Here is a 132,967-nt window from a genome sequence, read left to right as displayed (position 1 = left end):
CAATCCCAATCCCGATCCTGGTCCTGATCCTGATCCTGATCCTGATCCTGATCCCAATCCTGATCCGGATCCCAGTCCTGATCCTGATCCTCATCATTACCCCAATCCTGATCCTGATCCTGATCTTGATCCCCATCCTGATCCCAATCATGATCCTGATCCTAATCCTAATCCTGATCCCAGTCTTGATCCTGATCCCAGTCCTGATCCTGATCCCGATCCCAGTCCTGATCCTGATCCCAATCATGACCCCAATCATGATCCTGATCCTGATCCCAATCCCAATCCTGATCCTGATCCTGATCCCAATCCTGATCCTGATCCCAATCCTGATCCCAATCCTGATCCTAATCCTGATCCTCATCCCGATCCCAATCCCGATCCCGATCCCAACCCCAGTGCTGCACACCCGCAGAGCCCTGGCTCCATGCCCCACTCCCCGTGCACCGCGGCGCTGGCGCTCCCCATCCCCAAGCAGCCGGGGCAGGAGCAGCTGCGGAGGGAATTAAAACATTTGCCGGCCCCACACTGCCACGCTTTCTTCCTGCCCTAATCCCCCGGCTGCGCTGCCCTTCCTTCCTCCACCTCCATCACCTGCCTCCTGCCCCCGCACCACCGAACCTGGGCCCCGTGCCCACAGCAGCTGGTGGCAGGACGGGGGCGGACGGGTGGGGGTCCCCCCGATCCGGGCACGGGGGCGACCCAGAAAGGGGGGTGTCCTCACCCCAGTTCCCCCCCAGTTGCCAGCACTGGGATTGGCAGCCCCAGCTCAGCACCAGCACCAGCCCCCAGCCCCCAGCCGTGCCGTTCCCCCACCTGCCCGCCCCGCAGCCCCCCAGCTCCTTGCCGGCGTGCGGGGGCAGCGTGCATTAAGGCGCCGCGGATGAATTATTTATGGGGCAGGTGACCTCATTCATTCAGACTGATTTTCCTCCGTGTCACTCCAAGCGCGCCGCGCTCCTGCGACGGGCGCCAGGTACCGTGCTGGGGAGGAGGGTCCCAGCCTGGGGGACGGGACGGGGACTGCTCTGCTCCCGGTGTGATTGAAGGACCCCGTGCCAGCTCCTAAAAGGCTTTTCCCCCATTTTTATGTTATTATTATTATTGAAGGCATCGCCTGCCTCCTGACCACCTGCCCCATGAGGACGGGGCCACGGTGCCCAGGCTGGTGCCGGCACGGCTGCGAGCAGGGGGTGGCACGGGGACACCGGGGGCCACGCTGTCACCTCCACCCACGGAGGGGGGTCTCCGGGCCAGCGGGTGGGAAATCATCATCCGTCCAACCCCATTACCTTAACGACACCGGCTCGGAGGGCAGCGCCGGGTTAAAACTGGAGAGCGAGCGAGATTTATATTTAAAAAGTAATGTTCTCCTCCGTGTTCGACCAGGTGCTCGGGTTTATTAAAGATAAAACAGGTTTCCAGATGAAATGCGCCGTCACCCGAGGAAGTTTCCAGCTCCCTGCAAAGAGCTCCTTGCTCCTTTCCCGTGCCATGTCCTACAGAGTGCTCCCTGGGGGGGTAGGGGGGCTGCGTCGTGCCCCCCCTACACAGCTGTGCAGGGCTGGGGGTGCAGGGGGCCGGGGAGAGGGCTGCTCAGTGCCTGTTTGGCTGCTCCCTGCCTCGGTTTCCCTCCTGGGCAGGACGGGATCCTCGAGGGTGAGCGGGAGGGGAGGCTGAGCCTGGCAGGAGGAAGATGGGATTAGGGCTGGGGGGTCGGCAGGAGGAGGAAAGCCCACCTCGGGGGTCTGCGTGGGCACCCCCACACCAAGGGGGGCGGATTTGTGCCCTGCCCTGCGCCACGTCCCCACAGCGGGATGCTCACGGGGTGCAGCACCACCCCACAGCCCCATCGCCTCCCCTCCGGCCTCGAGCACCCCACGGTAGCCAACATCATCCTCAGCCCTTACCAAACCCCAAAACACCCCCGAATCCCCCTCCCCGTGCCAACAAACCCTAACGAAGAAGCCAGGGAGGGTGGCAGCGGGGTGGCAGCGGGGTGGCTGCCCGTCCCTATTGTTGCCTGACAATGGGAAGCGCCCGGCCCCGCTGCAGCGCCGGCGCTATTAGCCCAAATATTTGCTTCCCGTCTCCAGGGTGACGGGGTTGCAGCGCTCACCCACATGCCTCCTTTGATCATTTTCCTCTTGATCTTCGGCGCACCGCTTCCCCGCGCTCCTCTCCATCCCCGTCTCGTGGCGGGGAGGCGGGCGGTGGCGTGGCCGCGGCGGCTTTGGGGTGCTGGGGCTGGGGTTACTGGGAGTGGGGGTGGGTTACTGGGAGCGGGGGTGGGTTACTGGGATGGGGGCTGGGTGATGGTGGGGCTGGGTGATGGGGATAAGGGCTGGGTTATTGGGATTGGGGCTGGGTGTTTGGGATCGGGGCTGGGTGTTTGGGATTGGGGCTGGTTGATGGTGGGGCTGGGTTATGGGGATCAGGGCTGGGGGATGGGGATTGGGGTTGGATGGTGGGGATTGGGGCTGGATTATTGGGATTGGGGCTGGGTTTTTGCAATTGGGGCAGCGGGTGATGGGGATTGGGGGTGGGTTATGGGGATTGGGGCTGGGTTATTGGGATTGGGGCTGGGTGGTAGTGGGGTTTGGTGATGGGGATCAGGGCTGGGTTATTGGGATTGGGTCTGGGCTATTGGGATCAGGGCTGGGTGATTGGGTTTGGGGCTGAGTGATGGGGCCAGGGCTGTGGGGATTGGGACCCTCCCTGGGGAGGGCTGATGGAGAGCACACGGCTCGGCTGGGGGGACACCAGCATCCTCCTGCAAAAAGGCTGCAAGCAAGCAGCCTCCCTCCATTGCACCTCATTTTTTTCCCCCCTTTTTCCCCCTTTTTCCCCTGCCTCACCTATGGAGGCTGCAAAAAGGAGGGCTGCTGTGAAAATGAGGGAATAAATGAGGCCGGGCAGGAGGACGGAGGGGTTTTGGTGGGACCACGCTCCCGGGTGCCAGGGCAGCGACACCACAGGTTTAGGGCAGGAATTATCCAGCTTTTCCCATTCCTCTCACCCCCGTCCTACACACCCTTCCTGGAACAGGTTTTTCCTGGCTGAGGGAGCCACGGGGCAGACCGGAATCGTTTTCTTCCTCCCCAAATCTCAGCCGAGCCCAACAACATCTGTCAGGGTGGAGATGGAGCAAGGGATGGTGCTTCCCCACGCGGAGCTGTTTTGCTGAAGCTTCTCAGAAACAAAAAAAAAAAAAAAAGAAAGAAAAAAAAGGGAAATTTGGAGCAGGGTGGGAACAGCTCCAAAATCCGTGGGGATTTGGCGGTGGCCAACAGCAAAGCTGGAGGGATCGGAGAGCGCCAAGCGATTTCTAGCAGCGTTTAAAAAAAAAAAAAAAACAAAGCCAAACGCTTTGCCAGAAAAATGTTATTTCGATCGCTTTGGAAAATGAAGGTCATTCCAAAGCAGTACTTTTTGTTCAGAGGTTGACCAAAAAACAAGGGAGGAGTGGGAAGGAATAAAAAAAAAAAAAGGAGAGGCTGGGAGCTGGAATGATCCGTAGGAAACACCCCGTGCCTTGGGTCGGCCGAACCGGGGCAGCTTGGCTTCAAATCGCTGCAAAACCCCAGCCCTGCCCTGCTCCCTCCCCTTCCCCCAGCCCTGCGGTGGTGGGATAGAAGGGATTTGTGTCCTGGGGCACCGGGAGAGCCCCGGGATTTGTGTCCTGGCACCAGGAGAGCCCCAGGGTCCGTGCCTGGGCTCACCAGGAGAACCCCGGCACCGGCACCAGCACTGGGGTGGCCACAGGGATGCTCCTGGTGGCTGATCCCAGTTCCTCCTGGAGAGCTGGGCCCCTGGCATAAAATTCCTCAGGATTGCTTAGCGCAGTGAAGTGAGCAGTGGTGCAAGCCCAGGGTCAGGCTGTGAGCTCGTTTAGCTCATTAATTACCGCCAGGGATGTCCCCGAGCCCCGCTGCCCGCACTGTGCCCACGTTGCGCCGGGCTCTGGGGGTGCAGAGGAGCCCCTGGGGATCCCGCACGGGGCTGGGGCTGCGGGATGGGGGCAAAGCCACCCCCCAGAGCAAGGACGAAGCTGCAGAGAGGGGCTGGGGTTTGGCAGGGAGGGGCTGGAGCTGAGCCCCTGCCCCGTCCTCAGCACACCCCGCAGGACCAAGGCGCATCCACGGCGAGAATCAGCGTCCTGCTGCTGTCCCACCACAACACCCGACTTGTCCCCAGCCCAGCCACTGCTCCGGGTGTGCCATCAGCCCTGGCACTGGTGACAAGCCAGCCTCGGTGTCCCTGTCCCCAGGGAGCTGCGTGGCACCGCCCGGTGCCATGTGTGTGCACCACGGCAGCGAAAATTCCTCCTTCTTTTCCTTTTGCCTTTTTTTTTCTTTTTTTTTTTTTCTTCCCCTTCCCTTTGTTGCCTCCAATCAATTTCATTTTGATTTAATGGTCAGGGGAGCTGCTTTTTAAATTGTAATCACCGCAGAAAAATTGAACTCCGGCAGCGCTGGGCTGCCCAGCAAGCTGTGATTGAAGAGCCGGGCTCCGGAGTGCCGGTGGCAGCCCGGCCGGGACAATTCGCCCCACGTCGGATGTCACCAGGCTGGGGCACAGCGAGAGGAGGCTGGGGGTGGCACGGGGGTGCCGCCGACCTGGGGCAGCAGGCGGTGGGGCTGTGCCTGCCCTCAGGGCTTTCCAAGCAGCTGCTGCCTCTTCTCTTGCCTCCAAATTCAGGATTTCAGATCCCTGCGGCCACCCCAGCGCATCCGCCCCCGAGACCCCGCGCACCCCATGCCCAAAACTTTCCCAGCCCCATGCTATCGGGGTCTCGCTGTGGCTGGATCTCTCCCTATGCTGGGGGTGACCCCGTCCCTGCCAGTCCCCAGCAATGCCCAGGAAGGAATTTTTGGGGACCGGCAGCAGGCTGGCGGCTGTGCGAGTTGTTCGGTGAGCCCTGGCCCTGGTCTCAGTGCTGATGCCGCCCCTAAACCTCTGCCAGATTTTACATCCCCCATCCTGGGCTTGGTCCCCAGGCTCAGAGCCCTCCCTCTGCCCTGAGCACCCCCAGTGTGCCCAGCACCCCTGTGCCAGGGCAGGGGAAGGGGGAGCAGAGCACGGGGGAGCAGGATGGGCTCGTTTTAGCCATGCCAAAAACTGCCAGGAAAGCCCCAATGGCACGGAGAAAGGGACCAGCACGTGCCCAGTCCCTGTCCCAGGGTCCCAGAGCCGTCTCCCTGGAGGTGACACGTGCCTTGTATCCCCCCAGGATGCCCCGAGCTGCTGCAAGAGCTGCTTGATGAGACGGAAATTTTAGACAATGCTTGTGAAGCTCAATTACGGGACTAATGGCACGGCACCGGCACGGCCGCGTCCCTGCGCAGCGGGGAAAGCCCCTGGGGCAGCGGCCGTGCCCACCGCCGTCCCTGACGCAGACCCTGCTCCAGCTCCAAAGGCATCTGGAGGGGTGGGGGATGCTCTTACGGCCCCATTTCCACTTTGTTCCCGTTTGTCACACTCAGTTTTGCACGGGGTGTTTGCACCCAAGACCCTGGAGCCCCCCAACTCTCAGGGGCACTGGATGGAGCTGGTGCCAAATGGGGGGGGGTCCCGGGCAGCCCCCAGCAACGCTGCACTCAGGGATTCTGCTCCCAGCACAAATTCATCCCACTAAATCCCCCCCCCACTCTATTTTTCTTCTCATTTCTCAACGGCGAAGCAGCAAAGCGCGCTGGCTGCACCCCCTGCCTCCGAGGCAGCTCTCAGCACGACGGCAACCACAGCGCCAGGACGAGCCGGGAAGAAAAAAATCCACCACCATCACCCCCCCGGGGGCGTCCTGCCATGCCACCAGCGCCAGCATCACGCAGCATCCCCCCTGCCCCGTGTCCCTGTCCCTGCCTCGTGGCAGCGGGAGCCCCGGGCTGCGGCGATGGTTTCGTTATCGCCAGCGTTGGAGGCAGCCGCAGCCGAGCAGCCTTCAAAAGGATTAAATCCCACCGCAGCCGGCGTGACGTGGCGGCCACGGGGTTTTATCTCGCCCAGGCAGCCTGAATCCTGATGAAGTCCAACGGGATCCCCCAGCACGTGGCTGCGCCGGGAAGGGGAAGCGGCTTCGGGCGGTGACGGCAACGGGGAGAGGATGGGGGGAGAGGATGGATCCAGAGGAACCTCCGTGGTGGCCTCGGGCTCTGGATGAGGAGGGGGGCTGCAGGGAGCACCCCCAGGCTGGGAGAAGCATGGGGCCAGGAGGGAGCAGGAGGGGTGTTGCCACAGGGCAGGGGGGATGTCATCGTGGAGCCAGGAGGGACCTGGAAGGGACAAGGACCAGGAGGGACATTGTTGGATGGGGCCAGAAGGGACCAGGAAGGACGTTCCTGGAGATCCAGGAGGGATGGCATCATGGGGCCAGGGAGGACCAGAAAGGACCAGAAATTCCTGGAGAAGCAGGAGGGACATCACCATAGGGACAGGAAGGAGCAGGAGGGACATCCCTGGAGATCCAGGAGGGACATCGCCGTGGGGCCAGGGAGGACGAGGAGCGACACTGCTGGAGGACGAGGAGGGACTGGGAAGGACGTGGGTATGGGACCAGGAGGGATGCTGTCCCGGGGGGGGCCGTGGGGGACCAGGAGGGACGCTCACGAGGCTGCATGGCGCCAGGAGGGGGTTGCCACCAGGCGGGAGCACCCGAGGACACCGCAGCGCCGGGGAAGCGGCAGCGAGGTGACGGGAAAGTGGCCGGGGGAGACGTGCCTGCCCGCACTCGGCCGCGTGGCTTTGATGAAGTTGCTTCCCTCCTTCATCGGCCCTCGGGGAGATGCTGAGCAGCTGCTAATAAAGACGGATGCTTCCGAAGTGGCGTCTCCGTCTCCGTCTCCGGACCGCTCCCCGAGGTGCCCGGGGCCACCAGCGCCGTCCCGCAGCCACACCACAGCCCCCCAGCCTCAAACTGGGGCCATCGAGCTCCTGCATAAGAAGCGGGGGGAATTTTGGGGGCGGTTTGGAGGGGCTGAGGTCCAGCAGCAAGCCCTAGGGAGGAGGAAAAGAGGAGCCGAAGGGACGTGGGGGCTTCGTGAGCACCGATCTGCTGGGCAAGGTGGGCGCCAGCCCCGGGTGATGGGCAGAGGCCCCCAAATTCCACCCCCAGGCACCTCGGGGTGCTGGGGGGGGGGGTCCTGAGCACCTGCAGCCCCCTCCGCTCCGTCATGTGTCAGCTCTCATTTTTTTTTCCCTTTTCTGTATATTTTTAGCCCCCCCCACGCACGCACCCCCCCCCCCAGCTGCCTGAGGACGGTTTAACGAGGCACGGGGCTTTCTCCTCACCCTAATTAGCGACGTTTCTCCAGGCACATGGCAGCCGGGAGTGGAAGTGGCATTTCCTTAATTAAAACAATTAATTAGGGTGGGGCGAGAGGGAAGGTAAAACGCTTCCCTCTAGGAATGAGCCCGGGAGCTGGCAGCTCCCCGTGGGGGGGGCTTTGGGTTCCTAGGGCTGGGGGGTGGCGATGTCATGGGTGTCCCCATGGGGTTGGGGTGTCCTCTATGGGGTTAGGGTGTCCCCATGGGGTTGGGGTGTTCCTCATCGTTGATTTGGGTTGTCCTCATGGGGTTGGGGTGTTCCCATGGGTTTGGAGTGTCCCCCATAGAGGGGTTGGGGTGTCCTCTATGGGTTTGGGGTGTCCTCTATGGGGTTAGGGTGTCCCCATGGGGTCGGGGTGTTCCCCATAGTTGGCTTGGGGTGTCCTCTATGGGGTTGGGGTGTCTTCTATGGGGTTAAGGTGTCCCCATGGGGTTGGGGTGTTCCCCATCTTTGGTTTGGGGTGTCCCCATGGGGTTGGAGTGTCCTCTATGGGGTTGGGCTGTCCCCATGGGGTTGGGGGTGTTCCCCATGGGGTTGGGGTATCCCCATGGTTGGTCCCCAGCGATGCTCCCTGGGGTGCCCTTTTGGGGCAGGGTGGGTGCTGGCAGTGCTGATCCCCACTCCTTGGGCTGGCCGCAGTGGCTGTAGCCGGTGACTGTCCCCAAATGTCCCCGTCCCCACGCCGGCCGGGCCCCGTCCCGAGCATCCCGGCGGCGTTGCGGCCCCAGCTCCTCGCTGGGGTATAAATATCCCCCTGTTACTTAGCGACTAATTGCACGGAGCGCAACAGCGGGGGGGGGGACAGCCCCTAATGAGTAGCTGGAATCGTGAGCTGCTAATTACCCCTGTGCCGAGCTGCTGCTTCTCTCCTGCTGGGGTCTGTCTGTCCGTCTGTCCTTACGGTGGCTCCTGGCACCGCTACTCGGCACAGGCAGCCCAAGACCCCATTACCTTGGGTTTATGGGGCCGGTGGGGCCAGGACCCGAGGCTCTTCCCCCCATTCTCCAAGGGCAGGCACCTTCCAGCACCTGGGATGCTCCTGGTTGTGTCCCTTGGGGTGCCCAGGTTGGTGTTTCGGGACCACCCCACACATGTCCAGCATCTGACCGGTGCCCTAGGGGTCTGGGAACGAGCCCCATCCCCGTGGGGTCTTGGTGAGCACCACAGAGGCAGCTCGGGGAGCTGTGGGGTGGCTCCTCTGGACACGAGGAGCTTGGCCATCCTGGCCCCACAGCGTGTGCAGCCCCGCTCCTCTCGCTGCCCCCGTTACAGGGTGGGTGTGCATGAGGGTGTGCAGCTGCAGAGGTGATGGGGAGGTGTTTTAAAACAACCCCAACCACAAACACCTGTGTTTTGGGGCTGGAGGGACGCAGACCCAGCCAGGCTGCTGGAGGCTCCCCGGGGTGCCAGCCCCAACCCGGTGCCGCTTTTCCCCCTTGCTGAAGCATCCATCGCCTTGTTTACATGGGGCCTTTGCGCCGATCCCAAAAGCACCGGTGCTGAGTCCCTTCTCTTCCCTGCAGGACGGGGCTCAGGCACTCAGCACGGTGCAGGATGAACCCCAGATGAGCTGTGGGGCCATGGTTGTGCCCGGCGCATTACCCCTACCAGGGTCGTGCTGGCCCCAAGCACCCCACAACCATGCCCTGCTCACCCCAAACCCGGCAGCGTGGCTCTGCCCAGGGCTCGGCACCTCCCGGGGGGGCTTTGTCCTCCGGAGCCTGTTTATTTATAGGCTCGGGGCACTGCATGCGCAGCGAAAAGCAGGTCCCGGGTAAATATCTCCCCGTGGGTCCTGCGGTGATGCTGCCTTCACAGGATTTACAGCTTCAAAGGCTCTGCCTCAAAGCCTGCAAATATCTTTTCATCATTTCAGCTGCGGTCTAATTACCCGGCTGGCCGCCAGCGCTGGCCTGCTCTCCCAGGTACGGCTCCCCCCCCCAATAGCCGGGGTTTATTATTTAAATGTTGGTGTTTGGCTCCCGTTTCCCATCCTTAGCCACGTCCGTGGCCACCTCTGCGCCCCAAAACCCGCTCGCCCCAAACCCCCCTGGTGCTGGGGCGCCGCGCTCCTGCCCGCCGTGCGCGGCGCGTGCGGCTCTCGGCTGTGCTGAGTTATTAATTAAAAGCGAGGTATCGCTCCCCACTTCATCCCGGGTGTAATTATGGCGCAGGTATAGCGGAAAGCCATGCTCGTTAGCGCTCGCCGGAGGGGGATTAAGGGAGCGGGAGCTGCCCCAGCCCCACCAACGCGTCCCCACGCTCCCTGCTCTCCGCGCTGCTCATGGCATCGTGGCTGTCCCCGTCCCCCTGGGGAATTTGGGGGGGGTGTTTCCTGCTCTGCCTGGGGTCCAGCACGTGCCACGGGGGCAGAGAGTGGCCGTGCCAGCTGTGGAGCCTCCGTGCCCGTGATTTATGGCGAGCAGCAGCCCTGCTGGCCCCGGGGTGGCTCGCCGTGACGGATGCAGGGAACGGCCCCGGCCACGGGCACCCGTTAATTATTGGCTCTGGATTTATGAGGAATCCCAGCTCCCGTTAACGACAGCGGCTCGCGGCGATTTACCCAGAGCTGGGGGAGGCGGCGGTGCCGGGGTCAGCACCGTTTTTTTTTTTGGAGGGGCTGCTTTTCCCCGGAGCGTGCTCAGCTGGGAGGATAATTTATGGTTTCGTATCAGTGCGGTTGATCTTGGAGCCTTTCCAGCGTATTCTTCCCTTTCTCCGCGCTGCTTTCCTCGAAAGCTGCATTCCCAGGACGGGATCCAGCTCCCAGGTTGGGAGGTGCAGTGGTCCCTGGCAGCCCTGGCCCCGGGGGGACCCCCCCAGGACCCCGATCCTGCTTGCCCAGGGATTAAATCAAGCGTGCGTGGAGCTGTAACGGGGCTCAGCGGGTCCCTGGCACCAGCAGGCTGTGGCTAAGCCGCTTCCTGCTCCCGTTTAAGGATGCTGTGGCGTTCCTGAGAGCTGGGCAGTGCAGGATCCACCCCCCCTGCAGCACAGGAGCCCTGTCCCAGCCCCAGACCCCGCTGCGGATGTGCCCATGGGGTCAGCAGCCGAGCCCTGCGCACCCCGGTGCCCGTTTGCAGCATTTTTAGGGTGCCGGGGAGCCTGAAGCTGCCAAAGCTCGGCACACATCACGTAACCAGAGCGTGAAGAAGTGGGGTACCTGCACCTCTCCCCTGCGGCCAGGGTGCCATCGGCAGGCTCCAGCTTTGGGGAGATTTCAGCGGGTTTTGGGGTTTCCTTGGTGGCTATCTCCTGGCGGAGCTGCCTGCAGACGGAGGAGAGGAGAGGCAGAGACTGGAGCGGGCGCCTAAAATAGGTCAAGGGAACCGCGCTCGGTTCTCACCACCAGCAGCTCGGGGAGGCTGGGACACCCCGAGTGCACCCACACCTCAGCGCCCCCGGGGTGGGTGGCACCCCGCAGCACCCCAGGGTGCCGTGGCTGTGCCCAGAGGCCACGGAGATGGGCAGGGCTGGGCGATGCTGCCCGAGATCCCATCCCTGCGCCGCCAGCACCGTCCTGTCTCCGCTGTCCTCACCCGGAGCCGGCCACGGTCCCCTCCTCGTGGTGTCCCGGGGCGGTGGCAGCAGTGGCAGGGGCAGGGTTAAGGCTGCGGGCTGAGCCTTGCCAGGGGGATTAGCGATGCTCACGAAGTCCCTGCGGTACAGGCAATTCCCTGCCTTGTCCATCGATCCCTGCGAGGTGTTAAGAGAGGCTGGAGCATCGATCGGCGCAAAGCCCCGGGTGGCAGCGAGCCCGGGCAGCGGCGTGCGGGGGCGAGGAGCACGAGGCCGAAGGCTTCCCTGGGTACGGTCCAGCCCTGAGCCCTCACTGTTTTCGGAGGCCTGGGGGGGGAATTTTTGGTGCAATGCACGTGGGGAGGCGGGGGGGCAGTGCTCAGAGCTGGGGACCGAACCCTGAGCAGGACCTGTGGGTCCAGGATCCCCATGGGGACCCACCGGGATCAAAGAGATGGTGCCGGGCTGGGGAGGTTGGCTTGGCTAACCCAGCACCAAAAAGGAGTGGATTTTCCTCAAAAGAAAGGAAGGGGGGAGGGCTAAAGACAAAAGAGGCCATTTACTGGCAGGCTGACAGCCCAGGCAAAAGCGATATCAAGGTAAAAAATCGCAGATTAAGAAAAGGAGAGAGCTGACCTTAACTCCAGTTCTGAGATGCAAGAAATGGCAGGATTTTTTTCCCAACCTAATTGGGTTTTTAACCATTTAGGGCTATTTGTTTACTCCACTTCAAAGCTCGGAGTGAATTATTTCCTACTAACTCGCCATAAAGCAGCTTATTTGACTCGGAGCGTCCTTGAGTTCTGCTGGCGCTGCGTAAGGGGATTTAGCCCTGGCTGGGGGAGCGAACCCCACGGGGTCCCCGCGCCACCGCGGTGCTCCCCTGCTCCTCCTACACAAGGACAGCCTGAGTTTCTCCACTGCTCTAGAAAATAGGCATTGGAGGGGAAAAAAAAAAACCCTCAAAGAGGCTCGACGCCTTCCTGGGAACGGCGGCACCCGGCGAGGGGGGTGGGATGCAGCCCCCACGGTCTTTTCTCTCCGGCGGGTGTTGCCTGAGCTACCCCAGGGGAAAAATGCTCGGGGCTGGGCTCTGCCACCCAGCGAGCTCCGGGTTAGCCACGCTTGAAGGGAAAAGCACAATCGGGGCCCCAGACCCCTCGTGGGGCTCTTTGCCCCCCCCGGGAGCCGCTCTGCCAAGGGGTGTCCGCGTGGCGGGTGATGCCGGATCCAACCCATGGGGAAAAATTGGGGTGCGTGGGGCAAGGGGCAGGGGGTGCGGTGCTGCCATGGGAGGTGTTGTGGGGCTGGGGGGCTGTGTGGTGCCATGTGCTGGGGTCCCATGGGTCGATCCTGCACCTCGTGCACGGCACCGTGCTGTATGGGCGACCCCTCCTGCCCCCAGGGGAAGCACCAGCGGGGCTGGGAGCTTTGGCAGCCCCAAAAGCAGGCAGAGGAGGGTGTGGAGGAAACCCCCGCACACCCCTTGCCCTGCTCCTCTTCCTCTGCAGGGCACCTAAAGCCAAGGGACGGCGTCTTCACGGGGAGAAGGGAAATACCACGGGGATGAGGAGCAGCGAGGACGAACTCCCCCGAGGTGAAGGTGAGCGCGGCAGGGCGCGGGGGGACGTCCTCCTCCTGCACGGCACGAGGGCGAAGCCTCCCCGGCCTCCTTGCGTTGCCGGAGGAGAACGGAAAGTCTCCAAGTTATAAAAAGGAGGTTGCGAAAGTCACCGGCTTGGCGCAGAAATGGAGCGGGCGAGAGCTGGAGGGGAGGTTAAAAATATCCCCGGCTCCGCAGGAGGGTGAGGGAGGGATTTGGGGGGACCGGGGGACACGGGGACGGGGACAGCCTGGGCTCTGGGGACAGCTGGGAGCCTCGCACGGGCTGGGAGCACCCCAGGGTGAAGGGCAGGGGCGAGAGAGGGATTGGGGGCACCTCTGGACCTCGGTGACCCTAAAACAGCTGGATTGGGGCAACGGGGGAAAGGCTGGGTAGGGCGACCCCGTGATGGTGATGGGGACAGCTGGAGTGGGGCCGTGGGGGCACATCGGGGTGGGTGAGCCCTGATAATTGGGGGGGGAGAGCAGCTGGATGGGCAGCGTGGGGTTGGCAATGGGAACGGCTGGGTTTGGGGTTGGGGAGCAGCTGGGTTTGGGGTTAGGGAGCAGCTGGGTTTGGGGTTGGCAATGGGAACTTGATGAAGTTGACTCTCGTCTCCGCGCCGCTCTCCGGAGCAGGGAGTCGGCAGCGGGGTGGCAGGAACGAGGTCATTAAAGCAGAAAGAAAAATACATTAGGAATGTTCAACTGCTCAGTCTAGCCTGAAATGTGCTTAAATCAGCCCTGAGTAAACAATGAGACGGGATTAGTCGCAATTAGTTTTCATTAGGAAGGTGGCATCTCCCTCCCCTGCTCCCCAAGGGGCTGCTGCCCTCCCTGGTGGGCATGGGGTGGGGGACACGGCATCAGGATCGGGCCCCAGCCAGGTGCTGGGGTGCAGGGAAAAGGTGCAGGGCTCGGGGACGGAGCCTGGAGGGTTGGGGACAGGCGGGTGTCAGCGTCCTTCCCCGCGCGGGGGCTGCAGGGAGCTGCGTTATCTCCGGCGAGGCAGGCACGAGGGGCCGGCAGCAGGCAGAGCTTCAAAGGGAACGCGTAAATCCGGAGTATGCAAAACTCCAGGCGGCCCCACAGATAAACAGGGACGTGGCTGGGCCTCCTCTGCCAGCCCCCGGCTGCCGCAGCAGCACCGGGGAGGAGTGCTCGGCCTCGGGGTGGAGCTCGGCGCCTCGGGGTGATGCTCCTCCTCGGGGTGATGCTCGTCTACGAGGTGATGCTCGGCCTCGTGGTGATGCTGCTCCTCAGCACACCCCACGCAGATTCCATTTTTGCAGCCCCCACCCGCAGGCAGGGCCGGGCTGAGCACGAGCCCAGCGAGCTCCGGGGATGGGGTGGCACAGGGCGAGGGCTCCGTGTCCTCCGTGGGTCCCGCCTGGGTGCTCCTGGTGGCCCCGTGGGATGGGGACGCTCCGGCTGCTGGCACGTGGTGGCTCCATCCCTCGGGGACTGCCGCTGGCTGACACGAGCTGCCAGCTCTCCCCTCACCCAAACCCCAAAAACATCCCCAGAGGAGCGATGGGGAAAGGCCAAGAACCTACTGGAAAGGGGCAAATTCACCCTCTTTTGGGGCTGCCGTGCCCGGCAGCTTGTCACCTCCCCGCCAGCTCAGCCCCGCCGCGGTGAATCCCTCGGCCACCAGCGGCCAAACGCGGCTGTGCCAACGCGGGGTCCCTCGCCCCCGCCCCAGAGCACGGCCCCCGTCATTAGCACCCAGAAAATGTTGGGTTTCTGCCTGGGAAAACACGGCAGATATGTACATTAAACATCAAATTATAAAATTAACAGATTCAAACCGAGGATGATTTGCATGTGCAAATTAACTTAATTACCACTCTTCCTCCCCGAACGCCACGGCATTCCGGGGAAGGGCCGGGCACGGCGCTGGCTCGCTGCAGGTGCCGGGGCGCTGGGTGCCCGCCGGGTGCTGCTGGGGGGGGAGCTTTTGGGGACGGGGGGGTGACACCAGCATGGGGAGCTCTGGGGACTGCGATGCTCCCATCCGAGCAAACACACCGAGGCGTGTGCGCGCACGCAGGCGTGCACGTGCACACGCGTGCGCGCACACGCGCGCGCCCCCCCCCCCTTTGTGCCCACCCCCCCCGAAGGCAACAAAGGCTGCTCTGTGGCTCGCCGCGGACCCGAGCCTCCTGGGCTCCTGCCCAGCTCCCAGCCCAGGTGGGAGGCTCTGGCACGGCGGCGGGCGCGTGAAAGGGCCGCTGTGTCCGGGCTGCCTGCCCGCCGGGACTGCCAGCGCGGCCCCGTCGCCGGCACCAGCGCCGCGGCGCCCCGGGGCAGCGAGCCAGTGCCAGGCGCCGGGCCCAGCGGCCTCGGCTGCAGCTGGAAGGCCCAGGGGGGACAGGGAGATGTGTTTCTCCCTGCTCCCAGGCGTGCCAATGTGCGCCCGTCCGGCCCTGCTGCTGCCTCCCCGTGCCTCAGTTTCCCCAGCAGCTCCACCACCCGGGAGCTGGCCCCATCCTGCTCCGCACCCCGGGGGTCCCCATCGCCCCGCACCCTCCCCATCGGGGCACGGTGCAGGGGGGGCGCTGAGCTCTCACCCCAAACCAGCAGCACCCTGGGGTCCCCATCACCCCGCACCCCTCCCCATCGGGGCACGGTGCAGGGGGGGGCGCTGAGCCCTCACCCCAGCAGCACCACGGGGTCCGCAGCCTCTGGAGGGGCCGGGAGATGGAAGGGGGCCGGCGGGCGCCATCCCCTCGGGGGCAGCACCCACAATGGGGGCAGGGGGCTCATCCCGCACCCGGCCCCTCTCTGTATCTCCCCGGCCAGATGCCGCTCGCGGTTGCAGGCGCACAAAAAGCTCGAGCATGAGATCGGGGCCGGGATATGGCGCAATCAGCCCCAACCCTCTCGCCGCCAGCTCCCCCGGGAGCGGGCAGATAAGGGAACAACTTGTTGGGCGTTATCTCCCCTTCCATCTCTCCCTCTCTCTCCTCTTTCTGTTCCGCCTTTTCTTTCTTTTTCCCACCCTCGCTCGTGGCGCAGGCGCAGCCGAAGCCGTGGCGGTGCCCTCGGTGCCCTGAGCACCCGGAGGGAGTTCGGGGTCAGCCTTGAGGGGGGGGGGGGGGGGGGCTCGTTGCACAATTCCCAGTTTGCCCAGTGCCTCCCAGGAGGTGGGCTTGCTGGCGAGGCAGGCAGCGAGCAGCAGCTAATTGGGAGAGAGTCAATTAGCAGGGGCTGAGCTCGCTGCCTGCTGCTCAACCCGCGGGGGGCGGGGGGGGGACACCCTGGGGCTGCCCGCAAGGGGTGGCACCGAAACTGGTTCCCAGCAGCAGCGTTTTGGGGTGCACGGAGAGGAGAGGACCCCCCCGTGCCGTGCCACCTGACCCCCCCCCAGCCACAAAAAACCCTTCCTGGGCCCCCTGGGTAGCTGGGGGGGGGAATGGGGGGGAGAAAATAAGGGGGGGGGGGTGTGGGTGCCGTGCCAAACGCAGCAGGCGTGCCGGGGCAGGCCTGGGGGCCGCGGCTACACCCAGCGCTCCCCCCGCATGCTTGGCATGCACGAGGCACACGCAGGGGGCCGAGCTTTTTCCCTGACCCCCCCATTTGCCCCCCCTTTTACCCCACCAGCCCGCTGCGGGACCCCCACCCCCATGGCCACCGCTCCCCGGAGCACGGCACCGCCGGTGGCACGGCCGGGTGGGTGCCTGCGGGTGGGTGCCGGGTGCTGGCAGCGGGGGCACAGGGGGGGGTCCGTGAGCCCCCGCAGCCCCCACACGTGTGGGTAGGGGCTGCCCGGCCCCCAGCACCGCGTGCCTCCCGTGCATCAGCGTCCCTTGGGGAATTTATGGCCTGGCCGAGGGGAAACTCAAACCCGGGCAGCTGGGAGCTGCGGTGCCCCTGGGGGGGCGGCTCGGATGTGCCTGGGGGGGGGGGGATTTCTGTGACCACCCCGGGGGGCTGCGGGGTTTGGGGTGGGCAGCACCCACGGGGAGCACCCATGGGACGCTCCCGCACCCATCCCGGCGCTGAGCCCTCCTGCTGGGTGACCCGTGAGCAAACCCAAGTGCAGAGGGGACGGTGCCCCCCCCCCGCCCCCCCCAGCCCTGTCCCCGGGTGCCACCAGGGTGCGATTTGGGCCAAAGCACCGCTGCCACCTGGGATGGTTTGGGGGGGGGCCTTGGAGAGCCCGAGCCCGGCCAGCACCGTGAGCCAAGGGCTGGGGGGGTCCCCAGAGCCCCCCCCTTCCTGCGCGGGCACCCCCCGGCCCCGGTGTTTTCGGTGTCCCCGTCCCCACCAGCCCGGTGCCGGAGGACCCCGCGGCACCCAAGGGAGCACCCGGTGGGATCCTCGGGGGGGGGGGGGCACCAAGGGGGCTGCCAAAATTTCAGTTTCGGAGCCACGAAAGAGGCCTGGGTGCCCCCAGCCCTTCTACAGCACCGTGGGGGGGGGGGGATTTATCCGGATTTACCCCCCCCCTGGGTGCCCCCACCCATGGGTGCTGGCCGCGGCGGCGCTCGGTGCCGGCAATTCTCCGTGCCAAGCATCTGCCTGGAGGGGAGGGGAGGGGAGGGGAAGGGGGGGGGGTGGGAAGAAATAAAGCGGGGGGGGGGGCACTGGTTTATTTATGAGTGCTGTGATTTGTGTGTGTGTGATTTTTCTTTTTTTTCATCTATTTTTCTGGGAAAGTTCAGCTAAAACAGGCTCGGGAAGCAGATGGCGGAGGGGAATACGGGGCCGGGCTGGTGCTAACGGATTGAACACGTGAAAAGGGGGGGGGGGGAAACCTTCTCCGGCCCCCCCCCCCCCCCATACATCGACACCCCCCCCCCCCCCGGGGGGGTGCCGGTGCCCACCCCGCACCCCGCTGCCAGCCCCGAGCCCCCTGCACGGGGGGAAACTGAGGCACGGGGGGGGGGGGGCGCATGGGGAAACTGAGGCACGGGGGGGGCATGGACAATGCTGGGGGGGGGAAATGGGGCTGGGGGGGCTCTGTCCCGCCGGCTCTATAGGGCTCTATAGGGGATGGACGCGGTGGGGGGGTTTGTAGGGGAAAACTGAGGCTGGGGGGGGGGAGTGGCACCTCTATGGGGCCAGAGGGGGGGGGGTCTCGGTGCAGGAAGGGGGGGAACCTTTTTGAGGGGGGGGATAAAGGAGGACACGAGTGTGTCAGGGAGAACCGGGGGGGCCCCCAACACCCCCCCAGTACCGAACTGGGGGCACCGACACAGCCTGGAGAGGTTGGGGGGGGGACCCAAAGGGGGGGGGGGGGCGCTGCCCCCTCCTCCCCTTTCCAAAACGGGAACCGGGGGCAGGACAAGGCGAGGGGGGGGTGCGGAGGCTCCGGCCGTGCCCCCCCCTCTCTCTCACCCCCCCCCCTTCGTTTTTTCCCCCCCCCCCCCCCTCTCCGCTGTCAGCCCCGCCCGGTGCCTCCCGCCGCGGCGGCGCGCACGGAGCGGGGCCGAGCCGAGCCGAGCCGGCGGCGGGCGCAGGTGCGCGGTGCCCCCCCCCCCCAAAAAAAAATAAAATAAAATAAAATAAAAAAGCCCTGACACCCCCCCGCACACACACACACATCCCATCGGAGCGCACCACCCCCCCCCTCCCCAAATCTCCGGCCCCCGGGGGGTTCAAGGTAAGATCGCGGCCGGTGCCCCCCCCCCCCCCTTCTCCGTGATGCGGTTCCCCCCCCCCCCCCCCCCCTTCCCCAAATCTCAGCCGTTCTCTGCCGGTTTTTATCCGTGCCCCCCCCCCCCCTAAAAAAAAAATAATGAATGGGGGGTGAAGTTTCGCCCCCCCCCCCCTCCTCCCCTTTTCCATCCGTAGGGGGCTGGGGAGGCTGCGGCTCTCCCCGGGGTGGTGGAGAGGGGGGGGAAAAATTACAAAAGGGGGGGGAAATTAAGAAAAAAAAAGGAAAATGCCCCCCCCCCCCGGCGGCCCTGCTTCCTTCTTCCCCCCCCCCCCCCACGGCTGCTGCTGCTGCTGCTGCATTGGGAAGCGGCTTTTGTTAGCGGCTCCCCGGGCGGAGCAGGCGGAACCTTGAAGGGTCACGGGCTGCAGGGACCCCCCCGGCCCCCCCCCGCGCCCCCTGCCCGCACCCCGGCCCTCCCCCGGCCCCCGCTCCCCCCCCCCCTGTGTGTGTGTGTCCCCCCCCCCCTCCTCTCCAAACCCGCTCCCCTCCTGCCCCTCCCTGCCCCTTCCCTCCCGCACCGCGGTGCCCCCCCCCCCTCCTTTTTTTGCCCCCCCCCCACCTTAATCTTTGGCACCTCCATCCCGCAGCCCCCCCCCCCCACTCCAACATCCCCCCCCCAGCACCTCAAATCCCCCCCCCCCCCAGCTCCTCGGCTCCCCCCCAGCATCCCCATCCCGCCCCCCCCATCTCCTCCCACCGCCCCCTCCCTGCCCCCCCGGGACCCCCCCCCCAGCCCAGTGCCCCCCCCCAGCACCCTGGAGCCCCCCCCCCCCCAGCACCCCAATACCGCACCCATCCTGCACCCTGCTCCCCCCCCCCCCAGCCCCGGTCCCGCATCCTGACCCCCCCCCGGGATACAGAGAGGTGCTGAGCCTGGGGGGGGGGGGCAGCCCCCACCCTGGAGAAAAGAGAGATTATTTTTTTGGGGGGGGGGGGCTCTCTGCTTCATCGGGCTCCGTTTTGCCCCCGCCGCCTCTTTGGGAAGCAGCCAGGGGTTGTGGTGTTGTGGGGGGGGGGGCAGGAATGAAATTGGGGGGGGGGGGGGGGCTGGTGTGTGCCCCCCCCCTCCCCAAAATGCAGCTTTGGCTGGGTTGGGGCTGCAATGGGGGAGGGGGGGGGGCATGGCCAGTGCAGCCTCCGAAGGGTGGAGGGGGGCAGCGAGGGCTCGGAGTGGGGGGGGGCAGCAGTAGGGACCCCCCCCCAATGAGCCCTGTGGGGCTGGAGGTGGTGGAGCCCCCCCCAAATTGTGGGGGGGGGGCAAGGGGGGGCTGCCTGGCTGTGTCTCGACGGGGCCGTAACTTTTCCTCCCTATTCCCGTGGTGTGGGCAGGGGTTTTTTTTTGGGGGGGGGGCACCCTGCAAAATTGGGGCACCCCCTGTGTGAGTGTGTGTGGGGGGGGGGCTGCAGGGCACGGCCGGGGACCCCCATGCAGGGGGTGTCAGTGGGTCTGGGGGGGGCCCTTTGGGGTGACCCCCCCACAGTGCTGATGTTGGGGGGGGGCTGCGTAACCCCAAAATAATTTGGGGGGGGGGGGGCAGCAAGGTCCCAATCCTGCTCCGTCACCCTGGGCACCCCCAGCATCCCCCTGCCCCCCCCCCCAAAGCGGCCTCCTTCACTCCCCCCCCCCAAGGCTCAGTTGGGGGGGGGGGGGCCCACCAGCACCCTTGGGTGCCCCCCTTATGGGGCTGGGGGGGGGGCGCAGCGGGGGCCTGGCCCTGCTCAGGGTGCTGGGGGCAGCCCCCCCCCCGTGCCAGCACCTCGGGGTGACCTTGGGTGAGCGCCACCGGCCCCGGCCTGCCTCAGTTTCCCCTCACCCACCGGGGGGGGGCAGCCAGTTATGGGGGGGGGGCGCAAAAAGGACCCCCCCCCATGGAGCCGGGTGCTGCACGGCCTCGCTGTGCCCGGGGACCTGCCCCACGGGATGTCCCCCCCCCCGCCACCTGCCTCGTGGCAGCTTGGGGACATGGGGACAGAGGTGGCACCGATGTGCCCCCCCCCCTTAATTTGTGCCCCCCCCCAAATTTAATCGCAGCCCGCCCGGCCCCAGCGCCTTCGCCCCGGCCCCGTTTGGGTCCAGCTTGGCCCCTTTGGGCTGCTGGAGGGCCGGATCCTGCTGGGGAGGGGGGGGGGGCATTGGGGAGAGGGGGGGGGGTGCTCTGGGGCCATCCCGTGCCCCCCCCCCCGCCGATTTTAGCCAAAATTTGGGGCCTGAACTGGTGGCACTAGAGGGCAGCTCCCGGCTCTGCGCAGGATCCGGCCCCGGGTGCAAACCGAGCCCCCCCCCTTGGTGTTTGTGCCCCCCCCCCCCCCCCCCGCCCAGCCTTGGGGTCGTGCTGCCAGGTACCCGGGGCCAGATCCCGGGGGGGGGGGGCGCTGAGCCCTTGCTGTAGGGCTGTGGTTAGCCATGGCCCCCCCCCCGTGCCACCAGGAGCCCCTTTTTGCGGTGTCCCCGGGGTGACACGGGAACTGGGTCACCGCTGTCACCGGGGCACGTGGCCGTGTTTGGGACACGGGGGGGGGCACAGCAGTTTGGGGGGGGGTCCAGAACGTCCCTTTAGGGCAGGGGGCTGCGGGGGGGGGGGGGGGGGTCAGCGCGTCCCCTTCCCGGAGCGCGAGGACCTGCCTGCGAAGCCGTTGGGGTTTGGCATTGCCGATCCCATAAACAAAGGGAACTCGCCCCAATCCCAGCCCCAAAAGCTCCGAATCTCACCCCAAAGCCGGGCTGCGGTGCCGTGTGCGGGGGTGCACGCGGGGGGGGGGCTACGGGGGGGGGGGCGGTGTGAGCACACACGTGTGGCCACGCGGTTCCCCGTTATAGGGCCGGGGGGACACCCGGTGCCCTCCGGAGTCTGGGTGGGTTTTGGGGGCTTCTCAGCCCTTCCAGGAGCCCCCCCTTGGCTGGAAGTCACGGGGGGGGTGGTGCCACGCACGCCCGGGTGCCACCGTCCCCCTCGCACGCCCGGGTGTCACCGCGCACGCCTGGGTGTCACCGTCCCCCTCGCACGCCCCCTCGGCCCTCGCTCCGCGGCAGCAGCAGCAGCAGGAGCCACGTGATGGCTCGGCTCCCAGTTAAACCAGTGTGTCCTGAGATCCTCCGCACCGGTAGCACCGGTAGCACCGGCTGTGCCGTACGGGTGCCGGGGGGGGGGGTCCTCTGCCACCCCCTTTCCCTCCCCAGCCTCGAGACCCTCGCCCGCCCGCCGTGTGCTCGCCGCGTCCCGGGGCTCGCCGCAGCTCCACGCTGCAGCACCGGGCTCGCCTCGTGTCCTTAGCCAAGCCCGAGGATTTTTAATTAAACCTGCCGGTCTGGACGGTGATTTAATTTTTCGGTGGGCTGAGCTGCGCACGCCAACACGGTGGGGAGCAGCCAGGGCCGGTGGGGCCGGGGGGGGGGGGCACATCTCTCACGTGGGGGCCGCTTTCGGGGTCCCTTTTGGTGAGGTTTTTGGTGAGGTTTTCCCACGGAGCGTGGCGATGCCGAGGGGGCTCCGGCTTTCCGCCAGCCGCTCGCAGCCTGGTGGCACAAGGATGGTGCCGACACCCCCCCAGGCAGCCCCGGTATGGAGGGGGGGTGGTTTTTGGGGTCCTCCTGCTCGTCCTTGCTGTCCCCCACCCCCGGTTGTGGAGCGTGGCCACGGCTCGGAGCGAGGTGCCGGTTCCCTCAGCGAAGGCAGGAGGGAGAGGGAGAAGGAGAAGGCTCGTCTGGAGCGCAGGAGCCTCCCAGCGGGGCCGGGTTGTGCTAACAGGATTTTTACTCCCTATTTAATTACAATTTTGTCAAATTAAAAAAAAAAAAAAAAAAAAGGAGAAAAAAAAAAAAAAAAAGAAAGAAAGAAAGATCCCTCTCATCTCTTTGTGCGGTTCCCGCAAGCGGCAGCCGGTTAATTACACAGCAGGCGGCGGTGGCTGACGAAGCCACCGGTCCCCAGAGGAGCTCCTGGGGGACCCCGGTGGCATGGCCGAGGGCCTGGCCGCCCCGGCTCAGTCCCAGTTCCTCCCAGTTCCTCCCAGTGCGGCGCGGAGGCCTTTGGCTGGCTGGCAGCAAGGCCGGCCATGGTGGTGGAGGCAGCGCGCTGATGCGCCGTGGCTAATCCCCGGCTCTCCCCCGTGTAATCCTGCCCACGGGGATAATCCCATCAAACCCCACAGCGCCGCGGACATGCTCGGTGCAGGGTGCTCCTGTCGGTCCCCCGGCGCTGGGTTCAAGGCCGAGTGGGTGCCGGGGAGGGGGGACGCCAGCCCACGCCGTGAGGTGTCCCCGTCGGGGTGACCCAGAGCTGTGAACGCCCGCGGGGTGGTTGGGTATCAAGTGGGGAAACTGAGGCACGGAGCAGGGGTGGCGCAGCCAGGACTGGGTTGGGGAGGTGGCCGTCGCCATCCCGCCCGGCCTGCGGGGCCCAAACCAAGCAAAGGAGGAGGGGAAGGAGGGGAGGGGCAGAGGCAGCGGCACCCACGTCCCCTCGGCGAGGTCGGATCCCGCCCGGGTTTCGGCGCTGGAACACAACTGGGTTATAAGCGGCCCAATTCATCACCGCCCGCCGGGGGGACGTCGAGATAAAGTGCCAGCGAATTCGGAAGCGTTCCGAAGGTGATTTGGGAGGCCGGGAGCCAAGAACCGTCCCCGCCTGCGCCGCGAGGGGCCGGATCCTGCCCGGCTCGGCGCGGCGTCGGCAGCAGGTAGCGAGCGCGGAGCTGCAAATAACCCCGGCAGCTGCCCCGGCACCTGCTGCGCCCTCTCCTTCATTTCACCTTTCCGGGAGTTAGCTTGCGCGGCGTGAGGTCAGCGCTGCGAATAGCCCCCGCACCGCGCCCACCCCCGGGGACCCCCCCCAGCCCCAGCGAGCCCCCAGATCCCCAGCCCGGGGCCGGGTGCACGGTGGCCGGGGATGGCTCCTATGGGTGCTGCCCTGCACCCTGCACCCTGCCGGTACCCGCGTGCTCGTGGGGAGCAGCTCCTGCCCTTCCTGCGGCCCTCGCCTCGTGCACGGCCCCCGTGGCTTGCACATGCTCGTGCACACACGTGCGTGGCAGCCCTCGTGCCAGCCCTCCGTGCCGGCACGTGCAGCTGTGGCAGCACCACACATGCTTGTGCCAGCCCTGCGTGCCACCACGTGCACCCCCACGTGCACGACGGGCACCTGCGCACCCGTGCACACCCACCTGGGTGCACTCCTGTGCACGCAGCGCACGAGCCCCGTGCCTTGCACGCTCACACGGCAGCAGGAGCGTGCCCAAGCTGACAGCAGCGTGCCCGTGCCGGCGTCGTGCACGTGCAGCAGCACCCGCACGCAGCCCGGTGCCAACCTGTGCCACCTGTGTGCACCCATGTGCCTGCACCGACGCCTGCACACGCGTGTGCACCCGTGGCAGCCGGCACACGCGTGTGCACCTGTATCTGGCACACACGTGTGCACATGTGGTATCCGGCACACGCTGGCACCGGCGCACACACGGCAGGCACCCGGTGCCCACGGACCCCGGTGCCACCGAGCCGCCTGCACCCGCTCCCTCCCCGGCCCTTTGAAATCCTCCTCAAAGGCTCCCTCTGCCTTTGAACGGTTCCTCCCCCGGAAGCAGGAATCAATAATCTTTTTTTTTTTTTCTTTCTTTTTTCTTTTTTTTTCCCTCCTTGCTGCCGCTCCTGGGCCCTTAGCAACACATCTGCCTCGCCGTGCGCATCTGCTCGGCCCCAAGGGGGGGACAGCCGGGGGTCCCCGTGTCCTGTGGTGGTGGCTCGGGGACTTTTTGTCACCTTCCTGGCCGGGAGGGGGCTTTGCGGTGCTGGTGGCGGCACTGGGGGGGGACATGAGGGGTTGGCACGGGGGGGCTGAGTTGTGCACGGAGGAGGAATGTGAGCACGGCCCCCCGGCTCCTGCAGCCCCCCCTGCCCAAAGACGTGAGGGTGATGATGGCACCGCTGAGGGTGGGCGCAGGGGTGGTGGCACCGGGTGGTGGTGGCACCGTTGGAGGTGTCCCCAAGGCCACCTCAGCTCAGGGCGAGGACCCTTGGGGGTCCCAGCTCGGTCCCAGGCGCCACAGCCAGGAGGGAGCCGAGCGCCGGCCTGTGCCAAGGGGACAATTTGGGGACAGTGGCAGAGCACGGAGCATTTTCGGGGGCAGTGAGGCAACACCTGACCTTCCGGCGAGGCAGCGGGCGCGGGGGTGGAGGCGTGGGGGGGGCACGACTGCAAACAATGGCCCTTTGTTCCCCGCCACCATCCCATGGCCCCTCTCCGGTGCCCGCGCTGCCCGGCTCCAGCGTGCCCCAAAGCAGGGGGGTCGTGGCTCCGGGGGGGTCGTGGCTCTGGGGGGGGCCCGAGTGGCCCCCAGACAGAGCAGTGCCGTGCTGTGCCATGGGGCAGGGGGTGAACGGGGCACCGGGGCAGCCCCTTCCCAAAATTTGGGTGCTGCTCCCCCAGCAGAGCTCAGCCCGCAGCGCACCCGCAAGGTGCCTGGCTCAGAGCAGGGAGGGGGGGGGCACAAAGTGGGTGCTCGGGGGGGCTGCTGTCACCCCGGGGACACCCGTGGGCCCCTGCACCCACCCGCACCCCTGGCTCCTCTCCGCCGGCCTTCGCGGAGCACGGCGGCGATTTTCATCTGCTTGAACTCCAAATAAGTTTCCTGAAGCGTAGAAATTTCGAATCGAGGCGCTGGTGCCTGGCCTCGGAGCAATTAAAGGGAACATTTTCCCAACGAGAGCGAGGCAGCCGAGCGCGTCCCGGCCTGGAGGAGACGCGGGGGAGGCTAAAGAGGAAATAAAAACACCACCACCAAAGAAACTTTTATTAGGGCTTAAAAAATCGAGGAGGCTGACGGGGGCCTCCTCCTGCCTGCCTGGCTCTCCGCGCCGGGTTCCTGGGACCCGAGATCGCGATTGGGAAGTTTTTTCCCCAAAACCGGGGTGACCTCGGCTGCTTTGTTTGGTTGGGGTGCTCCTAAATGTTGTTTTGCACCGCCCCCGTGTCGTGGGGGGGCTTTTAATGCCGGGTCTGCATGGGGTGGTTGTTGTAGGGTGCCCTCCTGGAGCTGGGTTTTGTTGTTGTAGGGTGCCCATTTGGAGCTGGGTTTAACACATTTGTTATTGTAGGGTGCCCTCCTGGAGCTGGGTTTAGACACGGGGTTGTTATTGTAGGGTGCCGGTTTGTTGTCGGGGGGTCCCCACTTGGAGCGGAGTTTGGGGTGGGGGGGGTTGTTATTGTAGGGTGCCCGCCTGGAGCTGGGTTTTGTTGTTGTAGGGTGCCCGCTTGGGGCTGGGTTTAACACATTTGTTATTGTAGGGTGCCCCCTTGGAGCTGCGTTTTGTTATTGTAGGGTGCCCGCTTGGGGCTGGGTTTAAACACACGTTTTGTTATTGTAGGGTGCCCCTACAACAGGGGACGAGCAGGGGGTTGTGTGGCTTTGGGGACAAAGGGGACAGTGGTTTTGGGGACAAGGGGGGCAGTGGCTGTGCCCAGAGGGGCGCGGGGAGGCGAGGTGCCCTGGGGACGGGTGGCACGGGGGGGGGGGACACAGCCCCAGCACCCTGGGGTGCCCACCCCGGGGTTATTTTCCCCTCCTCGATAGGAAACCGTCCTTAATATGCAGATGAGGTGGATTAAATATGCAAATTAAAGCCACCCATATGGGTGGCACCCTCGTGTCCCCCCCCCGGTGCACCCAAGCTGGGTGCTGAGAATGGGGGGGGGAGGAATTGGAACAGGGACGCTCCTGGGGGGGGCGATGGGGACAAAGCCCCCCCAGGGGACCAGGGGGTCCCTGCCACCCCCGGAGCTCAACGCCTGGGCCCAAAGGGGGGGGGGATACATGGTGTGGGGGGGGGGGGGGGCAGCGAGGGGTGCTGCGGGGGGGGCCCGGGGGCTATAAACGGCAGCTGTAAGCGGAGCCGGTAACCGGAGCGCGGGGCCGGGGGGGGGGGGGCCCCGCCGGCGACATCTGAGCCGGCGGCGCCGCGGAAGCGCCAAGGTAAAAGAGGGGGGGGGGGCTGCAACAGTGTCCCCCCCCCCCCAAAAAAAAAAAACCACAGCCTGGTGTCCCTGTCACCAGCACGGGGCACCCCATGGATGGCGGGGGGACGCAGGGCAAGGGGGGGGCGCATCCTCTTGGCATCCCCTTGGAGGTGTCTGCGGTGTCCCCCCCCCACACCCCGGGGGGCGTTGCTTGAAGGGGGGGGGGACACACACACACATGGGAGGGCTGGGGACGGTGCCAGGTGGCGGGGGTGACATTTGCTCCGTCCCCGCCGCGGGGACAGCTGCTTCCTGGCCCTGCCATCGGAACGGAAACCTGGGGGGGGGGGGGGGGGGCCTTGTGTCCCCCCCACCCCACACCCCGGGCTGCGTGGCAGCAGCAGCTGGGCTGGGGGCTTCCCGAGCCCCCTTTTTTTCTTTTTTTTTCTTTTTTTTTTTTTTTTTTGGGGGGGGGGTGACCCCAAAACCTTCAATTTGCGGGGACCCCAAAACCCCGCACGGCGCTGCCCCAACCCCATAGCGCGGGGGTCCCCAAAAACGCGCCGTGGGGACGGGGTGGGGGCGCGTGGCCGCTTCTGGGTGGGCTGCGGGGGGGGGGGGGGACCCGGGCCAGCTTTTGGGGTTTTTCAGCCTTTCTTATTATCGGGGCCTCATTAGCATACCTAATTACCGCCGCTCTCGGGCTCTTTGCGCTGCTTGGCGTTACCCGAAGCACGGCGCAAATCCCTATGAAAAGGGAGAGATTTGGGTAACGCCTCGGAGCCCCCCCCCCGCTATGGGGTTTGTTTTTTGGGATAACGTCTCCTAACGAACCCATTAATCCCCGGCTGCGGGGTGGGGGCCGCCGCCTCCGTTTTTCCGCGGAAAGTTGCGTTTTGGGGGCTGAAACCCAAGGGCTCTCCGCACCTTCCCGCTGCTTTTTTTTTTTTTTATGGTTTTATATTTGAAAAAATATTAAAAAAAAAAAGGGAAAAAAAAAATCTCAGCTCCACGGGACCGGTGGAAATCGGCCGAGATGAAATAAATTCCGCGGGGGGGGTAAAGGAACCTGGAGGGGGGGGCGCGCAGCCTTGGCACCAGCACCGCGCTGCTGGGGAGACCCCCGGGGGGGTGACCCCATTGCGGGGACCCCCTTTGCGCCCCCCCCCCCCCCGGGTCCTCTCCGCGTCCCGGGTCACGGTGGCACCGTGGCGAGGTGGGGGGGGGGGTCCGGGGGTGGCCGCCCCCCACCTCGAAGCGGTCCCAGGCGCGGTGACAGCTGCCGGGGGGGGGCGGCTCCGGTTACGGTGACATCAGCCCTACCTTGGCACCTGGTGCGGCTGGGGGGGGGGGACACGGGGGGGGGGCACAGGGGCTCGCTCCCCACACCCCCCCCCCAACCCGGGGGTCCCGGAGGAGCCGGAGAGGTGTGGGGGGGGCCACGCGTGCACGCGAGAGCTGAGCGGCTCGCGGGCTGTGCCAAGGGGACACCGGAGTCTGGGGGCTGCCGGGGGGGGGACACGGACCCAGCACCCCCCCCACGCACCCACTGCAAGTGGCCGGCAGCGGAGGAGCTCAGGTGGGCACTGGGGGGGGGGACGGGGGGGGTAGGAGTGGGATTTGGGCCCAGGTGATGTGGGGAGGGGGGGTCCCATCCTCAGGAGGGAAGGGGGAGGCACAAAGTGTCCCCCCCCAAAAAAAAAAAGGCAACGAAGGGTTGCAGAGGATCGGGGCTGTAATTTGGGGAGGGGGGGGCATAAAAGTGCAGGGCTGCGCCTCGTGCTGTGTTGGGGGGGGGTGCAGGGCGAGGGGGGAGAGATGGGGCAGGAGGCTGTGTGCCCCCCCCCCCCCAAATCCCAAAGCTGGGGGTGCAGACGGGCAGTGTCTGATGGGGAAACTGAGGCACGGAGCAGGGGAGGTGCCCGGGGGGGTGGCCGTGTGCCTGCCTGTCACCCCCCCCCCAAAAAAAAAGATAATGAAATGAAATGAAATGAAATGAAATGAAATAAAATAAAATAAAATAAAATAAAATAAAATAAAATAAAATAAAATAAAATAAAATAAAAAACCAGCGTGGGCATGGCCCCCCCCACCCCACTTATCCCAAACACGCAGACCCCGACCCCGCTGGGACCCCCCCTTGCCGCTCCCTGCCTCAGTTTCCCCACGGTGGCCGTCCCCAAACAGGGGGGCCCTGTTCGCTGCCGCCCCCCCCCCCTTTTTATTTTTTTACCCCCCCCCCCAGCCTTTTCTTCCCGCACACAATTGGGGCCATTTATCCGTTTATGCCGCCCGAGGCTCAGGTTTCCCCGGCAGCGCCGAGCCGGGGGGGGGGGGACGACGGTGACACCGGAGCCCCCGGCTGGGGTTACAGCACCCCGGGGTGACCCCGGGGGGGTCCCGCACCCCAAATCCCACCGGGACAGGGCTTGGGTGGGCTGCGGGCAGAGCAGGAGGGGATTCTCGGGTGGCTGGTATGGGGCTGAGCCCTTCCCTTGTCCCGAGGGGACTTGGCCCCCCTTTTAGGGCCCCCCTTTTAGGGCTCCCTTTCAGGGCCCCCCTTTTAGAGCCCCCCTTTTAGGGCCCCCCTTTTAGGGCTCCCCTTTTTGGGGTCCTCTTTTAGAGCCCCCTTTAGGGCCCCCCTTTTAGGGCTTCCCTTTTTGGGGTCCTCTTTTAGGGCTTCCCTTTTAGGGCCCCCCTTTCAGGGCCCCCCTTTTAGGGCCCCCGTTTTAGGGTTCCTCCTTTAGGGCTCCCTTTTAGGGCTCCCTTTTTTGGGGTCCTCTTTTAGAGCCCTCTTTCAGGGCCCCCCTTTTAGGGCTCCCTTTTAGTGCCCCCCTTTCAGGGCCCCCCTTTTAGGGCCCCCTTTACAGGCTCCCTTTTAGGGCTCCCCTTTTAGGGTTCCCCTTTTAGGGCCCCCCTTTTAGTGCCCCCCTTTTAGTGCCCCCCTTTTAGGGCCCCCCTTTTCCTCCGGCCACCTGCAGGACCTCGTGGGGACGCTTCGGTTTGGGGATCTCTGCCCCGTTTGGGAGATTTGGGTTTAATTGGAGATTTCCGTGAGATGTGGCTGGAACCGGTGCGGGAATTACCCCGATTTGGAGGTTTCTGCCCCGTTATGGGATTCGCTTCGATTTGGAGATTTCCATGAGATTTGGCTGGAACTGGTCCGGGATTTCCCAGGCCCCCCACCCCTCGGACCCCCACGTCACCTCCCTGGGGACCCGAGGTCGGCTCGTTAGGGTAACGAGGCCAGAGGACCTCAAAGTGGGGCAGCTCGTTAGGGTAACGAGGTTGGAGGAGAGGTCCCAGGCTGCAGGTAAATGAGGAACCTGGGGAGACGGCAGCGAGGCTTTAATTACCGCAATTAAATCATTAATGGCTGTTTAAAAAAAAATAGCCCGGGCGCAAAATAATAAAAATAATGATAATTAATTAATTCCGGGCTGGTTCCCAAGGGGACGGGTCCCCTGGTGGGGGCAGGATCAGGCCCTAGCAGGGACATGGGGGGCTTTGGTTGTCCCCCCGTCCCCAAAAAGCCATCGGGGGGTGAGCGGGGCTGTGACACCACGGGGACGGGGTCTGGTGTCCCCAAGGCTGTGACGCTGTGGGGTCGGGACCTGCTCGTCCCCAAGGCTGTGCCACCGGGGTCGGGTCCTGCCCGGGGGCTGGGGCACAGCGGGGTCGGGGTCGGGGGTGCCCGGGGGGGGCTGTGGGGCTGCCGAGGGGACAGGGATGGGGACGACCCCGCAGAGGGGACAGGGTCGAGGCGGGTGGCCCCATACAATGTCACCCCCCCCCGCAGCGAGAGGGCGATGGTTCGATTGAAGCCGCTCAGCCTGGATTGCTAATTAATTAAATCGCTGCCTGGCTGTTAATTACCCAGCCTGGCCCCGGGCGCCTCTGCCCCACGCGGTGCCAACAGGGACGGGGCTGGGAGCCCCAAAGGGGACGGGGACAGCGGTGGCTTTGTGTGGGGGGGGGGCTGTGGGGGCTGGCTCCTGCGTTCCCATTGATCCCCCCCAAGCCTCCTGACCGGGTTTGGGACGGTGGCTGTAGGGCTGGGATAGGGAAACCACTCCCCACGTCCCTGTTTGTGGGGTGGCTGTGCTCCCTGTGCCCCCCCTGTCCCCATATCCCCACGTCCCCGTGTCCCCCATCCCCCTGTCCCCCCATCCCCATATTTCCCCATCCCCAAGCCCCCCCCGTCTCCATGTCCCCCATCCCCATGTCCCCATGGACCCTGTGCCCCCCCCTCCCCATATCCCCATCCCCAAGCCCCCCCACCCCCATCCCCCTGTCCCCATGTCCCCATGCTCCCAGCCTGGCCGTGCACAGGATTATTCCCCCCCCTTTGGGGTTTGTGGCCGCGCAGTGCCCAAATTTCCCCGCTCCCACCCCGTAGGACGCCCGCAGCCCAGTTTGGGCCCAGTTTGGGCCCAGTAGCCCCAGTGCGGAGCTGCGCAGGCGCTGGGAGCGCCTCAGGGAGGGAGCGGGGGCGTGGGGGCCGCTTTTCCCAGCATTTTTGACATTCTTCAAGCCGGGGAAGGAACTCGCTTCCCCCTCGCCAATCCCACACGCTGTCCCCCAGCCCCACGGCTGGCACCGGACCAGCCCCAGGACCCCCACCTCGAGCCAAGACCCCCCCCCCCCCCAAAAAAAAATCCCCGACACCAGGGGCACCCCATGAAGGTGCCGGCTCCGATGGCTTTGGGGTGCGGGTGCAGCGATGGGGGGGGGATCCGTGGGGCTCAGCCCGGAGCGGGGGGGACACCGGGTGCTGCCCCCTCCCCAATAACCTGTCCCCTACCCGTAGGTGCTGCGGGTGCCCTCCCGCGCCGGGGGGAGACCATGCGGCCCCCCCGCGCCCCCCTGGTCCTGCTGCTGCTGCTGGCAGCCGAGAGGACGGCGCGTGGCACCTTCCCCGAGGAGCCCGGCCCCATCACCGTGGCCCCCGAGGACTGTGAGTGCCTGCTGGGGTCGCCCCCCCCCCGGCAGGGATGTGGGGAGGGGGCTCAGGGCGTTGCGCATCGGGGGGGGGGGGACACACGGCGCGGAGAGGGGTCGGGGATGGGGTGACGGTTTTGGGGTGCCCCTGTGGGTTGGGGAGCGTGGTTGGTTGGTTTTGGGGATGGGGTGGCAGCGTGATGTCCTGTGTCGTGTGTCTGTGTCCCCCCCCCCTCTCTGTGACCCCCCCCCCAGATGTGAAGCACTACGCCGTGTTCGTGGGCCACGGGGGGAGCCGCCTGGTCGGCCCCGAGGGTGCCGGCCCCGAGCGCCTCAACATCCAGCGCATCCTCAAGGTCAACAGGACCCTCTTCATCGGGGACAGGTGGGGAACGGGACGGGGGGGGGGGCACAAACCTTCCCTTGGGGGGGGCACCTGGCACCTCCCTGCAGCCCCCCCTTTGCTCAGGAGGGACCCCGCTACCTGCCCCCGGCACCCAAAATCTGCCCCGGCCTCGTGCCCTGCGGGTTGGGCACCCCAATGGCACGGTCTGGGGGGGGGGCACTGTGCTGTCCACAGAGCCTGCAGCCCCCGGGGGTGTCCCCGAGCCCCCCAGGGTGGTGACACCCCCGTGTCCCCCCCCCTAGGGACAACGTTTACCGCGTGAGCCTGGAGCCTGGCACGGGCAGCGAGCTGCGCTACCACCGGGTAAGCACTTTGGGGACCTGGGGGGGGGGGGACACCAGCGGGGGGGGGGCTTCACCCTGACCCCCCCCACTGGATTTTCTCCCCCCCCCCTTCCCACAGAAGCTGACGTGGCAGTCGAACCAGCACGACATCAGCATCTGCAAGATGAAGGGGAAACACGAGGTACGGGGGGGGGTCCCTGCCCCATGCGCCCCCCCCCTCCCTGCACCCTCCCGCACCCCGTGCCGTGGGGGCACAGCTCCCGGCATGTCCCGTCCCCCCCCCACCGCGGTGTCACCTCCCGGCTCCCTGCCACCCTTTGTGTCCGAGGTGATTTATTGGAGGCTTGGATAATTGGGTTTGTAATTAATTATTTCTGGCCCGCTGCTCGGAGCAGGCTCAGCTCTGCCACAAATCCAATCGCCAGGTCCCGTAAACGCCACGCGGGGCCCGAACCCTCACCGAGGGGGCTGGGGGGGGGTTTTGGGGGGGGAGCCCCCCGGGGCTGGTGCCGGGGAGGGGGAGCGCGGAGGCTGAGGGCCCCCTCTCGGTGCAGGCAGAGTGCCGAAACTTCATCAAGGTGCTGCTGGTGCGGAACGAGAGCCTGCTCTTCGTGTGCGGCACCAACGCCTTCAACCCCGTCTGCGCCAACTACAGCGTGAGTGTGTCCCCCCCCCCGGCGTCACCTGGGGTCATTCTGGGCCACCCGGGGTCACCTGGGGCCACCCGGGGTCACCTGGAGCCACCTGGGGTCCCCCAGGGCCATACGGCAGGGAGGGCACACGTGGATGTGCCCGAAGTTATGAGCATGACGTGGGAGTCCTTGGGGTGCCACGTCCAGTTCTCATGGGGGTGTCCTGCTCCCCGGGGTGGGGACACCACCCACCAGACCCCACTGTCCTTGCACGGCCCCGTGGTGGCCCTACTCATGGCCCTGCTGCTCACAGCCCTTTGGTGGCCCTTTTATGGCCCCGTGGCCCTGCTCGTGGCCCCATGGTGGCCCTGCTCACGGCCCCCACTCACGGCCCCATGGTCCTGCTCACGGCCCCATGGTGACCCCCCTCACGTCCCCGTCTCTCCCGCTGCAGATGGACACGCTGGAGCCCGTCGGGGACAACATCAGCGGCATGGCACGGTGCCCCTACGACCCCAAGCACGCCAACGTGGCCCTGTTCACCGGTCCGTCCCCCCTCCCCACGTGCCGTCCCCCTCCCCGCGCCCCACCCTCGCGTCCCACTCACGCCTCTGTCCCACCAGGGGGGATGCTCTTCACGGCCACGGTGACAGATTTCCTGGCCATCGACGCCGTCATCTACCGCAGCCTGGGGGACAGCCCGACCCTGCGCACCGTCAAGCACGACTCCAAGTGGTTCAAAGGTGTTTTTTGGGGCGCACGGCGCCCCGCGGCTCGGCGCGGCACCCGTCCCCGTCCCCTCTGGTCCCGTCCCGGAGCAGCCCTGACCCTGCTGTCCCCGCAGAGCCCTACTTCGTGCACGCCGTGGAGTGGAGGAGCCACGTCTACTTCTTCTTCCGCGAGATCGCCATGGAGTACAACTACCTGGAGAAGGTGGGAGAGGTCCCCGCGGTGACCCCGGGGGGCAGCTGGGGTGGGAACGGGGCCAAGGGGACCGTCCCCGGGGCCGGGTGCCAGGCGGTGACAGGCGTCCCTGGCAGGTGGTGGTGTCCCGAGTGGCTCGGGTGTGCAAGAACGACATGGGGGGGTCGCAGCGGGTGCTAGAGAAGCAGTGGACGTCCTTCCTCAAGGCCCGGCTCAACTGCTCCGTGCCGGGCGACTCGCACTTCTACTTCAACGTCATCCAGGCCGTGACCGACATCCTGGAGCTGGACGGGCGCCCCGTGGTGCTCGCCGTCTTCTCTACACCCACCAACAGGTCAGCCCCGAGCCCTGCTGAGCCCCCCCGAGCTGGGCTGGGACCCCACCGAGTGCCCCCCCCCAGGGATGAGGGGATGGCTCGGGGTGTTCACCCCGTGCCCGTGTCTCTGCAGCATCCCCGGCTCGGCCGTCTGCGCCTTCGACATGACCCAAGTGGCCGCCGTCTTCGAGGGACGATTCCGGGAGCAGAAATCCCCCGAGTCCATCTGGACGCCGGTGCCCGAGGACATGGTGCCGAAGCCGCGGTGAGTGAGTGAGTGAGCGCAGGGATGGGGACGGGAAAGGGACGTGGGGACGGGGCTGGGGACAGGGATGGGGATGGGAGTGGTGCTGAGGGCTGGTGCTGGCGGGGACGGGGATGGGGATGGAGAAGGGGATGGGGATGGGGATGGGGGCAGGTGCCAGCCGTGCAGTGACGGCGCTGAGCCCCGGCGTGCCGTGGCGGCAGGCCCGGGTGCTGTGCGGCCCCGGGGATGCGCTACAACTCCTCCAGCACCTTCCCCGACGAGATCCTCACCTTCGTCAAGACGCACCCGCTGATGGACGAGGCGGTGCCGTCCCTGGGCAACGTGCCCTGGATCGTCCGCACCATGAGCCGGTGAGCTCCCGGCGGCAGGATCGGGCCCGGGGAGGCTCAAGGGGGGGAGGTCCCCCGGGGGTGTCCGTGCACGTGTGGGGTGCTCACAGCCGTGTCCACGTGCGCGGCTCACGCTGGTGCACGGGAGCCGCCGGCGCTGCCCTCGCGCACGCGCGGAGAGGCGCAGGGGCGCGTGCCAGCGGCGGGCGAGCACCAGGAGACCTGATAAATCTCATAAACTTTGCAGTTGAGATCGTCTCATCCTAATTAAATCTACCTTAATTGCTGCTTGACGGGGAATTAATCACGCGGTGCTCGCGGGCCCGCTGGCAGGGCAGGCAGGGTGTGCACGGGGCTGGGGGAAGGCGGTGGGGCTGGCGACCGGCTGGGGTCCCGTGAGGGGTCACGGGGGGGATCCCAGGTGGGATTTGGGCTGGAGACCCCCTGGGATTGGTGGGGGGGGATCCAGGCTGGATCCTGAGTGGGTTTGGCAGGGATCTGAGCCAGGATCTGGATGGGATCTGCTCTGGGTCTGCCTGGTTCCTGCGCAGAATCCGGGCCAGGTCTGGCTGGGATCTGGACCGGTTCCATTTGGGACCTCCACTGCCCCCCGCGCTCCCCGGTGGCTCCCGCTGGGGGCTGGCTGCAATCTGTCCATCCCCGCCCACCGGGGGTCCCAGCTCCCACCCTGCCTCAGTTTCCCCTCCCGCGGGCTCCCCAGCGCCTCGCTCGGCTCACACCGCAGGTACCAGCTCCGCAGGATCGTGGTGGACACCGCGGCGGGGCCGTGGGGCAACCACACCGTGGTGTTCCTGGGCTCCAGCACGGGCACCGTCCTCAAGTTCCTCATCCACCCCAACGCCACCCGCAGCCCCGCGCCCGCGCCCCCCGGCAGCCAGAGCGTCTTCCTGGAGGAGTTTGAGACCTACCAGCCGGGGAGGTACGGGGGGTGGGTGCACGGACGGATGGACGGACGGGTGGAGGGAGGGATGGATGGACGGACGGACGGATGGATGGGTGAGTGGGTGGATGGATGGATGGATGGATGGATGGACGGACGGATGGGTAAGTGGGTGGATGAAAGGGTGGGCAGGTGGATGGATGGATGGACAGACAGACAGACAGATGGAAGGGTGGATGGGTGAGTGGGTGGGTGGATGGATGGACAGACAGATGGATGGAAGGGTGGGTGGGTGGATGAATGAATGGATGAGTGGATGGAAGGGTGGGTGGACGAATGGAAGGGTGGGTGGATGGACAGATGGATGGACAGACAGACGGATGGATGGATGGATTGATGGAAGGGTGGGTGGATGGACAGATGGACGGGTGGTTGAATGAATGGGTGAGTGGATGGATGAGAGTGATGGATGGATGGGTGGGTGGGTGGGTGGGTGGGTGGGTGAGGGGGTTGATGATTGGGTGGGTAAGGGGAGGGCTGGCTGGACAGAGGGTGGTCGGATGGATGGGTGGGTGGGTGGGCTGATGGGGTGCTTGGATGGATGAGGTGGTCGTGGAGGGATTGACTGGTGGCTGCAAGGTGAAATGGGAGCAGGAATGAGGTGGTTAAGGACGGACGGACGGACAGATGGATGGATGGATGAAAGGAACAGAAGGATACAAGGGCTGGATGAGTGGGGGAGGCAGAGGGCTGGGTTTGTGGACGAGACGGGGGCCCACAGGTGAGCTCCCTCCTCCGGACCAGCCCCCGGCGGGGAGCTGGTCTCTGCCCCACCAGCTGAGCTCTGCCTCATGCCCAGGTGTGGCCGGGACACGGAGGACGAGCGGCGGCTGCTGGGCCTGGAGCTGGACAAGGCGGCCGGGTCCCTGCTGCTGGCCTTCCCCCCGTGCGTGGCCAGGGTGCCCGTGGCCCGCTGCCAGCAGCACTCGGGCTGCATGAAGTGAGTGAGGGGGCTCCGTGCGAGGAGGGGGGGGGCTCTGACACCCCGTGGATCTGTCCCGTGCCAGGGTCGGGCTGGGAACGGGAGCACCGCTGGGGGAAACTGAGGCACGGTGCTGGGGCAGGGTTCCTGGAGGGGGCCGGGGTGTCGCCCCCCCCCCTGTGCCGGGGGTGTTCCTGACCCCGCTGTGCCCTGCCAGGAACTGCCTTGGGAGCCGGGATCCGTACTGTGGCTGGACGCCCGAGGGCTCCTGCATCTTCCTGGAGCCCAGCCCCAGGTAATGGAGTGGGGGGGGGGGGCACGAGGGGAACGGGGGGGTCCCAGGGGCTCCCCAGAGCCTGCGAAGCTTGAGCTGCATCAGCTCCACCTGCTCCCCAAACCTAACCCCAGCAAATGCAGCACTGGCTGAAGCAAGCTGCCAGCCCCGTGCCAGGCTGTTAGGCACTAACCCCCCCAAAAAAAATTTATGTCCCCCCCCTCACAGGACAGCTTTCGAGCAGGACATTGCCGGTGGCAGCACATCGCACCTGGGCGAGTGCGAGGGTGAGCGTGGGGCAGGGAGGGGGCTCGGGGACACCGGGGGGGGACACCGCAGCCATCCCCTGACGCCCCCCCCCCCTTGCCGTCACCAAGGGCTGGTGACCGAGAGCTTCGTGGACGAGCCGGACGGGCTGGTGTCGGTGAACCTGCTGGTGATCTCCTCCGTGGCCGCCTTCGTCATCGGCGCCGTCATCTCGGGCTTCAGCGTCTGCTGGTTCATCGGGCACCGGGACCGCAAGGAGCTGGCGCGGCGCAAGGACAAGGAGACCATCCTGGCACACAGCGAGTCGGTGGTGAGCGTCAGCCGGCTGGGCGAGCGGCGAGCGCGCGCGGGGCAACCCGGAGCCCTGCTGGCCCCGCTCATGCCCAACGGCTGGCCCAAGGAGCTGGGCAAGGCGAGCCAACACGACCTGGACTCGGGCGTCCTGCCCACGCCGGAGCAGACCCCGCTGCAGCAGAAGCGCTGCCCCGGCACCCTCCAAAACTGCACCTGGGAGCAGAGCCACAACATCATCAACGCCGCGCTGCGGGACCCCGGCACCGCCGCCACCGCCGCCGCCGCCGCCGCTGGACGTCTCCACGCCGGCCCCGGCCGCTCGGCCCGCGGCATGCCCCTCTCCTGCCACGCCATCCTGGTGGACCAGGAGCTGGAGGCCGAACTCAGCGACTCCTCGGGCGACGGGCACTGGGGCCGGGACCCCCCCGAGGGTCCCCGTGCCCGGCAGCACCCCGCCACCGGCGCCCGCCGCCCGCCCCGCAGCTCCTACGGCGACTTCGCCGGCACGCCGCGCCCCAGCCCCGACCGCCGGCGCGTGGTTTCGGCGCCGGGTGGGGATGGGGGGGACTTTGCCGAGGGGCCGCCCTGGCACCCCGAGCAGCTGAACTTCAACGCCAACAACGGCACGGGCCGCCCCGGCGCCCACCTCAAGAGGAACCACACATTTAACAGCGGCGAAGCGCCGGCGGGGGGCTACGGGCGGCACGGCACGGCACCGCGGGCGCACGGCGCGGGCCCCCCACGGGCGCTCACGGACCTGCACCACCTCCTGCGCTACGGCGTGGAGCGGACTCCCTCGGGCAAATAGGGCCCCGCTGCCCGTCCCGGCACCCACGGGCGCTGCCCACGCTCTTGTGGACGCTCTCCACCTCCACGCCGCGCCGCGGTCCCCCCCCCGGGTTCCCTGGGGACGGGGACGAGGTGACCCCAGGGCAGGAGCGGCGGGCACGGGGAGGGCTGAGATGCTGCATGGGGGACGGGTGCAGGGTTTGGGGCCGTCCCCACCTGTCCCCACTGTCCCCGGCTGGCACGGGGCAGTGCCCTGTGCTCCGGGTGTCCGTCTGTCCCGTCCCCTCCGCAGGCTGGACCCAGGGACCGCTGCGCCCTGGGGGGGGATCCCTGGGAGGCAGCAGGATGGACACACGGACACGGGCGAAACTGAGGCAGAGCGAGGCTGTACCCCCGCACCTCCCCGGAGCCCCCCCAGTCCCGAATCAGCCCTGCCTGGGCACTCAGGGGGCTTTGTGGGTGCTGCCAGCACCCTGGGGACACCCGGACAGGACAGCACCGAGCAGCCCCCTCCAGCTCCAAGCCCCCAGCTCTCCCCTCCTCAAAAGCACTGCTGGGGGCTGGAGCCTGGAGGGGGGGGGGGGCCCTGCTCTCACCGGGGCGCGCTGGGGGTCCCACTGACCCCACTCTCTGCTGGCAAAGGGTGCCCTTTCGGTGCCGGCCCTGCCCCAGCTGCAGGCAGGAGCGAGAAGGGGGGGGGGGGCAAAAAGGGGTCAGGACCCCCCCGGTACCGAGGCGGGTCAGCCCGGTGCTCCCCAGGGGGCTGCGCACAGGGGGGCTGCGGGTGCTGCGTGCCCCTTGGGGGGGGGGGGGGGCCGGCCCGCAGCACTGCCCCACGCTGTAAATAGGGTGCCAGGGCACCGTGGGCACCCCGCCGCCCCGGGCCGGCCATGCATGCGACAGCGGAAACGTCTCTGTATAACCCCGGAGCCCCGCAATAAATTTCTGTTTACAAGAGGAGAATTCCCTCCCCGCTGCCGCCACCTCGGACGCTGCTTCTCTGCTCCGGGGGGGGGGGGGGCTCCGGGATGTGGCACGGGGAGAGGCAAAGCAGGTCATGGTGCTGGGCGCTCCCCCCACATCCCGGGGGATTTGCCTGCACCGGGGCGTGCGGCTGCTGCCGGTGCCCGGCCACATCCTGGCAGCATGGAAATGGGGACGGCCACGTCCCACGGGTGGGTCCCCTGGGGGGCACGGGGCCAGCTGGGGGAGGCAAGGGGCTGGAGGGTGATTTGGGGCAGGGGGAGCGTGCGTCCTGTTGCGCTAAGCCTCCTCTCCCAGCGTGCACACCCACCCCCATCTCCGCGCACTCGCACCCTCTTGTGGACACCCACAGCCCGGGGGGGGGCACCCACCGTGCCCCCAGCCCCCTGTGGTGTGCAGGAGGTCAATGCCGTGCCCCCCCCATGCTGTGGGGTGATGGGGACGAGGGGATGTGAGCGCCCTGCCCCTGCCCCGGGTGCTGGCACCGTGCGAGCTGGCAGCGCTGGCGAAGGCGGTGATTTCCCGAGCGGCACGTGAGGACGAGCCACCAACCAGCCCCGGTGACGGCCACCACCACCGGGGAGGAAGGAGCCAGGACCGTCAGCCCCCGAGGAGCCCGGCCGACCCCTGCAGGAGGTGAGGACAGGGCTGGGGGGGCAGCCGGGAGCGGGGTTGGGGACAGGGGACACGGGGACGGGGACATTTGGAGAGGCGGTGGCGGGGCTGGGAGCTGCAGGGCTTGCACAACCCTCGGGTGACGGCAGCCTCCTGCCCGCAGCCCCAGCACCACCATGGTGCCGCCGGCCCGGATCCTGCCGCCGCTGCTGCTGCTGGTGCTGAGCAGCCCCTCCACGCCGTGCCCCCTGCAGCCCAACGCCACCCGCTTCGTCTGCACCGAGCCCACCCTGCGCACCTTCCCCGGGGGGCTGCCCCCCACCACGCTGGCCGTCTCGGTGGAGTTCACGGCCGTGACCACCCTGCCCCCCGACGCCCTGGCGGGGCTGCCGGAGCTGCAGGAGCTGCACCTTGCCTCCAACCTCCTGGCCTCCCTGCCCGAGGAGCTGCTGTGGCCCGTGCCCTCCCTGCGCGTCCTCGACCTGACGGACAACGCGCTGCCCGAGCTGCCCGCCGGCCTCTTCCAGCGCTCCCAGCTCCTGCAGCACCTGGTGCTGCGGGGGAACCGCCTGCGGGCGCTGCAGCCCTCCTGGTTCCAGCTCCTGGCCCGCCTGCGCTGGCTCGACGTGGGGGCCAACGCGCTGGCAGAGCTGCCTCCGGAGGTTTTCCGCCCGCTGGTGTCCCTGCACAGCCTGGACCTGTCCCACAACCGCCTGCAGAGCCTGGACTCGGGCTCTCTGGCTGGGCTGCGGGAGCTGGAGCGGCTCGACCTGGAGGGGAACCGGCTCCGCGCGCTGCCCCCCGACGCCTTCGCGCCCGTGCCCGCCCTGCGCCTGCTTTTCCTGCAGGGCAACGAGCTGCAGGCGCTGCCCGCCGGCCTCTTTGCCCCCCTCAGCCACCTCCAGGTCCTCGACCTGGCGCACAACCGGCTGCGGGCCCTGGAGCTGCCCCCGCGCCCCCCCGGCCCCCCGCTGTCCCTCGACATCTCGGGCAACCCCTGGGCCTGCGAGTGCCCGCTGCTGGAGCTCCTGCGGCGTGCGGCCCCGCAGCTCGTGGCTGCTCGTGGCACCCTCTGTGCCAGCCCCCCGCACCGCCAGGGGCAGGAGGTGGGCACCCTGAGCCAGGCTGGGGACACGGGATGCCAGCCCGAGGAGGACGGGCAGAGCCTGCCCGAGCCCTAGGCAAAGGGATTGGGGTCGCCCAGGTGCCCGCATGGGTCCCCTCCTGGGTCCCCTCTTGGGTCCCCTCCTGCCCTGACGCTGCGTCCCCAGCCGAGCCGAACTCTCCTGGGGAAACTGAGGCAGGGGGAGCCCGTTCCCCCTGTTCCCATCCCACCTTCTCCACCCCGATGGCCCCCAGCCCTGTCCCACCTGTCCCACGTCCCTGTCCCCATCCCACCCCCCAAGACATTAAACAGCGACCTGGAGACAATGCTCTTTGTTCTGCGGTGTCCTGCAGTGTCCCCGGGTCACGCAGTGCCAGGCGCCCTGTCCCACGGCCCAGTCCCTCTTTGTCCCCTGCCCACCCCCATCCGGACCAGCCCCATCCCCACGGGACCACCCCCCGGGTGCCACCACGGTGCCACCTCTGCGTGACACCAAGCCCGAGGACCTGCAGGGGCTGCTGGTGGCACTGAGGGGCCCTGATGGCATGGGGACGCTGGGCACGGGGACGCTTGGTGCAAGGGGACACGGGGTATGGGGACACCTGGCGTGGGGAGGTTGGAATTTTGGGATGGGGATGGTCACCTGGCATGGGGACACTTGGCATGGGGACACACGGCACGGGGACATGGTATGGGGACACCTGGCAAGGGGACACCTGGCATGAGGACACATGGCACGGGGACACTTGGTACAGGGTCACCTGCTATGGGCACACACGGCAAGGGGACACTTGGCATGCGGGCGCACGGCAAGGAGACGTGGTATGGGGACACCTGGCATGGGGAATCTTGGCACGGGGACACCTGGCATGGGGACACATGGCACAGGGTCACCTGCTAGGGGGTCACACGGATAGGGGACACCGGGCATGGGGACACCAGGCGTGGGAGGGAGATGCTTGGCACGGGGACACCGGGCATGGGGACATTTGGTGCAGGGTCACCTGCTATGGGGTCACGGGGATAGGGGACACCGGGCATGGGGACATGGGGCACGGGGTCACCAACTATGGGGTCGCACGGGTGGGGGACACTTGGCACGGGGTCACTCCCTATGGGGTCACAGGGCTGGGGGCCGCCTGCCGTGGGGACAGGGGGCACGGGGACAGCCCCGGGCAGGATGCGGCCCCCCCCGGCCCCACGTGGCGCCCCCCCCAGGTCCCGCCCCCCCCCTCCCAATTGGCTGAGCCGCGGCCCTCCCCTCCGCCGATTGGCTCCCGCCTTCACTATGAATCCGGCGCTGGGCGGGGAGCGGGGGGGGATCGCGACCGGGGATCGCGATCGCGACCGGGGATCGCGACAGCCCCTCCCCCGTAAGTGCGACCCGCGGGGGCGTTGTAGGGGACGGAGGGCGGAGGGGGCGTTACGGGGGGGGGGGGCGAGCCCTGCCTGCCCCCAGGGACCCCCAGGGACCCCCAGGGACCCGTCCCCAGGGAGCCGCCCCCAGCCCCCGGGGACTCCGGGACCCCCCCCACGCTCCCAGGGGACCCCCAGGGGACCCCCAGCCCCCCCCCCCATAGGGACCTTCCCGTGGGGACCCCAAGGACGCGCCCCCGGGGGGCGCAGGGGCAGCACCGTGTCCCCCCCCCCTCCGTGGGACGCAGCCCCGGGGTCACCCCAAGGGACACCGAGAGGTCCGGCCGGGGGGGTGCCGTGGGGTGCGGGCTGCCCTGGGGCTCCCCAAAAAGGCAGCACCGAGCGGATCCGGCCCCAACCACGGCCAAATCCTCCCCAGCCCCATGGGGGGACCCCAGTGGTGGGAGGTCGGTCCCGGCCCCAAAACCCCTTCCTCACCCCAAAACGTCCCCAATGAGTGGCTCGGGTGCGTCTGGGTGCCCCCGCGAGCTGGTGGGGGGCAGCTCGGGGCCCCCCCAAACCCATCTCTGTCCCCTGCACAGCCCCTGCTGCCATGTCAGCCGAAACCACGGCACCGGCGGAGGCCGAGCGGGAGGCGCAGGTAGGGATGCTGAGGGCCGAGGGGGGCTGGGGGGGCATCGCTTGGCCCCCCCCCAACCCCAGCTCACGGCCCCCGTGTCCCGTGGCAGAGCGTGGTGAGCCGGGTGGCCAACCTGGCCCTGGTGAGCTCTGCCCGCGGCGCCGTGTCCACCGCCTACGCCTCCACCAAGGAGAGCCACCCCTACGTGCGCTCCGTCTGCGACGTGGCCGAAAAGGGGGTGAAGACCCTGACGGCGGCGGCGGTCAGCGGGGCCCAGCCCCTCCTCACCAAGCTGGAGCCGCAGAGTGAGTGGGGCTGGGGTTGGGCAGCACCCCCAAATGGGATGGGGGTGCTTGGGAGACCGTCCCCGGCAAGGAACTGGGGTTAAAAAGGCTGATTTTGGATCCCCAGTTTCCACTGCCAACGAGTACGCCTGCAAGGGGCTGGATAAACTGGAGGAGAAGCTGCCCATCCTGCAGCAGCCCCCCGAGATGGTAACATTTCATCCCCCTCCCCCTATTCGGGGGGCACCAGGATCGAGCCCTGGGCCAGCTGTTGGGACAAGCCCCCCCCTTGTCCCTTGTGCTGTCCCGTCCCCCCCCCCAGGTGGTCGCAGGGACCAGGGAGCTGGTGTCGTCCACCGTGAGCGGGGCGGTGGGCCTGGCCCGCGGGGCCGTGCAGGGCAGCGTGGAGAGGACCCGGCGGGCGCTGAGCACCGGCATCAGCACCGTGGCGGGCTCCCGCGTGGGGCAGCTGCTGGCGACGGGGGCGGACACGGTGCTGGAGAAGTCGGAGGAGCTGGTGGAGCACTACCTGCCCAGGACGGACGAGGAGCCGGGTGAGTGCTGGGCACGCCGTGCCCAAAAAACCATCTCACCCTCGTTTTGGGGTGCCATCCCTCCGGGACTGCACCCCATCCCCAGGGCTCTGCAGCACCCAGTGCCTCTCACCACCACCAGTCGCACCCCGGGGCGGTGCTGAGCCCTACGGGGCCACCAGGGCGCAGGGGACAGTCCCTGTGGGGCTGCTCCGTGGGCACCCGGAGCTGGGGAACGCGGCGCAGCGGTGGGTGAACTCTCACCTGGAAAGCAGAAAACAAATATAGCCCTGCGCCGCCAGCCCACCCGCCCCGGGTATTTATAGCTCAGCACGGGGCAGCAGTGGGCAGAGCTGGCCCTGTGTCACCGTGGAGGTGACCGGGAGGGTTGTGGGGACACCTCTGCATGACCCAGGGGGCAAGCAGCCGGGTTTGCCCCTGTGCCGGGGTGCAGAGCTCAGGGAACATCCCGGCACCGCCAGTGGGATGCTCTCTGCCCGGCACGGGGACATCCCGGTGGGGTGGCTCTCACTTGGGGTGGCTCTCACTTGGGGTGGCTCTCACCCACTCACCCCACAGCAGCCCCGGTGGCGGACGGCACCGCGGCGGCCTCGCTGGAGCAGCAGAGGCGGTGGCAGAGCTGCTTCGTGCGCGTGGGCTCGCTCTCGGCCAAGCTGCGGCACCGAGCCCTGCGCCGCTCGCTGGGCGAGCTGCAACGGGCCCGGCACAGCGCGCAGCACGCCCTGGCCCAGCTCCACCGTGTCATCGAGCTGGTAAGCCCACGGTCATCCCCGTGGCCCCGTGCGTGCCCCCCCGCTGCGCTCCCACTGCTTTCCCTTCCCGCAGATTGAGCAGGGCATGGACGGGTCCCTGCACGGCGCCCGGCAGCACCTGCACCGCATGTGGCTCGAGTGGAGCCGGCAGGACGGCGTGCCCATGGAGGACAGCCAGGTATTTTGTATTTTTTTTTTTTGGGGGGGGTGTGGCCGTGCTGAGGAGACCTCCCAGGGGTTTGGGCAACCCCCCAGGGTATTGCCCGCTCGCTGCCTTGCAGGTAGAGGCTCGGACGCTGGCCATGCTGCGGGGGCTCCTGCAGCAAGTGCGCGCCGCCTGCGCCCGCCTGACCGCCGGCGCCCGGGGGCTGCCGAGCAGCGTGCAGGACACGGCTGGGCACGTGCGGCACGGCGTGGAGGGGGTGCACGCCACGCTGGCGCGCGCCCGCTCCTTCCACGACCTGTCGGACATGGTGCTGGCACAGAGCCGCCAGACGGTGACGCGGGCGCAGCTGAGCATCGACGAGTTCATCGAGTACGTGGGGCAGCACGCGCCCCTGCCCTGGCTGGTGGGGCCGTTCGCCCCCGCCCTGGTGGAGTACCCGGAGGACAGCCCCGTGGAGATGGCCAAGTGGAACGGCTGCGTGACCGTGGGCGGCGGGGGGCACCGGGCGCAGTCGTGCAGCGGGCGCTGAGCCTCCCGATGCCCCCCCCCAGCTGGGGAAGGGGCCCACTTTCAGCTGTGAATCTACCCCTGCTGGGGGGGCAAGCGGCAGGATGGACTCGGTGGCCCGGCGTGGGATCCCTGATGCCACTTGGGACTCTCTGGGGGGGGCAGGGGACGGTGGCACGGGGAGGATGGGGCGTGCGCCCAGCCCTGCCCGGACACTGTGGGGGCTGCAGCTCCCTGCCGTGTCCCCGAGCCCGGTAGCATCGGGATTCAGCAGCCTCAGAGCCTGTTAAAGAGGGGAAAAAAAAAGAGGAAAACCAAAAAGTTAAGCCAAAAAAAATTCAAAATGGAAGTTAAAGAGGAAAACCAAGCCCGGATTCTCTAGGCATTACTCACAGCCAGTGGCGTGAGCTGCTGCGGGGTGGGACGGGCAATGGGGGGGGGCCTGGGGGTCGCCCTGCGGGGGGGGCTTCGTGCTGGGTGCCGGAGGGGGCCGGGAGTGGCAGCTGGGTGCTGCTGGACTGTGACCCGTGGCCGTGTGGCACTGAACTTCGTCCCCGTTATCGCCGCCACCGCTCCAACCCCACCACGGCCCCATGGCGGGGCTGGGCCCGGGGCACCCCCTGCGCTGGGAATTTGGGGGGGGGCACCGGGACCCACCAGCACCCACTGGGACCGATCCTGAGCACACACTGGGACCAGTCCCAGCACCCACTGGGACCACTCGGCACCCACCGGGCCGTGCTGGGGGGGACCCCAATATCGGGGAATCCCGGCCGGGGGGGGGGGCAGCTCCGTGCCGGAGGGGGGGGTTCCGGGGCCGGCGGTCGTTGTCCCCGGTCCGGCCCCGATGGGGCGGGTCCCGGTCACATGCGCACGGGGCGGGCCCGGGGCTATAAAAGCGGGGCGGGGGCCGGGCACCGCGTCCAGCACCGAGCACGGCACCGGGACGGTGAGTGCGCAACGGGACCGGGACCGGGACCGGGACCGGGACCGGGACCGGGACCGGGACCGGGACCGGGACCGGGACCGGGACCGGGACCGGGACCGGGACCGGGACCGGGACCGGGACCTTCCCTGCAGCCCCCATCCCGGCGCTGCCGTGCTCCCGGACCGGGGGGTGGGGACACCGGGACCGACCCCCCCCCCCTCCTGCGTAGGAGCTCCGGGGGTGTCTGGAGTCCGGTTGTGGGGACCGGGACCCCCCTGTCCTGGCCGGTCTGACTCTGGGTTGAGGGGCTGCAGGGTCCTGAGCTTGGGGTCCCCCCGTTGTGGGGTCGCCAGCACCCCCCTGTCCCTTTTGGGGGTGCTGCCCCCCCCCTGCTCAGCCCCCTGCGATGCTTTCCCCCCCCCAGCCCCACCATGGCCTCCAGCGAGCCCGGGACGGCGCAGCCCAAGGCTGAGGAGCAGCAGGTCAGTGGGGCAGGGGGGTGCTGGGGGGGGTCCGGTGTCCCCTGCTGACCCGTCACCACTCGGGGTTATCCCCCTTGTGGGGAGGGGGACACCCCAACACTCCCCCTGGGAGCTGCACGCGTTGCCCCATGCCTTATCCCCGAGGAGATTTGGGGCTCTGGCACGCTCCCCCCCCATCCCTTTTCCCATACCCAGAGCATCGGGACACGGGTGGCCAGCCTGCCCCTGGTGAGCTCTGCCTACGGGATGGTGTCCACCGCCTACGCCTCCACCAAGGAGAGCCACCCCTACGTGCGCTCCGTCTGCGACGTGGCCGAAAAGGGGGTGAAGACCCTGACAGCAGCAGCGGTCAGCGGGGCCCAGCCCCTCCTCACCAAGCTGGAGCCACAGAGTGAGTGGGGCTGGGGGGGGGTAGCACCCCCAAACGGGATGGCGGTGCTCGGGGAAACCGTCCCCGGCAAGGAACTGGGGTTAAAAAGGCTGGTTTTGGGTCCGCAGTTTCCACTGCCAACGAGTACGCCTGCAAGGGGCTGGATAAGCTGGAGGAGAAGCTGCCCATCCTGCAGCAGCCCACGGAGAAGGTACAGGGGGGCCACACGGGTGCTGAGGGTCTGCCCTGGTCCTGCAAAACTCAGGGCTCTTCCTCCCCTCCCCCCCTTCTTCCAGCTCATCTCGGACACCAAGCAGCTCGTGACATCCACCGTGACAGGGGCCAAGGATGTCCTGACCAGCACCGTGGCGGGGGCCAAGGACGCAGTGAGCAGCCGGGTGACGGGGGTGATGGACATGACCAAGGGGGCCGTGCAGGGCAGCGTGGAGCTGACCAAGTCGGCGGTGAGCAGCGGCGTCAGCACCGTCATGGGCTCGGCCATGGGCCAGATGGTGGTCAGCGGGGTGGGCTCCGTGCTGGAGAAGTCAGAGGAGCTGGTGGACCACTACCTGCCCATGACGGATGAGGAGCTGGGTAAGGACCCCAACGCAACCCCCCGGAGATGCGGGGCGGGCTGGGGACCACCCCCGCTTGGAGGCACCGTGGGTTGATTCCCCATGGGGTGGTCTCTGAGTGGGGGGCGGTGGTGATGGGGGGATTTTCTCCTGCAGCCAAGCTGGCCACGGCCGTGGAGGGCTTCGAGACGGAGCAGCAGAAGCAGCAGCAGAGCTACTTCGTGCGCCTGGGCTCGCTCTCGGCCAAGCTGCGGCACCGGGCCCTGCAGCACTCCCTGGGCAAGCTGCAAAGCGCCCGCCACAGCAGCCAGGACGTGCTGGCCCAGCTCCAGCGCACCCTCGACCTGGTAGGACCCCCTCCCTAGGTCGTCATCCCCTTCCCCTCGGGGCCGGGACGAGCCCCCCCTCACCCTGCTCTGCCCCCCGTCAGGTGGAGCAGCTGAAGCAGGGCATGGACCAGAAGCTGCAGGGAGGGCAGGAGAAGCTGCAGCAGCTGTGGCTGGAGTGGAGCAAGAAGCAGCCGGGCGGGGGCAAGGACCTGGTTCCCCCCGAGGTGGGTCGAGGGCTGGGGGGAGCCCCCCCTTTTGGGGAGCTCCGTGTGTGCGCCCACCCCTCACCTCTCCTCGTCCCCCCGCAGGGGGTGGAATCGGGCGCCTTGGCCATGGTGCAGGGCCTGACCCAGCAGCTGCAGGGCGCCTGCCAGCCCTTGGTGTCCAGCCTGCAGGGCCTCCCCGCCGGCATCCAGGACACGGCCGGCCAGGTTCGCCACAACGTGGAGGAGCTGCGGGCCAGCCTGGCCTCCGCCACGTCCCTCCAGGAGGTGACGGGCAGCGTCCTGGCCAAGGCCCGCGCCCACGCCGCCAAGGCCCGCGAGCTGATGGACGAGCTGGTGGAGCACGTGGCCCACAACACGCCCCTGTCCTGGCTGGTGGGGCCCTTCACGCCCTCCACCCAGCACCTGCTGGGCCTCCAGGATCAGTAGCGGCCTCCTGGGGGGGTGATTAGAGCGAGAACAGCGCTGGAGCTCCCCCCCCCCCCTCGCCTGGCCCCAGTAACTCCTCATCCTCCTCCTCCTGCCCGCACCGGGTGCAGGACCCCCGTAGCGCGGCTCTGCGCCCCCTTCCCCTATAGCAGGAAGGTGCCAGCCAAGTGCCTTGGCGTCCCCAAGTGCCTACAGCAGCCCCTGCCCCTCGTTTGTCACCTCTGTGCCCCCCCCTGTAATTCTCGGTGCCCTCCAGCCCCTGCTCTTCCCTCTGCCCCGTAGCAGGGGGGAGCCCCCATGGGTCGGGGCAGGCAGGGGCAGCTGCTGAAGCAATAAACCCGGCGGAGTTTTGCACTGGTCTGAGCCTTCTTGTGGGACCTGGGGCTTGGGGGGGGACACTTCTGGGTCCGCTGCCCCCGCTCTGAGCCTTTGGAGGGGGAGCGATGGAGCTGCTGGAAGGGAGCAGGGGGTGACGGAGCCCTGTGACCTCACAGGGCTTGGGGCTTCTACTGGGGGCGCTGGGGGGGGTCCTGGTGCTGAGCCCCAGCCTGTTCCCCACCACCACGGCTGAGCAGAGCCCATGGCTGAGGGTGAGGAAGGGGCTGCCAGGGAGGAGCGGAGACCCCCTGCCACCTCCTGAGGACCCCCCTGTGCTGGGACGTGGCCCCAGCCCCTCTGGTGCTGCTGCTGTCCCCTGGTGTTGTCCCCAGGAGTAGGGGGCAGCAGCCTGGGGGGCACAGAAATGTCCGGGGGGGGGGCTCTGGCATGGTTCTGTGCTCTGACACGGGGGGGATGAGGGGGTCCTGGGTCACGGGGAGGGATCTGGTGACCCCCATGGGGGCAAAGGACACCCCAGGCACTGAGTGGCACCCTGATCTGCCCCCCCCCCCAGGCCGGGACAGCGCCCAGCCCAGCAGTGACAACGACCCCGAGGAGCCACCCCTGGGTGCGGGGCTGGAGCAGGAGGAGCAGCAAAGGGGGGGCTGGGGCCGGGGGCAGAGGCTGAGCTGGGCCCCAGCGCCCCCCCCGCGGGTCTCAGCCCCTTTCCCGGAGCAGCTCAGTGAGGGCCAGGTCCCCCCCTGGCCCCCCAGCTCCATCAGGGCCCGCGGCTCCCGGCACCCCACCGGCACCCCAGAGGATACGGGCAGCGAGGCCAACGCGCACCCCACCGTGGGCCCCCCCGTCCGCCCCCCGGGCACGGCCTGGCGTGAGTACAGCGGGGCCGTGGGGCAGCGCTGGGGGTCTGGGGGGGCACACAGGGTGTCAGCACCCCCCGTGTGTCCCCCCCGTTACAGGCAGAGCACCCTGGGGCCCTGAGGACGCAGCCACCCCGCAGCCATCCCAGCAGGTACCCTAGGGGTGGGCACAGGGGGGGGGGTCCCTGGAGGGGACGGTGCCCTGGGGGTGCTGAGCGCAGCCCCCCCGTGTGCCCCAGGCCGCTGCAGGCTCTGCCCCGATGAGTCCCACGGAGCTGGGGCGGACGCTGGGCCCCGAGGACGCCGTCGTGGGCATCTGCTTGGCCGTGGCCACCGGCCTCCGAGCCCTGCTGGGCTCCAGGGCCGGGCAGCTCCTCCTGCACAGCGCCGAGCGGGCTCTGGGCACGACCCAGGAGTGGCTGCACCGCTACCTGCCCGCAGGTAAGAGCCCCCCCCAGGACACCACTGGGGGCTGGGGGTGTCCCTGTGGCACCGCAGCCTCCAGCTCTCCCCTCTGTGCCCCCCTCACCCTGCAGACCAGGCTGTGGAGGGGCCGGGGGTGGCCGTGGCCGAGGCTCGAGGGCTCGGTGGTCTCCGCTCCCCCCCCGCCCGCGCGGTGCAGCGGCTGCGGCGGCAGCAGGAGGACGCCCGGCACCACCTCACCCGGCTCTGGCACATCCTCGACGTGGTGAGAGCTGGCGGCGACGGGATGGGGACAGGGACGGGGACAGGGACACCCCCCCCAGCACCATGCCCACGTCCCTGTGGTCACGGTGGCGTTTCTCCCGCAGGCGGTGGCCGCCCGGCGAGGCTCTGCGGAGCGGTGCCACCACGGCCAGGAGCAGCGGAGGGGACAAAGGAGCCCGGAGCAGGAAAATCCCAGCCCCAACCCTGCCTGCAGCCAGGCTGGGGGGCTTTTGGGGGCCCCCCCGGTGCCTGCGGGGTGCGGGCGATGCCAGGAGCTCGGCGAGGGCCGGGCGCTGGCGCTGCGGCTGCGGGATGAATTCGGGTGGCTCCTGGCCCAGGCCAGGCGGTTGCCGGCCGCGCTGCGGGAGGGGGCCCAGCAGGCCCAGGACAACTTGGGCGAGCTGCACCGCGCCTTCGTGCTGGCCGGCTCCCTGAGGGAGCTGGAGGAGGCTCTGACCACCCAGGGCCATAGGTGGGTGGCCCAGGCCTGGGAGGCGCTGGAGGCGCTGGTGGAATTCCTCCTCCGGCACCCGCAGGAGCCCTGGCAGGGTGAGGTGGCGCCCGCAGCCCCTGCAGGGGAATAATTCCAGCCTGAATATCCCACCCCCAACCCCGTGTCCTCCATCAACACGGCTCTGCTCGCTGCCACGCTCGTGTCTCGTGTCGTTGAGTCCTTCCCCGGGGCTCCTGCTCCTCTCTGGGGCTCTGAGGTGGCACAGGCTGGGGACTGCTTTGGGTCAGCGCTGCCCCGAGGTGCTGAAATGGGGTGTGGGGGGCTTGCAGCTGGCTTTAAGTCGCCCAGCAGCTGGGTGAGCCCCTTGCTGGGTGCTGTGTGGCTCGTCCAGCCTCTCCTGGGGCACGGTGGCAGGTCCCTGTCCCCCTTCCCCAGCCATCAGGGCCCTAAGGACAGGGCTGAATTGGCCCCGCAGCGGGCAGCAGTGCCCATCCCCTCCCACCTCATCCCTCCTCCCTCCGCCTCTCGCTTCCCGAAAATTGGGCAAGAGGGACACGGGGTTTATTTGGGTTCTGTTTATGAAGGGTTGGAGCATGAAATCAAGCCTGGAAAAGAACCCGGGCTCCCCAAGGGCAGGGTTACAGCAACAGCAGCCTCCGAGCAGGAGCGGGGCAACCGAGCCCGTGCGGGCACCCGATCCTTGCACAAAGAGGACACGAGGACGCGGCGGCTGGTTGAGCTGGGAACATCTTTATTTTACATGTACAAAAGCTCCAGATCCTTGCAAAAGAGCGGAGAGACAGACAGACAAAGGAGACGCTGCCCAGCACGAGGCAGGACGCTGCCCCGCTCGAGTCCCCCAGCTCAGAGAGGAGCGAATACACAATTTCACTTTGTTTTTCCCCAAAAGCTGGTGCCCGGCCCTGCGGCCTCTGTGGGAGCAGAGGGACCAGGCTCCAGCAGCTGCACCCAGCCCGAGGGAACGGTGGGGCACGGAAAGGGGCTCCGAGCAGCAGGGAGAGGGTCCCCGACTGCTGGGACACGGCTGCTCCCAGCCAGGGCACAGGAAAATCGAGAAGAAAGGAGCCTGGAGCAGCCCTGGGAGCACAGCCAGGCCCTGCCCTCACCCCTCGGGGGTCCAGGTGTCCCCCAACAGACACGGGGCCACCCATGGGTGCCCGGCCTGGCTCCTGGCCCGAGGGAAGAGGGCCCCCCCGGGGGATTATTCCAGTCAGTGCCCCGGGAAGGGGGCAAAGGGAAGAGGGATGCTCCTGCCCTCCCCTAGTCACAGTCAGCGATGCCTGAAGAAATAGACACTAGGGCTCCTCGTGTTTTTCATTAAAAAACCCTTTATATTCATTTCATGGCGGTCGAAATCACAAGAAATTAGGTGGAAGGGGAGAACAAAAAAAAAAAAAGGAAAAAAAAAAAAAGAGGGGACAAACACAGACAAACAGCACAGTCTGCCCCTGCGTTCGGTGCTTTCACAGGGTCGGGGGCACAGGACAAGACCTAGGACATCAGCTACTGTGTGACTTAGTGAAGTAACTCAAAGATGGGCGAGGGGGAGGCCGGTCTCCCTTCCCGTCAGGCAGCACGGCCCCCTCTGCATCCTCCCTCAGGCGGGCCCCGCTTCCTCAGCTCTCCTCCGCGTCGTCCACAGACTCTGACTCCCCGCGAGCCCTCTCGCGCTCGGCGTTGGGATAATCCTGCACGCTGCGGGCAGAGCACAGGCACCTCAGCAAGAGCCTCCCCGTGCCCACAGCGTCCCTCCCTCCCCCAACCCAGGCTCTTCCCCAAGCCAGGAGAAGCCCCACAAGCTCTGGCATCCCCCAGAGGTGGTGAGCAAGAGCCCAGCTTGCTGAGGAGCTGAGGGTGGAGGTGTGGTGGGTGCTGAGGAGCTGCCGAGCCCCCCCCCCGTGCTCACTTGTTGTGGGTCTCCTCGGCAGACGCCTCCAGCTCGCCGGCTCCCGGCCCTTGGCTTTTGTCTCTCTCCTTCTCCTCTGTGCCCTCCGCTTTTTGGGATAAGGATTCACCATTCACAGGAGCCGAGAGGTCTGCAGGGAAGAGACAGGCTCGGATAACTTGGGCATGGTGGTGGCTGAAGCCTCGTTCACCCCAACCCACAGGCAGGCTGTCCCTTCACCCGGGGCTGACAGCCAGCAGAAGGGCCCCAAAGCCTCCATTCCCCGTGCCCAGAGGCTGACAGCAGCGTGGATTTCCCCCACCAGCTCCTCCAGGAAGGCTCTTGCAGCATTACGGGGCTGTCCCCAGGCGAGGATGGAAGATCCCAGTCCCCAGCTGCCTGCGCAAGAGCCTGAGCCAGCGGCCAAGGGCGGCTCCACATTCCTCCATCCCCCTGGTGCCCGGGAGCAGGGCTCGAGCTGGCAGCGAGGAGCTGGCCTGGCCCAAAATCTGCCCCGCAGCCACCCCGAGTCAGGGCGTGGGCACCGAGCTTGCCCTCTGCTCTCACTGCCGCCAGCCTTTGATATTCAGCCCGCAGCGCCCCGCCTCAACACGCAGTCCCCAAGCTCAGACACGCTCCACGAGAAGCTGGGGGTGAAATTGCCCCTTCTGCAGGCAGCCCCACGGCCTCTGCCACGAGCTGCACCCAGGGCCAGGAGCCCCGAGGTTGCTACAGGCCCGGACAGAGCCGGGAAGTGCCCCGAGAGAGGGGCAGGGTGCGTTACCGGCGTTTGTCTCCTCTTCCCCCTTCTCATTCCTCGTCTCCCCTCCCGCCAGCTTCTCCTGGCTCTTGTCCACGTCCCCCTTGTCCTTCTCCGGGCCGCCTTTGTTGGCTTTCTGGATCGCCTCCATCTTTGGTCCCAGGACGCGTGACTTCAACCGGGTGTAAACTTCGGCGGCTTTCTCCATCACCTCTTTGTTGGCTTTGTAGCGACGGATCTGCGACAGCCCCGGGGGGCAGGAGGTGCTGGCACCCTTCGTGGCAAGCCAAGGGTGTCACCCCCCCCCCTCCCTCCACCCGGCGATCAGCCCCCCCCTCGTACCTTTTTCAGAGTGGCCACTACGTCCGTGTGCTTCTGCAGGATGTGAGAGGTGACCTGGAGCGTGCCCAGCTCCTCCAGCGCGTTCAGGCAGCGCTTGATGTCCTGCAGGGAGGGCACCGAGGTCAGAAACCGCGGGTTACACCCGGCCCTGCATGAGCAGCAGGGGGAAAACGGAGGGATTCTGTCTGCCAGCCGCCTCCCGGGGGGGTTGGCAAAGCTCTGGGTGCTGTCTCCAGGGAGAAACCCAGTGCTGCAGCACCCCAGCCCCAGCTCAGGTGAGAGGACGCCCACAGCCCAGCACGGGGAGAGGAACGGGTGGCAGAGAAGGGCAGAAGCTCCTCTGCCAGCTCCCAGTGGGCACCAGGGACTGGCACCGCCGTGAGCACGGTCCCCTCACAGCACCCAGCTTCCAGCCCAGCACCAGCAGCCTCCAGCAGCTGGGCGAGGTGCCCGTGGTGGCTGACACAGCCAGGCACTCACCGGGTTGTCCACCTTCAGGGCAAACTTGATCTCGCTGTGAAGTTTCTGAAGCTTCTCTTCCACGGTGGGCTCTGGAGCAGCGAAAAGAGACAGGCTGGGGCATCAGGGGGGGAGCACACAACGGCCTGGAGCCCAGAAGCTCTCCCCCCAAAAGGGGTTTGGTTTCCTCTCGTGGCTCCAAGGCTGAAAGCAGCCCCAGGGGTTGCTCTGAAGAGGACAGGCTGGGGTGTGCCCCAACGGGAAGGGGATGCCTGCAGGGAAGCTGTCCCTACACACCCCATAAATACTTCCCAGCACGGTGCAGGGATCACAGCAGCACCGGCAGGGCCCAACCAGAAGTGAGCCCTGCTGGAAAGATCCTTCCCCAGGCCGGGGGAAGCAGCCCCGGCTCCCTTCTGTCTCTGTTCTCCTGCGAGCTGCCCTCACAGCCCCCGCCCTCTCACCCTTTTTCTTCTCCATTCTCCTTTCGGGGATCAGCTCCGACTTCTTGCGGCCTCGTTCCACCTTCAGAGGTCTGCGGGAGGAAAAGGAACGAGGTGAAATCAGGCAGGGGATGCCCGCAGGTAAAACCACCTGCGTGTTGCTGGGCTAGCGAGAGAGGTGACAGCACGGCCCAGCGCGTCCCCCACTGCCCAGCGGAGCCCGGCCGCGCTCCACCCACGCTCACACTCACATCTCCCACACACATCTCCCAGCTCACACAGCCAGGAGCTCTGAGACAGCAGCTCCCCCATGCCCCAGCTCCCCGGGACTGCAGAAAGGCAGAGCCCAAAGCTGAGGTGGCCCGGGATGCCCCCAGGATCTTCCTCTGTGTGTCGGAGAGCAGCAGGGATGCTCAGCCTGGTGCCTCCCCCCTCCCCAGACACCTCCGTCGGCTCCTTCAGCTCCAGAAAGGGGAGGAGGAGAGGAGGAAGCCCTCCGGGGGTGCTGCTGGCACAGCCAGCTCCACCAGGACCCCATCCCCACCCCGCGGGTCCGCAGCAGGGCTGGGGCAGCAGCCGAGGAGCAGCCCTGGCCCCAGAGGAGCAGAGGAGGGGAGATGCTGACTTGTTCCGCGGTTTCTCCTCTGCTCGGCCCCTCTTCTCCTTCTGATTCGGTTTCCTTGACAACTCCGAGGGCTGCTTCTTCGCCGGCTTCTTTACCTTCAAGGAGAGAACAATGCAGGCGAGAGCAGCTTGCGGCAGAGCCCACCCCGCTGCGGGAGGGAGGGAGGCAGCACCACGGCCTGCTCCTGCTCCTGCTCCTGCTCCTGCTCCCGTCCTCTCGGCCCCATCGGGGCAGGATCCAGCAGTGCCAGCAGCCAGCGCCCCCAGCAGCACCGCTGCAAGGCTGCTGCGAGCAGCCCAACTGCTCTGGGTGCGGGGCTGTCCCAGCACAGGGTAAAAAAAGGAGCTGGGATACAGCACGGGGGGGAGGAGAGCCCACCCAGCCTGCCAGAGCCACGCTTCCCCGCAGGGCTGAGGTCTTCGTGCTGCTCTCCCGGCCCTGCTCTGTGCAGAGGAGCAGGCGGAAAGGGAAACCCTGCCCCTGGCCATGAGCCCTCTGCAGCCCTCCTCAGTGCTGCAGCCAAGCCCTGCCGGCCCTTCCCCTGCCTCTGCAGAGGGCAGCAGGGCAAATGCAGTGACCGCGGGGAGAGAGCGTCACAGGGATGCGAACTGGACGGGGCCTCTTGGGCCAGCACACAGCTCCCCGTGGCACACAGCCCTTCCCCGTGCTCCCCAAGGTAAAAGAAAGCCAGGACAGCAGGTCCCTGAGCTCCTGGAGGCTCCTGCTGACGTGGCAGGGAGAGGACGGGCTGCTGCTGCCTGCCACCAGCCCCCCCAGCCCCTCCCAGCGCTGCACTCACCTCCTTCTCCATCTCCAGGTCTGAATCTGAGGAGGACGGAGCCTTGGCCCGGCCTTTCCTGCCCTTTTTGGCTACTTCGTCGTCCGCGCTGCTGTCGCTGTCCGAGTGCGCCTCCTCGCCCTTCTCCGCTTTCTCCTTCCTCTTCTCCTTCTCCTCCTTCTCCTGCTCCCGCAGCCGACGGATCTCTTCCTCCTGCTCCCTCTTCCTCTTCTCTTCCAGCTCCCGCCGCCGCTCCTCGTCCCGTCTCTTCCACTCGCTGATGCGATCCACGTCGCTGTCGCTGTCGCTGCCGAGGACAGGGCACGCTCGGACCCCTCGTGTGGGAGGGGAGGCCGGCGACCCCCAAACCCCCCAGCCCCAGGGGACGGCGCCCCAGCCTCACCTGTCACTGCTGGAGCTGGTGGGGACGCGCTCGGGCTTGGGCTTCCTGCCACGGGGCTTGGGAGGGGGCTTCTCAGCTGCAAGGCAAGGGGAGGAGGGTGAGCAGGAGCCCTGGGAGGTGCTTCTGGAAACTTCTGGACGCTGTTCAGCGCAGAAGAGGACACCAGAGCTCCAGGAGCACCCATCCCACGCGCCCTCCAGCCTCCCAAGGGAGCCGGCAGGGGCCTGCTTGTGGCAGATGGAGTCTCCTGGGTGTTACCTGGCGTCTCCTACCTGGCTTCCTGCCCCGCTGAGGCTTTTTCACAGACACATCGGAGTCCGAGTCGGAGTTGGAGTCCGACTTGGTCATGTCCATGGTTGCGTTTCCCATTTCCGAGTCCGAGTCCGCTTTGGAATCCGAATCGGAGCCGGAGGCCACTTTCTGCGGGCACAAAGCGGGGTTGGATGCAGGGAACAGGAGCAGCTGCTGCCCCAAACACAGCGGCACGGCGCCCAGACGGGTCACCGAGACACAAGCAAGATCTCTTCTAGCTCTGGACCCCCACCAGCCCGCAGCAGAGCCCACCCTGACCCAGCCTCCCTCCAGGGGCTGCCAGCAGCCAGCTCCCTCGCCCCCAGGGGTGAGCAGAGGAGCCTGAAGCAGCAACCCAGGGGCCAAGCCACTGCAGGGGGACGTTTACCTTCTTCTTCCTGCCCCCTGCAGGCATCCTCCGGGGAGCCCTGGCCACTGGCTTCTTCTCGGGAGTGAAATCCTGGAGGAAAACACAAGAGATTAAATAGGGAACGGTCTCACGGTGGTGAAGCCGGTCTGCTCCCCCTGCCTCAGTGCCACTGTCCCCGCCAGCCTCCAGGCAGACGCAGCCCCAAACCTCCTCACCTGGTCACTGTTTTTTTCCGACTCCGAGGACGTTTCTGAGTTCTCCTCTTCTGTCAGGGAGGGGCTGCCCTGATCCAGGTCGCTGGAAGATTTCCGAGGCCGTTTTGCCACCGGCATCTGACGGCCAAGAAGCGACACAGTGAGAGAAGCACACCCCCTCTAACACCCAAGCAGAAAGCAAACCCTGGCTGAGAAGGGCTTGCCCAACTCTCCCCCACCAGGGGAACCCAAAAAAAAAGCCAGATACACTCAGAAGAGCCGTGCAGCTCTGGTCTTTCTGCAAACTGCTCCAGGACGTGGCTGTCCCAGCACCTCAGAGACCCCAAACCTGCACTAACCCAACTTTCCCCCTGGAGCAAGGTGGTTTCTTCCCCCCTCCACACGTTCAAATGCTTCACTTCTTTTGGAGGAAGGGGGGCAGCTCCATGGGGGGCCCAACACCCACGTCCCAGCCTCCTCCTGGCCCTGCTCCCCCAGCCCCTCACTCACTTTCATCGCCAACGATTTTCGCTTCAGCCCGCTGTGGTCGCTGCCCCGATCCGAGTCCTCGTCGCTTTCCATCTTCTCTGCGGTGACGGCGGCCATGGCGGGGTCGTCCTCGTCGTCCCCCGCGTCGCTCCCCCCCATGGGGTCGTTCTCGGGAACGTCGCTGTCCGAGGAGCTCGCGGGCTAAAGACAGCGGAGACGACAAAGCGTTATTGCCCCCGCAGGCCCGCGGCAGGCAGGAGAGAAGGGGGCGAGCGGGGGCGACAAGCAACAGAGAGCAGCACTGAGCAGAGAGGAGCACACACACAGAGGAGCACAGGGCACAGACCCCTCCTGCCGAGGCCCCCCGAGAGGAGCCAGCACCCTCCAGAGACCTTCCCGGCCCTTCAAGGAGGGCGCTCGGCCGACCCGCTGCTGATTCCCCTGCACCCCCTTCCCGAAGCCCCTTCCGCGCCACCCCGAGACCACCACAGCCACCTCGCTCCCCTCCCCGGCAGCCTCGCGCCCTGCCACAGACCCTCAGAGAAGCCCGGGCTGGACGGGCCCCCGAGGGGCGAGCGCATCCCAGCCTTCCTCTGCCTGCCCTGCCGGTGGCTGGGCTCGGCCTCTCCTCCGGAATCAGCGAGCGGCCGCCCTCCTCCTGGGCTGCGGGCCCTCGATTCGAGCCACTGCTCTGGCCCAGCTGGGATCTCTTCCATCCTGCTCCGTCCCTCCACGCAGGGGAGGCGTCCCAGCTTCTCGTTGGCCCTTCGTGAGGTTCCTCACACCTGAGCTCCTGTCTTCTTCTCGGTGTTTCGTTCTTCACGCGCAGCAGGAGCGGCCGTCCCTAGCTGCACGGGGGTTCTTCCAGCACCGGAGCCTTCCTGCCGGAAAGCCTCTCCTCGTTTTGGCCTCCTGGCACCTCCTTGCACTCAGGTCTCGAAGTCAAGCCTCTCCTTCAACCTCTTCTGCTCCTCCAGGCGCAGTCGGCGAACCCGCAGCCTCGCTGGGATCTCCGGCGTAGCCTCGGGCGCTCCCCCCGCTCCCAGCAAGCCCCTCAGGAGTGGGTTCCTCAACCCCGCCGGGAGTTCGTGGTGGTGCTGAGCAGTCTCCGGCCGTGGCTGCCGCCTCCCTCACCACCACCAGCCTCCCGCCCACCGCCGCGGAGAGGCGAAGTCGCTCCCGGGATTTCCAGGCACCTCCACGGCCTCACCTTGGCGGCGGCGCCGGGTCCGAGCATCTCCCAGCGCTCCTACAAACCACAACCTCTCTCCTGCGCCGGCAGCAGCACACCTGAGCCTGCCTACCTCCAGAGTGGCCGGTCTTCGTAGCTCACCTTAAAAACCTTCCTCTGCCTCTGCCTCTTCAGCCCAACTGCCTATGAAGCTGCTTTGGCCGCCTCCTCTGGAGATCGCTATACAATAAATTGCATCACACAATTACGGTCACGAAAGGCCCCTCGCACGCCGACAACCGACAGCGAAGAGCTGCCTCCCAGCCAGCCCTGGCGCCCGCTGGAGGAGCCGTCGGTGGGCTTTTGGCTCAGGACCTGAGAGACGGTTGAAGAGAGGGGCTGCCCCGGGCCCTGCGAGCAAAAATCCTCTCCGGGTTCGGGGCGAGGCACGCCGAGCGCGCTCCCCGTTCCGCCTCGGAGCCGGGGACGGAGGTGCCTACCTCTCGGAGGGCGAGCGGGGCCGAGTCTTGCACCGAAAGGGAGAGGGCAGAGGAAAGGGAAGGCTTTGCAACCCTGAGAAAGCTGCTGCGCGAGGCGGAAGCGCGGAGACACCACAGCGGGGAGAAGCAGAGAGAGGAGGAGAGCAGGAGGTGCTCGCAGCCCACGTCCTCGCTGCCCCCCCGCCACGCGAGGCCCGCACTCACCGGAGGGGCACTGTAACTGGCGTGAGGGTTGTTCTGGATTTCCCACAATCCCTCGTTGAAGCCTTTTCTCTTGTTTGTTTTCCCATATTTGTCCTTATACTTTTCATAGGGGAACAGGTCTTTGGGGCCCAAGAAGGCGCTGGAGAGAAACAAAGCAGAGGTGAGCCCAGAGCGGAGGCAGCGGGGGCGCGGCCCAGAGCTTGGGGTGGGGGGGAGCGAGGCAGCGCTTACGTCTCGTGAGTGCCGAAGAAGAAGATGGGGTACTTGTTCGGCGGGGGTTTCACGGCGCCGTCCGCGATGTCATCGATCTGAAAGGAAACCCAAAGCGGGAGGGTGGTGAGAGAGAGCGGCTGGAGCACGTCCTCTGCGAGGCGCCCGGTAGCCCTGGCTAGCGGCGGCGGCAGCGGCGGCGGCGGGACGGCGAGCACGGCGACCAGCGGGACGCACGGCGGGGAGGCCCCCACCCCCGGCGTCTTCTTCCCACGCGCCGCGCCGGCTCCGGTGCCCGTCGGTCGGCTCGGCGTGGTCCGGGCTCTCGGGGCTGTCCCCGCGGGCCGGGGAGAAGTCTTCGGGAGGAGCCTCCCCAAAAAGGAGCCGGCTAAAAGCAGGAGAGAGGCCGCTGGAAGCCGGCAACGCCAGCGCCCTCCTGGCAGGGCCGAATCCTTTCGGTGCTGGGTGACCCCCCCGGTGCCAGGCCGGCCACGACGGCATCATCCCGGGTCTCACGGGTCAAGCGGCGACGTCTCCGGCCCCCGGCGCCTCCCCGGCCCCGATCCCACATTGCATACGACCCCGCCTGGCCCCCGGCTGCCCACCGGGAGCCCCCTGAGCCGCGAGGTGCCTCTCACCCCGACCGCTCCGTCCGCGGCTCCTCCTCTGGTGCCACCGCACGGCGCTGCCCACCGGGCCGCCTGCCCCCAAATGCACCCCACAAATGGCACCGGCTGCCCCCGACCCTGCACCTCCACAGCTCACGGCCCCCGAACCGGCTGCGTCCCCGTTCCTCCTCCTGCTGCCCCCCGTTCACAACCAGGGGGTCCCAAAGGGCTGCCCCGCTCCTCGCTGGAGCCCCAGCCCCACACGACCCCACAGCAGTGCGGGATGCCCCCGTTATACGGACAGCACCACGGGGCCCCGCTCCCGGTGCCAGCACAGGTCCCGGTGTGGCCTCCAGCCCCGGTTCTGCTCCGGGATCGGTCCCACCGGGGACAGCAGCAGCGTGCAGCCTGGGAGCCGGCTCCTGCCCCGCTGTGGGTGCAGGACCCCGTTAATCCGGGGCGGCTCAGCCCCAGCCCCGGAGCGGGGACGTGCTGGGGGTGTGCTGGAAGCGGGCTGCCTGGCCGGGGGGAAGGCCCTGAGCAGGGACTGGGACCGGACCCCCCTCCCGGTGCCAGGACCAGAGCATCGTCCCGCTGCGGGTCCAGTACCGGGTCCCCCGTCCCAATACAACTGCAGGTACCGGGCCCCATCCTGGTGCTGGTACCGGTACCGGGTCCCCCGCCCCGGTGTCTGTCCAGTACCGGGCCCCCCACCCCAGTGTGGGTGCTGGGACCAGACCCCATCCCGGTGTGGCTCCGGTACCAGACTGTTCCCCCAGTCCCAGTGCAAGGACAGGTACCGGGCCCCATCCCGGTGCTGGTACCGCGTCCCCTGTCCCGGTACAAGCGCAGGTAGCAGCCCCCATCCCGGTGCCAGTACCGGGACACCCCCCCCGGTGCAGGTACCGGGACCAGAGCATCACCCGGTGCAGGTCCAGTACCAGGTCCCCCATCCCAGTACAACTGCAGGTACCGGGCCCCATCCTGGTGCTGGTACCGGTACCGGGTCCCCCGCCCCGGTGTCTGCCCAGTACCGAGCCCCATCCCGGTGCCAGTACCGGGACACCCCTCCCGGTGCAGGTACGGGGACCAGAGCATCACCCGGTGTGGTGCCGGTACCGGGCCCCGTCCCAGTGCTGGTGCCGGTACCGGGTCCCCCATCCCGGTTTAAGCACAGGCAGCAGCCCCCATCCCGGTGCCGGTACCGGGTCCCCCCCCCTCTCCCTGCCCGGTACCGGTCCCCGCGCCCCGCTGCCTGCCCGGTACCGAGCCCCCCACCCAATACACACCCAGTACCCGCAGCCCCATCCCTGTCCGTACCCGTTAACCCCCCCCCGGTTCCCCCCACCCCCCTCCCGGTCCCGGGCCCGCCTCCTCCCCCCTCCCGCCGTCCCCCTCAGCGGCTCGGTTCCCCCGGGGCTCACCCGGGCGGGCCAGTGCGGGTAGCCCTTCATCTTGGCGAACACCAGGTCCCCGGGTTTGAAGCTGTGCGGCATGGCGGGGCCGGGGGGGGGGCGGCCTCGGGGCTGAGGGGAGGGGGGGGAGGGAGGCGGCGGCGGCGGAGGCCCAGGCCCAGGCCGCGGGGCAGCACCGGGCAGCGGGGGGCGGAGACGGCCCGGCCCGGCCCGCAGGATGTCCCGCCCCTCGCGGAGCCGAGGATGCTGTTGGTGGGAGGAGGTGCCGCTCAAGGCTGTCGGCCAATGGGAGGGAGGAGAGGGCACGGCGGGAGGATGGGATTGGGCCGGGCCGCTCAGCGGGATGGGGAGCGGGGAGGGGGCGGGGCCAAAGGGGAGGGGGAGAGGGGAGGGGGCGGGGGCAGGAGGGGGGCGGGGGGGGTCCGGGAGGGTCTCAGGGGGGTCTCAGGGGGGTCTCAGGGGTCCCGGGGGGGTCCAGGAGGGTCCGAGTGGGTCCCGGGGGGGGTCTCAGGGGTCCCGGGAGAAGTCTGGGGGTGTCCTGAGGGGGTCCCGAGGGGTCCCGGGAGGGTTTAGGGGTTCCTGGGGGGGTTCAGGAGGGTCCCAGGGGGGTCTCGGGAGGTCCCGGGCGGGTCCAGGGGGTCCCGAGGGGTCCCGGGAGGGTTTAGGGGGTCCCGGGGGGGTCCAGGAGGGTCCCGGGGGAGGTCCCGGAGGGGTTCGAGAGGGTCCCGGGGGTGTCTCAGGGGTCCCGGGAGGGTCCAGGGGGAGTCCAAGAGGGTCCCAGGGAATCCGGGGGGGTCCGGGATGGTCTCGGGGGATCCCGGGGGGGTTCGGGAGGGTCTTGGGGGTCCAGGGTGGGGTCCCGAGGGGATCCAGGAAGGTCCCGGGGAGAGCTCGGGGGTCTCGGGGGGTTCCAGGAGGGTTCTGGGGGGGTCTGGGAGGGTCCTTGGGGGTCCCGGGACCCGTGGTGAGCTGTGGGGCCGGGGCCAGGGCTGAACAGACCAGGGTAAGGGCAGGGGGCTGTGGGGACACCGGGGGGGGCACCGGCCCCGGGGGTGTCCGGGGGTGGGCGATGCCCCACAGGGAGCCACCGGACCCTGATGGGAGCCCCGGGTGTCGTGCTGGGGAGCAGGGGAGAGCCCAGCAGCTGCTTTTTGGGGGCAAAAAGGGTAAAAAGCGGCCGTCTGGCTGGGGGCAGGGGTGCAGCCGAAGATCCCGAGCCCCCCTGTGGGTGTCAGGGCTGGGGGGCGCTGGGGCAGGCTGTGCCCAGTGAAATGAAATCCCCACAGCTGCCCAAAAAGCAGCAGGGACATCCCGGTGTGACCAGAAACTGGGGGCAGCTGCAAGGGACCCCAAAAAAACAGCAGAGACAACGGGATTTCTGCCCAGGGCGTGGGAAAGGGGTGGTTATAGGGGGAAGAAGTGGGAATTGTGCAGCGGAATTAGACCTGTTTACATCCTTATTTATTTATTTATTATTATTTTTTAACTTAAATCTTACTAATTTGGAGTGAAACGATATAAAGAATCCGTCTGGAAGCTCACGCTGGTTTAGCCCCAGTTTTTCATCCCGTTTTATCCGTGAAGTCACCGAAAAAAAAGCTCACCTGCCGGCTTCGAAGGCAGAAACGGCGACAAAACGGTGGCGAGCGGCCGGGTGCGAGGACGTGGCGGCCTGAGGTGCTGGCCAACAACCCCCACGTGCTGTAGGAATTATTTTATGTCCGTCACACCTCTGGGGAGAGGCAAAATGAGAACAAACCCGGGCCGGGCGCTCGCCTGCGGCACCCGGGGCGTGCGCGGCGGCTTTGTTGGCGAGGGGAAATTAGGCAGGGCTGGGTGGAAGGGAAGCCAAAAAGCCGGCTCCTGGGGCGCTGTGTTTCTGAGGTGTCCCCGGGAGGAGCTCCCAGGCCCCTGGGGACGTGGTGGGGACACGACGGGGCCGGTCCTGGACAGCCCCGGGAGGAAAACGGCACCGCTGCGGCCCAGCTCCGTGTGGGAATAACCTCGTGGAGCCAGCCCCCAGCCTCCTGTCTGTGCTGTCCTTGCGCGATTTTCAGCCCTTTGCCTGGTTTTGAACCGATTTTAGGGGGTTTCACTGAAAAAAAAGTGTCTCCAGCCATTTAACACAGGTGTCAGGGGAGGATGGAGCTGTGGGGTTGTGCTGGGTGCCCCCAGCCGCTCGGCCCAGCATGAGGCCTGCCGAGCTCCTGCTGGAGGCACAGGGCCACACGTAATGTTTTATTATAAATATATATATATATATATTTAATTTATTTTATTCATTTTATTCCTTTTTATCTCAAGATTCATGTCTGGCAGTGGGATGGAGGCAGCGGCAGCGTGAGGCCTCCCTCAGCGCAAGCCGCCGGCTGGAGGCACAGAGCTGCACGTGGAGAAAAAAAACTTGGTTTTATTTAACCAAACTTGGTTTTATTTAACCCAACTTGGTTTTATTTAACCAAACTTTGTTTTATTTATGAAGATATTATTATGTTATTTACCCACATCTGGACCCCCTCGGATCGCCCAGCTGACAGGGGCACCCTGCCGCTGCATGCCCGCCTGCTCTGGGGAATTATGGCTCTGGTTTTAGGAAGGGGTTGGGGGTTTTAGGATGGATTTGGAGATTTTTTTAGTTTGGTTTGATTTTTTGTTTGTTTGTTTGTTTGTTTTAGGACTTTTTTGGTGCAGGAAGTTGGGATGGGATTGGAGGTTTTTGGGGGAGGTTGGGGCTTTTAGGACGGGCTAGGGGGCATGGGGAGGCTTTGGGGCTTTTAGGATGGGTTTGGATTTTTTTTTGTGGGATTGTGGGTTTTCAGGTGGGTTTGGGATTTTAGGACAGGTTTGGAGATTTTGGGGGGGATTAAATCGAGTTGTTTATTTATTTAAGGGGGGAGATTGGAGGTTTTAGGACGAGTTTGTTTTTTTTTTGGAGGGGTTGGAGGTGTCAGGAAGGGGTTGGAGTTTTTTTGGGGAGGGTTCGGGGGTTTTAGGATTGGTTCGGGTTTTTTTGGGGGGGGAGTTGGGGGTTTTAAGACAGGTTAGGGTTTTTTGGAGAGGTCTGGGGGGTTTTAGGATGGGTTTGGAGGTTTTTTCGGGGGGGAGTTGGGGTTTTGAGGAGGGGGCTGGCAGTTTTAGAACAGGTTTGGAGTTTTTTAGGGGGTTGGGGGTTTTAGGACAGGTTAGGATTTATTTTGGGGGGGGTGTTGGGGGTTTTAGGGTGGGTTTGGAGGTTCTTTGTGGGGCGATAGGGAGTTTTGAGGAGGGGGCTGGGGGCTTTAGGACAGGTTTGGAGTTTTTTTGGGGGGGTTTAGGATGGATTTGGAGACTTTTTTGGGGGAGAGTTGGGGGTTTGGGAGCTGCTTTGTGGGGCTGGGCAGCGGGGGGGGCACCGGGACCTCCACGGTGGGGAGGGGGCGGCGCTTGGAGGACCGCGCGCGCCACCCATAGAGACGGCGGGCTAGAGCGGCGACCCCGCCGCTTCCGGCGGAAGCGAACAGAGCGGGGCGGAAGCGGGCGGGTGAGGCGGCCGGTAGGCTCCCGGCCCGCCGCCGGGGCCCGGCGCCATGCGGAAATTCTTCCAGGAGATCAAGGCCGACCTCAAATTCAAGAGCGCGGGGCCGGGCCAGAAGCTGTCGGAACCGTCCCGGTAACTGGGCGCGGGGGCTGCGGGGACCGGGCCGGTACCGGGAGAGGGGTGGGGAGGGGGCGAGGTGAGGCCGGGCCGGTACCGGGCACGGAGGAGGACGGCGGAGGTGGGGGGGGGGGGGGGGTAAATGGGGGGTCCCCGGAGCTGCCCCCCAGCGGCCCTGGCCCTCCCGCAGCGCCCCCAAGGAGAAGCCGAAGGCGGAGGCGGCGCCGAGGCCCCGGCAGGGCCCCACCGACGAGGCGCAGATGGCGGCGGCGGCGGCGCTGGCCCGCATGGAGCTGAAGGGCAAGGCCAAGCCGCCCTCGTCGCAGGAGGCCATCAGGAACCAGGGTAGGGGGGCGCCGGGCTCGGGGCGGATCGGGAGGGCCCAGTGCAGAGCCACGAGGGTGGTGGAGGGAGGGGAGCGACGGTGCCACCGGGACAGGGTGGGGGAGCTGGGGGACAGGAGGCTGAGGGGTGGCCTTATTGGTGTGTGGAAAGGTGTCGGGGTGAGGGCAGGACGGAGCCAGGCTCTTCTCGGTGGGGACAGGACAAGGGGCAGTGGCCACCAAATGGAGCCCAGGCAGTTCCGCACCAACACGCCAAAGAACTTCTTCCCGGGGAGGGTGCCGGAGCGCTGGGACAGGCTGCCCAGGGAGGCTGGGGGGGCTCCTTCTCTGCAGATCTTCAAGGCCCGTCTGGACGCCTCCCTGGGCAGCCTGCTCTGGGGAACTGCTTTGGCAGGGGGTTGGACCCGGGGAGCTCTGAGGGCCCTACCAGCCCCTACAGCTCTGTGAGCTGAGCTCGGCCTCTCCTGGTCTGGAGAGGGATCCCCAGGCAGGCAGGGTTAGCTGGGCAGTGCTGCTGGGGCTGATGACAAACCTCTCAGAAATGGGGTCACACACGGGTGTGCGTTCCTGGGCCACGAGCACAGCGCCCACAGGAGCGTCAGCATCCCTGGGGCAAAGCTGCGGAGCGCAGAGCTCGCTGCTGAACCACTCGGGGTCTGTGCCCCCGCCCCTGTAACCGGGATTTGTTTCTCCTAGTGAGAAAGGAGCTCATGGCTGAGGCAGCTGCGAGTGAGAAAGGAATCTCTGCTGACAAAGAGGTAGGAGGCAGGCTGCTGCTCCCAAACTGCATCAGATTGGGAGCGCTGATGTGCCAAAACAAACAGCAAAGCTTCCTTCCTCCCTTCAGATATGGTTTGGTCTCTTTCAGGACCCAGCATTCCCCGACACCGAAGCGGCAGCCAGACCCTCGGTTTCGGGGGTTTATTTCACCTGTCCCTTGACGGGCGCGGTTGTAAGGAGAGACCAGAAAGAGAAGCACATGCGGGAAGCCATCCAGCTGGTGAGCACCACTGCACGCCTCTCCCTCCTTCCCCTTTAAACCCGTTCTGTGGCATAGATCTCCCCGAGCAGCGCAGCAGTGACCTCGAACCCTCTGCCTTGTAAAGCTCCCCCCTGTGCTGTCTCCCAGGAGGGCAGCTCCCTTCAGGCGTTGACTTAAAATGCTCCTCGTGCCTTTGATGTGCTGCAAATGCTGAGGCGAGGAGCTCTGAGCCACGCACGTCAGCTCCCCCGTGACCAGCTGCTCTCCTTGTCCTGCAGTATTCTTCCACCGACCCCGTGGCCGCCTCCATCCTGGAGATTCACACCTTCAACAAGGACCGGGAGAAAGTCCGCGTGGGCGTGGAGACCATGGCCAAGTGAGTAGGGGGTGGGCGCAGGCTGCTCGTCCCCCCCGGCAAGGAAATGCAGAGTCTGAAGGAAACCAAACCCAAATGCTTGAACCATTTGAGGCAGGGGGTGCTGGCAGGTGACAGGAGGTCAGCTTCTGAGCCGGTTCCAGCGGCTGCAGTGGTTCAGGAGGTTTGGGAGCTGCTGGCTGAGATCAGCCGCCCCCATCTGCTGCCTGGCTGGGGCACAAAACACATCATTTTACTTTCTTTCACTTCATTTCAGTTTCTTTCATTGTTTTCTTTCTTCATTTTCACTTTCTTTCATCTTCTTACTTTCTTTCAGCTCAGATCTGTGAGGAAACACTCTGAGCCGTCTCCTTCCATGTGACCTTTGCTCCTTGGGGTAGCACATCCTGAAGTGCCTGCTTTGATCCATGAATTCCATTCCTCTTCCCACAGGTACCTGGACAACATCTACCTCCACCCAGAGGAGGAGAAGTACCGGAAAATCAAACTGCAGAACAAAGTGTTCCAGGTGAGACCACGGCTCCTGCAGCTGCCCTGCCGAGGGGCCTGGAGCAGAGCGCATTTCATCCTTCCCTTTTCTTCCAGGAAAGGATAAACTGCCTGGAAGGGGCACACAACTTTTTCCAGGCTGTTGGGTTTGAGACGAGAACGCTGCCTGTTCCGGGACAAGGCAAGCCATTTACGTGTGTTCTGCTGGGGTGAGCAGTTGGGGCTGTCCCACTGCTCAGGGGCAGCCAGCTTCGGCTGCTCCAAGAGCTCCACGCTCCAAGGCAGTCACATTAACAGCCCCTCACCCTGTCTTCTCCATGACAAGTCAAAACTGTATTTTTTGGAGATCCTTCCATGCTTCAAGTGAAGGCCGGGAGATTTGAGCCCTGTGCTTTGGGTTGCAGAGGCCACAGAGGAGTACTACGTGCTGAAGGAAGAGATGCTGACCCGCTTGGAAGACCTCAAGGACTACAAAGAGCAACTTCTGAGCTCGGAGCCGGTGCGGCCGCAGCTGGATCGCCAGCTCTGCGTCTTTAAACCCTCGCCTGAGGCTGCTCGCTTTGAGCTGCCGGATGACTTCTTCAACCTCACTGCAGAGGAGATAAAGCGCGAGCAGCGGCTCCGGTGAGTAGGCTGGAGGGGAGACCCCGCTACCCAGGGGGCGTGTGGTGCCAGCTAACGGCCTCACACTCCTCCTTTAGGCTGAAAAACATTTTATGTCTAAATATCTAAAGGACAGAGGCGGTGGAGAAGGCTGCGATGCTGAGGACGCGAGCCATGCGAGAGAAAGAAGAGCAAAGGGAGATGCGGAAGTACAACTACACCCTGCTGCGGGTCAGGTTTCCTGACGGATACATCCTGCAAGGTAAAGGGCTTCTTGCCCTTTCTCTCCTAGCCCAAGAGCTTCAATAACCAGCGATGGAATAAAGCAGCAGAAGCGGGGTGGGGTAACGCTTCTGTAATGATTCTTCCCAGCTCTGAGCCCTCCGCCTGCCCGGGGCTGGCACCGCAAGGCAGGGCTGACAGAGGGAGGAATCTGGAGGCTTTGTCAATTAAATGAGCTCTGCCCGGGCTGCTGCTAGCAAGCTGGACTTCTTAGATCAGTTTGTTAGAGGAGCCAGCATGGGGCTGCCTGTGCCGTGTCAGGCTCTACAACAGCATAAATCCTCTTCACGTTTTGTAACAGAACTCCAGAAATAATTTCAGGCTTGGCTGCTTCTTTGTTACAGCCTGGCAGGGGTTTGCAGCAATGGAAGTAACATTTTTCTTTGGGAATTCTACTTTTATACTTCAGTTAAATCAGGCTGGTTTTATGCCACTGAGGCAGTTCATGGAGTTAGCAGTACCAGAGCCCTGTGAAACCTCCCACAAAAGGCTCCATTTGGTAAATGCCAGGGCCTCTTTCAGTATCTCACACCTCATTTTCTCATGGCAGGGACTTTTTATGCAAGAGAACCCGTATCTGTGCTCTACAGCTTTGTGAGAGAAGCCCTCAGAGATGACTGGCTGCCCTTTGAGCTCCTGGGACCCGGAGGTCTCAAAGTGACTGACGAGAACTTGGCCTTCAATGAGTGTGGGCTGGTGAGTATGAGCCAGCACCTTGCACGGGGGCCTTCACGGGACAACAGAACCCCAGAACCCGCGTTGTCAGGGTCAGCTCTTGCTCATAATTTAGGATTTGTCTTATGCTTTCAGGACAGTCGTGCCCTGGCCCTTTCTTTCTAAGCTTAATCAAGTCATTGCACCAAGGCTTCTGGCTCAAGGCTCAGGTGCTGATGGGGAAGGAATTTTAGGGACCGAACTCTTTGTAGGAAGTGCAGGCTGCAGTAATTGATGCTTCTGATCTAACTGCTAGCAATTGCCAGCCAGGATGGCACAAATTACGAGCCAAGCACAGCTCTAGCATAAAGCTTCCACCAGCGGTGTCCCCTGGGGAGCTTCCTGCCCGTCCCCACTCCTCCTTTTTGGTTGAAGTGCTCTCACTAAGTTTTTTTCCAGCTCTGTGAAGGCACACAGCATGGTAGGAGGAGGTTAAAGCATGGCACTAGAGGAGCTCAGTAATGCTTTTTTCTGTGTTCCAGGTGCCCTCAGCCCTCCTGACCCTGGTGTGGGACACAGCGGTCATGTCGGACATCCAGGCATCAGGCCAGGAGCAGCCAGCCAGCCCCCTGAAGCCAGAACTTCTCTCTAGGGTCCAGACACTGTCTTGAAATAAAGGGGAATGGATGCAGTGACAGTGGCTTCAGCCTGTTCCCTTCTGTTCCCATACAGACTGGTGGAGCTTCCAGCTGTGCGACCTCCGAACTGGCTGGGGTTTAGCTCTGCAGAGCGGGAGGCTAGAGATTGTGCCAGTTTACCCAACCTTGCAGTCACCTTCCCAGCTCAGTAACCAAACACTAAGGCAGTCGTGCCCAGTAAAACACTTCCAGGACTGCTCTCGGTGGTTTTAGAGACCAAATCCCAGCCGTGACTGCTCGAGGTGGTTCCCAGATGAAGCACCACTTCCCTCCCTCGGCGGAGGGAGCAGGGGTGGATACAAGGCTGGATCCCAACTGAGCGAGCCTGGCTCTGGGCCTGGGCTTAGGCTTCAGCTTTTCCTTTTGCTTCTGTGTGCACTGTAACTCCTATTGGAGAGAGTATATTTAGATAAAGTTGTTTAGCCTAATTAAATGGAATATTTAAAGACTGCGCCTGGTTTAGAGTTCTTTGAAATCACCTTTGCCTTTCAGAGGTGATCACCACGTGCTGTGGCATCACACCTCTCCCTCACCTTCTTGCTTTGGGGCACCTGCAGCCAGAACAAGGGGCAGCCTGGGAGCATAAACATCAGGAGCTCTTTATGCTGCTATTTAGGGAACTCATTCACCGACTCACAACCCTTACCAGAAATTAAAAACAACACAGGAACATTGTTACATTCATTAGCAAGTCTGCTGCTAGTTCATTCCTTTATGCTTAAATTTCTTCTGTGGGGTAGAAACCAGCTTTTATATACACATACAACTTGTGATGGGTACAGGAGAGCAGTAAGCTGGCAGCAAGCCTGGTATTACATGCCAGGTTGTCACAGAACAGGAGAAGCAGCTCGCAGGTTCTTTCTTTTCCAAAGGTAAAGCCTGCTGCTGTTCCCTGGAGCAAGTAAGACCACAAACAGGATAATAGAGAGAGCATAAATTCAAATATAATTGTACATCATTTATACCCATGGGCATGCTATACAACATTATGAACAGAGAAATTCCCCAGAGGCATCACAATAAGCTTAGTTTAAAACCCCCTCCACTAGTTTTAGAGATAACTTAGATACCTTCCATTACAAAGAAGTATCAAAATTTCAATAATGCTTTATTAAGGACAGATTAATATGCAATATTTTTAAGCTAAAAACTAGAGCTAAAAATTTAAGCTTCCATCTGGTCTGAAGCAGAACAAAGTGCTGTCTTCTCTTTACAAGAAATATGGAATACTTTCAAGTATCTTGGTCGAAGATACACAAGGTTTAAAATTTCCTAAGTAATTCTACATACATACAGAGAAGTTAGTAGGCATTTAAGTCTCAAACTGTATTAGGTGGGCTGACCGTGCCGGCGTCCTGAGGAGGGGCAGCTGTGCCACTGGGTGCTGAAGCTGTTTCAGTAACTGCCGACGTAGAATCTGCAAAGTAGAAAATGTTTTGGTTTTTAGACAAAATCCTCATTAAACCAGCAAAATTTGATTTCTGCTGTGCATACATGCTTGCTGTTTCAGCACTGGGTGACACCAGTGCAGAGTAAGATTACTTGGATCCTAAAAAGGATCTTTTTAGTGCTTTAGAACCAGGCAGAGATGCTACCGACCAGCACCAGAGCCTTCAGAACAAGAAGCTGCCAGCCTGCAGGGAGGTTTTCACCCCACTGCAGTCATGGAATAAGCAAAAGCAGCTTAATGAGAAGCTTCTTGCCACACAGCTGTATTGTCTGTGAGGGAAGGGAAAGGACGGATCCAACACCAGCTCAGACAGAAAGGAGACCCAAGGTGCATCTAGAATGGGTCAAACACTCGAGAATTTAATACTCTGGGAATATGCACAGGTCCTTATCTATCAATTAGAGGAGCTGCCCAACACAAAACCCAGCACTTTCCTTAATTCAGGCTGGGCGAGTAGCACTGTGAACGAGCTATTGTGGAGCTGTAAGAAGGAGCTCGGAGGTTTTAAAAGTGATTTAGAGGAGCTGCATGTGGTTTGTGTTAAGCCATTGATCTGTATGATCAAGTACACATATCTAAAGCCTCGCTGAGATGAAAGGAGCCGCTCCATTTCCTCATCCCACTGTTTCTGAATCCGTAGCCTGAAAGGACACACTATAGCAGGAGAGCTTTTGAAAACCCTTTTCCAAGAGATAACTGGGACACAAATATAAACAACTGCTTAGGTTCTACCACAAAGCTGCACAGTGGTAATCAGAGCGCTCGTGTGTCAAACATCTGAGAGCTTGGTTATTAGCCGATGTTATTTCCTTCAGAACAGACACTTCAGCATGCACTTAAGACTTCAAGAAGGCAGCAAAGCTACACTCCAAACCTTGTCAGTCCTGGAAGAGCGCTGAACTGAGCGTGCAAGCCCCAGAGACCAGCCCTTCTCAGCAGCAGTTACCAATATTAAGTGGATCTGCTTATACCGACCCCAACGTTCACTTTTCCTATCAGAAACAAACAGCAACACTGGCAGGTGATGGCTATTCACGAGCACTTTGCTTAGTCGTTTGGAGGGAGAAAGGAAAAAGGGCAAGAGCAGCTTAGAGCAAAGCACGAAAATCAAAGAAGCATCTAGAATAAATCACAAAAAGGACAAAAATATCCTGAATAAAACATCTATAGGGAAGAGCACAAAGCTTGCTGAAACTGTGGCAGCAAACCAGCACCAGGTTTAGCTACGGATCCTGCTCCACTGTGCTCTCCCTTCTGGGAGTGATCGCCTGCCAAGAGACTGCTGTCAATGATTTTCCCACCTTTGCCTGGCTGTACATCCACAATTATGCAGTCGTCGTCATCCTCATCTTCCTCAGTGTCCGCCTGAAATCCATCCATGTCCATAGCTTCAGCCTAAAAGAAAAAAAATAACGGTATCAGGGGTGTGACAGCGAGACAAGAGCGTCAGCACGAGATCCAGCACAGCCAACGCTGAGTAGAACTGCAGTGGTCACTCCTCACGGCCAGCTGAGCAGGCAGGAATCACTGTAAGGAACAAAAAAAGAGTAAGAAAAGCAACCCCTGGCTTCAGCACATTGCCCTGTGGTAAAGGATAAATGGCACACAGAGAGGGGAGCACGCCAAGCTTCTGCTCCGCGATGTTCCCCTGTTACAGGGAGCAGCCCACACATCTGAAAGCCAGTTCAAACCTCAATTAAAACCCAACTCCGTTTTGTTTTGCCCTTTTTTTTTTTTTCTCTCCCCCTCTCCTGATTTCTTTTGATGCTTTTTTGCTTCTGGAGATGGAAAGGGACTTCTGCCTGTCAAATATAAGCTCGTTCTCTCCCCTGACTTTTCGTCTTGGACAGCCAGCTTCTATTCGGGGGGGGATGACAGTTCTTCCCTGGGTGACCCTATCTTGGGAGCAGCACAAACCACTCATTTGGAATCAGAAAGAAAAAAAAAAAGAATGCAAGGAGAAACACAAACTGAAGCTGCCCAGCATTGAACAGCTTTTTTTTTTTCCTCCCCTTTTTTCTCCTTTAATTGGAACCATGGAACGCAAGTCTGAGATAGACTTTGGTCCCTATCCACACAATTTTATAGAATCTCAGAATGGTCTGGGTTAGAAGGGACCTTATTAGGAGGGACCTTAAAGCCCATCTAATTCCCGACCAGAAATTTAAAGTTTACAGCTGTCCCTGAAGTCACACTTCTCAGATGCAGCATTCCCCTCCTACACACGTGTAGGTATTGCCCACTTGAAGGAGCTTTTCTTTCTCTGCAGCTTATGTAAGAGCACCTTCACTTACAAAAGCCCTGGAGTGAGCTTCACAGCAGAGTTCTAGGTGCCACGGATGAGAACAATTGGCAGGTCGAGGCTGTCAGGTTCCCCAGTTTCTCCACCAGGCAGAACGGGAGCTCAGCACCTGCGCTGATTTAGGCATGGGGCACGAGAGGCTTCCAGGAGCCTGCCACCTTGTTTCTGAGCTGTGCTGCACCACACCTCACGAGGGCAACTGAGGTGCTTCCGAGAGCTTTGAAGAATTCAGGCCAACAGTGAAACTCCACTAAAAACCTTTTAAAAAACCTTTGTTTCGCTATTTCTACTCAATTTGTTATGAGCAGAATCTCCAGTGGGTGCCAAGCAGCTTTTTTTTTTCTCTTTAAATCTCTGCCTTTATTTAGTGCATATGAAAAAACCCAAGCAGATGGAGTTCGGGGGCTGAACAGTTTCTCGCAGATCTCTGATCCCTATCAGTGCTTGTCCTTGACTGCAGAGCTTCTTCAGTAGAAGAGCCAAAGAAATTAAGAATAAAGTGGGAAAGAAAAGCATGCAAAGCCTCGTGTGAGGCTTTTCTCACCCTTGTCCACAGGGGATTATGAATAAATCCACTGAAGAGTGCAAACCAGTCCTGCCTGGAGGTTTGGAGGCTACCAGTTGCTAATACCAGGCTTCAGGATCTAAAGCCTCAGTCTTAAGTGCATGACAGAGAATCACACAGCTAAAGCAGCGATCACACACTTCTCAATCAATCTTTTGGATAATTAAGCTCTTAATGCTGTGCGTTCACCTCTGCTTTTCGGGGCAACCACAGCAGGAAGGGAAAAACAAAGCTCAGAGCTGGAAGAGCAACGGCTCCAAATCCATCTCATTTGGTTCCTGTGATTTATTTCATTTGTTTTTTTTTAAAAACCAGCTCTTGAAATCCAGCTTTATGCACGATGAGACTTCACAGACTGTCCAGGGTTGAGCTGCAGCACCTAGGAACCACGTTTCATCGGTACACACGCAACCGATGCAAGTCAGCAGCCCCGGCTGCACATCTGGCAGCCAAACACACACAAAAACCTGCACACAAATTGCAGCCAGCTGTAAAAGCACGGCCGAGCAGACGCTCCAACTATTCACGGCTTGGAAGCGATCGCTGCCAAACAGCAGGAGAGCAATGTTCCAAAGGGAACAGGCCAAGCTACAGGGCAAGAAAAGAAAGCCACCTCTTTAGAGGTGCCCAATTCCATTCTTTCCCCACAAATTGGGTCTTTCTGCCTGAAGCGTGGTTTCTAGGGCTCAATATTTTGATTCTGATGGCAGCTCTAGGCCAAGCTAGGCGGCACGCCGGAACGCTCACCTACTGAGGACGCACAGCCACATTCCCACTGCTTTTTTTTTTTTTTTTTTTTTTGTCAGGGAAGGGCGTTGCCAAAGCAGCTCACCTGTTCAGCACCCCGGGGCCTTTTCATGAATTTCGTGATGCACATGCTTCCAGTGGACTTCCTCTTCACGGGCACAGGCGGGGTCTGCAGGAGCGCCGTGCCCGGCGCGCTGCCACTGTCCTCCCTCCCCGAAGCAGGGACTTGGGTGACGTAGTTCCACTGGCAAGGGACGGGGAGGTGCTCCTGAGCAAAACTCTTCAGCACCTCGGAGTGGACGTACCAGCACATCCTGTACTCGGGTCTCTTCTCGTACACAGAGTTCTCGGAAATGATTCTCTTTAGCCTGGCTTTGGAGGGGACACCGCTGTCCTCCCCCACGGGCGTCTGCGGCCGGGACGCGTGGGGGCTCACGGGGCTGGTGTCGCCGCCGTCGGCCGCTGCGGTCACGTCGCTGAACAGTCCTTGGCGGCAGCACTCCTGGAACTCCTGGATGATCACTTTGCTCCCGTTCACGTTCCCGTGGAGCAACGGCAGCAGCTGGCCGAGGACTGCAAGGAAAAGGTTGCAGAAAGGTTGTGGGGAAGACTCAAAAGACAAAAAAAAAAATAATAAAACAGGCTGACAAAACCCATCCGTGCACACACAGGGCAGAAGACAAATAGGTTGAGATTTCAGATATGGGATTGTAACAGAAGCTGAACCTGATACAGACAAGCCAACCTCAACAACAGCGACCCAAAAGTCAAAGTCCCAACCCCTCTTCCAGCCTTTTCATAAATCATTTGCATCCTCACGTTAACTACACACAGGACTGGAAGGTGTCTCATGAACCAAATCCTCTCTCCCGGAAGGATCCACAGGTAAGTGGGCTCAAGCACTTCCAGTAAGTGATCCTAAATGCAAGCTTACCAAAGTCTTGTTGGCTTTGTTTGCTTGATTATCTGAAGGAAGAGGTTTTGGAGGAGTGACTAAAGCCCTGCGGGGTGCCATGACAGAAAACTAATTTTCAAGAGATCTCACAGAGCTTGTTTCAATTTCAAACATGTCACAAGCAGGTCACCCTGACACTGTCACTTGAAACAGAAATCCATCATCTCTAAAGCAGAGCACAGCAGCGCATAAATGCAATTACTTAGCCCTTTATGTCTTACTTTGTTGATCTTTTGCTCTTTTTTTGCTACATTTTTGTATCTGCTGGTCTTCCTCTGCGACGGGTAAATCCAGGATACACGCCGTGAACTGCTGGAGAATCTTCAGGTCTGCATTTGTGCTGCTGTCGTTCTCTGCACTTTCCCAGACGCAGCCAATTTTCACAGGCTGTAGAACATGAAACCTCTTCCCCTTGGCCATCAGCTCATCCCACTCCTTTGCTTTCAGCTTTTGACGGACCTTCTGATTCTCTGGATCACACTCCTAAAGCCACAGGTGAGAAAGAACGTGATACAACCACCCCAGAAAGAAAAAAAAGGTTCTTTAAAACCCAATATTTGTGGCATGCTCCCCAAGTTACACAAGTCTGCTCGTGCAGACCAGAGATGAGTGACGTCCCTGCCTACACGTCAATATTTAACGTGTTTTACACTGGAGGCATAGATGGAAGCCCAGTGACAACCAGCTCACTTACTTCTGTCACTCCTTCATCTTCAGATAGGTACCCATGGGGTACAAAAAAGCCATCGTCATCATCTTCATCCTCTCCCTCCTCTTCATCATCCTAAAAATAAACTTTGCTTTTTAGAAGCCATACTGACAAGCGCAGTTGTTCCCCAAAAGCTCTTTTTCCATCACACAGAAACCTTACCCCTTCGCTATGGGAAAGGCTTTCTCCAGGTTCCTCCTCTTCCCACTCTTCATCGCTATCTACTTCGTAGTCCAGTAGTTTCTGGAATAAAACCCACCAAAATGCCGCTTCTGTCAGTCTGAGTACGATGCAAGAAGCTCCAAAACTCAATAGCGAGAGGGAACACACAAGTGGATCAGAAATCCCAGACAAAAGGTGGACTCGAACACCAGATATTCACTTCAAGAGCATAAAGGAAGAAAAGAACCTGACTATGCTGCCTGTAAGATACTCACGCAGTCCTTTGACCAAGGATTCCTGGGACGGATCATAGTGGTTCTCTTGTTCCAAGTGCCCCAGTACGCAGGACGGTGATTCTCACAGAACTGCAGAAGTTTCATTCTACCAAACTTCCCCCTTTCAGGAACAGCATCTGTTTTGCAGTTAGCCACTACCACCACATCGCTGTTAAAGCAAAAGACCAGCTTCAGTACTTACAGAATGCCCCTCAAGTAAAAGCTTTAAGAAAAGAAAATGCTCCCTGCTGCTCGAGGAAATAGCTTTTAGAAAGTTTCAGCTCAGCCAGGACCCCAACCCAGGGCCTGAGCTCATCAGAACGGGCACTCACAGCTGGCTTGCAAGGACAGGAGTTCCAGACAAGCTCCCTCCCTCCTTAACCACGACACTATGTGCAAGAGCAGCTCTGCCTTGGCTCTCTGTTTACTTTTTAATACTATGCAAGTATTAAAAGTATCCACCAGTAAGGCAAGTAGTGTCCAGTGCCAAAACAGAGCTGCCTGAAACACGAGATTTCCTGTAAATAATGATTGGAGAAGCATTATATAGAACGAAGGAGATCTACATTAGAACACGCTCTGCCCAGGAAAATAAATCTCAGACAAAACAAGTGTCAGGAGAAAAACTGCATCTCTAATATCAGTATAAAACTACTTTGAAAGCACTCTCCCGTTCATGACATAAAAGCGAAGAAAAGCCCCAAGCCAGACTAACCTGTTTACTATGTCAGTACTGTTATTGACAAAAGTAGGTCCAGTTTTACGAGGTTTGCGACACTTTAGGTCTCTCAAGAAAGAACCTTCGCTATTCTGTGCGCGCAGGAGCTGATCCAGCTGTTCTAAGAGGTCTGAATCGAGGGCAATACGACAGAGGGGAGCTAAGACCATGTTCTCCTTAATTTCGAACGGAGCAAACTTTCCACAAGAGCCAGCAAGAATCTGAAAGAGTAAGTGGGGATTGTTAGGGTCTGAACACCTGAGAAGCTGTAGTACCAACAGATAAAACATTCACGAGTCTAAAATACCAGTTTACTGATGTTTGACTGAGAATTTGGGTTAAGCCCTTCCAACAGACTCCAACAAATCTTCTCAAGTAAATTTAGGTCTTCACAGCCAATGCAGCAGAAGACAAAGTTGAGATTTTTACTAAAGCAACAACAAAATTCTCTTGCTGTCTCTGCTCTGGTCAAAAGACCTTTTTTAAACCCTTGATGTTTCTGAAATTAGGAATTAAGAAATACTAATGCTTTGTTCACCAAAGAAGGTCCAAGAGACAGATCTGAGGGAAACCAGTGTATGTGTAAGATGGCCAAAAAAATACAAATACCTCACCTTTGGGGCTTGCGGAGTCTTTGGTTTCTGGAAGAATCTTGTGATTTCTGCTTTCTGTGCATTAATACGCTAAAGTCAAAACAAAAACACAAACTATGAACAAAGGTAGGACACGGCCTTATCATTTAAAGCGAGCTCAAGCATGACCCAGTGTCAAACCTAATGAGGTATAAAACAAAGTTCAGTTATTTACCAGCTCCCGTAACTCAATAAAAAAGTAATCGCTTTCTGTAACACACCTACACAGATTCCAGTGCCATTACTAAGACAAGGGGTGGAGTTCACTTACAGGCACTGGAAAAACAAAAAGCAAAAATAATTAAAAAAAAAAAAAAAACAGATGTGGGAAGAACTGAACAGATAAACCAGGTACACCAACACCTACAAACAAAACAGGCAAGAAACCTGCACGATGCAAGTGGTGGAGCAGCACCACCATGTCCAAGCGGACACGCTCATTCCCAAGCAGCAGGGCCGAGTGAGGGGCACCAACGAAGGGTTTGCTGCTAGGAGAACTTCTGGGAGAGCAAAGCAGTAACTGTGGGAGTCATTGTGAGCAGCCCAGCAGCGCTCAGCAGGATGCCAGGCAGCCCATTAACAGCATTTCACCATAACAGAGGAGCTGAGAGAAAGCCTTTACCTTTTCTTCTTCTTTTAACCGTTTCTCCTCTTCTTTCTTTCTCTTCTCTTCAAGTTTTGCCCTTAAATATAAAATTCATTTCAACTGTCACAAACCACAAAGCATTTATTTGCACTGAGGCAGAGGTGAGAAGCCCTATACCTCGACCACATCACACCAAACAAGAGGATAATCTGTTAATTCAGCCAAGAGCCACACTTGGTTAAATGCACAAGACTCTTCATTCCTTTTAGAGCAAACATTGACCTGTTTTAGCCACAGAGTAGCTGGGCTGCTTCAAACCTTCCTCAATAGCAAGAGGAGGCATTTATTTACTATTTTATGGAGTTACAAGCGACTTCCTCAACAGACAGGCCACCAGCGCCAGCAAAAGGCAGCCAGGAGCAAGCCTGGTCGGGAAGGGAAAACTCAGTGGAGCGTGACAGCTCTTTTCAGCCATTTCAGATCAGACGCCCAGGTCAGGCTGCAAGCAAAAAGCAGCGCAGCAGAGCTGAGCCTACATTCTGGCACGGTCTTTCATGGCTTAAAATACATTCTGTGACAAAGGGGCCTTGCTGTTTGATCAGTACAGCCCCTGGAAGTGAAGGTGTGCATGCAGAGGTGCTCACATGGTTAGACATTACTCCCCACGGCCTGTAGAAGCCACGCCACTTACTCTAAAGCTTCCTGCCTCTCCTTGCGTTTCTCTTCCTTCACCCTCAACTTCTCAGCTTTTTCCTTTTCCTCTTTTTCTTTCTTTTCTCTCCTTTCTTTCTCTTTCAACTCTTTCTCTTCCTCTTTTTTCTTCTTTGCCTCTTCCTTGGCTCGCTCTTTCGCAGCTTTTGCCTCTTCCTTCAGCCTTCCCTTTTCCTCCCTTTCCGCTTGTAGCTTCTGCAGCTTGTCGGCACGCTCCTGGTCCTAGTGCAGAAAGAAGCCATTAAGCAGGTGCTTTTCATGCACAGGAGCTGCTGGCAGACAAACGTGAGTAAAAAATAAGGATGCAATTTTCTCAGCCGAGATGCTACAGCGGATTCCTGCCCCCAGTGCTTGACCTGCAACAGTTTCGAGCTCGTCTAGGCCGTGTTATTAACCACAGCTACCTGCTGCTGCAGCTAGCTCAGCCCTCTGCTTCTCATCTCGTACTCTCTCTGAAAGCATTAACTTCTTCCCCTAAGAACAGACATTCTCGCTTTCTAAGCATCAAAGGACGCTTTGTACTCACTCCGTACTTGAGTCATCTTCATTATCAATGTATTATTGGGGAAAGTTGCACAGGAGAGAATTTTTATTACTCTAAAAATGTAGCAGGTCGTTTCCAAAAAGCATTTTGGAAATAAGCACCTCGTGAGCTAAGCTGTCGTGCTCTTCTACCTGTGTGCACCTGCCATCATATACATTCAGAGCAAATTTATAAATGTAAAGAGTGAATTTTATCTGATCGTGTTATCTGCCCGCGAGGATTTTCTGACTGCTTTTCATGACCTCGGGCAGTAAAGCAAGTCTCCAAACGCTGGACTGTGCAGCTGCTTTATTAGGCTTGAAACTAACCCAAAAAGCCACTCGTGGCAGGTTGTTTCTGCTAAGCAGGCAGCACGAGGGGCTCGGAGCTTTTTTAAGGGGTGCTGTGGGAACACCAGGGGAAGATTACATGGAAGTTTCCAGGCACAGCATTGCAGCCCCTCGTTATGGGTCTATCCAACATAGAAATGAGAACGTGGCACGCTTACTAAAAATGACAAAACAGAGAAAAATAGCTTCCCTCTACTTGTAGGCCTTGGTAATTCCACCAGGGAACTAGGATGTGGCTGTGCTCAGACACAGGAGTGTCCTTATGGTGTATTTCTCCTTTCTTTTTGTTTATTTCACATCTTAGCTTTCTTGGCAGCACCGAGAGGACTGAAGGCATCACAATGTGCCGCTGACACGACGTTGGCAGTTATTTGTGAAAAGCATCCTTGTCAGAACTGAGTCATGGCAGCCAGTGAGAATCCACCAGGTAGCTGTGGGAAGAGCTAACAGCAGGGCTGGCAGCTCGGGTTGCTTTCCAGCACAATAAAGCCTCCATCCTCAACGCTCTCACACGCTGCTATTTATATAAATACACGTTACATAAATAGAGGAAGAACGCTGCAGATTGGAGCTCTATATGGGGCAGGGGGAAAAGCAAGCATCCTAGCACTCTCAGCCACTTAGAACTCAGAGAAAATAAAAATAAAAAAAAATGCAACAGACCAACTTTATAAACCACTTCCTAAGAAACATCAGAGCAAGCCAGGAGCCCAGGCTTTGCTAGCTGCAGGGAAAACAACAGGCAGCTTCTCAGCCTGCAGAGCCCACTCACACAGAGCTGCCTGCTCGAGAGCTCCGCGTGCTGCAGCTTCCTTTAGATTTAGCCCTTCACGACTGGAAGAGGAATGGACAGCAGGATGATTACAGCACCTTGGCCCTATGGATCAGGGTTTTCTGCCTAGCAAACCCGGGCTGCAGCTTCAGCGCTTCTTCCAGCAGCGACACCCAGCAGTTTCCTCAGCAGCCCTAAGAGCAGCAGCCCGCTCGCCTCGCTTCTTAACGAGGAGCAGGAACGGTTTTGTGGCTCAGAGGCAGAGGGGTGAGGACGGCGAGGCAGGAACCAGCCCTAACCCAAGGCTCCTGAGGGTCTCACCTGTGCCTGTGCGCCTCGCGGGCTGCACCTACTCTCTCTGGAAGGGTTTGTTAAAAAGAAAAAACATCTCAAAAAGCATTTTGACAAGCAGGCAGCAACATTTCCAGCTCCTTAATATCTTCCTGAAGTGCCCAGGAATGCAGCGCAGGCCACCCACACGTCGTTATGTATGCATTAAGGGGCTGTGGAACACGCTGAGCACTTTAACTGCATGCATTAAGCTTCCTCCATATTCATCAGTCAGGAAAGCAGGAAAAGAGGTTTTAAGTGGCCCGAAATGAAACGCAAAGGGCTTGGCTTACTATTCAACGCAAAAGCACAGCAGGTTAGTTTGCTACGTCAGTGAAAAGGCCTTACTCTTTGCAATCTCAGCTTCTCCTTCTCTGCAGAGCTTTTGGGGAATTTCTGAGGTACCTGAAAACACAAAATGCAAGTTTTAGAGATTCACGTCACTCCCTTCACAACACTAGAACTCCTAAGAAGACCAGCAAGCTTCACCTGCACGATGCTAACCTTATTCCTTCCGATCAGTATATTCAGCACCATCAGAACCCCTCCAGTACAGGGGATCAGAACACAGCTCAGGCATCAAATCTCACCGATTTCCATTTTGGCCTGTCTAACTGTTTCAGTTTCCATTCAGTCCTCGTGTTACCGAGTTTTGCATAGCCAAACCCCTCTGGTTTCTCAGCCCTGAAGCACCCCTCGCACTGTGACACCACGTGCACGAAAACAAACAGAGGCTACAGCTGCTACAAAGCACGGGAGCGTGACAGAGAGCATAACATTTAATTATAGCACAGTAAATAAAGTCAGTTCCTTTGACTCCAACTTTCTTTTTTCTCCTTGATCCTACCACTTACACTTGCCAGGATATTTAGCCAGAATTTCCTGAATACGAGGGCTTTTCATGTTTTATCTCCTCCTAATCATAGCCCTGTGACTCCTCCACATCAGCCCTGAAGTTCCCCCGGGTCACACTTGTTATTTCTCCTCCAGCCATTATTTACAGGGAAAAAAAAATAAAGAAAGAAAAGGCTGAAAGGTCTTAGTGTCTGAAGAGCAAACGGTGCTGTTCGCTGACAGGTTAGGTCTTGGGCCAGTCTGTTTCAGCAGATTCTGGCTTGGTTTCTCACACCCACCCCTTCCTTTCCTCCTGCCATTCTCAGCAGAAGGTAGAATGTTTATCCCTGGGGTTAAGAAACCAAAGCAGACCAAAAGCTTGGTTTTCTATACTCGGACGTCGAGGTTTACACGGTGCAGAGCTGTATCAGGAGATCCTGTACTTATCAGATGGAAGGAAGAGAGCTTTTAACTAGGAGCTCTCGGTTACCAAAAGCTGTTTCCACCTTGAAAAACAACCAGACGAGGACAGACAGCTACAGATCGATGCGCACACTTCCCATTTTGGCAAGCAGACCGTGAGCCATCTCAGGTTGTGCTTCACACCAGGAGAAACCAGAAACTGGGCTGCACTGCCAGGCTACTTACACTGGGAATCGAGTACTTTTTTTTTTGTTTCTGCTGTACTGGAAATATTCTGTGTCTGCTTGAGTTTGTGTGTGCACTTTCAAGAAGTCAGACTGCAGGTTTTAGCAGCCCCAAAACCAGATAATTTTCTCAGATAATTGAGAAAATCAGCACAGCAGAAGGAAGACCGAGCCCGTTGAGAGCTCCAAGTCCCAGCTAACTCCTTGGTACCTCCTCCAGGCCGCTGAGGTTTTCCCTGGGGTCTGGTCCAGTCTCTCCTCAAATCCCCACGGGCTAGCTGATGAAAATCTTTCTTAAAGGGCTTCAGGCAGCAGAAGGCAGTTCTGAGGGGATGGCACACGCAGCAAGGCAACCTGCCATCCCCCCCTCCAAGCACAGAGGCCTCCCTGTGCCACTGGCTGCCCTGCACCATGTCTTAAATCCCCAGCTCAGAAACCCTGCCTTGGTTTTCCTCTAATTATATGGTTGAGAAAACCAAACAGGACTGCCAGCCACCCCCAGCCTAACTTCAGGTGAGGTTCGGCTGCTCTGGGAATGCCCCGTTCCCCAGTTTGAGCACTGGGCCCCTACCAGAGCAATCCCTGCTTTGCATCCTCACTGAGCTGCATCCTCACCGCGCTTCCCAACTGCTCAAGTCAGGACTGCTCCAGCCAGCCCTGCAGGTATCGCTGCCTTTACAGCCCTCCTCTTCAGCCCAGCACCAAGTCACGCTGCTTGGGGGGCTCTCCTGCTAGGAGGGCAGGCCCTAAACCGAAACAAAACCTGCTCACAGACTGGTGCTGAAGTCTACCTGGGGTGAGCGTTCTCACAGTAATTACAGCAGCTCAGGGAGGACAGGCTGAAGGCTGGAGGCCATCACCTGTTGGACAAAACCCTTTGAACACTGCTCCCGTCCCCATTTACCAAATCATTCAGCAAGCATTCACAGCCACTTTATAAAAGTGAACCTGTCATGGAGCTTCAAGCTGCCTTCCTGCTGTGCAAGCATAGCAGCTCTGAGCCAAGCGAGACCTAAAATCTTAGAGCTACCTAATTTAAAGGAGTCAAAATGGCAGCGACTCAGTTACATCATTAATTACAGACACCACCTGCCACACGCTGCTCACAAGCTTTGTATCTTAGCCATCCCTCTCAGGGCAATTGCAGGAAGCCATCCGACCTAGCTGCAGGGTAACCAGTTTTAAAGAGCCCGAGAAAAGAGACCAACCTTCCTAAGGGGCGTGGAGAAAGCTAAAGGACTGGTATTTCTCTTGGGTTCTGCAGCAGGCTGTGCCTCGGGGGAGCTCACAGAGGGAGAGCTTAGCGAGGAATTAGTGAGTACAGAGTCTCCTTCATGGGACGATTCCGCAGTCTCGTTCTCTGACGTGACACTTCCGTCCAGAGAAGTGACCGGGGGGGATCTGGCGGTCATAATATCCTCCAGCAGCACTACGGGCATCTTCCCCTCAAATATGATATCCTTCAGTTTGCCCTGATTAACCTTGGCGTTTTCCAAGTCGTTGCACTTCGTTAACCCAGAGCACGACTGGAGGCCAGCTACCAACTCTTCCTCTTGGCTCGCCGCAGCCTCACGCTGCGCACCAGTCCCCACTGAGTCATCCGTGGGGCTACTCTGGGTGGAATTTGGGCAACTCAGTTCGCTCGTTCCTTTTCCTAGCGTGCCGTTAGTTCTAGCTACGGATGACGACGCTTCGGAATCAGAGCCGAGGCCGTCGCTCAGTCTATGGCTAGAGTCACTTGCAGGGTCAGTAGCGACTGCAGTCTCTGTGCTATCCTTTGTGTTCTTCTGGATGAAGTGATCTAACGGACCCTTTCCGTTAACGAGCTGGGGAGCGAAATTCCCATCCTCGTTCAGCTGGCAGTCGTTCTCCACGTTGTCCACGGAGGCGCGCGACGTGTCCGCAGCGGGATCCGCGCTCGGGCCGAAACCTTGCGAGCTCTTCACCTTCTTGACCTCGTGCTCCGCGTCGTACTTCTCCTTCGGCACGGGGTTGAGGCGTTTGAACGGCAGGCGGGCTGAAACAAAGAACGTGCGCCCCTTTAACCGCGGCGTACGAGTTACGGGGAAGGGGAAAAGGGGGTGAGAAAAGGGAAGGAAGGACCCCAGCCGCACACCGGGGCGCTGGGGGGTGGCCCCCAGGGTGGGGTGGGGGGGTGCCGGGCAGGGCCGCCCGCCTCGTGGCTGCGCTTCCCGGAGCCTCACCTTGCACCAGCTTCCGCGGGGGGCCGCCGGCTTTGTCTCGGCACTCCATGGCTGCGGGGGGAGAAAAGCACAGCGCGGTGAGAGGCTGCGGGCACCCCCTCCCCCCCCTCCCCGTCACCGCCACCGTCACCACCACAACCGGGGCAGCGGCGACCCCGAGGCCCGGAGCCTCCCCAACCCCCCTCCCCTCCCCTCACAACCCCCTGAGGCCTTCAGGAACCGGCGCTCCCCAGTGGGGGGGGGGGGGGCAGCGGCCGGGCCTCAGCCGAGGCCTCACCGGCGGGGCTGGGCCGGGCCCGAGCCCGCTCCCGGGGCCTCCTTTGTTACCTCACGGAGGCCTCGGGAAGGCCCCGGTGGCCCCGGGAAGGCCCCTACCTGCCATGGCGGGGCGGAGCGGCCCTTCCCGGCAGCGGCGGCCGAGGCCGAGCGGCCCCGAGCGGCCCCGAGCGGCCCCGGCCCGTCCGGTCCCGCCCCGGCGGCTCCCGCTCGTATTTGGCGGGAGCCGGGGCGACCCCGCGCCTGGGCGCGCTGATAGGCGGAGCGCGCCCACGTGACCCGCCCTTCCGCCCGCTCCGCCCCGCCGCCAGCTTTCCGCCTCATTGGGCCGCGCCAGCGGCGCCGCTGATTGGCCGCCGGGCTTGTCGCTCCAGCGGTTTGGAGGCGGTGATTGGGTAGAGAGGCGGGGGGAGGGGGCGGGAGGGGAGGCCGCAGCACGCGTTCCGCGGGGGTGGGCGGGGCCGCGCAGCGCGCCGGGCCGCCGCGGGGCCGGGGCCAATGCGCGAAATGGCGGCGGGCCGGGCGGTGCTGCCGCGGGGGCTGCTGGGAGTTGTAGTCCCGGAGGCCGCGCGAAGGCCTCACGCCCGCGGCGTCGCGCCTACGGCCTCCCACCGGGCCGCCCGCGGCCCCGAGCCCCCCCCCCGGCCCCGTCCGTGAGGCTGCGGCTGGGGCCGGGCCGGGCCTGGCCGTCCCCGACCCTCACGGGCTGGCCGCGGCGGCTCCCCGGTGCCACAGCGCTGCTCCGTTAGGGCCCGTCCCGTTTAGCTTTTTTATTAAATTTTGGGTATTTTTATCCATTTTTATCTATTTTTTATCCATTTTTATCCCCGAGGCCGTTTCCTCGCTTCGCGTCGCACCCGATAAACCGCCCCGGCTCCGCGACAACGCCCGGCCTATCGCGATAGAGAGCGGGGGGCAGGCGGGGGCGGCGCTCTATCCCCCGGAGGCCTCCTCTCTATGATGCTGGAGGACCTCCGCCGGGCCACCGGGGGGCGCCGCGGGATCACCGGAGGGGGGGGGGGGGGAAGGGGGGGGGGAAGGGGGGGGGAGCGGGGCGGGCGCTTCCTGGCGGCGGAAACGGCGGCGGCGGAGGCCGGGGGGGGGAGGAGGAGGAGGAGGAGGAGGGGGAGGGGTGGGGGCTGTGCCCGTCGGGTCCCGCCGCCCAGCTCCGGTGTCCGGTGGAGGCGGCAGCGATGTCGGTGGCGGGGCTGAAGAAGCAGTTCTACAAGGCCAGCCAGGTGAGGCACCGGGGCTGCTCCGTGCCCCCCCCCACTCCCCCCCCTTCGGTTTCCCCCTCCACCAACGCCCCCGGTTCGGTTTTCCCCCCCTCCCGTTAAATCTCGGTGCCCCCCGCCCGGTACCGGGACCCAGCCCCGTGAGGTGCTCCCGGGATGGGGCCCGGTGCCCGCCGCCCACCCCTCCCCGGGGGGCTCCTGGGGGGTCCCGGGGGGCTCCTGGGGGGGTCCTGGGGGGCTCCCGGTGCTCGGTGCTGCCCGGTCGCTGCCCCCGTGGCAGGGCACGGCCACCGGTGTGGCCCCGTGCGTCCCCGCAGCATCCCCGGTGTCGCCGTCAGACGTCCCCGAGCCCCGCACGGCGCTGGAAGGGGCCGAGGATCGGAGCTGTTGGCACCGGGACCCAACCGGGCACGGGCCCCGTGTCCTCCATCCGGCCCTGGACGGTGGCGGGGACGTGAACCTGGACCCCTGCGGGCACCGGGTCCGCGTCCTGCACCCAGCCCCGGGTGGTGGCAGGGACGGAGGGGAGCGGGGACCCGTCCAGACGTGGGGTCCGTGTCCTCGATCCGGCGCTGGACGGTGGCAGGGAGGTGCTGAGCGACCTCCCCGGGGCAGGACCCGTCCCCAGCACAGCCTTGACCCACTCACGAAGACCACCAGAAAGCTGCAGGTTTTCTCCATAATCCCAAAATGTGGAAAACTTGGAGCGCTGCGACGCTCGGGGTCTTCGAGCAGAGCCGTGGGGTTAGGAGGGAGAGGATTAAAAGGGGTCGGGAGGGCAGGATGAGGCCGGGAAGGAGAAATCGCTGCGGGCTGCAGCTGCGGCGCGACCCCGGGAAGTTCCCCGGCCCTCGATGGAAGCTGCAGCTGGATCGGGACGGGGATTTGTGGGTTGTGAGCCTGGCTCTCCCCGTGCAGGAAATGGCCTGGCTGTTTGGGGAAAAAGCTCAGCTGGGCAATTCCTGCTCCGGCGAAACCGCTTCGCTTTTTCCCGTAAGGAGAGGTCGGAGCCGTGGCTCTCCAACGCCTCGACCCCGACGCTGCAGCAGGGACAGCAAATCCCCAATTCCCCATCCCTCCCCGAGCACTCGGCCGTCCTCGTGCCTGCTAACGCCATAGAAATCAGCACTTGGGATTTATTTTTTTTTTTTTTTGATTTATTTTTGGAACAAATCACGAATCGGTGACGCTTTCGTAGAAGCGCTGTTCTGGGTCCCCCGGCCGCTGCTTTTGTGGCCCTGTTTTACATCTGAGGCGGGCGAATTCGGCCCAGACCCAGCCAGAAGCTGTGTTTTCCAGGCTCGAAGTCGAAACCCTGCTCGGCTCGGGCCGAGTGTCCTCGCGACGTGCGCTGGCTCCTTCCTCGGCCGTGTTTGTGCGAAAGCATTTTGCTTCACCAGCAAAGCAAAATAATAGATTCCGTAAGCCGCTCCCCACCCCCTTCCGCACAACAGGAAAACAAATCCCTGCATCGTTTTGTTTTTTTTTTTCCCCCTTTATGACTTCCACGGGGGAAGGTTGTGCTGAAAATAAGCGGGAGGAGGACGGCGCGGATGCACCGCGTGGTAGCAGGGCGGCTGGAGGTGAAGGCTCAGCTCTGAGCCCAGAAACATCTCCCGAAAACATCCGATGAGACCTTTCCAGAGGGATTACCATAAACTGAATTCCTCTGTGGTCGTTGGTGGGCGTTTTTGTTACGGAGCTGCTTTTTTTTTTTGACGGAAAGGGAAAAGCCAAACCCCGCGCGGCTCGCTGGGGAGCAGTAGCCCAGCTCGCGGGTTTGGTGGCCCGCTTGCCTGCTGAGCACGTGCCGGGTTTGAGCGCTTCGCCTGCGATCGAGGGGAGCACTGACACGTGAAATACCTTCTGTGGGGTTTGGGGAGGTGATTTAATCTGACCCAACCGGTGTCGTTTAGAACTAGAAATATTCATGGTGCGGCTGCTGAGGCGAAGTTCTCTGCAGGATCTAGCAAAGCGTGGCCTCGTGTCGAAGGCTGGAGCCTGCTACCGCCTTCTTCACGTCCCAGGGGCTGGGACGCAGGAGGGCAGCTCAGCTTTCCAGCCTCTGTGGCTGGGAGCTGGGGGTGACCGGCTCCAGCCCTGCCGTTTTTCGGTGTTCCTCTCCTCTCCTTTCCCTTTTCACCCTTCTTCCCTTTCCCTCCGCTGGTCCCACTCTTCAGCTGCTCCTTGGCTGAGTTGCGAAGGAGGATTAGCTATTTTTTGGCTCCCGTGAAGGTATTAGATGCTGCCGAAGCCAAACATGTGGAAGATCTTTCCCCAAACGCCGCGTTTCGTTCCACGCCTGTTGTTAATTGAAGGAGAGCGTGGCCAGCACCGAGGCGTTCCCGGCCCCTCCGCGCCCCCCCAGGATGGCCGGAGCAGGGGCTGGGGTTTCCCTGCATCCCCCTGGGGTGCCGGGACGGGGCGAAAACACGCAGAAATCAAGCTGACCCGTGGAAGATGTTCTCCCAGGGGAGGAACGAGGAATCAGCATCGCTGGGGGCTGGGTGGGAGCCCCCGGCCCCGCTCTGCCTCTGGCCGCCGAGGAATGCGCAGAGCTGGCTTCCTTCGCACCCTTTTCGTTTGCTACGCACCGACTGGAGTCCCCAAGTGGAAAATGTAAAGCCTGCAAGACTTCCCGTGAACCACGGTAACCTGATACGCTCCCTGCACGGCCAGGCTGCGTGCAACGGGGCAGAGGAACGGGAAACGGGGCAGGGGAACGGGAACGTGCCCACGCCGCTCCTCGGGATATCTGCTGCCCCTCCGAGGGACGAGCCCTGGGGTGGAGGTGGTTGTGCGGTGACACGGTGCTGCTGGACACCTCCTGGGGCTGGAGCCGCAGCTCAGGCTGACACAGATGGACACAGGGCTGGGAGCACGGGCTGCTCTGCCCTGCTGGCTCCAGGAGGCTTTCCTCCCACTGCGTCATCCCCAACGGGGTCACAGGATCACGGATTGTAGGGTTGTGGAGGGACCTTGAAAGCTCCCCGGGCCCACCCCCCATGCCAAAGCAGTTCCCCAGAGCAGGCTGCCCAGGGAGGCGTCCAGACGGGCCTTGAAGATCTGCAGAGAAGGAGCCCCCCCAGCCTCCCTGGGCAGCCTGTCCCAGCGCTCCGGCACCCTCCCCGGGAAGAAGTTCTTTGGCGTGTTGGTGCGGAACTGCCTGGGCTCCATTTGGTGGCCACTGCCCCTTGTGCTGTGTCCTTCCTCCTGGAACCGCTGGGCTCACCGTGCCCTGCACAGCCCGAGCCTAAACCTTGCTCCTCGTGCCCGGGGCAGCGCTCGGTGTGAGCTCACATCCTCTTCCCTTCCCGGGCTCGGGGAGTCCCGGGCTGAGACAAAGAGCACAGCCTCCTCCTCCTCCTCCTCCTCCCCCTGTGCAAAAGACAAAAGCTGTTTTCCGAGAGGGGAGTGCTAATTACAGCTAACAAGCCCTTGACATACCGTGCTTTTTCCTGAGTTTGATGGCTGCTCTCAAGGCTTCCCAAGATATTTTTGGACACGAGCAGCGAGTGCTTGCTTTCTGCCGGGTCAGAGAGCTGGGGTGGGCTCCAGACCCACAGTGGGCGTTTCGGCCCCGAAGCAGCGAGCGGCTTCACCCCATTGCTTGCTCCCCAAAGAGCTGCCCCAGCCGGGCTGCCCCAATTTGATGGCACCCGCTTAAAAATCTCACGCACTGGGACAGTTTGGTGACAGGGGAGAGACCTGCCCTCCGTGCTGCATCATGCCTTCCTTTATTTGGGTGCAGTTCTTTCTGCAGTGGCTTCGTGCTGTGGTTCCAGCTCTTCTTCCTCCCTCCCCCTTCCCCAGATTATACCTTTTAACGGCCACCTTTCCATTATTTTTTAACACTAAGTCATTCTCTCTGGTTTCTCATTCTCCGAGACTTTCCCTCGCGGCACGGGGCGCCTCTGTCGTGCCCGCAGCTGGGTTTCTCCGGGCGTCACAACCATGCCACGCAGCATGGGAGCTCCTGCTGGAAGGGAAACGGGCTGAGAGCCTGCAGGATAACCTCTTCCACCAAAAACAAACCGCGCTGAGGCCCATTTCCTCGACCAGAGCTTGTCTGTCGGTGCCCTGGCTTTTCGCAGGTGGTTTGGGTCGTGCCCGCCCTCCAGCCTGAGGTTGTTCCTGCCCTGCTGGGGGCTTGTATGGATGTTTCAGCTCAAGCCACCCGCTGCCAGGGCTTCAGCTGCTGGTGACAGAGCCTGGATTGAAGCCACAGGCTCGAGCTGTGGTGGGTTGGTGGCGTTCCCATCACCAACGTGCTGCAGGGTGGCCGGGCTGAGAGGTTTTGTGCTGCTGCTGCAGCATTTTGGCTGGAGAAGGGGAGCTGAAGCACAGCTGAGCAGAACCCCTGAGACAAAACCAGTCTCTGCAGGGGCACGCAAACACCATGCTGGCTCTTCCTGAAGCCTCCAGCAAGCAGTAAGGCTGAGGGTGGACCCGAAATGTGCCGTGTGGCAGCTTTTCTGCTTTCCTACATGCCTTGGGTGGGGGCAGCAGGGCCGTGACCGCATGAGGGCAGGATCTTCGGGGTCGGGGCTGCACCCAGAGCTGCCAGCAGAGCAGCATTGAGGCATGGTTTTGGGCTCCCATGTGCTTTTTTGGAGCCATTCTGGTGAATTTTCCTTTTTTCGCACAAGCCACGTGCGAGCAGAGTCCCTCGGAGGCAAGATCTGGGGGGGCAAGAAGAGAGCAGGGCAAGAAGAGGCAGCTCCTCCTGGCTTCCCCTGCGTTACCTCCTCCCATTCAACCTGGAAGGGTTGGAGTGAGCTGAGATCGGTGGCACCGCTGGGATCCGAGCACCTCACCTGGAAACGCAAACTGGGACCGGTGATTTGGGGGATTTTGCCAATTCCTGCCCGGCTGACCTGCCTCCCGCAGCACCCAGCGCTCGCTCTGTTAATATTAACCCGGGCTGGGATCCCCCCCAGCCTCCCGGCTTTGCCTTTTGTTATTAACCTGCTCCCGAAGCACGGGGCTGGGGAAAGCAGGATTTGTCCGAGCGCAGCGTGAGACCCCGCGTGCTCGGGGTGCCAGCCGGGTCCTGAGTCCTGTCCTCACATCCTCCATGCCGGAGCCCTCATTTTGGTAGCCTCAGAGGTCGGAGCTTCGTTGGTGCCAGGGAGAAAATGTGGAGGTGGCTCCGCGTGCTCTCAGCAAAGCTCCGAGCGAGGCTTGCAGCTCCTCCCGTCCTCGCTGGTAATAACTGCGTGCCTGTCCGAGTGCCTGCTGTCACAGCCAGCCAAAATGACTGCGTGCGGGGTGTTTTCATCTTAATCCTCTCGGCTTTCGTGCCTGGTTTGTCAGCACTGAGGTACCCGGCACGGCGACGTGCTTCTGCTGGGTGGTGGTTGTCAGAGTGCCCCTGGAAGGGGGCAGCTTTCAGCTTTTGTGGCATCGTTCAGGCAGGGGATGGTTGTGTCTTTGTGGCAGTTGCTTTAACTTGTTTTTTTTGTTTTGTTTTGTTTTTTTTTTGCCCCTTTTAAGATCGCTTTCACAACCATTAGGCTCTCGTAGTGCCGAGAACTCCCAATCTCCAAAGTCAGAGACAAGAAAACGGGAGGAGGAAACCCCTCGCTCCCCGTCCCTGCTCGCTTTGCTTCCCTCCTCGCTTGGGATGTGACACGGAGCGAGCGTCAGCCCCGTGTTTACAGCTGGGGAAATCTGGGGCACGGGCAGGGTACGTGACTCAGGGCTGCGGAGAAACCGTGCGGCGTCGGGAGCTCCGTGGCAATCCTGCCCCTTGTGGCTTTCCGCCCCAAATGATCCCTTCTGCTTTAACAGGTTACGTTCTGGGCGAAGTGCTGGAAACCTACCGAAGCAGGACGGTGCCGAGGGGGGGTGGTTTCTGGATGGAGTGGAAGGAAATCCTTCCTCCCACTTCTCCCTGCCAATGCTTTCCTCCTGGGAAAGAGCAAAATGGGGATGAGCTCAGGCAGGCTGGCTCGTAAGAGCTGATTCATTTCTCCAGCACATTTTTTTTTGCTCCTTCTCTCCGCCATCCCTCCGTTTGCCAGCGCCTTTTGCCAGGACTCCCAGCCCCATCCAGCCCCCGGTGAAGGGACAGCGAACCTGGGGGGATGAGGAACTGCTGGGCCCACAGAAAAATCGAGGCAAAGCCACGGGGCCTCAGCAGCCTCCACACACCCCAGGGGAGGCTGCAGCCTCTTTTTTAGGAGTTGGTGCTGGCTGAAGGGAAGGGATCGTGTCTGTGCTCCCCCCGGTGCCCTCAGCAAGTGTCAGGGCTTGCAGGCAGGTCTGGTGGAGGAAGGGGGAGCTCCCAATGCTGCCCCCACCCCAGTTCATGGAAATTTTTGTCCTTTTGTCCAGCTGGGGTATGTGGTGGGGTCTTCCCGGGAGCCCAAAGGCTTGTAGGATAAAGATCTCCTCAAAACAGGAGTTGTGTGTGGTGGGATGCGAGGGGGTTATCGCACGCCCTGTGCCTGCTGCAGCCCACCTCGGGAAGGCTGCTGCTTTGTGCCCCTTGCAAGCAGGATGCCAAACTCCCAAAAAGCTCAGAAATACAATAAATGGGTAACGCAGAAGGCCTGGGGTTTGTAACGCCAGCCTGACTCCTTCACGTGGCAGCTTGGCGCTGCAGCCGGGCCCTGAGGCTGCCTCGTGAGAGCCCCGCGGTGCGGAGGGCTGTGCTGGCGGCCTTTCCATCCCTGCTTGTGGCTTAATCCCTGAGCCCTCCTGTGCCGTGTCCCCAGCACCGAGCTGGCAAACAGGAGCCACGTCCGTGTGGGGCTGGGGCAGGAGGGGAAGGATCCGGCCCCTTGGGCCTCTCCGGGCTGCGAGTGCCGCGTTGTTCTCTTACAGGAATCAGTGTGAGGCTGCGTGCTGGTTTCGGCCCTCCCTTGGCCTCTCCTGTGATTATGAAAGCGATTGTTATTATTATTATTTTTAAAAAAGAAAGGTTTCCTCTTCCCCTTGGCCCCCCCATCCCTTCAAAGTGCAAGCCTGTTGCCTTCAGGCCCGGGTTCCTGTTGACACGAAGCCGCCGTGCTCCTAAATCGCAGGACTGTAGGGCTCGGAAGGGACCTCAGGAGGTCATCGGGTCCAACCCACGGCCAAAGCACGTTCCCTACAGCACCGCCAGCAGCAGCAAGCGGCCCCCAGGACCCCCTCCAGTGGCTGCACAGCCCCAGTGTCAGGCCCGCAGGTAGGGCTGGGGGGCTGCAGTCCCTCAGGGGGACCCTTCCTCCCCTCCTCGTCGCGATACCTCGTCGGGAGAGCATCATGATACCTCGCTGGGAGAGCTCGTCTCTTCTTCTGAAGCCACCAGGACCTTTCGAGTCTTCCTCTCGCTCCTTCTCTGGGTATTAATGAAGTTTGTGGCATCGTCGCTAATTAGCTTGTGCTGCTGCTCAAAGAATTAAGCACATCTCCATCGTGCAGTTCTGTCTGTCGGACAGAAGATAAAATTTACATGATTTAAGGGCTCTTCCTAACTGAGAAAATGCTTCATAATTCATCCTAGCACTTAAAACCAGGCTGTACGTTCTTGTTCGGCCAGACTTTATTCAGATCCAATAATTTATTAACCACTTTCTTGACCAAATTTGTTTGGGCTTTACAGGACCGGTTATATTTAAGCTTATTCTTGCCACCTTTCTGACAAAAAAAAAAAAAAAGAAGGCAGAAAAATGGTGAATAATTCTCTGCCCACACAGCAAATCCTCTGAGTAAGAAGGTGCTGTTCCTGCCAAAACCCCCCCGATCTCCGCCGTGCAGCTCAGCGACGGAGCACTTAGCAAACATCGTGTTTGCTGCTGACGCACGGCGCTGCACATGCTGCTGGGGGGACGTTCGGGGCATCGGGTGGGCACAAATCTGGAGCGCCAGCTGTTGATGCAGCTATTCTCCAGGAGAGGAAAGCTCCCGATTGTGCTGGCTGGATTTTCAAGACTGAGGGAGGCTGCTCTTCGGTTTGAAAGGGATAACGTTACCTAAATGCTGTGTACCAGCCTTTCTCAGCCACCTATTTCTCCTGCTGCAAGGCAGAAAGGTGACAGCGAAGCATCCGCAGTGTCATCTTTAGAACAAAAGCAAACTGTAAAGTGCTGCCAGAGTGTTTTTTTTTTTTCCACGTTCCTTCTGAAACGAGTATAACCGAGCACTAACAACACCCAGCAGGAAGATTGGTGGGTTTGGCATCCCCTGGCACAGGCACAAAGTGTGGCAGGGTCCCGGGGTGGGGGACAGCCCCCATGCAGGGCTCCTCGAGGAGCAGGAGCTCAATCTGCCCCTCGTGCTGCCTCCACGTCGCTCCCCGCAGCCCTGTGAGCATCTGTTCGCTCGCTCCGGTTTTCCTTTCCTTAGGATGCTGTGCTCTGCTCTGATAGCCACCAAGCTTTTCCTAGTATTCAGGTTAACAAAGGGAAATGTGTATTTATAGTGTTGTGAATTATTTCTCTGCCCCTTTGATGTTTGTGTGCGCCGAGATATCGTTAGGTCCGTCCCGTGGTTCTTTGGCTAACGCTGCCCGGGTTAGTAAAGGGCTGCTGGAAGCGCTCAGACCTTCCCCTGCGCCCCTTAAATCAGGAACAGGGCTTCTTGGCCTTCCCTTTCACGGGGCTGAGCTTCTGCTGAAGTCCTTTACATCCTTTTTGGGTCCGTGACCCAGCCTGGTAACTCGCCTTGGCCGTCCCCTCGACTCATTAATGCCTTCCTTCAAAAACCGAGCGCAGCCACCACCCAACTTTTCACCCACTTGCTCAACGTGCCCCATCAGCCTGTCTCGGTCTCATCACGTAACCCAGACCCCTTCGGGCTCCTTCCCAGTTCCCTGATGGTCCCGGGGCTCTGTGGCTGTTGCAGCCTTCGGCGCGGTGACGCCAGGTACCGTCAGCTGCCCTGGGGACCTTCGTCTGTCCCGGTTCTCCCAGGAGCAGAAATCCCGTCTGAGTTTTTGCAAGCACTTCATGCCAGCTGCTCTGTGGCCGTTGTGTTTTTCCCGGGGACCTCCAGGTGTCGTAAACCCTCCTATTCCATTTTTTACTGCTTTTCAAACCCCCAGGAGCAACGTGCAAGCCGGAGGTGGGCTGGTGCACCGAGCCCAGGACGGGGCTCCAGGTTTCTCTGCCTCGCTTTGTCGGCAGAGCTTTGCTGCTCTCTGGCAGAAGAGGTGAAAGCAAACTCACAGGAGGCACTCGGCTTCCAGAACTTTGTCCTTTGGTGCCACATCTACCGAGTGGCTGCAGGCGCCGAGTGCTGGGAGCTGCTCATCTTTTCCACCGGGTGTGCAAAGGTCCGGGGGAGCTGCTGGGAAATGATTGCTCAGCAGCTTTGGAAGAGTCAGGCAGTAATTAACTACGGCTATTAGAGATAGGACCTGGGGAGGCTGGGCAGGAAATCTGGATGCGAGGCAAATATCCTGTGTTTCCCCTCTGTTTGCTGCACTTTTCCTCCGAATTGCTGCAGCCGTGGCGGTGGGAGAAGGGTCGTGGCGGTGGCAGAGAGCAGAGCTGCTGCTGCTTCCCCTTGGGTTTTTGTTTTCTCTGTTAATCTGACCCATTTATTGTTTTCTAGCCGAATAGAAATGATGTCTTATTTGGTACAGAGCATGCAAGAAGTGACTAATGATAGGAGAAAATGGTTATGATGCAAGTCCTTATTGCTGCCTGCTGCGAGGCGTGGTAAGCCCGTGTCAAGCATCGCCCCAGAGCAGGAGGTAAGGATGGAAACTTTTCCTCCCTGGCACAAATCTGCCTCCAGAGGAGCATCGTGCCCCTTCTGTGGGCAACCACAGTGCCCGGTGCTGGCGTGGCATTAGCAAGGCAAGGCCAAGCTGTCAGCTGCTCTGCAGGGAATAAAAAGGAGCCTCCGTTCTCTTGAAAGAGTGCCTCGGAGAGTGCCGAGCTGCTGACAAGCATGAAACATCCCTGGAAAGGCACTTTGTACACACGGTGGGCAGAGAGGGGGTCTGGGGAGTGTGAAGGAGTCGAGGAGAGGTCTCTGGGATGCTTCAGGGTTGTGGGATCCGTAGCAGAACGGCCGTGCCTGGCAGTGCTGCCTTGCTGCAGGTGGGTTAAGCTCAGAGAGGCTTCTCTGGGTGCCCTCATGGGCCAGCCCGTCGCTTTTGAAGGACTGTAGAGGCAGAGCTGAGGACCTCATAAAAAGGGATCCCAGCTGGGATTTCAGCACTGTCATCAGACTACAGGCAAGGGAAGGACACATGCCCGGAGCAAACAGGCAGCGGCTGCGTTGCACCGCACGTCCGTGCCCTTCTCTGGCCGTGGCTCAGCGAGCGGGACCTGCTGGCTCCTGCTTGAGTTCCATTTTTTTTCATTCCCGCTGTCCTCATTCCTCCGAGCCCATCTGCTGGCTGGGGATGAGTCACCCGACAGCGCTCTGAGGAGGTGATTTGACAGGTGGCTCCCTGGAAAGCCGTCTCTGCACACGGCAGCTCTTTCTTCGCGGGTCCTACGCGATGAGATTCCGACCCGAGGTCACTTTGAAGGCATCGTGCCTCGGGAAGGAAGGGACACGGGAAGCAGCTCCTCATTGTTCGGCCCTGACCTTCCTGCTGCGCCTGCAGAAAAGCGAGGCAGCGGCTCCGGGTAGCGAGCGGCTGGGTCGTTTCAGATGGTGAGGGGGTGGATAGCTCGGCTCGCTTCAAGACACGTTTTGCTGGGGCACGTGTCTGCGGCAGCGGGAGCACCTCTGCCTGCTTTCACACACGTGCCGTGGTGGTGCTTGGTCTCAGCCCTTCTCCTAGAAGAAAGGAACGGGAAAAGTGAAGGCAAAGAAAGCTCAGCAGAAGACGGAAGGCTGGGCACTAGGCTGAAAACCTGTGTGAGCTGATATAGAAAGCAAATATTCAGCAGGGAAACGAGACGAGGTAGGGCAGAGCTCTCAGGTCCGTGTGCCCAGGGGCAGGTGGGATGAACAGAGGGGCTGAAAGGAGCCGCAGCATCATCCTGCTCGGAGGGCGAGAGCTGCACCCATTTGTCTGCCTCTGATCTGCGCTGCCCTTCCGCAGCCAAACCGGGATGTGCAAGGTGGTGAGATGGTGTCTGTCGAGTCACCTCCAGCTTCTCGTTTTGGTTCTGCTGCTAAACCTGCTCTTGACAGTAGGCAAATCACTTCCTCTCGTACCCCTTCCTCTTCTAGCACTTGTCGGTCTTCTCAGAGTGGAACTCCGAAGTTCTTTGGCGTGTTGGTGCGGAACTGCCTGGGCTCCATTTGGTGGCCACTGCCCCTTGTCCTGTCCCCACAGAGCCCTGAGAAGAGGTTGGCCATGTCCCTCTGTCTGCCACCCCTCAGCTCTTTCCAGACACTGCTCAGATCCCCTCTCAGCCTTCTCTTCCCAAGGCTGCCCAGCCCCAGCTCTCTCAGCCTCTCCTCCCAGGGGAGATGCTCCAGGCCCCGGCTCCTCTTTGTGGCCTCCGCTGGGCTCTCTCCAGGAGCTCCCTGGCCTTGTTGTGCCGCCCCCCGACCTCCAGGTGAGGCCCGAGCAGGGCAGAGCAGAGGGGGAGGATCACCTCCCTTCACCTGCTGGCCACGCTCCTGTTAACGCACGCCAGGAAAATGTCTTCCCTTTTATACAAAAGAACAAAAAAAAAAAAGAAAAAAAAGGTTGAAAGCCTCTGAGGCGGCAGAAAGCGCTCAAGTATAAAAGCAAACACCGACAGATGGACCCCAGAAGGAACTGCAGGCTTGCTGGGAGGAAAGGTGTGTGCAGGAGGAAAGCTCTCGGGCTTGCACCGGCTGCCGCAGCTCCACGCGAGCTGCCTGCTCGCTGCCCCTGTGGTTGGGTGCTGGGGACGCACCGAGCTGCTCTCCAGCAGCAAAAAAGAGGATGGGGAAGAAACGGGGAGGCCCCGACGCAACGTCTGCCTGTCCTTCCAGCACCTTCCAGTCTCTCCCCGTTTCACCGTGAAGGTGATGCTGACCCTTTTGCGCCGTGCTCTGTGTTGGTGCGGGTTTGCAGCACATCAAATGGAGCTCGTCCCCGTCTGCACCTGCTCAAGGAGTGCCCCCAGCCTCGGGACAGGGCCAGGCCGGCATCGCAGGGGCTGGCGGCGTGCTCAGGACCACATCCAGCAGGACTGTAGCTGCAGGGAGACCTTCACGGGGCTCTCAGCCATCACCAGACCCCAGAGCAGGAGGATGCAGCCGGTGCCTGGCCCCATGTGCTGCCCAGCTGCTATAAATCCTGCAGCAGTGGGGCGAAGTGTCCTGTTGGCTCTGCAGGGCCACCCAGCTGCCTCTCACACTGTGATGATGAAGTTACCAGGGAAGATAAGCAAAAATTACACTTCATTCCAGGGAGCCGTGCGTTACTGAGCTCTTGCAGTGGCCCCGTTCATCTGGGACTCAAAACATTGACAGCACCTTTTAAATTCTTTCGTGGCCTGGCATTTTCCACTGCGCTCACTATTTGCTGATGAAGGCAGCCAGGGCAGAGCTGCTGCTCTGTTTGCCTGTCTGTGGTTTTTACTTCTCGAAGGGAACTTTCTGCTGAGACATGACGCTGGGAGGGTGGCGGCGTGGAAGAGGAAGGCTTTGACCTGGCAGCAGCTGGAAGGATAATGTTTTCATTATACCCTGGGCAGCTGTTTTGGATGCAGAGCTTGCATAAGTTTGGTATGTTAGAAATAGGGCCGACTGCTTGCTAGGGAGAAAGAACACGAGTTTTGGAGAAAAACAGTTTGTTTCTCTTGGTGCGTTGCGCTTGTTTGTGTTTTTGTAGGCTACCTGAGTTTCCTATCTGCAAACACTTCAGGCTGGAGAGCAGACTATCGAAATCAGGTGTGCAAAGTCCAGGGGAAGTCTCCTGCTCGCAGATAACGGCGCTGACACACGCCTCCGTACCCACAGCTGGTGCTGACAAGGGCTTGCTCACCCTCAGGGCGGCTGTGCTGCTGGGTTTTGGAGTAGGGGGCTCCACGGGTGCTCCTCAGCCACGGGAAGTTCGGCAGGTGGTGTCTTCTCGATCCGCTTCGGCATGAGTTTCGTGTTTGCTGATTGTGCTGAAAATCACCCCAAATTTTCCTTCTGCATCTGCCCTTCCTCTGCCAGCGGCAGGGGCGATGCAGCACATCCCATCGCTCTGAGCTGGGACTCGTCCCGATTCGGGCACGGCCTCGCCTGCTGCTTACAAAACCTGGTGATGTTTTGTGCTCTGAAATGCTCTGCAGTATTTCCACATGGCCTCCGTGCCCGTCTCCTGGCAGGAATGTTAATGGGGGTGATGCTGTGGGCGGCCACGAGGGAATTGCAGCCTTCGAGTGGGAGTGGGTCCTACCTCGTGCCTCCAGGATCCGTTTCCGTTTCGGTGATGGCATGGGCAGCACCAGGTGACTGATAGGTCTGCCTGATTCACCTGGTTTATGTAAGGATGCCCAGAGCAGGACACCAAATGGGGGTTTGGGTTGGTTTTTATTTACTGCGAGCTTGTCCTGGAAGCTGAGGAGCAGTTGTGTGGATCAGGAGAAGGAACGATGGGCCTGGAGGATGCTGGAAAGGAGGGGATTTGGTGTTGTGGGTCAGGAGAAGCTCTGTAGCCCTCCCTCACCCGAGAGGTTATGTTTCTCTCCCGCTCCCTGCTATAAAAGAGGAGCCCTCTTCATCCTGCCTTTCTTCTCCCTCTGTGTACACACATCATTCCTGCCTCTCCCTCTAGCCAAGCTCCTGCTGCAGTAGTTAGCCGGAACAATAGGTCTTTCATTTCCGAAGATCTTCCACCACGCGCAGCCCGTCGGTAGGTTTCCAACGGCAAGGGGAAGTTGTGATTGTTCGAGTTCCCACGCCTGGACAAAGGAAATCGATGGAAGCCCCTGCGAGGCGATTCTCTTTGAAACGAGGCTGCAGAAACCGCAGAACCTGGCCAGGAGCAGCCCTTTGGAGGCAGGAGATGAGGCAGAAGCTGAGAGTGCCGGGGAGGGAGGCTGGCTGCCCTGCTGCTGCTGGGTTTTGCCGGGGTGGGAGCCGTCTGACGGGATGAACACACCTCCCTGCGCTCTGATCTCAGGTCGGAGCTATCTAGGGCATACCTGAACTGCCAGCATCCTTTTAATTAAACACGGATGTGAAGCAAGGGATTGATTTCTTGCTTCTGGACTGCTTTCAGCCCTCTTCCCCCACCCTGTGGCTCGGTTTGGTTGTGATGCCAGCTAAACTAGGCAGGCTTATCTCCCTGATCCGTGACGCCCAAGTATATCTCCTGTGCTAATATTTGCTCTAGGAGGCATTCAGCTTTTCTTCTACGCAGTTCAGCTGAGGGCCTTTGCTCTGTCATCGTGCTCTGCTTCCTCTGAGCTCCAGCGCTGCTTGCTGGGACAACGTTTTAGGACGTGTCCGGTCCTGGTGGGGCTGATAGAGTAAAGGAACCAGACACCATAGGCTTGTTCTCGCCTTTCATGCCCAGCCAGCTGATACCCTTCAGCAGAAGTCTGCAGGAGAGTATTTGGGCCACTGCCTTTGGGGAACTGTTTCCTTGTCTTGCCTTGCACTGTCCCTTCCCTGCCTGCATGCCTCTGCCTGCAGCATTTGCAAGAGGCCAGGTCTCTGCCCAGGGAAAGGCCGGCGTATCCCAAGTCTGCAATCATCCCTCTTCCATCTTCATGTCCCCAAAAAAGCCCCTGAGATGCTCTCTGGAGAAAGCAGCGGTGAGATGCACACGGCTGCATTTCACCGAGCACTTGAAGGTTTGTTCAGGCCACGCTGGGTCCTGTGGGCAACACGCATCTGCTTCCTTCTGCCTCCCACCTCCCTTCTTTGTCTCCCACCCCACAACCAAAGGGTGAGCCGCCTGCTGACCCTTGTGCTGCCCTCGCCCCCAGCCCTCGGGCTCTTTGCAAGCAGCACGACGAGAAGGACTCAGAGGCTTGGCTCCCAGTCACATCGTGAAGCCCTGGGTTGAACCACGAGCCAGTGAGGGTTTCTCCCAGCTTGTGTCTCAGCTAGGACAGCGGGGGATTTGCATTAGTTTGTCTTCCTGCCTGACAGATTCGGGAGCGTGGGGATGGGGCTGGAGCTGCTATGGATGGCACACAGTCCCTCCTTCTTTCCTCCCGTGATGAAGCCTCCCGGTTTAATTAGAGCCAGCGGGGAGAAAACCTCAATCTTATTATTCCTTCACAGCAGGGCACCAGTAGCATTTCTTGGATGTCAAAAGGAGGATTAAATTAGTCTGCAAGCAAGGTTTCCTCCTTCACATCTCTAGGTTTTCTGGGAGGGTGTTAAGCCTCCAAAATCACTGTGGTGATCAGTGCATTTGACATGGCATGCAGTCCCTGATTACAGCACAGCTCCCTGTCAGAGGCGTTGTTTGCAGCTTTCTGGGCTGCAGATCTGTGGGTGGCTGGGTGGAGAGAAGTCGGAACGGAATTGCTCGGGATAATTGTACCCTTCCCAGGTGTATTAGAGAACAGAGGAGGTTTCCGGAGGTGCAGCCTTTGGGAAAACGATCTGCACTGCTCTCAGATGTGCAGAAGCCCCTTTGTGGCCGTGCAGGCTGCGTGACGAGCGGCATTTTGGCACGGAGGTGCTGGAGCAGATGATGGCAGCTGGAAGCGCCTTTGCTCTGGTGTGCTTGCCCTCGCCGGGCCTGGCAGGCAGAGCAACCGCTTCATGTTTTTTCCCTGCTCTGGAGAGGGACGTGTGCCTCCCCAGCTCCGAGCTGGCTTGCAGAAACGCGTGCTGGCACCACAAGCACGGAGCAAGTGTCCAAAAAAAGCAAGAATCCGAGGTCTGGTTGTTTGCCCATCTGCAAGCGGCTCTGTGGTGACAATTCCCCTTTGGGCCTCTCGTGCGCTGGCTGGGCCCTCCTGGGGCACAGATCCATGCAGGAAGCTCCTGCTCTCCTTTTTTTCTGTCCTCCTTTTTTTTTTTTGTCCCCCTTTCAGCGTTCATAAAGAAGCCGGTGAGGCTGGGAGGGCTGCGCTGCGCCCGGGAGCGTGCGTGCACCTCCATGGGGCCGGGCGCACGGGGACATGTGGGGATCAGTCCAGAGATTATGTCTGAGAATGAAACCCGGAGCTCAGCCGGGCAAACTGGGAGAGCAGCAACCCTTTTCTTCCCCCTCAGTGTCTAAACGTCGAGGGTGAACTGCAGCAGCCCCTCTTTGTGGGGTCCTCTGCTGAACCCAGAGAGAGGAAGGGCGCAGCGAGGCCCGAGAGGCCGCGGCCTTGTTGTGGGGCCCTGCTCCGAAGGGCGTTTCGGCCTCGCCATGATTGATGCCGCTGTTGCTCGGTGCCGAGCAGTCATTCAGAAGAGCTCTTTGCTCTCTGCTCTGTCATGGCTGCACAGCCTCGAAGCTTTGGGTGTTTGCAGATGTCCTGCCAGGAGATGCGAGGAGCTGATCAGCCAGAGCTGCGCTCAGCGCCGTGGTGTCAGAGCCAGGCACTTGGAGCACCAGGGGTCTTTGAACACAGCTCTGTTGTTTGTTTTTTTTTTCTGCCCTATTTTGGGGTCTGGAAATGGGATTTTGTTGAATTCCTGAAGATCTTGGCCTTCTTTGTAACAGCAATCAGTTGTTCGGGGGCTAAAAGCACTGCAGGGCTGGTGCAGTCACACAGGGCAGGTCCGGTATCCCCGAATGCTTTTCAACCTGGATGCTTACCTAAAAGTTTTCTCCTCTTCCTCAAAAAACTAAGGAACCATTCTGAATCCCTGTGGGAGCAGGAGGGTGCCAGAGGAAGAAAGACTTCATAAAAATCAAGTATTTGATGTGGAAGTAAACAAACCTGGATTGTTCAGCCAGAACTGGAGTTTTAACTACAAACACGAGAAATCCTGGCAATGCCCTGTGGCAGGCGTCAAGTGCTTGGCAGTCAGCAGCTGTTTAGACCACTTGTGATGTCTGTGTAGGTAATTTGTTGTCCATGGACCAGTTTGGGGCAAGATAACACTTGTGGGTGTGTTGCAGGCGGGTTTGGCTCCTCCATTCAGCCCCGGGTGCTGCCACTGGCCGTGCCCCTTAGGAATGGGGCCAGGCAGGAAAAGTTCCTCCCCGTTTGGGCTGCACAGAAGGACTTTTTTTGGGTGGATTTAATAAGGTACGTTCAGCAAGTGTCTTTCAGCTCAGGCAGTTGAATCATGAGGTTTACGGAAAAGAAATCTTTTCTTAGCCTAAGTGATATTTTGAAGAAAGACTTCAAAATACAGACTTACAGTCCGTAACGGCAGGGCTGCTTTTGGCTGACATCTCTTGTTCACCTGTTTTAGAACAGGCATCAGAGACGCCTTGATAAATGTATTTGAAATTGTTGCTGTATTTGCAATTGTTGCTGTGGCTTCTGTAGATCTCCTAATCCTCCACTTAAAAAAAATAAAATAAAATTGAAATACAGGACCCTAGACCATATGGCTTGCAGGGAGTTGTGGTTTAGGGCTTTGAAAGGTCTCTGTTCTCTCTAGACCTAGGTCTTACACCGGCTGCTGCGAGCAGAGTATGTTAATTCCCTGTTTACTTGCATTTTGCCTTGTGTGAAACTGAAGCCTGTCTCAAAATGGAGCTGAGAGACAATGCTGTTGCTCGCTTTTTCCAGCAAGCGTTGGAGTTGGAGCCGTGTGTTGTGATTTAAGGAGCTTCATAGCTTCTGCTGGGTGAGGAATATCCTGCCTGTGTCTGAGGGCTGAGCCATGCTTTGGGAGGGTGGGAGATGTTTAAATTTTTAGTGGGGCGGTGTTAGCAGAGAGCCAAGTGTTATTGCTGTGCTATGGGCTGTTCCTGCCACCTCCTTTCTCTTGCAGATGCTGTCTGGACCACCCCTGTTCCCTTTCTTTGCATGAAGTACAAGCAGGTTTAAGTGGACAGCCACTGCCATGCCTGATTCTTCCTGCTGTGTTCTTTTTCTGCAGCTGGTCAGCGAGAAAGTTGGAGGGGCTGAAGGGACCAAACTTGACGATGACTTCAAGGAAATGGAAAAGGTGAGTAGGGAACAGGAGGAATCTCTAAAATCACACATCTAAGTCCTCTGTGACCTTGCCAAAGCCCCAAGCTGATCTTCACTGCTGCTGGATTATCTTGTTTCCCTACAGAAAGTGGACCTGACCAGCAAGGCAGTTACAGAAGTACTGACCAGAACAATAGAGTACCTCCAGCCAAACCCAGGTGAGTCCTCTCCTGTCCTCTTCCCTCTGTCCCCCAAGTTGCTCAGGGAATCAGGGAAAGAGGCAGAGGGGGCAGAGAGATATCACAGAGACACTTTTTGACCCTGAGGTGTTGGTCACCAGCCCAATTTTGAGATCAGGCATGCTGCCTCCCTTTACCAGAGGCATGCTGGGCTGTCCTGATGTCCTGTGACTTCGCTAGCTGGCTGAGTTAATGAGGTCTTACTGTAGCTAACGGGTACTTTGTGGCTCAGGTTAAGATCAGGGTACCCCCCTCTTGCCCCATCGTGTGTTTCTGGACTGTAAGACATCGCTATTGCTGTCAAACAGCGAACAGAACAGACTCATCTTTAGCCTTGGAGCTAGAAAAGCCCTGGAGGGAACCCGTTTTTGCTGAGGTGTCCAGAAAAAGTGGTGCATCTGGTCTGGGAAAGGGTGGCTGGCTTTGTAGCCATCGCCTCTGGAGCCTGCTGTCCTGCGTGTTTCCAGCCAGCTCATTCAGAGCATGCTCCAGAGACTAAGGGAGAGCTGGGGAAACTCCTTTGGCCTTCACTGGTTAGCTGTAGGGAACTATTTTTGCTTGCTGTCTTGGAAAAGAAACTTCTCTTTTCATAGCAAGTGATATTTCTGGTAGATGAAGACAATAGGGCTTCTTGGCTTTAGGAGTAGCTTAAAAAAAAAAAGTTGGCGGTGGCCAGCAGCTGCTGGCAAGCCCAAGTAATTGCAAACACGGCTGTGGCTGTTTCTGTGCCAGCTTCCAGAGCCAAGCTAACCATGCTGAACACGATGTCGAAGATCCGCGGGCAGGTGAAGAACCCCGGCTACCCGCAGTCGGAAGGGCTGCTGGGGGAGAGCATGATCCGATACGGCAAGGAGCTGGGCGAGGACTCCAACTTCGGTGAGTGCCCCGTGGGGCTGCTGCCTCTTGCAGCCTGTGGATGAGATGGCGAGGTCTGGTGCCAAATTTCCAAGCTGTTCATCTGCAATTCCTGAAGGGCTCTGTGACCCTGTGCATCGCTTAACAGCAAGTGCCTCGAGTCCAGACCGGCAGCGAGCGCCAGATCTATAGCAGGTTTAGGGCAAATGGATGGCAGTGGCTGCACCTCGTTCCTTAAGCCAAAACCAGGGGCAAAATCCACAGCTCGTGGCTGGTGTCCATACCGTTAACAGCCTCCCTGCACACTGGCCCGCACTGAGGCCCTTAGAGGAGGCTCAAAAGCTTTCACCCAGGCAGGGAAGCGGTGATCCCAATGTGCTGGATCATAATCTGTGACATTACGTGTAAAACCACCTCTTAGTACTTCTTTATTAAACACTGGGGTAAGTTTGCATGTGGGGAAAACTCCCTCCGTGCTCCTAAACAACGCTGATGACGTGGAAACCAGATTGAGCGAGATTAGGAGTTTTACTGTGCAACAGAGCTCTGCTATGGGGAAGCTGTAGCCAAGAAATCCCTTCATGGGGTAATTTCTCATAACCATGAAACAAACCATGTGTGACTTGCGGGGAGGAGGGGGGTGAAGCCTTTCAAAGACATCAGCTGTAATTCACTGAAACGTCAGCCTGCACATGTGGCAGACCCAGCACAGCGCACAGCTGTCTGATCGCTTCCAGTGCAGGGAGGAGCTGCTGTGCCTCAGGAAAATTAAAAAGCTCTGGCCACTCTGTGGAAATGGTGAAGAAGTCTCGAGGGTGTCCCTGGTCAGCTCAGAGCCCTGCACCTCTCTTGGCTTGCAGGATCCAGCATTGTTGCAGAGTGAGGGGGAAGGAAGTTTTTAGAAGAGCACACCGAACCCGACTTCCTTTAATAGCCTCTCCTTACAGAAACACTTAACGTGATAAATTTATGGTTTGACAGGTTATCTAGAGTTATCACGGTTGAAACAACTCTTTTTGCAAATACTCTGTGGTGTATTTTTTCCAGCTGGACAGTAGAGCCGTGGTTTCACTTCACCCTCTGTTTCGTTTGCATACTCTCCTGTGCTAATGTAGTGCCGAAATGGTCGGTTTGCCAAAGCTGCACAGGAATAATTTAATCTATAAATGGTTTCCACTGGAATAAAAAGCCAAGACTAAAAGCACTTCGCTGTGAGGCCGTCTGGCTTAGCTGTCATAGTGGCAGGAGCTTGAGAAAAGCATGAAGCGAACTGGGTTTCAATAAGCAATTCTGGGCTCTCTGATTCAGAGAGGAGAGGAGGAACGGTTGGCCCGGCAGAGGCTAGTGTCGAAAATGAATAAAAAGCTGCAGGTTTGCTGCCAACATCTGGGGAAACTTGAAAAGTTGGTCAAAGTGCTCTGGGCTCAAAAACCACCAGAACAAAAGGACGGCCAGACTGAACCAGACCAAACGTGCTCTCCTCCAGGCTCCTGCTGCCAGCAGCAGCCAGGGAGCAGAGCAAGGTTAACGCGCTGCCTGGCAGATGAGTAGCTCCATGATTCCCTGAGCTAACAAAGCCGCTTTAAAAAATATTTGTACCTTTTCCTTTCTCTGTGTAGTTGGTAGAGGTTGTTCCTGTGTTTTGGAGGAAAGAAATGAGGCGTGTTGGCTGTGGAGTCGGCACCGCCATGCAATTGCCTGCGCTCACACCAGGCAGCTCCCTGCGCCCGGCTCGGATGGATGCTCCAGATAGAAGTGTGGGGGCGTTTGACATGTGACAGAGCTCGCACATGCTGGGTGTCTTGGCAGAATGGCTCTGCATGCAGCTGCCAGAGACTTGGGCTCTATTTAACTGCCTGGCCTGTTCTCCCTCTCCCTTTCTCTTCCCTTCCTTTCCTCGCTCAAAGGCGATGCGCTTCTCGATGCCGGTGAATCTATGAAGCGACTGGCTGAAGTGAAGGACTCGCTGGACATTGAAGTCAAACAAAATTTTATTGATCCCCTCCAGAACCTGTGTGACAAAGACCTGAAAGAGATCCAGGTAAACGGCACAATGTTTTCTGTCCTCTTCATCTCTTCAGGTCCTGGCCCCTTCTGGCTGCTGGTGCACGTCACCACTTGCTCCATCACAGTGGGAAACAGGTGGACTTACACAGATACCAGTCCTGTTCCCCTGCACTTTGCACACTTTCTCTCTCCACATTCACTGGGATTTCCTCCCCTGCTCAGTGCACTCAGCGCCACTGCTCCTGCTCCCGAGCAGCTCCTAAAGCTTGGATGTAGGTGTGAATGTTCCTTCACGCACTGTGCTCTATGGAGGATGCTCTGGGAGGATGTCCCAACCGTTCCGGGCTGCTTGCATTTGGTTTTTTGTGCTGTGAGGTCCTAGTAGTGTTACATTCTGGGCTGGCTGGCATTAAATTGCAGCATTTACAGCTGTTGGCTCTGTTCTGTTAACATCCTGGATCCTACAGCGTAATTTTCAAGCCGTGAGTAAGCTTCCCTCTAGGCCTCTGAGGACGCGTTTCAAGAAGGCCCTTTGGTGTCTCACTAGGGAGACATGGAGCGTGGTAGCTCCCTTGTGCTACCACGGAGACAAGCCTGTGCAAACCGTGGCCAGGCTTTGTAATAGGATCCACCCAGACCTATAATTCACAAGGCAGCTCTCTTGAGCAAATTTTTGCTTACAGTGGTGTCTCAGATAAAATAACTGCCAACTACTCTTTCAGTACTTATCTGCTGGGCGCTCCAGTTCTGCAGGCTGCCACGGAGCTAATTTAAACAGTTCTGGCCCTGAGCAGTCACTGGATGCAATGCCCAGAACCTGCCTCCCAGTTCCTGATCTCCAGAGATCTCTGTCACTCACGGGGACCTGAAAGTAATGGGCCAACTCTTCATCTCCCTGAAAACCTTGCATGGAGGACAGATCTGGGCTACTCACTGCAGTGCTTTCCTCCAGCTCTCAGCTAGAAGGAGCTGAAATCGTATTTTTGTACCAATTTTTCGAGGGCTGTTTCTTAGTAAAAAGTACCCACACCCACAGCAGTAATCCTTTGTCAAACCGAGTTCAAGCGGTCTGCTCCTCCCTGTCATCTCGCAGCAGCCCTGACCTGCAGCTCTCCACCGTGTGCCAGAGCCTCGCAGGAGTCTGAGCATAGGAAGGAGCCACAAAAGCCTGTGCTCTGAGATCAGGTTTCTGAAATGAAAGAGCTTGGCCTGTAACTAGAGCTGCCCGTCCCAGCAGGAAAACGTGGTTGCTCCCAGTCTCTGGATCTTCCTTCTCTTTCTTTACCGTTCATAACCATCCCTTCCCCAGCACCATCTCAAGAAGCTGGAAGGCAGACGCTTGGACTTTGACTACAAGAAGAAACGACAGGGGAAGATCCCTGATGAGGAACTCCGACAGGCCATGGAGAAGTTTGAAGAGTCCAAGGAAGTGGCCGAGACCAGCATGCACAACCTCCTAGAAACCGACGTGAGTGCACGGGGAGAGTGGGGGCTGCCTGCTGCCCCAGGGCTGAGCGCTGAGGGGCGGGTTGCATGTTTCCAAAGGCACCAGGGTGGGATGTCTCGAGGAACAGAAGAGTTAGAGGCTGATTTCCACTCTCCTTTTAGCACGTGGGGGTTTGACTCCTGATAACCCAGACCTGGGTGCCCTGCGAGTGGCGTGGCAGGCCCCTCACCCTTCCTCCAGCCTCCCTCTTCCTGACCCAGCTCTTGGCTGTGGCGTGAACCAAAGGGGTCTCTTCTCATTCATGTGTGCCAGTGGGGATAAGTTTGGCCAGGTCACACAGCTCGCTCAGGAAGGATTTGACCACCTAGGGAAGCCCAGAGGGTGCTAGGCACTGGCCTCCATTCTCCTGAGTCTCAGCCTCTACCTGACCTCTGTTATCTGAAACCCCAAACCTCGCCCTCATCTCCTCGGGGAAGGGGCCCCTTGTGCACGTTTCCCAGCGTGTTCTCAGTCCCCACGTGCAGCGGGAGTCTCCTGCCAGCGAGGGGGAGCCATTCACCCTGCCTTGGTGTGGTTCTCGCAGATCGAGCAGGTGAGCCAGCTCTCAGCCCTGGTGGATGCCCAGCTGGACTACCACAGGCAGGCAGTGCAGATCCTGGACGAGCTTGCAGAAAAACTCAAACGCAGGTGAGTCCTGGGGGCCGAAGGCACGCCGTTTCCACAGCCAGAAGCTGTCCCCGTGACACTTGTCTGTAAATACCCGACTTCCCCTCTAAATCCATCCCCAGGATTTTAAAGCCACTCCTTGAAATCGCTATGGCTTCGATCCAGACCTCCTTCAGATCAGTTCTAAAATAGGAAACAACACGTCCACGCTTGCTCCGTGGGCAACTGGTCTCTGCTGGTTTGGGCCGTGCCTGAATTGGGGTGTGCTGCTCCCTGGGAGGGTGGTGGGGAGTTTGGCAGGGAAATGGGGGAGATGCGGGGTGAAATCCCCTTGGTGCAGACACCCACAGCTCCTTGCACCGTGGGTGTTGAGTGTGAGGGTGCCCCCTGGGAAGTGCCTTTTGGCCAGGCCCAGGATGAAGTGAGCAGGATGAAGCTGTTGGAAGAGCTGGATGGAATGGCATGGCCTGGAGACGCCTGTCACCCCGTGTCACCTGGAACTTCCCAGCTCGGCGTCCTTGTGCCATTACCTTCAGCTGTGCCTAAGGAGCTGGAGCAGTTGGCAGGGTGCTGTGGGCCAGGAAGGTCTGTGTGTTCAGTGGCCCCCGGGTTTTCTGGAGACTAGAAAGTGAACGTGGGGATGATGTGGTGGCCACGGGCCAGTGGGAAGGCACCTGTGAGCCCCCTGCCTCATGTTCAAGCCCCCTCCCGTTTACAACGTGGTCTCCTGGTGGGCCCTGCTGGCTGCAGGACTGCCACACGTGCAGCTCTGGAGTTCTCAGCCCCGTGAGCCTGTTCGTGAAGGGCAGGTTGGTGTTTGGAGCCAGCAGAGCCACGGAGTGGCCTGCTCTGCCTGCTCCCCCTGCGCCCTCAGGTGCCCGACCTCCGCGTGCTGCCGGGGGCTCTGACAATGTGCAGCACGGGGGCAGCGCCTCCGCTTCCCGGGGTGATGCAGTGATGCTGCTCTGCTCCTGTCAGAAGAAGCTGCTGAATGGAGGCTGTGTCTGCGTGGAATCGAGAAGAGCTGGGAGCAGCCTGCAAACTGCAGCACGAGTGTCCTCTGCTGGCCTGCAGGCAGCGGGTGCCTGAGACGCCTCCGCAGCGAGGCCCTGGGGCCTGCTGCCCTCTCGAAGGGCAAAGTCCCAACTCCTGGGCTAGATCCTGCTCCAGGAGGCGCCAGCACAGAGGGTTGCACAGATTCTTGTCTACAAATGAACCTGCTCCCCTGCACAGCCACCTCGCTCAGTTCCCTGCCTGCAATCCCCGTGGCACGTAACGCAGCGTGCAGACAGGAGGCAGCCGAGGCTCGTCTCAGGGGCTGCTAGGTGCAGGTGGTGGGTGCCTTGCCCAGCAGGAGCAACCAGGGACGCGAGTTGATCTCATCGTGCTCGTTTTCACTTTGATTTATCCACATTTCTTCTCCTTCTTCCAGAATGAGGGAGGCCTCCTCGCGTCCCAGGAGGGAATACAAACCCAAACCCAGGGAGACGTATGACTTTGGAGAGACTGACCAGTCCAACGGGGGCTTCTCTTGCAACCCTACCCCCAAAGTCTCAGGTAAAGTTGTCCCGTGTACGTGCACACAGCAGCTCCTGGGGACAAGAGGGGAGCTACCCTGCCTGGAAATGATGTCTGTGGTGTGCTGGATGTACCTGTGTGGGCTGGTGGCTCTGAGAATGTCAGAAATGCCTCTAGACCTGGGCTGTTTTCTCTTGGGGCCCAGCAGCCTTCGTTATATTGGCTGTGGGGAAGGCCCAGCAGGGCCTCTGGCTGATAGTGCCCAGCCAGAGCCAGCAACGGCAGACAGGAAAAATTAAACGTCTTCCGCTTCCCTCCCCATCTTCCATCACGCTGCATTTGTCCCTCCCCGGTCCCGGCGAGGCAAATGGGTTTCTAACAGCATGCAGGATGCCCCCTTTCTCCTAACAGAACCTCCCTTTGGGCCCTGCCTTTCCCTGTCTCCAGTTCACGTTGTTTTAAGCATGTCTCTTTTTGTTTGGAAGCAGCTTCCTCCTCTTTCCGATCCGACAAGCCGTCCCGGGCCTCCGTCAGGAGTATCCGTGAGTTTCCTCCCTCTGCACCGCCCTGCATGCTGTGTGCCCATCTCTCCCCATCCCTCCTCGCTCCTCCTTCCTTGGCGCTGCTGCTTGGAGTCGCTCACACCTCTGTGCTGAGTTAAACCTCGCCTCTCCCGAGGCCCACGTTAACCCAGCCACGCTGCACTGATGTTTGCCACCCCAAAGCTTGGGCCTTTGCTCACCCGGAGGAGCTGTGGCAGCGCTCACCACGCAGGCGTGCCCTGCCTGAGGCCCCAAACATCAGCAGCTCCTCCAGGAGGTATCACACGTCTTGTTCCTGTCACAAGTCACCCGGCCTCGATCCGTGCCGCTCCTGCTCCTTGTACCCGCTGCCCCCTTCCTCGGAGCTGGAGGCTGAGCGGGCCGTGCTCGGGTACACGGCGTGGCTTTGGTGGTGTGTGAGGTCCCGGGCAGGACCTCAGATGGGTTGTGGGGTGAGGCAAGGCCCCGAGCAGGGTCTGCAGGTCACCGTTGCCCCCTGAGGGGGCTCAGGGGCTTTTGCTGGGGTACGGAGACCGGGCTGGATGTGGGGCTCAGGGGCATCAGGGCGGGGAAAGCGAGGGGCTCGTGGTGGTGCTGAAGGTCTCGAGGAGCCTGGTGCAGGGGCAGCGCTGTGGTTGTGGGGCCAGCCTGGTATTTTGGGAAGTTGTCTGAGAAGTGAACCTGCTTGGCTGCTGCTTTTGGTGTTTTCTGAGTTCTCCGATGCCGGATCCTTCCTTGCTGTGGGCGTTCAGCAGAGCAGATCTGCTGGTCTTCCTCTGTGCTGTTCCCCCTGCCCTGCTGGAAGGGCTCTAGCACGGAACAACGGGGAAGGGAATTGGGGCCCTGGAGACCACGGTGGTCTGCATTAGCTGAGTCTGTTCCCGGTAGGATCCCTACAGATGCAAAGTTTAATGCCTGCCCACCCCCAAACTTCACTTTGGGCATAAACAGCGCAAGCAGCAGCTTTCCCTGCTGTACAACTCCCCTAATCCCAGTCCCAGCTGCGGTCAGGCCTGCTGCTGGAATCACGGAGCTGAGATGTGTGAGAAGGACTTCGGTTCTCTGCCCTCCCCCGGCCACGGACGGGTCTGGGCCCTCCCCAGCATCCCCCTGCTGCTGACAGTGGGAGTTCAAAGCCCCGTGGCCGGCTCCTGGGGGGGCTTCCCCCTCCCATTGCCCCCAGCCTGGGGGGGACCCTCAGAAAGCCAAGACCCCTAGGACCCCCTTTGCTCTTCCTCCTTCACCCCGTGCTGATGTCCGAGCCCCCTTGCTGGCTGATGGCACCCGCCACAGCAGCTTCTTGGACCCCTGGAGGAAGGACGGGGCTCCTGCCAGCACCCCGCTGATTCAGGTTGGGCTCCGCTTTCCTCCCGTTGGGGCTCTCCTTTGGGGGAAGGTCGCGAAGGGAAACATTTGGAGCGAGAAGGGAGAGGAACCAGCGAGCTAAAACCCATCGAGGAGTTTGAAAGGAGCCCTACAACACCCCGGGGGCAGAGCCCCGGCACTCGCTTCCCAAACCAGGGCTGTTTGTCCTGGCTCCAGCAGAGCCGGGGGTCCCGCACGGTGCCGGGGGGGGGGTCCAAGCACAGGACTGGCCGCCGCTGACCCCAGCCCCACGCTCTCTCCCCGCAGCCCACCTGGACCAGCCGTGCTGCAAGGCGCTCTACGACTTCGAACCCGAGAACGACGGCGAGCTGGGCTTCAAGGAGGGCGACATCATCACCCTCACCAACCAGATCGACGAGAACTGGTACGAGGGCATGATCAACGGCCAGTCGGGCTTCTTCCCCCTCAACTACGTGGAAGTGCTGGTTCCGCTACCTCAGTGAGAGGCATCTCTGCCCCCCCCCCGGCCCCGCGCCCCGCTCGCGCCCTCTCCGCGGCGCGGGGCCGAGCCTGCATTCCACGTCTGTCCCCACACCAGCCCCTCTCCGGCGGGGCGGGGGAGAAGACGCGGCCGAGTTTGCCACCAGGGAACAAGCCAGAAGGGTCGGATGGCCCCCACCCCGGAGGATTTGGTTGGTGTTTTTGTTTTTTTTGTTTGTTTGTTTTTTGTTTTTGTTTTTTTTTTTTGGTCCTTCTGGTGCTTGAACTTAGGTACTTTATGAGCCCCGCCAGGTTCCTCGCGGTCTGTACATTTAAGCTGGGTCGCAGGCCTCTCCTTGTCCAGATTTTGTCTTTGCTTTGGTCGAGTGTGTCCGTACGAACCGGGGCAGCCGTGCCGCAGAGCTGGGGCACGCGTCGCGTCCTTCACGCTGGGAGACACGGCCCGGGGCCGGGCAAGCGGTGCTGGGGGCAAAGCAGGGCTGAGCCTCGTGGAGGGGCGAGAGCTTTGCCCCCTTCCTCCCCCGGTGCGGGGCAGCTGCTGCCGAACACTACCCCTCTCCCCGCGGACACACGGCCGCCCTCGCAGCCCCGACCCCGCTGCAGCCCCGCGCCCTCTGCCCCGCTGCAGGGCTCAGCGGAGGCAGCGCAGGGCACAGCAACACTACAGCACAGCTCCAACACTAAACCTGCCCCGGGGTGGTGCTGAGCCCTGCCCGGGCGTTAGCCCTATGCCCCCTCCCCAGCACAGCTCCATCCCGAAGGATCCCAACCCCTTTCTGCCCCAGAAGGGTTTGAGGCCGGGTTGCTTCCCAGCTTCGGGCTCTCCATTCGCAGAGCTGGGGGGTAAATCAGGGGGCAGGGGGCTGCCCGGGGCAGGGCAGAGCAGGTCCCGGCGTGGTCCCGTGTAAGATCCTCTCGCCCCGTGGCTTTGTTTGTTCTCCCCACGCCCCCAGCAGCCATCAGCACCCCAAGGGGCTGATCCGCAGGCTCCTCGCTCACTCCTCGGGGCTGCTCGGCTCGAGTGAAGCCGATCCCCACGTGCCTTCCTGCTGCCCCCGCTCTGCCCCTCACCAACCATGCTCCGGGCTTTGTCCCCTCTGCCTTCTGCTGCCTGCAGACAGGTTCAGAGAACAGCCCCCTGGGGTCTCTGCACCCCTTGGGCCCGAGCCCCCAGCCCCTTTTCCCTGTCCCGGTGTCGGGACGAGGCCCCTGCCCACCCTCAGCACCCCAAGGGAGAGGGGGCAGCGCCGCCTCCTGCACCTGCAGCCCCCCCAGCTCGCTTCCTTGCTTCTCCAGCATCGATAGAAAAATATTTTCCTCCCCTCCGTGGGGACCTGGCACCTCTGCTGCAGGGCTTGGCGGGGCTTGGGCACCTCTCTCCTCGACCAGCATCCCCCCCCCCCCCCACCTCCCCAGCTGGCAGCCGAGCCACCGCTCCCTGCCAGCGCCGTGTCCCCGTCCCCGCTGCTCCCGTCTCCTGTTACATTTACACGGAACCTTTTTAAATGTTTTTAACCATGCATGTCGATGTACGTCTGCTCCCCCGCCGCGCCGTGCTCCACGCAGGGAGCCCACAGGACTGCTGTCCCCAGGGCCCCCCCGTGTCCCCAGGGCCCTCGCCTCTGTCCCCTCCCTGCTGGGGGCCGGAGTCGCAGCCCGGGAGCACTGGCTCCTCCTGCTCAGGTGGGTTGAGATGAGTCTGTCAGCTGGGAAAACTCGCTAAGACCTTTTTTTTTTTTTTTTTTTTTTTTTTTTTTTGTAATGGTTTCTCCTGGTTTTTAGGGGGGAAAAAAAAAAAAAGAAAGAAAAAAAAAAAAAAAAGACCCACAAATCTCGACTTGTATCTCCGAATAAAAGTATTAAATGTTTTCTTCTTTCTAACGGCCGCCTCCTCTCTGTGCACGCGAGGCTGGATCCCTCCCCGTGGCCAAGCAGTGGCTGTGATGTGACCACCGTGCTCTGGGTCCACGGTGGGGGCTGGGGGAGCGGCCCTGGGGTTGCATCTCCCCCTTCCAGCCCCTGGAACTGAGCACCCCGATGGCCCCCGGAGCCTGCAAAGCCACCGGCGCCACCCTTCCACGCTGAGCAGGATGCCCCCAGCCCCGTGGAGCCGCACGCCTTGCCCCCATCTCAAGAACTGCTCTTTAATCAACTACCACTTCCACAAACAACGTGCAGGTGAGACTCCCACCACCACCGTCACCCTCCCCGCCACCGCGCCGGGCCCGGCCGCACAACTCCCCGGGGGGCTGCTCCGGGGCACGGCAGGGACCTGGCACCCCTCTGCCGGGTGCCCGGAGGCAGCGGGCGACACGCGGCGGCCCCGCGGCGCTGCCCCACGCCCGTTGCCCTTCACCAAGGGCAGCTCTGGCTGCAGGGAAGGTCTGAGCCGGTCGGGGCTCCCGGCTCCTCAGCCACTGAGTTTCAGGAGGCTGTAGATCTGCTCCAGGGCGTGGGTGAAGCTCTGGTCTTTCGGGGTGCGGGAGGCCAGGGAGCCCTGGGGAGGAATGACGCCCAGTTTTACTGCATCCACCCAGGCCCCTCTGTTTCCCGTACTTTGCCCGGCACCGGGGCGAAAAATAAAAATAAAAACCAGGGAGGAGCAGGGAGGGTGGAGACCACAGCAATTAATTCCTTTCCTGCCCAGCTCAGGCATCCCCACCTTCAGTTTGTCCAGGTAGGTCTGGTCCTGGCTCCACAGCTCCTGGAACTTCACCAGGTCGGGGGCCCCCTTGTAAAACTCCACCAGCAGCGTCTGGGGCAGGGGAGAGAGGGGCTGCAGGGGACCCTCAGCCCCCTGCCCTGTGGGACCAGCACCCCGGCAGCACAGCGGGGATGGAGAATGGGGATGGGGACGGGTGGCAGGGGCCCAGCCCGGCTCCAGGGGGGTTGGAAGCCATCCCGGTGGGGGCAGGGGGGAATTTTGGGAGGAGGTGGTGAGGATCCGACCCCCGCTCCGTGCTCACCATCTCCTGCAGGACGTCGTTGGTGAGGAAACCGTCCTGGATGTGGGTCACCTCCACCTCCATGGGGATGCTGTAGTCATTGGGACGTTGCTGCAGGACGGGGACAGCAGCGTCACCCCACCCAGCACAGCACCGGGACCTCCCCCCCGTGTCCCCCCCGAGCTGCACCGCTACCGCCGTGCCCCGCGGGGCCTGGGGCCGCTCACCTCCGGGGGCGGCATCACCCAGAAGGGCGTGATTTTGGACTCCACGCCGGGGTTGCCGTGATAGTACGGCCCTGGGAGGAGAGAGGGGGCTGATATAGGGGAGGGGGGGGGGTGCCACAGCTCGGCGGGGGGGGGGGCCGCGTGCTTACCGCAGATGAGAGCCAGGCAGGGCTGGAAGCCGTTGCCGCTGCCCTGCAGCTTGAGCTGGTAATTCATCTGCGCGTCGATGTCGTACAGGGAGGGCAGTGCGGGGCTGAAGGGGTGGCTGTGGTACCAGCCCACCAGCGACAGCCCCTGCAGCAACAGGCTCTGGCAGATCTGGTTGGGGGGGCAAACACCGACGCCGTTGGCAGCCCGGGACCCCCCCTCCAGCCCCCTGGCACCCTCCGGGGTACCCACAGAGGTGGGTGTAGGGGGGGACCCTTTTACCTCCTCCTCCACGATGCTCCCGACCTCGGCGTCGCCCAAGCGGCTCCGGCAGGGGAAGGCTCGCAGCACCGTCAGCACTGGGGGGGAGGCGCAGGGTGGGTGGCTCTGCCGCGGGGCTGGGGGCCGCCCGCCCGCCCGCCCCGGCGCCTACGCTGCGTGTTGGTGTCCCACCGGCCCCCCAGGTACCCCACCACTTCGCTCCGCGTCAGGTGGCTGTGGAAATCCTAAAGGGAAAGCCAAAGTCAGCAGCACAAGAAGCGCCCCGAGCCGGCACGGGTCACGCTCGTGTCCCCGTCCCCCCCCCCCCAAGTCCCTCCCCACCCGTGGGACCCCGCAGGGAGGGGACGCACCAGCAGCAGGAGGACGTTGCTGGAAATGGCCACGTTGAAGGGCTGGAACTTGTTGATGGCAGCGAAGGGCATCACCTCCACCAGGGTCTGGGGGTTCCTGCAAGAGCCACAGCCCCTGGTGCCACCCACGGGCACCCCGCGGCCCCCCCAGCCCTCCCCGCTACCCCAGCAGCTCCCACGGGGCCGGTGGCCGTGTGGGGACACAGCTGGGGCCACCCCTGGGGCTCAAGTTGTGCCCTACCTGCCCGTGTCACGGGTGCCCAGGGTGCAGTAGCGGACGGGCACCTGGGCTTTGTTCTCCGGCTTTTTCCCCGGGGGGGCTTGATCTGCGAAACAGAGCGCCCCGTCACTGCGGCTGGGGGGCTTGCCCCCCCCCACGGGACCCTGCCCTTCCTCACCCGTCCCCGCCTGCTCCGCCAGGCTCCGGCACTGCTGCTTCTTGCTCTTCTCCTCCGGTCTCTTGGTGGCCGTTGGCTCCGGTGCGGGCGCCCGGCCTTCCTTCACCACCGCCGCCTCCTCCTCCTCCTCGGGCAGCTCGTCCTCATCGCTAGCCAAGCTCTGCGGGGTTCGGGGAGCAAAGCGTCACCCAGCACCCCGCGGGGACACCCGGGGGGGGGGGGGGGGTGCTGGGATTTAGGATCGCCCCGACCCACCGCCTCAGCGGCGGGCGCGTTGGGCTGGTGCTTGCGCAGCCAGGCGGCCTTGTACTGGTCCAGCTTCTGGCCCTTGTAGCGCACGGAGGCCCAGCCGCAGCCCGACTTCTTGGCGGGGTTCACCAGGCGCTTGCAGTGGGTGGCCCAGGCGCTGGGCGAGTTGAAGACCTGGCCCGTCTCCTGCCACGTGATGGTGCCGTCCGCACCCAGGTCCCCCACAAACTTCTTGCCCTAAGGGAGCAAAGGGGTGAGCGGGGAGGCCCCGGCCTCGTCCCCCGTCGCCATCCCCGTCCCCGTCTCACCAGGTAGTTGATGGAGAGGACGCCGCGGGCCGGCTCCAGGAGCCCGTCGCGGAGCAGCATGCGCAGGGTGATGCCGCGGCGGGTCAGCACGGCCCCCCGGGAGCCCCCCGCCGCCTTCGCCCGGCTCTCGGGCTCCGGCTCGGCCTCGGCTTTGTCCAGCCCCGGCTCCAGCTCGTCCTCGTCCTCCTCCAGGCACTCATCTGTGCCAGGGGAGGCGGCCGCCAGCGCTGGGGGACAACCGCGTGGGGACCCCTCCAGGAACCCTCGGGGGGGGGGGGGCAGCACCCTTGGGTCCCCCCCCCTTGATGTCCGTGGGTGGGAAAATAGGGAGCAGGGGGACGGTGACACGCAGGGGTCACAGACAGGTTGGGGGCCGTGGAAATGGGGGCGCTGCCAGGCAGGGACACGGGGAGAGGGGATGTGGGGGGAACACGGGGAGCTGGGGATGGGGGAGAAGGGATGAGGGAGAGGAGGGTGTGGGGAGGTGACAGCAGGGACATGGGGTCAGTGGGGGCATGGGGTCTGTGGGGATATGGGGTCCGTGGGGACACGGGGGGCATGGGGACATGGGGATGTGGGGGGGCATGGGGACGTGGGGGCTGCAGGGACACGAGGACTGTGGGGACGTGGGGACCGTGAGGATATGGGGTTTGTGGGGACATGGGGGCTTTGGGGACATGGGGTGTGCGGACATGGGGACCCTGGGGACATGGGGACATGGGGGACATGGGGTCTGCAGGGCCATGGGGACAGGCGGATGTGGGGCTGTGGGGCCATGGGGACAGGGGGTCCGCGGGGACACGGGGACCGTAGGGACATGGGGTCCGCAGGGACGTGGGGGCTATGGGGACGCGGGGACCCATCCCGGCGCCCCCCCAGCGCCCACAACAGCCGGGGCTGGGGTGGGGAGAGCAGGAGGGGTACGGGGGGGGGGGGCGCGCACCGCGTGAACGCGCACGGCCGGAGGGGGGGGGAGATTGGGGGGGGGGGGGGGCTGCGCCGTGCACGCAGGTGCAGCCGTGCGCGTGCCCGCTGCCCGCCGGGGGCGCGCCCCCCGCGCTCCCCCCCCGGGGGTCGGTGGCGGGGAAGGGGGGGGCTTTGGAGGGGGGGGCTTTGGAGGGGGGGGGGGTCGCGGCCCGGTACCTGCCATGCTCCGCGCTCCGGCCTCCCCCCGCCGCCACGTGATGGGGGCGGCCCCGCCCCCGCTGCGGGAACGGCGGGGGGGGGGGGGACACCGGGGAGGGGGGGGGGCACCGGGTGGTGGGGGGGGGAGCACGGGGGGGGGGGGGGCTGGTGCCGAGCCATGGGGTCAGCACCGCCGGGGGGGTCGCCCCGGGGTCGTGCCGGGTGCTGAGCGGGTGCTGGCACCGCGCCGGGGCTCCCCCCAACACTCCTGGGGGGGGGCAAAAAAAAGGGAGAAAAGGGATATCCGCAGGGCAGCCGGGCTAACCCGGCCACGGGGATGGTCCGTGCCGTGGGGGGGTCACACTCAGCAATAAAAGGTGGGAAAAGGAGGAAGAGGGGAGGGGGGGGCTCTGGTGGAAACGTCTGTCCCCCTCTCAAACAGCAGCTACGTGCGTTGAGGCCCTGCTGCAAGGACGAGGTCGAGCATCGCTCGTTTGGGGGAAATAGAGAGGAATTTCTTTCCTCTGCACTTCCACACAGCCTGTATTTGGCTTTGTTTTGTTTTGTTTTGTTTTGTTTTGTTTTTGTTTTTGTTTTTGTTTCCCTTTCCCCTTTCCTTTTTCCCCCTTTTTTTCCCTTTAGTTAAATTGTTTAGTTCATAATAATCTTTCCTTCATAATTATTATTTTTTTCCCTTTAATTATATTATCCTTATCTCAACCCGTGAGTTCTTTATTTACTTCTTCCCCTCCTCATCTAAGGAGGGGCAGTGAGAGCGGTTGTGGTGTTCAGCTGCCCAGCACAGTAAAACCACCGCAGTCCTTTTTTGGCACCCTACATGGGGTCAAAGGGTTGAGATAACGACGGAATTGATTAAAACGCTTCCAGCTAACACGCTTACTCACTAGTCACCATGCTCAGTGTCCTGTTAATACTGGCTTGTTTGTTCATGTTTCATGCAATCCATGCCATGTTCTCCCTCCTCTATATCCGATCCGAGGATGTGCTACAATCTGTGCTCCTTTTTTTGAGTTCTCTGTGCTGCCAAACACTGGCCTTGAGTTTAATCTGGCATTCAGGCTCTGCGCTGTTATCGTTTGGGTCTCATGGAAACTATCTTTTTAGAGAATATCCAGAACTACACTGCCCTCCTTTCCCCGTCTGGATGTCAGTTTGTGAATGATATCAGGAATGGTACCTCCTCCTTCTTTCACAGTGGGCTAATTACAACAGTTTTTGAGTATTTTGAACATCCATGTCTAAGCCATATATTGCTATTTCTAATTCTGAATAACGGGTTTCCTCTTCTCCCTAAGATTAGTCGATTGTTTAGAAAGCTTACCCGGGAATGTGTCTCGAAACAGTCTGGTGGCGGGTGGCAAGGTGTGTGGGAGGATATAGGCCGGTACCTGCCACAGGTGTCTCCTCCAATAGTTTTGAACTTCACCCCTGAACAAGTGCAAAATCCTAAAAACCTGATAGAATGATTGAGTTGTATGCCCTGACCCTGATAATGCCGGAGAACGACAGCTTGCAGCATTGTGCTGGGTCCTGGCTTACTCCTATCAAACATTGCTTAACAGCATCCAGCACCTTGAAGAGAGGGAGGAAGTCTCTGAGACAGATGACCAGATAACACGCGCTGCGGCTGACCCAGAGGACCAACCGCCCATGGTATCAGTCGCCCCCACAGTCAAGACAAAACAATGGAAACAGAGCAACCGGCAGCACAGAGGGAAACCCATCTGGGCTGCTGCCCTGTGGCAAGATTCTGCTGCCCGGGTAGAAAACTTTGCTGTAAAGGTATGTCATGTAGAGGCCCTCAAGCCCAAGAGTCACGCTACTGAAGAACATCAGAGCAACGAAGAAGTGGATTGAGCTTCGAAAATTGAAGTGGCTCAGGTGGACCTGGACTGGGGACATGAGGGTGAGCTGTTTGGGGCTCGATGGGCCCACAAAACATCAGGACATCTGGGGAGGGATGCCACATCCAGACGGGCTCGTGATCGAGGGGTGGAACTGACCACTGAGGTTACCCATCAGTGTGAGACCTGTGCTGCAATCAAGAGAGCCTTGAGGGTAAAATCTCCCTGGAACAGGGGGAGGTGGACGGGGTTTCAATGTGGTGAGGCCTGGTAAATTGACAATATCGGATCACTCCTACAAACACACCAAGGCAAACGGTACATACTCACCATGGTAGGAGCAACTACTGGGTAGCTGGAAACATACCCCATAAACCATGCCACGGCCCGAAACACTGCCTTGAGCCTGGAAAGGCAAGTGCTGTGGTGACATGGGACACCAGAGAGAATTGAGTCCGATAATGGGAGTCACTTCTGAACAATCTTGTCACCTCCTGGGCCAAGAGGCATGGCACTGAGTGGGTGTACCACATCCCTTATCACCCACAGCCTCTGGGAAGGTGGAGAGGTACCATGGACTGTTAACGTTACAAACACGGGGTGCTGGGACATGGAAATACTGGGATAGAAATCTTCCAGAGGCCACTTGGCTAGGTAATAATAGGGGGTCTGACAGCCATGCTGGTCCTGCCGAAACAAAACCCCTACACACGGTGAGAGGAGCTAAAGTTCCCGTAGTGCGTGTAGGAGGGTGGATGGGGAAGGCCGTGTGGGTTGCTCCTGCCTCAGGAAAAGGCAAACCCACTCGTGGGATTGTCTTCGCCCAAGGATCAGGGTATACCTGGTGGGTCATGCAAAATAATGGGGATATCAGGTGAGTGCCTCAAGGAGACTTAACCCTGAGAGAAAACTAATCTGTAATCTAAGTTATATGTGGTAGGAAGACGCTGCAGGATCAACGACAGGTCAACTCTGCAAGGAGCCGGGCAGTGCAACAAGGACTTGAGCTAAGCTGGTGCTGGCGTCCAGACATTAATCCTATTAATCTGTTAAAGGACGAGGAATAACGGTGGTGAGAATACTTACATGTTAAAGCAGGGGGGACCTGAGAGTGACACAAATGTTATGGAATAAGGGCTGGCTGGGATGGTACCGTTCCCTGCAGCCCACCCAGTGCTGTGCTCTGCACCTGGAGCTAGCACAGCAGTGGGATCACCCCAGGGTCGTGCCTGGTGCTGAGCGGTGCTGGCACCGCACCGGGGCTCCCCCCAACACTCCTAGGGGGTGGGCAAAAAGGGGAGAAAAGGGATATCCGCAGGGCAGCCGAGCTAACCAAGCCACGGGGATGGTCCGTGCCGGGGGGGGGGTCACACTCAGCAATAAAAGGTGGGAAAAGGAGGAAGAAGGGAGGGGGGGCTCTGGTGGAAGCGTCTGTCCCCCTCTCAAACAGCAGCTACGTGCGTTGAGGCCCTGCTGCAAGGACGAGGTCGAGCATCGCTTGTTTGGGGGAAATAGAGAGGAATTTCTTTCCTCTGCACTTCCACACAGCCTGTATTTTTGTTTTGTTTTGTTTTGCTTTGCTTTCCTTTTCCCCTTTCTTTTTTTTTTTTTTTTTTTGTTTGTTTGTTTGTTTCCTTTAGTTCAATTATTTACTTCATAATAATCTTTCCTTAATAATTAATATTTTTTCCCCTTCAATTACATTATCCTTATCTCAACCCGTGAGTTGTTCTTGATTTACTTTCCCCCCCCCTCACCCAAGGAGGGGCGGTGAGAGCGGCTGTGCTGTTCATCTGCCCAGCACGGTGACACCGGGGGAGCCCCGGGGGCGGAGGGGGGGACACCGGGAGAGCCTCGGCTGTAGGGCGGGGGGGGCCACCGGGAAGCCCGGTGCCCACGGGCACGTCCCCACGGGCACCCCCCCACCCCGTGCCCTTCGCCCCGTGTCCGGGAAACGGGGGCGGGCCCCGAGCCCGCTCCCTGAATAAGTCCCGGCCCCTCCCGGTCCCGGTGGCACCGGCGGCTCCCGGGCATGGAGCCCCCCCCCCAGCGGGCCGGGACCCGGCACTATTACGAGGGCTTCGTGCAGAAGCGGGGACCGCGGGACAAGGTGGGCTGGCACCTCCTCACAGCCCCCCCAAACCCTCCATCAACGGGACAACCCCCCCGGTACCGGGAAAACCCCCCCCGGTACCGGGACACCCCCCCCCCCCGGTGCTGAGGGGTCCCCTCCGTCCCCCCAGGGTTACCGGAGGGTCTGGGCAGGGCTGCGGGGGCCGCTGCTCGCCTTCTACACGGAGCCCCGGGACCGCCAGGTACGGGCAGGACCCCCGGGGGGGGCCGGGGGGGGGCCTACACCCACCTCCTGGGAGCTGGGGGTGGGTGCGTGGGGATGGGGGGGGATAACAGCAGCTTGGGACCCCCGAGAGGGCAGCCCCGGGCTGGGAGAGGTGGGATTGGGACCCCAGGGGTTTGTGTTTGGGGGCGGGGGGACACCAATCCGGGACCCCGAAGGGGGCCCCCCCGGGCTGGGACCCGCAGTAGGAGAACCTTAGGGTGGGAGCAGGTGGGTGCCCTAGGCTGGGACCTGAGACCTCTCTGCCCCCCCCTCACAAAGGGTGGGACTCCCCCCCCCCCCCCCCCCCACCAGGTCTGGGACTTGGTGGGACCCCCCCAGGACTGGGACCTCTCCCTTGGGACCCCTGAGCTCCCCAAGGTGGACACGGAGCTGGGACCCCCCAGGATTGGGACCCCCCAGGGTTGGGACTCCCAAGGTGGCACCACTGGGCTGGGACCCCCCCATTCTGGGTCCCCCAAACCGGGACCTTTTAGGGCAGGGGTATGGGGTGAGATTTCCCCCCGCTAGGACCCTCCCCATGGGGGTGAGGAGGGGGGGAGCTTGTTTTGGGGCAGGCTGAGGGCTGCCCCCCCCCCCCCCATGTCCGGGGGGGGGGGTGGCCCACGGCTCGGCTGCCCCCAGCCCCTGGAGGCTCTGGACCTGAGCAAGCTGGTGGCGGTGAGGTCCAAGGGGGCGGCCCTCGTCATCCAGATGCAGGACCAGAATGTGATGCTGAAGGTGAGGGGCACCCCACGGGGCTGGGGGGGGCACAAGTGGAAAGGGGGGGGGCACTGGAGATGCTGGGGGGCTGGGGCTGGGGGGACCCAGGGTCCTCAGTGGGGTTTGGGGGGCAGGGGAGGGCATGGAAGGGAACCTGCAGGTGCTGGGGGGGGGGGACAAGGGCAGGGTTTGGGGTCACAGCGGGGTGTAGAGGCTTGGGGGGGGCAAGGGATGGGGTTAGGGGGCTTGGGGGGGGGGCAGGCTGCCTTCAACCCCCCCACACCCCCTGGTCCCTCGCAGGCGGTGAGCGTGGAGGCGCAGGAGGTGTGGCGGGGATTCATCCTGACCATGGCCCAGGTGGGTGCGGGGGCCGAGCTGCCCCTGGGTGGGGGCCATGGTGGTGGCCCCATGGTGGCGGTGGTGGCCCGGGGTCCCCCGCGGTGGTGGCCCTGCCGTGCCCGGTGCCCTGCGTGCCCCCTGCAGATGAAGGTGCCCCCGGACCTGGTGCTGCTGCCCGGCCACAAGTTCCTGCTGCTGGAGGCCCTGCGCGAGGAGCAGGAGCGCCGCAAATGCCCCAGGGAGCCGCTGGTCCTACAGTGAGTTATGGGGCTGGGGGCTGGGGGCATCTCCGTGCTCACCGGGCTGCGATGGGGACGGTGGCCGGGGATGGCTCCGGGGGACATGACATGGCTCGGGGGGACACGACGTGGCTTAGGGTGACCCAGCAGAGCTTAGGGTGACATGACACGGCTCGGGGTGACAGGGTATGGCTTGGAGGGCCTGGCCTGGCATGGGGTGACACTATATGGCTTGGGGTGACATGACGCAGCTCAGGGTGACCCAACATGGCTTGGGGGCCTGGCCTGGCTTGGGGTGACAGAGCACAGCTCAGGGTGACACAAACATGGCTCAGGGTGACATGACGCAGCTCAGGGTGACACAACATGGCTCGGGGTGGTCCAGCCCAGCTCAGGGTGACATGACATGGCTTGGAGGGCCTGGCCTGGCTCGGGGTGACATGATGTGGCTCAGGGTGGCCTGACACAGCTTGGGGTGACATGACACAGCTTGGGGTGGCCCAACATGGCCCAGGGTGACAGGACACGGCTCGGGGTGACATGACAGCTTGGGATGGCCCAGCACAGCGCAGGGTGACACAATGTGGCTTGGAGTGGCCTGGCACAGCTCAGGGTGGCCTGACATGGCTCAGGGTGACACGACACGGCTCGGGGTGACACATCCCGCTCGCCCCCAGGTTCCCCAGCTGCTTCTACAACGTGTCTCGGGGGGAGGCCGAGCAGCTGCTGGAGCGCAGTGGGGGCAGCGGGAACATGGTGCTGCGGCCCGGGGGGCACGGCCAAGGCATCTCCGTCACCACGCGCCAGATGCTGAACGGGTGAGCGGGGCCCTGCGGGGCCGGGACCGGGGCCGGACGGCACCGGAGGGCAGCTCCTCGTCCCCGGGGGGGGGCTCCTGATGCCCACTGATGCCATCACCCCCCCGCCTTGGCAGCACGGCGCTGATCAGGCACTACAAGGTGATCGACACGGGCCAGGGATACTGCATCAGCGTGGATGTGCCGGTGAGTGATGTGGGGCAGGGCCCCGGGGACAAGGGACCCCCGAGCTGTGCCCCTGGGACGGGACCTGCAAGGGATGGGACCCTCCTGTCCCACGCCAGGCTGGGGTTCGAGGGATTGGGATCCCCCCAAAAGCTAGGGCACTTGGGGGCTGGGACCCCCCAAGGGATTGGGAACCCCCCAGGGGGCTGGGACCTAAGGGATTGAACCCCCAAGGGACTGGGACCCCCAAGGGGCCCAGGGGTTGGGACACAAGGGGTCGGGACCCCCAGGAGCTAGGACACTTGGGTGCTGGGACCCCCCAAGGGATTGGGACCCCTCCCCAGGGGCCTGGGACCTAAGGGATTGGACCCCCAAGGGGTTGGGACCCCCAAGGGGTTGGGACCCAAGGGACCAGGACCCCTGAGGGGCTGAACCCCCCCCCAAAGGACCCAGCACCTCCTCAGGGCAGGGTCCCCCAAATGCTGCACCCCCCAGGGCAGGGTCCCCACAGGGTCTGGGAGATGTGGGGCTGTGGGCATGGAGCGGGGGGGCTGTGGGGGCACCCGTGGCGATCCCCACGTGCCCTATTGTGCCCCCCCCCCCCCAGCACTGCTGCTCCTCGCTGGCCGAGGTGGTGCAGTACTTCGTGGAGAAGAGCAAGGGCACCCTGCAGCCCCTGCACTCGGAGTACAACCAGAAGCTGGGTGGGCATCCAGAGGGGACGGGGTGCACGGGGAGGGGGATTTAGGATTGGGGGGGGGTGCTGGGGGTGGTTACAGGTGATGGGGGTGTGGGAGGTTGGCGGTGGAGGGGGTTCGAGGGGGTCTTTGGGGCAGCCAGGGGATTGCTGGGGGGTTGGACAGAAGTTTTGGGGTGACTGGGGGGGGGCAGGACGGTGGTTGTGGGGTCAGTGATTGGGGTGTCGCGGGACTGGAGGGGGGGGGTCAGGGTTTTTGGGGTGCTGCAGGCGGGCACGGGAGGGCTGGGTGGGTTGGGGAGGGGGCACCGGGGCCGCACGGAGGGTTGGTGACGGCCCCATCCCGCTCCAGAATTTGTGGAAACGGACGGGGAGAACGGCGAGACGCTGCAGGGGGTGTACGAGCCCCCCCCCATCTCCCTCGACCCCCAGTCTCCCCCCCCGACGCCACCCCCCAAGACCCAGGCATCCGTCCCGCCCGGCCACGGGCCCCAAGCCCCACATCGCCCCGAGAAAGGTGAGTCTGGGAACGGGGGGGGGGAAACCGAGGTAGGGAGGGGGGGGAAGAGCCCCCCACGGGGGTGGGGGCACCCCCTGCCACCCCCCCATCCTTTTTTGCAGGTGCTGCCCCCCCCTTAGGGCGCCGTCCGGTCCCCACCCCCCGTACCCGCCCCTGCCCCTGCCCCCGCACCCGCGTCCAGCTGCTGTCCCAAGGTAATGGGGGGGGGGGGGGTCCAGGTCCCACAGGGGACTTGGGAGGGGTTTGGAGGGGGGGAGTTGGGGGGGGGCACCCAAATTCTGGGACCCGTCCCTGTGGGGCAGGGGCTGGAGCAGAGCCGTGCTTTGGGGTTCAGGTGCCTGCAGCAGCTTGGGGAGGTTTGGGGGGGTGGGGGGGAGGTTTGGGGGGGTGGGGGGGAGGTTCCCCCACCTTGCTGCCCCCCCCCCCAGCTCACTGTCCCCCCCCCATTTCGCAGACATGACGGAGGAGCTCTGGGAGAAGCTGAGGGAGCGGCGAGCTTACTCGGACTGCTGATGGGTGTGTGTGTGGGGGGGGGGGGTCTGGCACCCACCCCCCCATACCTGCCTCGCCTTGGACCCCCCCACCAGGCAAAGGTTCCCCCCCGGGGGGTGGTGGCAGAGGCTGGCACCTGTATCACAGCGGGGGGGGGGGCACAGCCCCAGCAGCATCACCAATAAACCCATCCACCCCACCCCCCTTGGCTGCCCCCTCCTCATTCCTTGGTGCCCCCCCCCCAAACCCCCTTTTCCCCCATGATGGTGGGGGGGATGGCAGCAGGGCCCCCCCCCGTGCCCTCCCACCCCCAGGCAGGGCACTGGGGCCGTTTACACCTCGATCCTGATTTATTAAGGCCAGAAGCAGCTGTCTGTGGTGAGGGGGGGTGGGGGGTGATGAGCCCAGCCCGGGTGCTGCATTTTGGGAGGGGGGGCACGCAGCGGCAGGGGGGGGTCCTGGCAGCCCCGCGGGTGCCACTGCCCCCCACCCAGCCTGGCGTCCCCTTGGGGGGGTCCTGGGGGGGCTGGCACAGCCCCAGCAGCGCGGCGAGGGCGGTGAGTGAGGGGGGTGGGGGCTGGGGGTACGTATGGGGGGGTCAGGGTACATTCAGTGCTCTGCCTGGGGGGGCGCCTAGTGGGGGGGGGGGGCGGCGTTAGGGCAGGCTGGAGCTGCTGCTGGCCGTGCTGTTGCGTTTCTGGAGGCATTTCACAGCGCTGGGCACCTGCAGCCCCACGGTGACGTGGAAGCTGCCACACCACACCTGTGGGTACGGGGACACGGGTGGGCATTGGGGGGCACGGGGGGGGCACGGCCGGGACCTCTAGGGGCTGCCCGGCCCCCCCCCCTCGTGTGCCCACCCAGCCCCTTACCATGAAGGCGGGCAGCACCGGCTGCGTGAACCTGGCCTTGAAGGTGTGCAGCAGCTGCTTGGTCCTGGCGTTGTAGAAGGACAGGAACCCTGCGGGAACACGGGGGGGGTACAGGGAGGGGACAGGAGCCCCCCCCCCAGCCTCCCTGGGCAGCCTGTCCCAGCGCTCCGGCACCCTCCCCGGGAAGAAGTTCTTTGGCGTGTTGGTGCGGAACTGCCTGGGCTCCATTTGGTGGCCACTGCCCCTTGTCCTGTCCCCACAGAGCCCTGAGAAGAGGTTGGCCATGTCCCTCTGTCTGCCACCCCTCAGCTCTTGCCAGACACTGCTCAGATCCCCTCTCAGCCTTCTCTTCCCAAGGCTGCCCAGCCCCAGCTCTCTCAGCCTCTCCTCCCAGGGGAGATGCTCCAGGCCCCCGGCTCCTCTTTGTGGCCTCCGCTGGGCTCTCTCCAGGAGCTCCCTGCCCTTTTTGCACCCTTTTTGTCCAGCACCCAGCCCCCCAGACCCCCCCAGACCTCCCCATCCCATCGGGTCCCCGTGGGTCCCGCTCCCACCTTCGTGGAAGTTGCAGTAGACGCCGATGCAGTCGGGCACGGGCACGTCCAGCACCTTGGCCTTGTTGGCGTGCTTGGCGCTGAAGCTGACCTGCAGCCAGTTGTTGAGGTGGAGGCACCAGGAGGCCGAGGTCTTGCCCAGCTGGTCAAATTTGCCGAGGCTGCGATACGCCACCCCCACGCCGAAGGCCTTGCTGTCGCGGTCGTACTTCACCTCCCAGTAGTGGTCGTCCCCGTCGATCAGCGTGTCACCTGCGGGCACGGGGCGCTGCCACCTCTCTGCCCGCGGGCGGGGGCTGCCAAGCACACGGAGAGCCCCCTCCCGCACCCCGGGGTGCCCCGCGCCCACCCTCTCCCCCCCAGCTCACCCAGCACCGTGTAGGACTCGGCGGTGAAGCGGTCTCTGCCCCCGCGCCCCGAGGACATCCTCTTGGGGGACTGCACCACCCTAGGGCAGACGGCAAGGAGAGGGTTGGTGCTGCTCCAGGGGGGGGTGCCGGGGGTGTCGGGGGGGGGCTGGGGGTTACCTGGCAGGAGAGTTGGCGGGCGAGGCCGTCCTGCCCTTGCCGTCCTTCTCACGTGCCTTGACGTCCTGCACCTTGCCGCCCGTGGCGTCCCACTCCACGCTGAGCTCCTCCACCCGCAGGTTCTGGTGGCACGTGCTGGCGTCCAGCTTGAACGTGAATGCTGGGGGTGGCCACCGTCAGCGTGGCCACAAAAAGCCCTCCTGCCTGGCCCCGGGGGGGGGGCTCAGAGCCCAGCACGATGGGGCAGAGGCAGCGCTGGGGGGCACAGAGGAGCGGGGGCACCAAGAGGTGCTCACTGCCCCCACCCGGCACCCACCTCTCGTCTCCAAAGTGACCGGCTCCGAGAACTCGCCCGCCACGGCCTTGTTGCACGCCCGCACGCGGAAATTCATGTACTTCATGTCAAACTTCAGCCCTGCAGGCACGGCGGGATCACAAACGGGGCACGGCGAGGGGCGACACCGCGACCCCATCCTCAGCACCGCCACCCAAACCTTCGGGCCAGCCCCGGGCACCCACCACCCCCAGCACCCACCCTAGGGCGCCTTCGGGGCTGGACCCAGCCCCGTGCCCTCACCGGCCAGGGTGTACTCGGTGCCCTTGATGCCCTCCACCACCATCCAGGGCTGGTCCTCCTTGGCGCGGGGCGGCCCCTCGAAGTTGGTCCTGCGGTACTCCAGCACGTAGTGGTCGATCTTGCTGTCCTCGTCGGGCATCCTCCAGGCCAGCGTCACGCAGTTGTCGGCCACCAGCGACTCCGCCAGGTCGATTTCGGGGGTGCTGGGCACTGCCCACGGGAGCAGCCGTGCCAGTTCCCCCCAGTGCAGCCGGGCTGGCCCCGGCGCCACCGGCACCGCACCCGCGGGACACCCGGCCAGGGCACCCCAAAGCCCCCCCGCAGGGCACGTATCGGGGGGCTGGCACCCGCCAGGTCCCTGGGAAAGCGCCCCGAGCCCTGTAAGCGCTGCGTCTGGGGATTCCCAGGCACAGCACCTACACAGACCCTATGGGAACGGCACCCCGAGGACCCCAGGTGTGCACGCACACATCCCTGGGGCACAGCACCTCAGAGACCCCGAATGATGCACCCCGAGCCCCAAGCAGCACCCAAAGGTGCAGCATCCAAAGCTCCCTCCCCAAGCCCTCCCTCCCTAGCACTTTCTCACCTCGCTGGCTGAGACAACCCCGTGCTCCCCAACCTCTCCCCCCTGCCACCCCAAAGCCCCCTAACTACACCCCACTCCCCCATCCTGGCCCCCATTTGTCCCCCCGCCAGCCTGGCACAGCCCTCGGTGCCCCCGTACACCCTGGCACTGGCCCTGCTTCATCCCGGCTGTGCGCCGGGAGGAAAATAACCCGAGCTGGCTGCCTGCCATGCCCTGCCCCGCGTCCCCGCAGCCCCAGCACCTCCCTCGTGGCCCTGCACCCGCCGCCGGCGGGCGATACCTGGCAGGAAGGCGAGGGCCTGGAGCAGGCGGCGCTCCTGGGCAAAATCCACCATCAGATGGCTCATGTTGTCGCTCACCTTGGCCTTGAGCGAGAGGCGGAAGGCGGGGGCCATGGTCACGCTGCACAAGGACACGGGGACGCGGGGGTGGGGTCAGCAGGGCTGGGAGCGGGCAAAAGCCCAACCCCGAGCGGCCACCCCGACCCTGCGCTGTCGGTGCGGGAGAGGGGAGGGCGGAGGGGGGTGTCCCCGGGACCACCACCCCCGTGTTGGGGTGAGGTTGGGGGTGACACCGACGTTAGGGTTAGTGGGGTGCGGGGCCGCGGGGGGGGACCGTACCTATCCTTGATCTGTTTGGCAGCCTTGAGAGCGCAGAGGGAAAGAGGAGGGAAAAAAAGAAGAGCAGGATGAGACAGCAGCACCAGGAGCCGGACGGCAGCAGCGCAGCACCGCACGGTGTCCCCGCACGGCACCCCCACGGCACAGTGTCCCCCCCCGTGGCACGGCGTCCCCACAGCCTCTCACGGCGCTCCTACGCCCCGCTGGCTCAGCGGAAAGGAGGCACCAAGCAGCACCCCTGGCTCTGGGCGGGGGGACCCAAGGGACACAGGGGACGCAGGGGACACAGGGGACACAGGGGACGCAGCACCCCGCTCCCCCGGTCCCTGCTGGGTGCCCGGCCCTACCCTAACCCCGCAGCGGGCGCAGCCAGCGCAGCGTCATCGCAGTGCCCAGCGCAGAAAAAGGAGAGGAACGTGCCCCCAAGCGCAGGCAGAAGTGGGGGGGGACGGCACGGGGCGGCCCCTGTGCCCCCCCGGGACAGCCGGGTGGGGACAGAGCCCAGCACCCATGGGTGCTGAGGGGCTCACCTCGATGAAGTCGTGGTTGTTGGCGGTCTGCAGGGTCTGGTTGGCCGTCTCCAGCAGCTCCTCCGAGCTCTCCAGCGCCTTGGTGCAAGCCGCCAGCTGCGTCTGCAGGAGATGGGGGGGCAGCAGGGTGACGGGGAGACCCCCCCCACAGCTCGGTGGGTGCAAAGGGGGCGGTGTGTGTGTGCTGGGGGGGGGGGCCGGGGGCTCACCTGCAGCTCGTAGGTGCGGCTGGCGCGCTCCTGCTTGATCTTGGTCACCATGCCGTCCTTCAGCTCGTCCAGCAGCACGTACAGGGACTGGAACTCCCCCTCCAGGTCCTCCTGCACCCGCGCCGTGTTGTCCTGGGGGCAGCATCGGGGCGGGGGGGGTCAGCGGGTGGCCGGGAACACCCCCCCCCAAAGCCCCCCGGGGTCCCTGTGGGGGCAGGGGGAGCGCTGTGGGTACCTCCACGTTCTGCAGCATCTGCTTGAGGAGTAGATGAAGTTCTGGATCTTCCTCATTCTTCACGGCCAGCGTGGTGATGATCTTCCGCAGCGCCTCCTGCCCCGGCGCAGCACCGTCAGCGCCCGGTCCCGGCCCCCCCCCCCCCCCCCCAAAATTTTGGGGCTGTGTTCTGTGTGTGCCCCCCCCCTTAGTGGCCTCCTGGGCATGGCGGAGCCGCACCGTGACTTGGCGAGAGTGAGCACGGGGGGGGGTGAGTGTGAGCAGGGGGGGTGTGCACGGGGTGAGTGTGAGCACAGGGGCTCGGGGGGGGCCCCAGGCCATCCCCAGGCACAGCCCGGGGGGGGGCAGCCCCCAGCAGCCGTCTGCGCCCTCCTCCCTCTCCCCCCGTCCTCCCTCTCCCCTTACCCCTTCGTCCCTCTCCTCCCTCTCCCCGTCTCCTCTCTCCGGTTTCTGCCCCCCCCCCCCGGTTCCTCCTTCCTCCAGCTCTTTATTCCCTCTCCCCCGGCCCTCCCTCCCCCCTTTTCCTCTTCCCCCTTCCTCTCCCCCTCCCTCCCT

At 62.3% G+C, this 132,967-nt stretch overlaps 9 protein-coding genes across 14 annotated transcripts in view; 5 read left to right on the top strand and 4 right to left on the bottom strand.

Moving 5' to 3' along the window:
- The first annotated feature begins 27,504 nt into the window (after positions 1-27,504).
- Positions 27,505-38,624, top strand: SEMA6B (semaphorin 6B). 4 transcript variants are annotated; one of them, XM_084302491.1, is made up of 19 exons: positions 27,505-27,641; positions 29,044-29,375; positions 30,873-31,019; positions 31,259-31,388; positions 31,652-31,712; positions 31,812-31,874; positions 32,248-32,349; positions 32,780-32,870; positions 32,949-33,068; positions 33,170-33,258; positions 33,366-33,583; positions 33,699-33,830; positions 34,034-34,183; positions 34,884-35,102; positions 35,923-36,063; positions 36,263-36,340; positions 36,548-36,606; positions 36,697-36,896; positions 36,987-38,624. In XM_084302491.1, the coding sequence occupies exons 2-19, from the start codon at positions 29,204-29,206 to the stop codon at positions 37,686-37,688; spliced, it is 2,874 nt and encodes a 957-aa protein (XP_084158617.1). In that variant the 5' UTR covers positions 27,505-27,641; positions 29,044-29,203; the 3' UTR covers positions 37,689-38,624. The 4 variants fall into 4 exon arrangements, with proteins under 4 accessions (XP_084158617.1, XP_084158616.1, XP_084158615.1 ...); XM_084302490.1 differs by having other exon boundaries at positions 34,908-35,102; positions 36,697-38,624; XM_084302489.1 differs by having other exon boundaries at positions 36,697-38,624.
- Positions 38,625-39,078: 454 nt separating this feature from the next.
- Positions 39,079-40,687, top strand: LRG1 (leucine rich alpha-2-glycoprotein 1). The gene is made up of 2 exons (XM_084302560.1): positions 39,079-39,289; positions 39,432-40,687. The coding sequence occupies exon 2, from the start codon at positions 39,445-39,447 to the stop codon at positions 40,447-40,449; it is 1,005 nt and encodes a 334-aa protein (XP_084158686.1). The 5' UTR covers positions 39,079-39,289; positions 39,432-39,444; the 3' UTR covers positions 40,450-40,687.
- A 992-nt stretch (positions 40,688-41,679) lies between these two features.
- LOC311219460 (uncharacterized protein) lies at positions 41,680-48,323 on the top strand. Its single transcript, XM_084302598.1, has 17 exons — positions 41,680-41,746; positions 42,332-42,390; positions 42,479-42,674; positions 42,781-42,863; positions 42,976-43,207; positions 43,766-43,959; positions 44,033-44,137; positions 44,241-44,647; positions 44,730-44,886; positions 45,532-45,581; positions 45,985-46,042; positions 46,238-46,433; positions 46,541-46,623; positions 46,709-47,006; positions 47,144-47,334; positions 47,418-47,540; positions 47,625-48,323. Exons 2-17 carry the CDS (start codon positions 42,343-42,345, stop codon positions 47,967-47,969), a joined length of 2,766 nt encoding a protein of 921 aa, XP_084158724.1. The 5' UTR covers positions 41,680-41,746; positions 42,332-42,342; the 3' UTR covers positions 47,970-48,323.
- A 2,751-nt stretch (positions 48,324-51,074) lies between these two features.
- On the bottom strand, positions 51,075-61,589 carry HDGFL2 (HDGF like 2). The gene is made up of 16 exons (XM_084302546.1): positions 61,484-61,589; positions 59,473-59,549; positions 59,242-59,380; positions 57,388-57,567; positions 56,899-57,015; positions 56,702-56,773; positions 56,295-56,442; positions 56,023-56,098; positions 55,641-55,926; positions 54,842-54,936; positions 54,238-54,308; positions 53,795-53,865; positions 53,315-53,416; positions 52,997-53,210; positions 52,234-52,363; positions 51,075-52,022 (listed from the first exon to the last, which is right to left on the bottom strand). The coding sequence occupies exons 1-16, from the start codon at positions 61,553-61,555 to the stop codon at positions 51,944-51,946; spliced, it is 1,929 nt and encodes a 642-aa protein (XP_084158672.1). The 5' UTR covers positions 61,556-61,589; the 3' UTR covers positions 51,075-51,943.
- A 3,361-nt stretch (positions 61,590-64,950) lies between these two features.
- UBXN6 (UBX domain protein 6) lies at positions 64,951-69,533 on the top strand. The gene is made up of 11 exons (XM_084302564.1): positions 64,951-65,123; positions 65,299-65,453; positions 66,149-66,210; positions 66,321-66,452; positions 66,713-66,810; positions 67,243-67,318; positions 67,396-67,480; positions 67,704-67,923; positions 68,034-68,164; positions 68,735-68,880; positions 69,381-69,533. Exons 1-11 carry the CDS (start codon positions 65,041-65,043, stop codon positions 69,507-69,509), a joined length of 1,317 nt encoding a protein of 438 aa, XP_084158690.1. The 5' UTR covers positions 64,951-65,040; the 3' UTR covers positions 69,510-69,533.
- Positions 69,534-70,318: 785 nt separating this feature from the next.
- Positions 70,319-85,515, bottom strand: CHAF1A (chromatin assembly factor 1 subunit A). The gene is made up of 15 exons (XM_084302880.1): positions 85,384-85,515; positions 85,009-85,059; positions 84,013-84,821; positions 81,672-81,728; positions 79,329-79,570; positions 78,674-78,734; positions 78,034-78,102; positions 77,417-77,640; positions 76,702-76,870; positions 76,427-76,507; positions 76,250-76,339; positions 75,777-76,038; positions 74,686-75,173; positions 72,288-72,381; positions 70,319-70,953 (listed from the first exon to the last, which is right to left on the bottom strand). The coding sequence occupies exons 1-15, from the start codon at positions 85,388-85,390 to the stop codon at positions 70,856-70,858; spliced, it is 2,802 nt and encodes a 933-aa protein (XP_084159006.1). The 5' UTR covers positions 85,391-85,515; the 3' UTR covers positions 70,319-70,855.
- A 907-nt stretch (positions 85,516-86,422) lies between these two features.
- Positions 86,423-115,196, top strand: SH3GL1 (SH3 domain containing GRB2 like 1, endophilin A2). Of its 2 annotated transcripts, XM_084302517.1 has the most exons (10): positions 86,423-86,522; positions 104,343-104,411; positions 104,523-104,595; positions 105,349-105,492; positions 107,379-107,512; positions 108,788-108,946; positions 109,509-109,612; positions 111,024-111,148; positions 111,598-111,651; positions 113,284-115,196. In XM_084302517.1, exons 1-10 carry the CDS (start codon positions 86,478-86,480, stop codon positions 113,478-113,480), a joined length of 1,104 nt encoding a protein of 367 aa, XP_084158643.1. In that variant the 5' UTR covers positions 86,423-86,477; the 3' UTR covers positions 113,481-115,196. The 2 variants fall into 2 exon arrangements, with proteins under 2 accessions (XP_084158643.1, XP_084158644.1); XM_084302518.1 differs by lacking the exon at positions 111,598-111,651.
- Positions 115,197-115,739: 543 nt separating this feature from the next.
- Positions 115,740-119,559, bottom strand: MPND (MPN domain containing). Its single transcript, XM_084302873.1, is given in 13 exon segments — positions 115,740-115,975; positions 116,141-116,233; positions 116,445-116,534; positions 116,651-116,721; positions 116,800-116,968; positions 117,080-117,211; positions 117,214-117,303; positions 117,430-117,526; positions 117,671-117,755; positions 117,828-117,987; positions 118,083-118,313; positions 118,385-118,611; positions 119,528-119,559. Coding segments are annotated over 13 exon segments (1,539 nt in total). The 5' UTR covers positions 119,535-119,559; the 3' UTR covers positions 115,740-115,888.
- An 8,522-nt stretch (positions 119,560-128,081) lies between these two features.
- FSD1 (fibronectin type III and SPRY domain containing 1) overlaps positions 128,082-132,967 on the bottom strand; it is a 12,446-nt gene continuing 7,560 nt past the window's right edge. Inside the window, exons 1-12 of one of the 2 annotated variants that reach the window (XM_084302457.1) lie at positions 132,413-132,508; positions 132,178-132,309; positions 131,969-132,070; positions 131,439-131,461; positions 131,099-131,220; positions 130,230-130,439; positions 129,969-130,067; positions 129,653-129,812; positions 129,494-129,573; positions 129,126-129,377; positions 128,575-128,663; positions 128,082-128,465 (exon numbers count right to left, since the gene is read on the bottom strand). In XM_084302457.1, the coding sequence (XP_084158583.1) occupies positions 128,358-128,465; positions 128,575-128,663; positions 129,126-129,377; positions 129,494-129,573; positions 129,653-129,812; positions 129,969-130,067; positions 130,230-130,439; positions 131,099-131,220; positions 131,439-131,461; positions 131,969-132,070; positions 132,178-132,309; positions 132,413-132,430 (1,395 nt within the window). In that variant the 5' untranslated portion in view covers positions 132,431-132,508 and the 3' untranslated portion in view covers positions 128,082-128,357. Of the gene's footprint in view, positions 128,466-128,574; positions 128,664-129,125; positions 129,378-129,493; positions 129,574-129,652; positions 129,813-129,968; positions 130,068-130,229; positions 130,440-131,098; positions 131,221-131,438; positions 131,462-131,968; positions 132,071-132,177; positions 132,310-132,412; positions 132,509-132,967 lie in introns of those variants that run through there. The other variant, XM_084302456.1, reaches the window with a different exon arrangement.

The sequence above is a fragment of the Netta rufina genome (genome assembly GCF_964035555.1).
Source record: "Netta rufina genome assembly, chromosome: 28".
Lineage (NCBI taxonomy): Eukaryota > Metazoa > Chordata > Aves > Anseriformes > Anatidae > Netta > Netta rufina.
Note: the sequence above shows the minus strand (reverse complement) of the source record. Positions and strands in the feature narration are given on the sequence as shown.

Coding starts and splice junctions, on each gene's coding strand:
- SEMA6B (XM_084302489.1), top strand. CDS start 29,204: ATGAGATTTGGCTGGAACTGGTCCGGGATTTCCCAGGCCCCCCACCCC. Junction 33,584..33,698: donor TTCTCTACACCCACCAACAG/GTCAGCCCCGAG, acceptor GTGTCTCTGCAG/CATCCCCGGCTCGGCCGTCT. Junction 36,607..36,696: donor GCACCTGGGCGAGTGCGAGG/GTGAGCGTGGGG, acceptor GCCGTCACCAAG/GGCTGGTGACCGAGAGCTTC.
- LRG1 (XM_084302560.1), top strand. CDS start 39,445: ATGGTGCCGCCGGCCCGGATCCTGCCGCCGCTGCTGCTGCTGGTGCTG.
- LOC311219460 (XM_084302598.1), top strand. CDS start 42,343: ATGTCAGCCGAAACCACGGCACCGGCGGAGGCCGAGCGGGAGGCGCAG. Junction 44,887..45,531: donor CTGCCGTGTCCCCGAGCCCG/GTAGCATCGGGA, acceptor GGGCTATAAAAG/CGGGGCGGGGGCCGGGCACC. Junction 46,624..46,708: donor TGCAGCAGCCCACGGAGAAG/GTACAGGGGGGC, acceptor CCCTTCTTCCAG/CTCATCTCGGACACCAAGCA.
- HDGFL2 (XM_084302546.1), bottom strand. CDS start 61,555: ATGCCGCACAGCTTCAAACCCGGGGACCTGGTGTTCGCCAAGATGAAG. Junction 57,568..59,241: donor CCAGTTACAGTGCCCCTCCG/GTGAGTGCGGGC, acceptor CGCTGTCTTTAG/CCCGCGAGCTCCTCGGACAG. Junction 57,016..57,387: donor GAAAATCGTTGGCGATGAAA/GTGAGTGAGGGG, acceptor CTTGGCCGTCAG/ATGCCGGTGGCAAAACGGCC.
- UBXN6 (XM_084302564.1), top strand. CDS start 65,041: ATGCGGAAATTCTTCCAGGAGATCAAGGCCGACCTCAAATTCAAGAGC. Junction 65,454..66,148: donor GGAGGCCATCAGGAACCAGG/GTAGGGGGGCGC, acceptor TGTTTCTCCTAG/TGAGAAAGGAGCTCATGGCT. Junction 66,811..67,242: donor GGCGTGGAGACCATGGCCAA/GTGAGTAGGGGG, acceptor CTCTTCCCACAG/GTACCTGGACAACATCTACC.
- CHAF1A (XM_084302880.1), bottom strand. Junction 76,871..77,416: donor AGTACTGACATAGTAAACAG/GTTAGTCTGGCT, acceptor TTGCTTTAACAG/CGATGTGGTGGTAGTGGCTA. Junction 76,508..76,701: donor ATCCTTGGTCAAAGGACTGC/GTGAGTATCTTA, acceptor GTTTTATTCCAG/AAACTACTGGACTACGAAGT.
- SH3GL1 (XM_084302517.1), top strand. CDS start 86,478: ATGTCGGTGGCGGGGCTGAAGAAGCAGTTCTACAAGGCCAGCCAG. Junction 104,412..104,522: donor ACTTCAAGGAAATGGAAAAG/GTGAGTAGGGAA, acceptor GTTTCCCTACAG/AAAGTGGACCTGACCAGCAA. Junction 105,493..107,378: donor GGGCGAGGACTCCAACTTCG/GTGAGTGCCCCG, acceptor CCTCGCTCAAAG/GCGATGCGCTTCTCGATGCC.